The 102,586-nt window shown below is 42.4% G+C and overlaps 2 protein-coding genes across 13 annotated transcripts; one reads left to right on the top strand and one right to left on the bottom strand.

Moving 5' to 3' along the window:
* The first annotated feature begins 9,168 nt into the window (after positions 1 to 9,168).
* SERPINE2 (serpin family E member 2) lies at positions 9,169 to 72,827 on the top strand. Of its 2 annotated transcripts, none has more exons than XM_032754300.2 (9): positions 9,169 to 9,367; positions 45,518 to 45,798; positions 49,059 to 49,286; positions 55,341 to 55,538; positions 62,704 to 62,902; positions 65,108 to 65,208; positions 67,512 to 67,598; positions 70,264 to 70,347; positions 71,987 to 72,827. In XM_032754300.2, the coding sequence occupies exons 2-9, from the start codon at positions 45,540 to 45,542 to the stop codon at positions 72,022 to 72,024; spliced, it is 1,194 nt and encodes a 397-aa protein (XP_032610191.1). In that variant the 5' UTR covers positions 9,169 to 9,367; positions 45,518 to 45,539; the 3' UTR covers positions 72,025 to 72,827. The 2 variants fall into 2 exon arrangements, with proteins under 2 accessions (XP_032610191.1, XP_032610195.1); XM_032754304.2 differs by lacking the exon at positions 9,169 to 9,367 and adding an exon at positions 18,171 to 18,325 and having other exon boundaries at positions 71,987 to 72,718.
* On the bottom strand, positions 65,213 to 90,708 carry MRPL44 (mitochondrial ribosomal protein L44). Of its 11 annotated transcripts, none has more exons than XR_009213300.1 (9): positions 90,487 to 90,708; positions 88,065 to 88,533; positions 83,815 to 83,993; positions 80,793 to 81,003; positions 78,854 to 79,494; positions 77,143 to 78,588; positions 76,271 to 76,401; positions 76,030 to 76,153; positions 65,215 to 68,993 (listed from the first exon to the last, which is right to left on the bottom strand). XR_009213300.1 is itself a non-coding variant. In XM_032754323.2 (4 exons), the coding sequence occupies exons 1-4, from the start codon at positions 90,663 to 90,665 to the stop codon at positions 80,808 to 80,810; spliced, it is 1,023 nt and encodes a 340-aa protein (XP_032610214.1). In that variant the 5' UTR covers positions 90,666 to 90,708; the 3' UTR covers positions 80,000 to 80,807. The 11 variants fall into 11 exon arrangements, 1 of the variants encoding a protein (XP_032610214.1); XR_009213299.1 differs by having other exon boundaries at positions 76,271 to 76,405; XR_009213297.1 differs by having other exon boundaries at positions 76,271 to 76,504.
* Positions 90,709 to 102,586: the final 11,878 nt, after the last annotated feature.

Consider the following 102,586-nt stretch of genomic DNA (forward strand, 5'->3'; position numbering starts at 1 on the left):
GACCAAATGTATCTAAACGCACTATTTCCCATTTCTTCTATGCAATATGGGATGCTTATGAGGCAGCACAGAATGTGGACATCTAAGTTAGAATAATGATTCTAATGGCTGATTATTGAGAACTTTCTAGGTGCTTTCCACCTACTTTTCATTTTAACTTCTCAATGAGCCTCTGAAGTAGCATTGCTACTCCTTTAACAGAAAGTAATTTGAGCTTTAGAGGTATTCAGGGAATTACCAAGATTTTAGGCTGGCAAAGAGGAGAGCCTGGATTCCTGCAGTGGCCTATATAATTCTAAGCACAGGCTCTTACCCAGTGTTTCACGGGCTCCTCATTTATCTATGCAACCTTGGGCAAGTCATTCCGGTTCTTGGACCCCAGCTGCCTTATACATTAGATAAGCAAGTTAAATCAGTTTTTTAAATTTTCACGTTCATATGACTTCACTGGGGATCTTATTAAAAGATGCCAGGCTGGGCATGGTGGCTCACACCTGTAATCCCAATACTTTGAGAGGCTGAGGCAGGAAGATCGCTTGATCCCAGGAGTTCGAGACCAACCTGGGCAACATACAATGAGCCAGACACTATAGGAAGTGTCTCAGTTTGCTTGGGCTGCTATAACAAAATACCTTAGACTGAGTGGCTTATAAATAACACGAATTTATTTCTCACAGTTCTGGAAGCTGGGAAGTTCAAGATCCAGACACCAGCAGATCCAGTGTCTGGTGAGGGCCTGTTTCCTGCTTCCAAGAGAGCAGTCTTCTTGCTGTGTCCTCACATGGCAGGAGGGGTAGGGATCTCTCTTGGGTTTCTTTTATAACAGCCCTAATCCCAATCATGAAGATCCTGTCCTCATGACTTAATCACCCCCTGTGCCACCCATTGGTGACTAAGTTTCAACATAGGAATGTTGAGGGGACACAAACATTTAGACGACAGTAGTTTGCATACGGCAGAGCCAGCAAGGAACTAAGATCAAATGTGTGCTTCAGAATTAATAATAGTGATAATCTGTGAAGGTTTTTAGACTTTACAAAGTACTTCACCTGTCTTATATTCTCTCAATAGCCCTATAGTAGATATTCAATTACTCTTTATTTATTTATTTTTTTAGACTTGAGGAAACTGAGCCCCAGAGAATTCAAATGACTTGCCCAAGATCACAATTAAGAGGTGGTAGAAACTGGACAAAAACCCGGGTTTTCTGGCTCCCAGTGTTCCGTTTTCTGAGTTCTTCCCATCATGCAATGCTCTAAGAGTTGGAAGAGGTAGGGAACGTGGGACATATAAGGAGGAACAGAAGCTTGCAAACTGCCCAGGCACCAATTAGAATAGTAAAATTAATTGCATTTTTTGTTCATTCCACAAATATTTATTATGGACTTCTCTGTGCAAGGCACTGTGTGAAAACATAAAAATACACAAGACATGGCCCATTGCCCTGAGGCTGGAACCTAAACCAAATGCTTACATCCAAGGCCGGATGTGGTTGTGTGGAATATGTAGCCCACACTCAGAGCCACAAGAGCAGGGAGTAAGGGGAAATCGACACTGGCTAGGCTGAGAGGGGAAAACTGTGAAGGATGAAAATGATTTCAGTGGCAAAGAGTGGTGGCAGATTACATCCAAAAATGGCCAAAGTAATCCCTCTTCTCCTGCATGACTTTTTGAAATGGATTTCACCGCTCCTCTTATTATGGACTAAACTGTGTCCCCGCCAAATTCATATGTTGACATCCCAACACCCTAATGTGACTGTATTTGAAGATAGGGTCTTTAAGGAAGTAATTAAGGTTAAATGAGAACATAAGGGTGGGGCCCTAATCCAATATGACTGGTGTCCTTATAAGAAGGGAAAGAGACAGCAGAGGCTGAGCTCCATGGTTCACACCTGTAATCCCAGCACTTTGGGAGGCCGAGGCTGGTGGATCACCTGAGGTCAGGAGTTTGAGACCAGCCTGGCCAACATGGTGAAATCCCATCTCTACTAAAAATACAAAAATTAGCCAGGCGTGGTGGCACAAGCCTGTAGTCCCAGCTACTCAGGAGGCTGAGGCAGGAGAATCGCTTGATCCTGGGAGGTGGAAGTTGCAGTGAGCCGAGATTGCACCACTGCACTCCAGCCTGGGTGACAGAGTGAGACTCCATCTCAAAAAAAAAAAAAAAAGAGAGAGAGAAGAAAAGAAAAGAAAGAAAGAGACAGCAGCAGAGATCTCTCTCTCTATATATACATATATATATTAAAAAAAAAAAAAAGTGAGGCCACAGTGAGAAGGTAGCCATCTGCAAGCCAGGAAGAGAGGCCTCACCAGAAACCAACTCTGCTGACACCTTGATCTCCAGCCTACAAAACTGTGAGAAAATAAACATCTATTGTTTAAGTTACCCAGTCTGTAGTATCTACTTATGACAGCCCATGCTATCTAATACACCTCTCATCAAGAGGTAGAGTCCACTTCCTGAATCTGAGAGAGCCCTGTTACCTGCTCTGAATTGTGACAGCAGAAGTGGTATTGTGCCAAATCCAAGGCTAATCCTTAATAGAACTTGAGGCTTCTGTTTTCCCCACCTTGAAGTCCTCAGCCATCCTATAAAGCCTGACTACTGCTGGAAAAACCATATAGGAAAGCCTTAGAGCTTGAAATATAATAAGGTGAAAAAGGCCCGTGAAGATGAAAAACTAGAGAGAGAAGACTGAGGGTTCCAGTCCTTCTCTCTGAGAGTCCACATGCATGAGTGAGGCCACCTTGAGTCCTACAGCTGCACGAGTGAGGTCAAACAACAGGGGGTGGAGCAGAGATGAACCATCCCAGCTAAACCATGCCCATCCAACCCATACAATCACAAACAAATAAAATGGTTGTTATTTTAAGCCATTAAAATTTGGGATAGTTAGGGCCGGGCTCGGTGGCTCATGCCTATAATCCCAGCACTTTGGGAGGCCAAGGCAGGCAGATCACCTGAGGTCAGGAGTTTGAGACCAGCCTGGCCAACATGGCAAAACCACATCTCTACTAAAAATATGAAAATCAGCTGGGTGTGGTGGCATGTGCCTGTAATCCCAGCTACTCAGGAGGCTGAGGCAGGAGAATCGCTTGAACCTGGGATGTGGAGGTTGCAGTGAGCTGAGATCACACACCATTGCACTCCAGCCTGCGTAACAAGAGTGAAACTCTGTCTCAAAAAAAAAAAAAAAAAAAAAGATAGTTTGTAATGCAACACTAGATAACTGATACAGGTGGAGTAAGAAAAGGGTATTCAGGTCAGAGAGAATGGTTTAAACAATGGCATGATGACAGAAAACTACAATTTTGATAAAGGTGAGTAATTCTGATTGGGAAAGACTTTAAGAACATAGAGAAAATGAAAAGATAATGCAAGAAAGGTGGGTTGGGGTTAAATTGTAGAGAGCTTTCATTGTAGTAAATTTTTATTAAGCATTTACTATGTGTCAAATACTCAGTTCTTTTCATGAATTAACTACACAATCCTCACATAGCCCTATGAGTGGGTTATTCTATTATTATCCCCCATTTTACAAAATGGACACTGAGGCTCACAGGTTAAATTACTTGAAAAAAAATTACATAGTGCTGAGACTGGGATTTGAACACAGGCAATCTAACTTCAGAGCCTGTGTTCATAACCTCTACAGAGTTATGACTAAACCAAGGAATCGGAAACTTCGTGATGAACAGTGGAATTATTTTAAGCTGCGGAGTGGCATGACCGAAAAAGCACTTTAGAAAGACTAAGCTGGCAGTTACAGATAGAATCTGGAAGCTGAGAGAATAGTTAGGGTGCTATTGGAGTGGTAAGAGTTTGAACTGACTTGAAAAAATGGAAGAGGGGTGACTCAGAGGGACTTGGGGGAAAAAATTTAAAAACTACTAACAGCACCTAAGGAATGGCTGGAAATGGGATGAATAAAAAAAAAAGAAAAGGGGCTGGGTATGGTGGCTCACACCTGTAATCCCAGCACTTTGGGAGCCTGAGGCGAGTGGATTGCCTGAGGTCAGGAGTTCGAGACCAGTCTGGCCAACATGGTGAAACCCCCTCTCTACTAAAAATACAAAAAATTAGCCAGGCACGGTGGTGCACGCCTGTAATCCCAGCTACTTAGGAGGCTGAGGAAGGAGAATCACTTGAACCCGGGAAGCAGAGGTTGCAGTGAGCTGAGATCATGCCACTGCACCACAGCCTGGGTGACAAGAGTGACACTCTGTCTCAGAAAGGAAGGAAGGAAGAAGAAAGAAAGGAAGGAAGAAGAAAGAAAAGAAAGAAAGAAAGAAAGAAAGAAAGAAGAAAGAAAGAAAGAAAGAAAGAAAGAAAGAAAGAAAGAAAGAAAGAGAGAGAAAGAAAGTAAGTCAGAATTCATTCCCATCTTTGTGCTTTGGTGACTGAGATGGAAGTCATGTCTGTAAAACACATGGAACACAGGAGGAAGAACTGGTTTGGGGATGAAGATAATAAGTGGGTTTGACTTGTTAGGTGGGAGGTGATGGTGGGATATTAAGTGGAGGTGTCTGCCAGGCACTTGGAGATAGATGAGTGGTACCTTGGGATGGTGGCCAAGGCCATCTGTAGATACAGGCTTAGAATTCATCCAGAACTAAGCAAAGTTACATACGTTTAAGGTATGTCAGTTAGGCATCCTAGGTTGCTAGCAACAGAAACTGAATCTGGCTAACAAGTAGAAAAGTCTTACAGAAACAGAGTTCACTGTGGACCTCTGCTCAGACAGGACAGGGTCTAGGGCAGCTCTGAGTTCCAGATAGGAATAACTCACAAATTCATCATTCATCAAGCTGAGATAAGTCAGCTGCAACTACTTTTTCATTCTTTTCAAGATTCAAAGAACTGGGAGGGAATCCAGTGAGCTTGGTCATACGCCCATCCCTTGGCTAGTGAAAGTAAGGATACCTTGATTTCCTTCGCAACAAAATGCTGCATAAAATAGAAGAGGTGTTTCCACTATCAAAAGGCAAGGAGGGGAACAGGTGTTGGTGGCCACAGATAAATCAATGTTCATTCCATTGGGAGAGAGTGTGGAGAAAAGAGGAGGGAGCTGAGGACAGTCAACCGCATGGTGCACACCTGTTGGAAGATTTGATGAAAAAAGGATAAAGGCAAGTTAAGGCATCGGAAGAGAGAAAATAGGCAAAGGAATTTCCAAAAAATGGGCACACATGTGAGGGTGAAATCCTGCCAAGGACTCAAAGGTGGTAAGAATGTTGAAAAACTACTGGGGTTGCCATTGGAAGCTATTGGTAACATCTGGGAGAGAAGGAGGGCCCGAGGAAGTGAGGAAGAAAAGGAGGGGAGCCCAATGATGGGGTAAGAAGATAGACCGAAGAGATCCGTGGAAAAAGGGAGGCAGCATCTATTGTTTGGTGGTAAAAGGAAGGAGAGGAGCTGGGCTGTTGTTTGAAGGGGTCAGTATCACAACGACTCTCAGAACCTGCTGTTACATCCTATTTGGTCACATATAACTAGAAAATAATACCCAGCCCAGCACTTAGTAATGTCTTTCCTCTGAAGCTCTTGGTGAAAACTAGTGATGACAATAGCAAAGTGCAAATTGATGCTCTGGTTTAATCTGTTTCAGAAGTTACAGAAAGAGGAAATCGAATTTATTTGAAAGCCAACTTTAAAGGGAAATAAAAAGATAAATGCCTTTTCTAAGCTAAAAAAAAAAAAAAAAAAAAACCCAAAGCAATGTAACAGTTTCAGAAACTAATTATATAAGTGTACTGTTATTACCAGTCTCTTTTCCCCTGGTTGAAACAATCTTCCATAACAACATTTGCAACTATAATACGTGTAACAAGCACTGTTACGGTGTAATGTCTTTTAAATAGGGGTTAGATAGGAGAGAAGTGAGTATCCATTATCTTATTATCATAACATCCGTCAGTCTTCCAGACAAAACACCATCATCCCACTGGGAGCTAAGGACGGTTTTTACTTAAACACAAGGTCATACTGTTTGGGTGCATGGGAGAGCAGTGGAGGTGGGGTGGGGGATTTTCATTTATTCCAAGGCACTCAACACTGGACTTCTTCCAAGAGAGGAAACAAGACTAAATAGATCATTTGTTTTATTCTGTTTGGGCATTTCTTGCGTTTCTCCCAACTGTGGCTTATGGACACAAAGCCAAACTCAGAGCCTAGCTGGAGCTGGCTAAACTCCAGGTCAAAGGAATAAACAATTTGAAGCTCTATTTGCGATTAAGGCAAGCCACACAATTGCAGGACAAAATGAAATTTCGCTGTGAATGTGAAGTCGCAAAGAAACAGCCAGGTAGAAGTGTTAAATGATTTGGATTTCTCAAACAAAACCGAGGTAGAGGTAGGAAGGAAATGTGGATTGGAAGTACACATCTATGAGAAATGCATCTCAAAAAGGGTCAAATATTGGAGAATACTGGAGGAGGAACTTGCTGCTTATGGGGACCAACTGAGGTAGGAACACAACATCTTTGGAACAGCCCCTCATGATGGGTGTCAAAAAGCCTGGCCATGTGAGTGTCATGGAAAGTGTAGCTTGGGTCATTACTTCCGTCTCCTCTTGCTGGCATCAGAAAGGCCCGCCAATACCAGCCATGCACACTCAGTAACAAGTATAGTTGGTATTCCCAGCATATCCCACTGGCAGAATGGGTCTTTGTCTTGAATCACTTTCCTTTGGGAGACCTCATCATCGGCCTCATCGCATGTCTAGTGAGAGAGAAAGGAACATTAGTGGCTAGGCTTACTTTAGTATATTAGTTAGCACTGCATCCGGTCTGATTTCAGAATTGACAAGTCATGTACAGTATTGCTCAAAATGTTCCTTCGACAGTACAGGAAAGAATGGGGAAGTGAATGTCAGTCATTAAAATGTAACCCAAAGAGGTAAGTCCTAAGGACTTCTAACGTCTTTCATAGATGAAGAATTTGGACCCTATTTACACTCTAATTGGGAAAGCAAAGAAGGGTTTTTTTTTTTCCTTTTCTTGAAAAACATTGGCTCCTTCCAGACAAGAGACTGAAACTCTTCAAAATAGTTATTTTGTGCATTTCTCTCACTGGTTTAACTTTTGAGTAACTTTAGTAAAAATTTAAAGTTATACATAATTAACCAAAGTGTGTGAGATAGGAATCAATGTATCAATGTTAATATCCTGATTGTGATATTATACAATGGTTTTGCAAAATGTTACCATTGAGGAAGACTTGGCAAAGTGTAAAAGAAACCTCTCTGAATCATTTCTTAACAACTGCATGCCAGCCTACAATCATCTCTATTACAAATTTTAATTTAGAAACGTGATTGAGACAGAAATGGATGTAGGGATTCTGGCACATTTTCATAATAATCTGGCTTCACCCACATTTCCCAGTTATTTCTCCAGTAGTTTCTTGAATGACTCCCTTCCATCTGGAAGAGGATACTCCCAGCTTTTCAAACACACTGAGCGAGCTCATTCACACCTGTGGGCTTTCCCCCTCCTTTGAATTGTTCCCAGCTCCAGCCCACCCCACCCTGACTGGACCAAGCACAATACTGTCACTGGAACAGTTCTTAGCATGTCTAAAAGTCACTTGGCTAGTAGTTCATCCACTCGTCAACAAAATTTATTGAGTAACTGCTATATGTGTGGTATGGCTCTAGGCACTAGGCATAGAGTGAGTTGGAAACAATACTGAAATTAGTTACTCTTCCCTGGTCTCTGGGAGTATATTCCAATGAGAGAGAGTAGAAGAAAACTAGCAAGAAACAAGGTAAAAAAAAAAAAAAAAAAAAAAACCAATTCATGATGAGGGCTATGAAGGAAGTCATAGGTTAAAGGGGATGAAGCGACTTTATCTCAAGTGGTCAGGGAAGGCTTCCCAGGGGAGAGGACATTTGAGTTGTGACCTCAAGTGTAAGGATGCAGACAGACATAGAAGATTCTGGGACAAAAAGCATTTCAGGCACAGAGAATAAGAAAGTTGCCCTGTAACTGAATATAAATATTTGGTATGACTGTAAAATAATTAAACAGATGCTCATTTTGTAAACTGTTTGCTCCTTATTTTAGGACCAAGCCTCCCATAGCCTGTTTTCCTCTATGAGAGACTGAGAACACCGTTCGGCTGGTCCAGATTTTACACTTTTCAGAACAACCCCTTCCCCAACACACACGTGCACACTCTAGCACGGCCACCTACATGCCAAGGGGTGACTGCAGGCTGATCTTCCAAGTGACTCTCATCAGTAGCTGTACCCTTAATTCAGGGCTGTGTATAGGGAGATTTACATTTCTTCCTCGCTGTTGGGGCCGTCTGCCTGCTAGCGAGGATTCTACACTAACGGCAACATAAATTACTGTCATTAAAGTTGGGTCCTTGGGTCCCCAGAAACCTAACTAGACGCAAAGGAGGAACCAACTAAGAGAGATCCAGGTAACAGAGCCCGGAGCCGGACGGTCATTTGTTGCAGGCCCCTGGGGTATGCGCCTGTCTACCGCGCACCGGGTCCCACCAGCTGTGGTTACCGGCTGAGAAGGGCTGGGTTCCCAGGACGCTGCGGGTACCTCATGCTGTCACCATAGCCAGGAATCCAGTTTTCTGGATCTCCTCGTCTGTATTTGCCTAAGGCGATCTGCCGCCGCTCCTCTGTCCCCTAGGCAGGGAGAAGTCAGCTCTAGGACACCCTGCAAAACGCCTCGAGGGGTTATCTGCCCCTTCCCGGCCGCGTCCTGGCACCGTTTTCCCCATCACCCGGAGGAGTGAGCGCTGTCTCAGGGCGCCCTCTGTCTCTTCCAGGGGGCAGCCAAGACGACATGCCCTGCGTCTCAGGGACGCGGTACGAGCCCCGGTATCCACCCCCGCCACCTCACACACCCCCATCCGGGAGACCCACGTGCAGCTGGGCCCGGGCTGGCGCCGCACCTCGGGGTCTGCGCGTCTCCCCAGCGCGTTCCGGGCGCAGCCCCACGACAGGGACCCCTGGGGGGGGCGGCATCCGAGAGGTCGCAGGCGGAGAGGGGGCGTCCTGGAGGCCGGGCGCGGGGACGCTGAGGCCCGCGGCCACACAAAGGAGGCGGCGGGAAGGCGGGGCGAGGCGGGCCAGGGGCGGGGGCGGCAGGAAGGGGCGGGGGCCCGCGCGGCGCCGCCGATAAAGCCCCCGCCGCCGCGGCAGCCAGCTTGCGCTGTGGGGCTGCCCGGGCTGCGCGGCGTCTGCAGGCGCCACCGCTGCCTCTTTCCGGCTGTGACCCTCCTCGCCGCCGCCGCTTCGCTCCGTCCTCCGACTCCCCGCGCCGCCGAGACCAGGCTCCCGCTCCGGTTGCGGCCGCACCGCCCTCCGCGGCCGCCCCCAGGGGATCCAGCGAGCGCGGTGAGTACAGGCTGCGCGGTGAGTCCCGGGCGCGGCCGGCGCTGCCCTCGGCGGGGGACGCTCCCCGGGGCTCCGCGCGCCGCCGGCCCAGCGCCCCGACTTTGCGCCCGGCCGGGAAGCTGCGGGGCCAGGGGGACCCTGGGGCGCCGACGTCGGGGAGCAGAGAACTTTCTCAGCCTCCCGCGGGCCGCCTTGGCCGGGGCTGGGTGCGCGCCGGGCATCCCAGTCCCGCCGGCGGGGAGCCCCGAGCGGGACCCGGGCAGGGCAAGGCGGGGCCGCCCCGGGGTGGCGTCCAGTGGTACCCGCAGCTGGGAGCCTCGGGGCCGGCGTGGCTCCTGCCCGGCCATCCGAGCCGGCCCTGACCGTGAACCTGAGGTTTCCAGCTGCTCGCCGGCGTCCCCTACCCCGGACTTAGGCTGCGCGCCGCCGGATGGGGAGAGACTGGCGCACTCTTACTTGTTACCTCTGCCTGTGCAGGGGGAGGTGACGCGCGTTGTGTGGAAAGCCTTTAACTTGGCCTCTGGCAGCCGATTTAACCCTAGCGAGCAGATCTTTGCTATTTTCATCATCTGTAGAAACGGGAGTTGCGAGGCGAATGAGTGGCTGCAGGTAAAGTGAAAGTACGGTACTCAGAAATTCTAGAAGGAATTAGGCATTTAATGTGTCCACAAACTGAGCGGGGAAGGAAGGCTTCTATTACATAAGACAGCACTCCACCTTCAGGTATTATGGAAGATGCTATTGAAGGTTTTAGTGTTTTAATGAACGAAACACATTCTTTGTGTGTGTGTCTCTGGAGAAATGTCGAATGCTGCTGTCTTGCTTTGACTACTTTGCAGGGGACGTTCTTATATTTAGCATCAGCATAAAAAGGTGTTCGAAGGTGTGACTTCCTCTTTCAAGCCAAGAAGCCGTTTACTTGTCTGAACTGTTGTGGAACAATATATGTGATAATTGTGTACTTTGAAGATTTTATATCAAAACTTGAGCACGGATAACTGGAAGAAATGTCAACATTGCTAATTTGTATATCCTAAACCACACTTCAAAAATTGAAGGCAGTTTCAACACTATCTAAAGGTCTAAATCAGTAATTATTTGCTATTTGCAGTATTTCAGTAGAAAAATTTTTGGCTATTACTCAGGTACTAACCTGAGTAATCTAAGATTTCTTTTAACCCCCAAATTTTGATTCTTTGTTAATGTTTGAAAATATCGTACCATGCAGGGCAATTACTGAAGGTCATGAAAATGTCATCGTGTTTTATTCTAAAAACAAAAATGAATCTATGCAGAAATTTTCCGTGTCCCGTGAACTTCGTATTAGTTTAATTTTAAAATTACTGTCTCCAAAAGAAACTAATTTTCACTTCCACACAAGGGTGATTAAATACCAGTCAGAGATTGTTTGAGGTGGTAGAGTTGGAAATGGGGTGGTGACCTGGCCACGTCCCTGGGTGCATCTCCGCCTTGCTGTCCTCTTCCAGCCAGTTCTTTTCCCGTCGCATGGGGACTTTGGCTCTTGGGCTATTTCTCCTCCTCTAGACCTAAAATCCATGTCGGGGACTCTCTAGATGCGCACTTCCTTGACCGTCTCAAATCCAGTGTCTTCCGTGTACTCCAGCTACTAAGTCCTCTAAGTACCTCCAAGTCTTGCCCTCTCTTTGAGATGCTCAACTTCTGAAAACTCTTAGTGCCTCCATCCCGCAAGCTCCTTCCTTCCGGGTTGCAAACCGGACTCCCACTGTAATCTTCAATGCAAGCGATCTCCAGTCCTTTTCCTCCTGCGAGTTTGGCAGGTGACTTTGTAGCCCATTCTACCAGGAAAATAGAGGTCATAAAGATCTCCTCACGTCCTCCTCCATCTCCCCTGTACAGACTTTTCTGTGTTTACCCAGTCATCCAATAAATCTTCTTAAGCATCTACTGTGTCTGGGTACTTTGCTGGATATTCATAGGTGATAAATAGAGCAGATCCTTGCTCGCTTGAAACTGTCATTCTTGTGGGAGAAAACCAACTAAAAGCAAATATAATATATTGTAAAATGTATGATAAATGAATAGGGTAGAATTATAAAGAAAAATCAAGTTAGACTGAGAACTTAGAGAAATTTCGAGAGATGGCTTGGGGCAGTGACTAATGTCTCCAGCTGTGTCCTGAATCCCAACTCCCAATGCCTCTCTCTCCTTGTGAATGTTACTCCCTTTTCTTACTTTTATCTTCAGTCTCTCCCTATGAGCTTTTTTCTTTTTTAGTAGTATTTTAAGAATGCCTTAACCTCCTTTGTCCCTGCATCCTCAGCTCACCTCTAATGACCACTACCTCTCTCCAGGCTTCTTAAACTGGTCTCCCCTTCCTGTTCAGCCCTTCGCAAGCTGGCCAGAGTCTCCTCAAAGTTCAAGGCCCGTGACTTCCTGAACAAGCAATCTTTTTTTTTTTTTTTAATTTTCATTATTATGCTTTAAGCTCTGGGGTGCATGTGCAGAACGCGCAGGTTTGTTACATAGGTATACACGTGCCATGGTGGTTTGCTGCACCCATCAACCCATCACATTAGGTATTTCTCCTAATGCTATCCCTCCCCTACCCCACTCCCCGCCCCCCACCAGAGGCCCCAGTGTGTGATGTTTCCCTCCCTGTGTCCATGTGTTCTCATCTGAACAAGCAAACTTATGGATACCCACTAGGCTTCTCCGTGGCATTTGATGAGGTTCTTCTATTCCTTTCTGATTTTTTTTTTTTCCACCCCTGGTTGCCACCTTCTGGTTTTCCTTATTTCTCCCTGGCATCTCTGCTCTCTCTTGGGGCTACCTAGGGTTCGCTGTCATCCGTTTTGTGCTCTGTGTATTTGGGTGAACCATGTTCCCACAGCTTCAACTCTCACTAATATGAAGTGAGTCCCAGATTGGCATGTAAGCTAGCTTGAGCATGCTCCTGTGTTCCAATCAGTTACCTACAGTCTGGTGCGCTTACCCATGCCCTTTAGGCCAAAAAAACACCCCAAAATTGATTTTAGTTTTCACCACCCACCCCATATCCGCTTCATTGTTAGCCAAGATTTGTCCCTGTTTTTTTTGGCAGTGGCTCCACCATTCATGGAGGTGTTGGAGCAGGGGCCTCACAGTGATGCCGGGCTCCCGCACTGCCCACGTCCAGGCCGTCACCAGATCCTATTGCTTCTCCGTGCTGTGAAATTCCACAAAGGTCCGCTCTAGTCACGCTGGCCTTGCCTTGCTTTAGAGCCCAAAAGTGGCAAAATGGTGGCCGGTGTGCCGCTTCTGGCAGCAGGCAGCAGTGTTGTTGGCCTGAACAAAGTATATACAACTTGAGTTAATATTTAGAAATCTGGAGATGCCACTTGAATGTATAGCTTCTCCTAAAAGCCAGAAGACCTGGACGAGGCAGTGCGCGGTGGCTTACACCTGTAATCCCAGCACTGTGGGAGGCTGAAGCAGGCGGATCACTTGAGGTCAGGAGTTCAAAACCAGCCTGATCAACATGGTGAAACCGTGTCTCTACTAAAAATACAAAAATTAGCTGCGCCTGTAATCCCAGCTACTCGGGAGGCTGGGGCAGGAGAATCCCTTGAACCCGGGAGGCAGAGGTTGCAGTGAGCTGAGATGGCACCACTGTACTCCAGCCTGGGCGACAGAATGAGACTCTGTCTCAAAAAACAAAACAAAACAAAACAAAACGTGGAATAGGAGGCTTACATTCCCATGTGGCAACACTCAGCTGCTGCTGGGTTTCCAGTGCCTGAATACACTGGAGGTCAGTTGCTTTCTGGTTCTCCCGGACCTGTGACCCTTGCTTATAGTAGCGTTCTGGCTCCCATGGGCTTCAGAGCTAGAGACCCTAGGCTGAGATGATCATCGAAAGCCTGGGAATGCCTAGTGCTTACTGCACAGTGTCGTGCACCTCATGTTGCATCCCTACTAACTCTCTTCCATGTTATTGCTGGTGTGACTTTCCTCCTGCTGCCCCAAATCCAAGTCTTCTTGGGTCCCTCCTAATAAAATTCAATGGCTCCCTCTTGATCTGGGCTTAAACCCCTGACTCTAAAGGAGTGGCCATGTCATATCACAAGTTGGGTATCTCAGATTGAAAGATGAGCTCTTCGCTGTTTTTATACAGTGTTGCACCCGAGTTTCTGAAGATGCTTTTGAGCTTCTGTAGGGTAGTTAATACAGAGTTCTAGTGTTGATGGCAGTCCTGCTGTTTACAGACCATTTCTACAAACCTGACTACTGCTGCACTTCCTCGCAGCCTCCCTGGGTGGAGATAGGGCAGGGTCCATTCTATATCCCAAACAGCAGTGGGGAGTCTGTAAATATGGAGGCATAGGCCATCCCAGGGAGTCCCCCACCCTTGGAACATGGGGAACCTTGTTTTACATGTGGTACCCAGAGTCATACGGTGTGTTCCCAAGGTCATTTAGATGCCTTAGGGCAGAGTCTTGACCCAGAACTCAGTTCCTGTCAGCATGCAGCCAGGGAACTTTCCACAGTGCTCCAAGGGCTCACCAGGCTGCTGGCCATTTGTAATGACCCAACAGAGTCAAAGCTTTCACTCCCTTCCCATCTCCCTGCCTTGTCCCCTGCCTGAAACATTCTTTTCTTGTAAAACTGAACCTCCTGTTAACTCCACTGGTACTGCCCAGTGCTTTTCTGCCTTTGCTCCTTCTGTACCTCTGCCTGGAATTCCCTTTCTCCTCCTGTGTTCATTGTCTGGCTGATTTCTCGTTTTTCAAGACTCAGGTTCAAAAAGGCCTTGCTGTCAGTCACCACCCCAGTCCCCTGTGGCACATGTGCAGTGTACGCGCACGTCACCCCTCCCTGTGCCTACCTCAATGATGGCAGTTTTTTGTGTTGTAGCAACATGCCCTATCCAGTAGACTCTAAGCTCCAGAAAGACGTGCCTGTGTTTTAGTTTTATTTGCACCAGCAGCGGTGTGTGGCCCAAAGGCAATTAACAGATGTCTGAACTAAACCATATTCATATTTTTTGTAAGTTTACTGCATGCTTTATGGAAGAGTGTTTGTATTCCCGACTCAAAGGGGAGCCCTCATTTTGGTACTAGCAAATGTAATATATATCCTCAGGCATTTTAAATTTTTGATTAACCTTGTCTTTTGAGATAAAACATTACTTAGAGAAAAGCGGAAGTCTAGTACAGAAGCGCTTCTGTGCCTGTGTTCACTTCAGTTATCCTCATCTGAACCTCCCTTTGGCATGGTTCTGCCCTCCTTGAGGTCTATTGGCTGGGCTGCATTCTGCATTTCGTGGTTTTACAGGGTGGGAGAATGCATTTTGGTTTATTTCTGTTAACCTTGGTGATGGTGATATATGACCTCTTGGTGACTTTTTTTTTTTGTCCTGGAACTTTTTTGGCTGATATCGTCAATCAACTTTGGTGGAAAGAGCAGGCTGGGAGAGGGTGTGGGCTGCACCACCAATGGAGTGTGTAGGTTACCATCTAGAACTCAGTTTCCTTGTCTATATAATGGGTATGTTGAAATAAATGATCTAAAAGGTGTCTTATTTTTAAAACCTATAAATTCTTGGCTCACTTTCCTTTTGATGCGGCTTTCTCATAAACGTCAAGTCTAGATACAATTTTTTCATAAATGCATTATCCTGTGCTTATATACCTTAAAGTTCTTGTCTCTCACTTTTTTAAGCCTATAAAAGCATTCGCCATTATATTCAGAAAGAGCATCATGGGCCAACATGAAGACTTAGTTTGTATTCCCACTTAGAGCATTCATAAAAATTTTAAATAAATTAGGTCCCATATACTTGAATCTTGTCAACCTGTTGTTCACACATAAATGTGCCTATCTTCCCTTTTCAAACCATCTTTCCTCATGAGTAGCTTGCATGCCTAATCTGAAAACCATTGTTGGGTTTTTAAAAAATACCCTTAGGTACAGAATGGAGTCAAATGCAATAAACTACATCTTTAGGTTATCTCTTGTCTCCAAGTTCCCAATTTAAGAATACTGAAAGATTAGTACGATTTTATTTCTCTTTTGAGAAATACCACCTTCCATCCAACAGGCCAAGTCAGTTTCTACAGTCAGTGAGTCTTGCCTTTATTCTGCTGTTAGATTTCTAGGTCTGGATGTAAGCCCAGTCCAGGGAAGTCGGCATCCCTTCTGGGATTCTTTCTGTGCATGAGGATGGCCACTGAGCCCAAGCAATCCTCTATTTGTAATTCCACTCGTATGTTTTGACAAACATGTCCTAGGATTCCTCCAAAGGTTGGGGCGGACACCCTAGTTCAAGATTAGATCAAGAACACCCAGGCTTTTGCCACAGTTTGACCTAAGACACTATCCTTTGCTTCAGAAGATCATTTGTGAATTGGAATTTACATCCATTGTGCCTTTCCATTTTTCTTATTTAAGTCTTTGAAGAGTAATATGAGGACACTTTAATATAAAAGAAAAAAATCCCATCAAGAGTCAGAAAGGATTTCCTGTTAGGGCTGCAAATCTTGGTAAACGCACTTTGTTTTTGTAAACCATGCCCCACCCCCAACCCCTAGTGAGAACTCTGGTAACCTGGGGAATTTCTCTTGAGAGCATACCAAAAATAGCATCAGTGCCTTCTCTTACCCCTACCCCAATTTTCGCCCTCCATGTGTGCCAGCAAATATAGCTATAGAAAAAATAACCACTTGTTTTTATCCTAAGTTTTTATGGGCCAAATCTTGAAGGTGGATGTGGGTATGTGAAAGAGTTTAATGCCAAATACAAAGCCCACTCGGAAATGAATAAGGTGACTACAAATGAAAATGGATGTTTCTTTCTTCCTTTCGGGAAAGTGCTATGTAAATAAAGGCAGTGTTTGCTTCCTCTACTAAAATTTATTTCTTCAGTTTTTAAATAAGAAATCCACTCAAGAAGTTATTCTTACTGAGGATTTGGTCACTGTTAAGATTATAGGAACTATTAACTACTGCATTATCTTTTGCTTACAAGAGCACAAACCCAAATCAAAATAACTCAGAAACAAGGCAGAGAGCTGTTGGCTGACACTGCCCACTCAAGCATGGGAGAGGTGACTCTGGCCCTGAAGATGACTGGAACCAAAGACTGAGGACTTGGAGGCTTTCTTCTCTCTCTCCTTGCCTCTCATCTCTGCTTCTGTCAGCTGATTGTGGTTGTCCTCCCCGGGACCATGACTGTAGGTAGCTCCAGGCTTACCTCCCTACAGCCTCCTGAGTGAGGAGGAAAGAGGGACTTTTCAGCCAGTTCCAGCCGGGGAAAAAAAGAAAAAAGAAAATCCTAGGGAGGAATTCTGATTGGCTCAGTTTCAGTCACATGCCCTTCCCTGTACCAATGGCTGTGGGCAGAGGAGTGAGGTCCTATAATTGGCTGATGCTAAGTCACATGGTCACATGCTCTGCCCAGTACCAATGGCTGTGGGCAGAGGAGTGAGGTCCTATGATTGGCTGATGCTAAGTCACATGGTCACATGCCCTTCCCTGTACCAATGGCTGTGGGCAGAGGAGGGAGGTTCTATGATTGGCTGAATCCCGAGTCACATGGCCAATCCGTGGTTAGGAGGAAAGGGAGTGTGGCGAGGACGATGTTGCCTGGCGCAGCTGCCTTTCCTTCTGTTTTCCCCGTAACAGAGGCGCTATGTGGTCTCCTAGAGCCTAGTGCCTGCCTCTCGGCTAGATGCTGATATCATTCCCACTCATGTAGTTGGGAAGGAAGGGTGTGGCAGAGATAAAGCGTCCACGGTCATGCAGTGTGTGGGGGTCACACGGCCTGTATGCCAAAGTCACGCACCCTGTATATAGGTAGGGCCGCACAGCCTTTATGTGTCAGTGCCAGAGCCTGGACCTGGGTCTGTAGATGTGTGAACTGTGAGCTGATACCATGGATTTTCAAAGAGTTACATCCCATCAATGTTTATACCTTCTTGAAAAGAAATTCGTGTCAAAGCACACTCCTGCTTTCAAGACTATCTCCTCGCCGTGCTGCATGATAGCCCTAGTATCACAACCAAAACACATGATACAGAAAGAGGCCAGTATCTCTGTGGTACGTTTGAATCATGGTTTTATGCCTTTGGCCCCTTAGTTCCTTCCTTAGACACTTGTTTTTTTCTGGGACTGAAATCTAAAATTAGTACTGACCTTTGGATTGAGAAGGTAGATTTACACAGAGTCCAAGCGAATAACTTAAGCTGAGCTGGATAAAACTCAGCAGAACCACAGAACAAGTGTGCCATGACTTTTCAAAGATGCTTAATTGAACTCTGTTTGCGATTTAACTTCCTTTTCTAAGGTTTATAGTTACCTTTATTTCAAAATTTGTCATTTTAAAATATGTGTTTCCTCCTTTTCCGCCACTGTATAGTAATTAAGAGTGTGGAGGATTTGGAGGCCAGCAGGCATTGGTTTGAATCTAGAGGCTACATGTTGGAGGCCATGAGCCAAAGCCAAATTTCTAAACATCTCCAAGCCCATCCGTGAGTTGGGCCTAAAGGTGTTTAGGCTTAAGGGCCACCCCTTAAGTGTTGTGAGGATGAAGCTAAGAGTATATCTTAGGCGCTAAGCACAGTGGCAGGAATGGAGCTGACTTTCGGGACACGAGGTGGCTGTGGTTGTGGCACTGGGTAATATTTGTTCACACAAGTACAGGTGAGCACTTCTCCGAGACTCATGTCTTCCTTGTGCCTTTGACCTGATGAATGAGTGACTTGCTCTGTGTCTTTGCATGCTTGGTTTCCAGACACCTTTCCTGCTGCACTCTCAGTGGGCAGTACTCCGCAATGATCACCTGGTCATCTGTCCTGCCCGCAGGCTTCAGGCTCTTGTGCGTTGGCCATGAAGCAAAAGAAGGCTGTTGCATGAAATAACCTCCTTCTGACTCCACCCTTGCATTTGTGAGATGTAAACAGCAGTGTTACCAAGAGATCTTCCAGGGAGCACCTTGCAGGTAGCCCTGTCATGCTGGCTGCTTTTTTCCGTTAGGTTAGTTGTGAATAACGAATAAATGTCTGTGCAGGGCCAGACATGTCTATGCTGGCTCACGCCTGTAATCCCAGCAGTTTGGGAGGCTGAGGTGGGCACATCACTTGAGGCCGGGAATTCAAAAACAGCCTGAACATAGTGAAACCCTGTCTCTACTAAAAATGCCAAAAATTAGCTGGGCATGGTGACACACGCCTGTAATCCCAGCTACTTGAGAGGCTGAGGAATGAGAATCACTTGAACCCTGGAGGCAGAAGTTGCAGTAAGCAGAATTGTGCCACTGCACTCCAGCCTGGGTAACAGAAGGAAGCTCTGTCTCAAAATAAAACAAAAAATGTCTATGCAGTAGGAAAAATAATCTATTTGGTTTAATATTTAGGTCTCTGCAAGGGCAGCATCCAGAGGCTTCTCTTTTCATTCTTTTTCTGACTGTGAAAAAAATCATTCTACTATGTCCAGTGATGTCCAGATACCAAGAAAAAACTATTTTAAACATATGGTGAATATTTTTAAAGCACATGGTGATGGTCATTTGATTATGATTTGATTCCGTCAATATGCAAAAGAGTTCTGAGAATGTTGGGTTAACCTTAGCAAGCATTCCCAGATAGGAGATGTGTTTTCTGCTACCATTGATAGGATTTTTTAAGGATTTTACCGGCAGCTATCCGCTTTGGACTTCATACAGCAGTCTGAGTGTATGCCCACACCTGAATTGTTGCTCTAACAGTGAGATTAGGGGATGCCAGGGAGAATCTGTGTGATGACTTAATTGTAAGGGAGAGCTTTCTTTCTAAAGGTGTGAATTTTTCTCTTTGAACTTTGTACACTAAAAGACTCCTATTATCTTATGCCAAACCTGTGCTAATTTCTTAATGACATGTTAGTTAAAATAACAATTTGGAGGATTGGCTAAGGATGCCACAGTATTCATGATAAACCTGTTCTTGTGCAGCAAAGTGGTAAATCATGAATATCAAAGTTCTGATCATACTAATTTGAATTAATTTAGCATAGTGGAAAATATGAAGACATAGTTTTTCCAATGCATATGTCACTTCTTAGCCTAAAATTTCTATGAGTGGGACAAGTACATTTTTTACACGTACGCTGGCAAAATTATGCTTGTGTACTGCTCTCTACCTTGTGTTCTGGTTCTGCGTGTGTTTTCTCTGCCCTGTTAGGAACCTCCAAGTGGAGTATCTTATTCTTTTGGCCTCCTTCCACCATACCTGGCACAGAGGAGCCCAAAAAGTACTTCCAAGGGGAGAGGGAAGTGGAAAATTATGCATCATCAGTGTGTCAAGTACTATTAGGCATATTTTATACACGATCCTGTTGAATCCTAACAACGGTTGTAAGGTAGAAATCATTCCTGGTTTATAGGTGAGAAAAATGAGATTCAGGTGTGTAGAACACCCTGCTCCATTCCCACTGATGGGATATAGACTCCGGGTCTGTGTCTCTCTGTGGTGGACACTTTGGATCCTGAAACACTATCTTTAGTAATGATTGAGGCTAAGCCATGTGGCTGAGCAGTGATGCACGGCCTCACAGATTGAAGGTCAGAGCATTGCCGGGCAGAGGATGAGTTTAGAGGTCAAACAAACCCCTGGTTTCAAACCCCAGGTCCACACTTCATAGTGTATGGCTTTAGGCAAAATACTTCCCTCTCTGTGCTTTATTTCCATAGCTAGAGAATAGAGAATGATGAGGATATTACCCTCCTTGCAGAGAAAGATCATAGTGTCCCCAATTAACAAGCAGGGAAATGGGAAATAGGAAATATAGTGACTCAAGTCACTTGGCAAAGGCAGGGCTGTGGCAGGTTGAGAATTCACGTCTTTGACTCCTGTCACCTGTTACCTGTTGGGTACAGTTTGATGACAGAACTGCCATCACCTGCCACTCACCCTTGATTAGCCCTTAGCAGCCCCCATAACTTGGTGGCTCTTACAACCCGATCCTAGAGCCCCATGGCTGATTCATGCGCTTTTTCTCTATTGTGTCTTCTCTGTATTCACTCCTGTGTTCTCGAGGAAGATTCATTCCAGAGGGTAAAAGAGAGTCTACAAGACTTGTTCTTAATGTATACACCCAACACAGGACAAGAAGGAAGTTGAAGGTGGCACGCTATTGTATTTGGGTGGCGTGCAGCTGAAGAGCTAGTTTTTGAGCACTTACTCTGTAGTAGGTGCTTAGAGGGGCACAGAAGTATCTGCAAAACAGGCCAATCTTTGAGGGGTTTATCTATTTAGGTAGAAAGGGCACATCCGTGATGCTTAATAACAATTTGAGATAGTCTAGAACAGTGGCATATGGTGTGGGGGAGGGGAGGCAATCAGGGAGCATTGTCTGTAGAGGATCTGAAAGCAATAATGAAATTACCTCAGTTTTTTTTTTATTGTCATGGTGATAACATATTCCTCCACCAGAGCCAACCACTTCTACCACTCCCACCTTGTCCCTAAGTCCTGTACTGGATCAATAATCAGCTGCCAAAATGAGTTGATACCAGTGACATGTTTGGGAGGCCAAGCTGGCAGTGGTCAGTGTGGACTGAACTGTTGGGGAAGGCTGCGTGGAAGTCCCCTCCCCACCCTCTCGGTTAGGACAGGACACCAGGAGAACAGTCTGTGACCCTGAAGACTGGAGCAGTCCCTGATGCCCGTGTGAGCTATGGGCCAGGAAGGTGCTTTCTGTGCATTGCCTCACCGCGTGAGAGGCTGGTAGCCCAAGATGTTTGTTCTGTAGCTGAGGAATCTGGGCGAGTGACAGGTGTCCTCCTATGCGAGATTAGGGGAGTAACGCCCAGCTTTCATACCGCCAGCAGGGGGGCTCAGTAGTGCTAATGCCAAGCCCTTCATGCAGAGAAGGGACTTAAGTGTCAGTCACTGTTTTGTGCCGGAGGTAAATCTCTCTGCAGAGGGAAATGTTGGCACATAGCTGATAAACACCAGTGTCTAGATAGCCCTCCTGAGCATGACAGTCCTCATTTTTTTTTTTACTTGACTCTCCGCAAAATTCTTTTTGCCCAAAACTTTGTAGAATTGGTATTTATTGATTTGTATCAGCTAAGAGTTGACTATTTAGTCTCTGACGTGGTCTTTATGGCTGAAGAAAAACAGGTAACTTCTTCACAGAGGAGAGATTAATTCCCTTAAAAGGAAGACAAAAGTTTTATGGACAACTTTGGAAGGGTGTGAAACATTAAATATCTATGACAGCAAGACACGAGAATACACAAGCCTGCGTTAAGGCCTGATCCCTTCTGGGCCAGGCACATAAACTGAAAATGGTACCTGAGCAATTTCTGAGTACGTCATGAAAAGGCACTGAAATACAGAATTTTCTCTATGAAAAAGAGTGTCCCGGCTTGGAAACTGTGTGCCTGAACATGAAGCAAAAAATTTCCTCAAAATTGTTCTGCAAAAAGGGAGTTGCTGTCTAGTAGGGTCCTTACAAAATCATTAGAGTTCACACAAAAAAAAAGCTAGATAGATGAGATCCATGAGTGACTGGCTGAGAACAGATGGGGAAGGCACATTCGCCTGAAATTCTCTCAGTCAATGCATATTGTGAATGCATATCGAGGTTGCTTCATGAAAAGGGGTTAAATTTTAAAAAGAGAGGCAAAGAAATTGAATACAGATTTAGTACTTGTTCCTGAAGTTATAACTTCAGGGTTGCCAGATATTGAACGTTGAATTAGTTAAGGTAGTGCTAGTTGTTGTAACAAATAAACCCAAATATGTACCGTGACTCAAACATGATGGAAGATTATTTTCCACTTCTATAAAGCCCAAAGTGGGCGTGTTTATGTGAAACCTGGTGATTTGGCGACCCAGCCTCTTCCTGTCTGTGGTTCCACCTTTTTTAACAGGCAGTTGCAAAGGTCACGTGCTTTGTCAGCATTGAACTGGTGGAAGCAGAAAGATAATGGAGGACTTCATATGGGAGATTTTGATAGGCTAGGCTGGGAGTGGAATGTGTCACTTCTCCTATTTCATTAAGTACAGTTCAGCCTTATGGCCACGCCCACCTACCTTGAAGGCTAGGAAATGTAGCCCAGCTCTGCGGTTGGCAAGAAGAGGAAATGGTTTCCTGGGGAGCTAGCTGCCCTCTGTCATTTGAAATTTTATTAAGACCATTGAAGGTCACTTTAAAAGTAACATGATCACGAATATGCTGTGTGGATCGTGAATATATTTTTACCTCTGAGGGCAACTTTCTTGGTCACTCTGAAGGGCTTCTGATGGCCTAAGGTAGGTGTTTCAGTGGCAGTGTTGCACATTGTTTTGAAAAGTGCTGTGTCATAGGCAACTTGGAAGGTAACGAGGTGCTGTGCTTAGAAGAATGGTTAGACAACTCACAAATTGAGGACAGGTATGTGGACACTACCTGGGAAGACTGTGAGCTAAATTGCTTCATGGAAGGTGGACATGGAATGAAAAGTACTATTTCTAACTCACAGTGTATGTGATTTCATGTGAGTCATAAAGGGATTTTCTCATTGGGAAAAGAAGAGGGCTGTCTTATCTGGGGGATGCCGTATATCCAAGCATGCATGGGAATTAGAAGTTAATCAAAGAAATAAAGAATTAACGCTGGAGGAGGGGGGAGCCTCACTCTTGCAATGTGGGAGAAGTTGGTCAGATGTGCTGGAAACACACTTTTACATCTGGGAGGAAAAAGAGAGGTGAAAGCTGGGGAATGGGGTTAGTGCCAATCCTGCACTCTGACTGAGGGAATGAAAAGAGACCCAGGGGATTGGACAAGGGGTGGGCAGGTGACATGTCCCTGGGAGAAGTCCCTGGGAGAAGCCCCTGGCAGTGCCAGTCTCGTGGTGGGCACCCCCATCTGCTCTTTTTTTCTGTGTGATCTGGGCAGGTTCCCCAACCTCTCTGCATCTCTGTGTGTAAGAGTCTGTGAGATGATGTGTTCACAGAGCTGTGCACATAGTAGGGGCTTTATGAAAGTTTCTTCCCCCATCTTCTGTGCAGCTACTCACCAGCCCCATTGTTGGGGATCATTGTCTCCATAGTTGGCTGAGTAACTGGGGAGATGTTCTCCCCTATAAAATGCAACTTCATGACAAAAAGAAGCTCAGTCCCCTTGATCCCTAAAGATTTGTTGGTGCAGTTTCTTATACTAGAGGTTAAATAAAGCTGAGAAGGAGAACTTCCATTGTCACTGACTTTTAATTCTAGAAGTCCCTGTTCTCCTATCTTAGCTTTGGATGTTGGCAGTAGGGCAGCAGGCTGGTCTTGTGAAGAAAAGTTCTGTGGTACCTGAGTTATTGACTTGTTCTTCAGCATCGCATCTCATGTGATCCTCATAGCAGCTCTCTGAAGTTCATGGTGGGGAAGGAGGCTTCTCACTGATCTTATAGGTGAGGAAACTGAGTCACAGATCAGATATGTGACATACCCATTGCAGGCAGGCCCAGGACTAGACAACAGGCCTGTTCCACAGTAGTGTTCAATGGGCATAGGTTTCTTCTGGGAAATAGCAAACGTCCCCTGGCCCTTAAATCCCTTCACAAGGCATTAGCATCAACTGTAGCAAAGGAAATGGAGTCAGGTTACAGGAAGAAGCTCAGTAGCTGGGTGACTAAAGCCAGGTTCGGAACCGTGTTTCCCATCACTTAACATGCTTTCTGAGCTTTGAAGAACTTTTTTCGTTTAATAGGTGCTTGCTTGGCAGGAAGAGGCGGGCAGTGATCACCTTTTCAAAAAATTTTTTTGAGATTTTCTTTGCAAACTCTTTGTACCGAAGGAAGAAAGCAAAAGGAGCAAAGAGTTGGAGATAAAAGCACAGGAACCTTTCTTAAAGTGGAAGTTGTCTTCTCATATCTTCCCCATCCCTTATTCCCTTTTCCTACTTTAGAAGTGTTTCTACACTCTGTGCCTGCAGATACATATATTTATATTTACTTACTATATTTTGGAAAATGGCTCATATCATTTTTCCCCAGAAGTCAAAATGTGGGAACCGGGGACCACCCACCTCTTGTACCCAGTTCAGACTCTTTCTGGGTCACTGTTTTACGTGTAATTCATGCCAAAAAGTTACACTGAAGGATATGGACGGACCAAAGCTGCATGGGTTTCCTACAACAGGCCTGGGTAGAGAGGCTTGGTGCAAGAAACCCACCTTGATTACAAGAGCCAGAATGGAGAACAGAAAAAGAAAAGAATGTCTACCCAGTGTCACAGGATTACTTTTGTGGGTGCCAAAACATATCTCAAAGTAGCCCTTTAGTCACCTAATAAAAGATGGGAAATGTTTATTCCACGTGTACTACTGGAATCCATGTATTTTAATATGACATCTTTGATATATTTGGAGGGAGGATAGGAAGGATGTTCTCTGTTTTATTTCTTCTGAACCTTTTTAAAAGTTTCTGAACTGCTTAAATGAACCTACCTGTAGACTAGGTGTGTTAGGAAGCTGATTTAGCTACATTGAGCTCTTCCTTTCCCTTACTTCCTTTTCAGGTTGTAGAATACAAGCTCAGCACTTTCCTGCCTTCCCTCTATTGCCCTGGGAAAGATAGTAAGTAAATAGTGTCTGTTGCCAAAGGGAGAAGAGTAAACATGGGCTGGATCACCAAATGGTGCTGCATTTTATTTGTATGGTGTCAGAGACACTGGCTGCTTAGATGGCATCACTGAGGGAGATCCCCAGCATGAAGCAGAGAAGACAAACTTGAAGTTTGTTGGGATACCCAGGGTCATTGCAGGTCAGAGAGACTGACTAACAATTACCAGACTCACAAGAGACAGGTAAATAACAAGAGAGTCCTCTGACCAATAAGGACTTTCCCCACCTTAACAAAATCTTCATGGGAAGCCCATTTGTTATACACTTGATTGGTGTATTAGTCTGTTCTCACCTTGCTATAAGGACATATCCCATGCTGGATAATTTATTAAGGAAAGAGGTTTAATTGACTCACAGTTCTGTATTGCTGGGAAGGCCTCAGGAAACTTACAATCATGGTGGAAGGCAAAGGAGAAGCAGGCACCTTCTTCACAGGGTGACAGGACGGAGTGAGTGCAAGCAAGGGAAATGCCAGACACTTACAAAACCATCAGATCTAATGAGATTCACTCATCATCATGAGAACAGCATGGGGGAAACCACCCCCATGATCCAATCACCTCCCACCAGGTCCTGCCCTTGGCACGTGGGGATTATGGAGATTATAATTCAAGACGAGATTTTGGATGGGGACACAGCCAAGCCATATCAATTGGTAAGTACCATGTGAAAGCAAGTTAATGGCCCATGTCATAGAACTAAAACCATTTGTTTTAGTTCTGGGTTGCCTGTAGGGAATTTCCTAGTCAGTTAGCACAAGAGGTTTAGTGGTTCAGCAAAGTTCCACATACTAGGTCCCTTCATTTCCAGAGATTGGGAGTGTCTTAAGGACTAATTTTGTAATGTCAGCTAATGTAAGAGAATAGCCCTTGGTGACAGGTGATTGAAATAGATAATTTCTGAGTCCTTTCATTATTTCCTATCTGTTTCTTAATTCGTGAAATAAAAGTTAAGGGTTATCTAAGGAAGAACACTAAGTTATGAGCAGTACTTTCACTTGTTCAGTAAATACATATCTGGTGTTCATTATGTCATTTAACTTTAAATTTTTTTTTTTTTTTTTGAGTCAGGGTCTCACTCTATCACCCACGCCAGAGCACGGTGGTGCGATCTCGGCTCACTGCAACCTCCGCCTCCTGGGTTCAAGTGATTTTCCCACCTCAGCCTCCTGAGTAGCTGGTACTACAGACATGAGCTGCCACAACTGGCTAATTTTTTTTTTATTTTTATTTTTATTTTTTTGAGAAGGAGTCTTGCTGTGTCGCCCAGGCTGGAGTGCAGTGACGCGATCTGGGCTCACTGGAAGCTCCGCCTCCCGGGTTCACGCCATTCTCCTGCCTCAGCCTCCCAAGTAGCTGGGACTACAGGCACCTGCCACGACGCCCGGCTGATTTTTTGTAGTTTTAGTAGAGACCGGGTTTCACTGTGTAGCCAGGATGGTCTCGATCTCCTGACCTTGTGATCCGCCTGCCTCGGCCTCCCAAAGTGCTGGGATTACAGGCGTGAGCCATCGCGCCCAGCCTAATTTTTGTATTTTTAATAGAAACTGGGTTTCTCCATGTTGGCCAGGCTGGTCTCAAACTCCTGACCTCATGTGATCCACCCGCCTTGGCCTCTTAAAGTTGGGATTATAGATGTGAGCCACTGCACCCGCCTTAACTTTAAATTCGGATACTTTTAATTCTTTGGTTATGGTTTGTTGGTTGCTACCACTGTGGGTCACTGTCTTATCCTTCCCAGTAGGGAGAGGTGTGGCTGCTCTTCTGATTTTCACCTCCTCTTCCTAATTTACCCTGTGGTGGGAAACACATAAACTGATAGTGTTATTTCATGTTAAGTAAAGGCAAATTGCCACCTTCCTCATTTGACTGAAACTCAATGTGTCACTTTCTACCTTTTAGTCCTTAAGGACTTCTGTCATCTGTTAGTCTGCGGGCTCTTAAGGTCAGGCTCTGTCTTCCCTTCATCTTTGAAGCTTCTACTCTTGTGCTTCCCTCTTGATGTAGGCCCTGAATCACTGTTTTGTTGACTAGGAGAGCATATGAACTGTTTGTACAACCTCTCAAGCTCTGTTAGAAATGGAAGATGATCATACATCTTGTGGCACCCCTTTTTCCCAGATCCCAAGCTTTCGGGCACCCTTTCTTTCTTCACCTCCACAGATGCTGCCTTCACCCACCCTTTGATGAACCATCTTGATCAACTGCCAAGAATGTCAAGGGCATATCGAATGCCAGGGCAACAGCTATGAGCACTTATGAGACCACAGGTTTGACTCTTGAACGAAGGATGTCCTTATCCATGGTCTCTTTTTCCTGGCAGGCATCTTGCTGCTATTTTGGAAATTTTCTCTGGGCCATAGAGGTTTGAACCAGTCATGTCTAAGAGCGTTTGTTTTCTCAGGAAAAGCAGCCCTGTTAAAGCCATTGTTTTAAAAAGTCACTTGGAGCATTAAAAACCTTCGAACATCCATTCATAGTGCTAAAATTTAGGAGTGGGGCTTCAGGCAAGTAATATTGAATTAAATGTGTGGAGCACTTTAAGACAGCATTTGATTGTACATTTAAAATAGGGAATGCAGATTGAAATTCCTCCTGGGTGCTTTAAATCATGCATTATATGTGCAGTATTTTCAATTAGCTGCAGAAAAAAATATGTTCGGTGTGGCTCTATTTTTACAGCTGGGAATTGCTCAGAGAACACAATTGACTATTTCATACATGTGAGATTTATTTAAATGACTCGTGGGGCATTTGCAGTTTAGCCAATAATTGAAAATATTGTTGCAATGTGGCAGGTAAAACTAGGAAATCATTTCACATTCCTGAAGAGGTGTTCCAAGCTCAGCAGCATATTATATTAGTTGAAGAGGGGCGAACAGGGAGTGAGATCAGTGTTGAGTCCTAGTCTTTCACATTTCATTCCTGGGTTTTGCCTGACCATGGAAATATATGGGATCGTGCTTTCCGGAAGGACCCGAAACGCTAAGGTATTATCTTGTTTCTATTCTGTTTTTCTATGCCAAACACAAATGAATGGTCAGACCAGATATGAAAAGACCCATCCATCCTCCAACTCTCATCTGAGTCCTATACCTTCCTCTCTGTTCTTCGTACCATTTCACTTCAGACGTCACCTGGAATACTGATGCAGGAGGCTAAGCTGAGTCTCTCAGGATAGACAATTCAACCTTTCCATGGTGGTTCATAAATATTACTAGGGGTTTGGAATGCATGTTCCCACTAAAATGATGTGAATGGTGGTTAGGCGATACCATATTAAAATAGATCATTACTTGTGCGATTCAGACAAAGTGTGGGTTAACTAGGCATTTTGGAGGCAGAATTAAAATGCTAACCACCAATTACTAACCTTTCTCTGTAATAGTGGTTCCCAACCAGGGGTGATCCTTCCTCTGTCCCTCAGGGACATTTGTCAGTGTCTCCAGACATTTGGTTGGCCCATCTGGGTGGGGTGCTATTAGCATCTCTTGAGTAAAGGCCAGGAATACTGCTAAACATTCTGCAATCCACAGGATAGCCCCCTACAATGAATAATTATCCAGACCCACATGGCAAGAGTGACAAGGTTGTGAAACTTTGCTCTAGAAATAAGTGTACATTCTTTTTTTTTTTTTTTTAAAAAAAAAGACTTCCTCAAATACTTTAGACCATACCTGCTTATAAGATGGTGGCCACTGTAATTGACCTTAATACATGATGGTAATCAACAGATCATTGAAAGCTTTGCTTTTTCATCAATGCCTCCATTATATATTGAGCACTTCAGTGTCCATGTGCCATGCTGGAGGCTGGGGTGCCATGGTGAACAGGACGGATAAGGTCCCCAGTGGGCTCACGGGCACAAAGACAAGGGAAGATGACAGTGATCCAGTTGGAGGGAACATAGGCATGAAGGCCTGAGGCTGGGAAGAACCAACCGTGTTCTGTAAACTGCAAGGAGGACAGGGCACTGTAGTCCCCACCTTATTGGTGGCCTAAGTTACCTGCAGTCTGAAAATTGGTACATGCAGTACAGTAAGATGTTTTGAGAGAGAGGTCACATTCCAATAACTTTTATTATAGTATATTATCCATATGTATAATATATATAAAACAATATATTTTTATTATTATACTATTGTGGTTGTTCATCTCTTACTATGCCTAATTTATAAATTCAACTTTATCCTAGGTACTTATGAACAGGAAAAAACATAATGTATACAGGGTTCCAAATTTTCCATGTTTCAGGCATCCACTAAGGGTCTTAGAACGTATTTCCTGTAGTTGAGGGGGGCCTGCTGTCTGTGGAAAACGAAGCCAAATCCAGACCAGACGGGCCGACTCAGAGGTTATGGAGAGAGGGCTCTGAATTTTCTTCAGAGAGTATAGAGAAGTCATCATAGGGATTGACTCAGGTTTTAGAGTCACTGGGGCAGTGCAGGCAGAGAGTTGGGTCTAGGAGACCAGTGTCCTCCTCCGGAGATGTTGGTGGCTTGGGCTGGGGATAGAGGAGCTTGAGAGGGGTGGATCATTCAAACGATAGAGAGCTTTTCCTTGTTGATGGTTCTGTGGGATAAAGGAAATGATGGACAGTTTCCAGACTTTGGCTTAGGTTCTTGGATGGATGGTTGGTGGTGTCACTTAGAAAGATGTGGAGCCTGGGAGAACAGCAGGGTTGGGGTGAGGAGTACTTTTTCCTCTCATCCTGGTTTTCTATGATAAAGGGACTTCTATATATCTTTCTACCTTTTTTTTTTTTTTTTTTGGAGAAGCACTGTGTTTTAGAGTCTGCTTGTAAAAATGGAAGGTTTTTCTCCTGGATTACCTCATCTTCCAGTTACCATTGTAATAGGTTTTGCAATGAAGCTCAGATTTGTTTCTACATGATCTCTTTGAGCAGTGATCAAGCATTTTCTATATGAGATATTTCATCCATCTAAACAAAACTGTGATGAGAGTTGGCCTAAACTCTAGACTTCTATCATGGAGTCTGTTGACAACTGGGGCAGGGCTGGTCTGGCTTTGACACACTAAAACTTCTTAAAGAATTACGTTAGTATAATCCCACCCTATTTCAGTTCCAGGCTGGTAGGAAAACACTTCCTTATTCATGAGGTTGGCAGCCTTGGAAAGAACACAAGGAAAATCGCCAGAGCCTGACGCCCATTCCCTCAGTCGCCAGTGACCGTCAGTCATTTCGTAAGCCCATCACCAGGGCTGTCGATGGAGTCACAGGGCTGATCTACTTCCCCTGGGGAGGGCAAGGCCTCTCAAGTCACCTTCCCTGAGGACCTGTGACCAGATGTGAAAGTCTGATAAAGTCATATGCTAGAGACCCTGGACTCCCTCTAACAGCAAAAAAATAAAGGAAATTAAAAAAAGACCACAAGTCTTAAAGGCAGCTTTAAACATTCATTTTGATTTTTAGAAATTACAATATTTGAACATTTTGCACTTGAGGATATGTTAAGCTTCTCTGTATTGTAGACCTTCAGAGGCTGAAGAGAGGACCCCAGGCCTTTGTGATGGTGGTGGTAAATAGGGTAACGGCAGAGGCCAGCTTTGAGTGGGGCCTCAAGAACTGTCCTAAGAACCTGAGACATAGAACTTTTTAAAATCCTCATTAACAACTCTTAAAGTAAGAACTACTATTACACCAATTTTCAGATGGAGGAGCTGAGGCACATTGAAGGCTAGCACTTGTCAAAAGTCATACAGTTAATTGGCAGTGGAGGTGACATTTGAACTTGGGTGGTTTGTCTTAGGAGCCTGCAGGGGCCATGTATAGTGTCATAAATTTTGTTAATTTCTTATAGAATAAGAATTAATGCTGTTATAAGTCAAATAATTATGAAAATGTACAATTATGCAAGCACCCTAAAACTGTAGCTATTCTTTTTGAAAGGACCAAAAATATTACAATTTTGTATAATTGTACATTTGCAGTACAGGGAAAAGTAAGAAATAAAAGGAGCTGTCTTAAGGTACATTGGCATTTGTTTGCTGACTAAAATTTTACAGTAGGGTTTTTTTGTTGTTATTTTGAGATAGTTATATAGATTCACATGCAGTTGTAAAAAAAAAAAAAAAGTAATTCAGAGAGCTCTCGTGTACCCTTTACCTGGTTTCCTGCAAAGGCATTACCTTCCGTAACTGTAGTACAGTACCACAACCAGGAAACTGACATCACACAATCCACCCACCCTATTCAGATTTCACCAGGTTTACATGTACTCCCTGGGGTGTGTGCATTTACTTCTATGCAGTTTTATCACATGTATGGACTTGTGTGGGCATCGCCACAGGCAAGATACAGAACACTTCCACCACAGGGACCCCTCACGCCTCCCTTTTTACCATCACACCCACCCCCTTCCCTCTCTTGTTCTCTAACTTCTGGTGACTACTGATCTGTTCTCCATCTCTGCACCTTTGTCATTTCAACAATGTTATATACGTGGAATTACACAGTATGCATCCTTTTGAAATAGGCTTTTCCATTCAGCATAATTCTTTGAAATCCAACCAAGTTGTTTTGTGTATCAGTAGTTTATTTCTCTTTATTATTGAGTAGTAATCTGTGGTATGGATGTACCACAGTTTGTTTAGCCATTCACCTACTGAAGAACATCTGGGATGTTTCCACTTTGGGGCTAATTTAGAAAATAAAGTTGCTGTGAACATTGGTATACAGGTTTTCATGTGAAATGATTTTCATTTCCCTCTAATAAATGTCCAGCGTTGCTGGATTATACAGTTAAGTGCATGTTTAGTTTTGTAAGAAACGGCCAAACTTACATTTAAAAAAAAATAAAATAAATAATAAAGAGAAACTACCAAACTATTTTTTTTCTTTTTCTTTTTTTTTTTTTTGAGACAGAATTTCACTCTTGTTGCCCAGGCTGAAGTGCAACAGCGCAACCTCAGCTCACTGCAACCTCCATCTCCCATCGCCTGCTTCAGCCTTCTGAGTAGCTGGGATTATAGGCACCTGTCGCGACACCTGGCTAATTTTTGTCTTTTTAGTAGAGACAGGGTTTCACCATGTCAGTGAGGCTGGTCTTGAACCCCTGACCTCGGGCTCAGGTGATCCGCCTGTCTCGGCCTCCCAGAGTGCTGGGATTACAGGCGTGAGCCACCGTACCTGACCTACCAAACTGTTTTCTAGAGTGGCTGTGCCATTTTATATTCCCACCAGCAATGTGTGAGTGATCCAGTTTCTCTGCATCCTCACCAGCAATTGGTGTTGTCACTAGTATTAGCCATTCATCTGGACATGTAGTGACATCTCATTGTGGTTTTAATTTGCATTTCCCTAATGGCTAATGATGTTGAACATCTTTTCATGGACGTATTTACCATTTATACATCCTCTTTAATGGAATATCTGTCCATGTCTTTTATTTCCTAATCCAATATTTTTTACAGTTGGGGTTCAAGAGTTTTCTATGTAGTCTAGATACTAGTCCCTTGACAGATACGTGATTGGAGAATATTTTCTCCTAGTCTCTTCGTCATCTTTGCAGGATCTTTTGCAGAGTAAAACTTTTCATTTTGATGAGGTCCAATTGATCAGTTTTTTAGTTTATCAGTTTTTCCTTTTATGAAACTCAGGCTTTTAATGTCAACTTAGGGTTTTGATTCCTGCCTGTTGTCATGCGCAGTGCCGGGTGTTGAGAAAGAGAGCCATGGAACAAGATAGACACTGGAGTGTGAATGATTCTTCCAGCTTCTGTCCATTGGGTTCTGCAGTATGTCTTGATGAGCTGCCTATTTGTTGGGGTCATGGACACAGAGTTGCCCTTGTCTTGCAAAGGCTATAAGGTGATGATGGTATGAAAAGAAAAATATTTCCAGAATAATCTATGGTACCTCGCAACACAAGGTTTGTTTGAACTTGAGAGCCTCTGTCTGGAATACTCTTCCCTGCCCCCACCTCTCCACCCCTTTGTCTGGTCACATCCAGCCCATCCTCCAATGTCTGCCCATGTGGCTCTTCCCAGGAGCGCTTCCCTGGCCACTGCCTCTCACCCAGGCCCAGGTGTGCCTCTGCTTCCATTCTTACACACTCTCCTCGATGTCAGAGCATTTGTAAAGTAAATACGTGAAAATGAAAGTAAATATCAATTTAGTAATAAGACGATTTGATTAAGGTCTGTTTCCCCTCTAGACCAGGCTTCCCCAACCTTGGCACTACTGACATTTCGCTGGATAATTCTTTGTTGCAGGCGGCTGCACTGTGCATTGTGGGTGCTGCTCAGCAGCACCCGTGGCCTCCCCCCACCTAGCAGATGCCACGGCACCACCCTCCCTGGCCCCCACCTAGGAGATGCCATGGCACCACCCTCCCTGGCCCCCACCCAGTGGTGAAAACCAAAAAAATGTCTTCAGATAGTGCCAAGTGCTCCCTGAGTGACAGAGTCACCCAGGTGGAGAACCATGCCTTGAGACTCTGAGAGGTAAGAGGGCAGGTGCCAAGCCCCTTTTCATGCCTATTCTCTCTCTAGCATCCCAGCGCCGGGCCTGGCACTGCAATGCTTCATTAATATTTGTAGGATAAATGAAGGGATAAACCAACTTAATAGGGGACACTTGTTTACACGGCAACCTTGGAAATACTACCCTGACTTCAAAGGAATAAAGTGGGTTTTGTTGGGCACTTGAGCCCCAGGAAAATCTAGAGTCTTCTGTATGCAGGTGGGTATGGGTTTCCTTCTTCAGTACCCAAGACAGCCCCCACACTGAAGAGTTATGTCAGTAGTGCCAAGATAAAGAAAGCCTGCACTAGGGCACAAGAGAACACACATTCCTACTCTCGCCCCAGGCGCCACACAATGATCCCTCTGACTTTCCCTCTGACTTTCCTTAGTTTAGAATCAGAGTCTCCGTCTGAAGTCCTAGACTGTTTCTCATCAATGCAATGACTGCATTGATACCAATTTACATAGTGGTTCTCCCTGGAATTTTTCTTTTTCTTTTTTTTGAGACAGTGTCTTGATTGTTGCTCAGGCTGGAGTGCAGTGGCGTGATCTTGGCTCACTTCAACCTCCGCCTCCTCGGTTCTAGTGATTCCCCTGCCTCAGCCTCTCGAGTAGCTGGGGTAACAGGTGTGTGCCACCGTGCCCGGCTAATTTTTGTATTTTTAGTAGAGATGGGGTTTCGCCATATTGGCCAGGCTGGTCTTGAACTCCTGACCTCAAGTGATCCACCCACCTTGACTTCCCAAAGTGCTAGGATTACAGGCATGAGCCACCTCTCGTGGCCACTCCCTGGAATTTTCAAGCCAAGGCTTCTCTATTTGGGAGAGGAAGGAATGAGGCCAGTTACTTTTGTGCATCCTAGAAGGGAAAGGATGTGGTACCGGTAATTGAAGCTGTGGCCTGCCAGCCCACGTTATCCAATTTGTCAGCCCGGGTTCATCTACATCCTGTTGAGAAGTTTGGCAGCTGGAGGTGGACATGCACACACCACACTGAACCTCCTGCAACAAGCACTGGGGAAGGTGTGAACCCCAGGCTGAGTGACTGGGCAGCTGTTCCTCTGCAGGAATAGAGGAGCCCCAGCCTCCTGACACGGTGCACCTCCTGAAACCCACAAAGCAGCAGTAGGGAACTGTGGATGACATTATCAGTCCTCCCCACCTACCGCCTGGTCACTCCTTACAGGCTGCCCTTTTCTTACTAAGCCAAAGCCAGCTCTATCATTCAGGTTCAGGAAACAGCCAGCCACCGAGGGAAAAACCTAAAACATTCACATATAATCTAAATTATTCTTACAACCACTGTTCTTACTCCCTGGGAGCTTTCTAAACCAATTTGATCCAGTTACCTGCTTAGCTAAGCAAAATGGAGCCCAAACCCCTACTTCCCTCCTCTCCCTCGTGAAAAGGGAGCAGGACCCAGCTAGAGGGAAAGTGCAAGTGAACACTGCATTAGGTCTGCAAACTGCCCTGTGCAAATCACCCCAGAAAGGCCACCTGAAGGAGGGCCCGTTCTGTCAGCTGGGAGGCCCTCTTTTTCTCACAAGGAGAGTCCATGCCTTATGGATAAACAGAGATGCCTTTTCTAGGCTGTGAGAGCACCACTTTGGCAGTGTTCATGGAGGATATGGGGTTTTATCAGGCAGGAACTCAGCAGCTCCCACGTTCCTATTTCAGTGAGCTGGGGAGAAGGGCAAGGAAACCCAACATATATTGAGTTACTACTATATACCAGGTACTATGCTAAACACAGAGAATAAAAAAATTAAGTCATAATCCCTGCCATTAAATATCTAATATGTAGATTTGGCCACATAAATAGGTCAAATCATGTTCACCAAAATAGCACCACCATTTACTGAAAAAACTCAACATGAAATGGTCTGTGGGTTGTAATGGGGTGTAACATTTATCTTAGTGTATATAAAAAGTTTCCACTCTATTATTTCTCAACTCTTTCTCCTTTTCCAGTAAATACCATTTTTATTAAAGTTTTATGATCCTTTGGTTTAGCCACTGTTGTGCTCCATAACCTTCTCTGCTCCCCTTTAGAACACATTTCAGCTATTCCAGAGTCTAAGTTCCTGATAAAAGGAAAAGGGATGCTTGGTGTAAGTGGCGATTTCATTAGAGAAATTTTGAAGAATACATAACAGCATACAGAATAATAAATAATATTCATATTCCCACCATCAGAAATAACTATATAGATATTTTAATATCTGTCCTGTTAGTCTTTTTTTGTGCCTGTGTATAATTTTTTTTTTTTTTTTTGAAATGGAGTCTCTCTCTGCTGCCCAGGCTGGAGTGCAGTGGCGCGATCTTCGCTCACTGCAAGCTCCACCTCCCGGGTTCACGCCATTCTCCTGCCTCAGCCTCCCAAGTAGCTGGGACTATAGGCGCCCGCCACCATGCCCCGCTAATTTGTACCTATGTATAATTTTTACATAGTTAATTATACCATAGGTTTTTTCCAATTAAGTTATATCCAGAATATATTACCATGTCTTTAAGTTTTCTTCAGAGATAGGTTCTTAACAACCAAAGGATATTGTGTTGGATGGATGTCATTAACTGTTCCTTATTGTTGGACATTTTAGGTTATGTTCTCCCAGAAGCGATCCCTGAGCCAAGGATAAAGTGCAAGTGATTCATTAAGGAAGTGCTCCCAGGTGAAATAGTAAGGGAAGGGGAAAAGTGGGAATTATAAAGGGAAGAAACCAGGCAAGAAATACCAGGTGAAGTCCCACACTCAGAGCTCATGGGGAGCGCTGGAGAGTCAGTTAACAAGCAGACCAGTAGTCAATGGCTGTTAGCCCTCAGGGAAGGAATGGTGTTTGTGAACTGTCAACCACTTAGGGCCAACTAAGAAAGTGGCCTTCAACTCCCACTAGTAATTGACTGAGGTAACAGGTATAAACTGTTAGCAACAAAGCACATAGAAACTAGGGGATAAGTGCACAAAGCTGGTAAAAGGTCACCCACAGTGTCCCCTCCATTGGAGATTTAATTTGCAATTATAATTGCTATTGCAATTATTTATTGCACAGAATATTGCAATACTTTTGCTACTGAAAATAATAGTAAACATTTTTGGACCTGAATCTTTTTTATTATTACATTAGGATTGATTGATAGAAGGGGTATTACTGTTCCAATAGGTAGATACGTTATTAAGATTATTTATGCATATTAGTGATTGCCTTTAAGAAAGATTTTTAAAAAATCAATTTACACTTCTAAGACTTGATACTCATTTTTTTATTGGCAAGAATCCAGAGAGTGTTAGTTTCTTGTCTCTGAATTGGAGGCCCATAGGCATATCAGGGTTCTTCTAAAGGATCAGAGAAATCATGTTCATGGCCCAGTTTTGATTATAGATTGATAAATAATATCTCAAAATATGATTTCTTGAAATGTATCTAGATACTGATAAAAAGAATTTGCATTTTATTAACATGTTTAAGAATTCATGGTTGTATTTTATGTATTTTTACAAATACTGAAAACATAGTCATGAACTATGTGTAATATTTATGTCTAAAAAAGGTACTTCCATGTCTCTTACTGAAGAGAGAAATTAAAAAGGTACTTCCTTGTTTTTAAAGATTGAGAACCATTGGTCAATGTCACTATAATGTCTTGGGTTACCTCTTGGTTGCTGGATTAGGAAATCAGCCATTTGGACCATTACGTCTTAAAGACATATCAAAAAGAAAAGTCTGTACAACTTGATACGTAAGTAAACCAGATTTAATGATCTGAGTCAGCAGACTGAAAAACATATCTCAGCACTATTAAAGGTTTTCTGGGACATACTCACCCCCACCACCATTTCCACAGTAATGGACCCCTCAATTCTCTTACAGAGACGGCAAAATGCACCAGTATTGTCTTAATCTGTTTCTGAGTCTTAAATAGTCTAAGGAATTTATAAAGATACAGACAAGGCTTTATCAAGGTAGCAGTGTTTGACTATTTTCTTAGCTTGATCCTTGAGACTTTCTAAATAGTTGCTGAAATACAAATCAGAGTATTTCAGGTCTTGAGCATTGAAGAGGACCAGAAGAAGAGAGCCAGCATTTACAGAACACTTGCTCTGAGCCAAGTATTAGGCTGGTTACTAAGTTTTTCTGTTTGCACCTATTGAATTTCCATGGCCACCCTTGAGATATGATTTCTAATATGGCAGAGAACAAAGCTAAGATGGATGAAGATTGTGACTTGCCTTGGATCTCTTGGTTAACGGGTCGTAGGATTAGAATTTGAACCTTAGGTGAATTTTCCCGGAAACTTAGAGGAAAATAGAATAAATATCCTGTAATCTTGAATTTTAAAAGACAGACTGCTAACAAAGCTGTAATCCTGCTGGGCGCGGTGGCTCACGCCTGTAATCCCAGCACTTTGGGAGGCCGAGGCGGGCGGATCACGAGGTCAGGAGATCGAGACCATGGTGAAATCCTGTCTCTACTAAAAATACAAAAAAATTAGCTGGGCGTGGTGGCGGGCGCCTGTAGTCCCAGCTACTCAGAGAGGCTGAGGCAGGAGAATGGCGTGAATCCAGGAGGCGGAGCTTGCAGTGAGCCGAGATTGCGCCACTGCACTCCAGCCTGGGCGACAAGAGCGAGACTCCGTCTCAAAAAAAAAAAAAAAAAAAGCTGTAATCCCCTCCTTCCCCCTGGCCTTTTCCCATCAACCCAAAGAGATTTCAGAATGGATAATACATGGATAAAAGGTACTTGATGTCAGAGTGTACTTAATAATAAAATATGTGTCTTTTCATTGAAGGAACCATTTGGATGTTGCTGCCATACTTTTCAGTGGCTGAAAAGTTATTTCCTAAACATTTTTAGGTTCCTTTTTGGCCAAATTAATTAGTGTCATAGAATGAGCATACACTTTGAAGGCAGACAAAAATTTAAGAAAAAATTCAGATGTCTCTAAGTCTTTCTCCAGTAACCTGAAAGAACACATTTTAAAACTACCAAGCTGCTGTCCCCTTGATAAGTTGGCATTTCCTGTTTGTTCTCTAAATTTTAAAGATGCTGAGTCATTTTGCGAATACTCAGTACACTTCCCAAGGATAACCAAGATGTACTTTAGTTTGCTTGTTTACCTGATTTGGTATCATAAGAAAATGTGGTAGATGTTTGGAAAATGAAGACAAGTCTTGGTGGACATTATTTCAGTAATGCTTATACAGATTTGAGAGAGACCATATGCGAGGCTAAACCCCGATTACTTGTACGTTAACAATTACTGTCATCTTAAAGAGACAGCCTTAATCTCCATGGCTCACCTCCTGAAGAGTCTCTAGAATGCCTCTTGCCAAACACCCTTAAGAGTGTTGGCAAAGTACTGATGAGAAATGTTTGGTCTGAATGCTGGACAGCACGATTTTACTTAAGGCCATTCAGAAGTCTCAGTTTGGCAGCCACAAACCTTGCCTGTACATTTTTGTTGTTGTTGTTGTTTTTGAGACAGAGTCTCACTCTGTCACCTGGGCTGGAGTGCAGTAGCACAATCTCGGCTCACTGCAGCCTCTGCCTCCTGGGTTCAAGAGATTCCCACGCCTCAGCCTCCAGAATAGCTGGGATTACAGGCATGTGCTACCACACCCAGCTGATTTTTTGTATTTCTAATAGAGACAGGGTTATGCCATGTTGGACAGGCTGGTTTCGAACTCCTGGCCTTAAGCACTCTGCCCACCTCGGCCTTCCAAAGTGCTGGGATTACAGGCTCCCTATCATAGCACAAATGCAGCCATAGACAAAACAAAAAGTGTGGCCAGATCTGGCCCATGGGCCATAGCTTGAAGACCCCTGCTCTAGCTCTAACAGTTTACAGGAAGGACAGAAGACAGAGAAACTTGTTGAACAGCATCACATTAATGCAGTTAGCAAAATCTACCCTGGGGAAACTCTACAGGGCAAATAAACTGGTTTCTTCAACAAAAAAAATTCCAAGGAAAAAGTTAAAAATGAAGCAACTAGTGGAAGATGAAACAAACAAACAAAAAAAACAAAGGCAAGAGATGTAACCAGTTGCAATGTGTGGAGCTTACTTAGATCCTAATTCAAATATACTATTAAAAAAATGCGAACATAGGCTAGATATTTGACATGTTAAGGAGTTATTTTGCGGTGTGATAATGATGTTATGGATATATATCTTAAATCCTTAGGCTTAGTCTATATGTTGAAATTATTTTGAATGATATTATATGATGTCTGCAGTTAACTCCAAAATCATCTTTGATTTGAGTAGAAATAAACCAAGCCATGAGCTGATAATTTTTTTCTGCATGTTGAATATAGCGGGGGAGTATTAAATATTTGCATATATTTGATATTTCCCATGATACAATGTTTTTAAAAATATATATATGTTTTATAAAATATGATCACTTTAAACCTTTTATAGAGAATGAGAGGGGATGGAGAACTTTTCCTTCATTAGACACTTCTGTGTCCTCCCAAAATAGGTGTGTACCATCCAGCTATGAACGGACCCAGAAGAGTCTTTCCAGTGGTTTTTCCCATCAAACTGTCTGCCTATAACTTATTTATTATGCTACATAGAGCAGACTAGTGTCATATTATCATTTGTTCATGCACTATATGTAAACTATTTTATTTCGTAAAAAGAAGAATTTATTAGGTAGAAAATGAGCTTCATGTTTTGTGACTGGCTATCCTAGTCGCCACTGTTCACTTGTTCAGCACCGGTTCCAGGCTAAGGGGTCTAGTCACAGGTGCTCACGCAGTCTAGAGAGGTGATGGCAGTGGCGGCCATGGCAGGGTGTGAGGCAGCAGGGAGCAGCGGGAGCGAGGCACGCTGGAAAGTGGGTGCCCAGCCCATAAGGGGTGGCAGCTGTGCAGAATGTTTGCAATGGGGGTGAGGGCCCAGTAGTACCAGAACTTCCATTCCTTTTCATTTTTCCTGAGAATAACCCTAATCTAGACTTGTGACGTTTTTTGACTTTTAGTTGCTAAAAATATTTTTAGAACACTCTGTATTGCACAGCAAACACTTGCTGGATTAGTCCCACGGGTCAACCTCTGATTTTATGTCTACCAATGAATGGTAAGGCCCTAAACCGACCCTGTGGGCACCAGGAGTCTAAAGTCCCTGCTTTCCGTGAGCTTCCAGTCTACTTGGGAGGAAAGAAAACATACTTGGAAAACAACTAAAATGAGACATGCAAATAGGAAATGCTATAGGAATTCAAAGAAGGGAATAAAGAACCCCATCTTTAACAATCAGGAAAAACATCACACACACCGTGGAAGGAGTTGGGTAGAAGTGTCACTGTTGCGAGGTGGAGGCTAAGGGAGAGAAGCAGAGGCTCAGGCTTGGGTAAGCAAGCTCTATCAACAGAAACTGTGACTCTTGAAAAAGAAAAGAGTTGGTAGATTTTTGGAGACTAGTGCCCCTCCGCACCAGTGGATAATTTTTCTGAACAATCAAGTGAAAACAGGTAGCAAACTGTTGAAACTATAGCACTGAAATTCAGCAGAGAGTTTGAGGATTTGAGCTGCATATTTGAGCATCACCTGTGTAGAAGAGATGGTTGACGCCATTGGTCTATAGAGAGTGCGTTCTTCTAATGTCTGCTATTGGCAAGTGGTCTATTTATATTTATAAATTTATATTTATATTTTGAGGCTGGCATTTGCAAAACTACCATCCCATTATTTACTATGTTAAATCATGGTTAAAACTCAAAGCAGTATCCAACTATTTCATAAACATTCCCCATACCGGAAAGGAGGAAGGTTTGAAATAAGAGAAACTAGAAGAACATAGGGAAGGAGATAACCTGGCATTTGGAAGGATATGCCTGTGGTGATGGCTCTAGTGATGGGCTTATGGTCTTCCCTCCAATGATGGCCTAGAGACCTATTTTTACTGTTGTGAAAACAATATTCAGGCAAACGATAATCTTCCATCTTGTTGCTAGGCAGTACATTTGGGCAGCACTCTTATTTGTCTCTGATTTGAAAGTTTAAAGTGTAATTTCTCTTAAAAAGGAAAATAAACAGGAGGTTTCTATGTACTTCCCATTATGGCATCTGCGTGTTCCAGAGATCAAGCATTTCAAAGCTTGAGAACTCCAAGTTACTTCATGTAAACGATTGTCTATTTGGACATGAGTGTGTTTCATTGTTAGGAATTATACAGGCCTAAAGTAATGTATAGATCAATACCCACTGTCTTGGCTACTGAACTTTGGAGAAAAATGAAAGCTTATTCTTAGACACATATATAAGTCAGGTGAGTTTAGAAGAATGAGCATTTAGGCCAAGGAGAAGTTCTGCCCAGCACATCAATCAAAAGTAGCTCTGATTCCAAGTTCTGCACAGCTCTAACACTGTCCCAGTGCACTTTTATGAAACTGTACATAGACAGCTCTCAAAAACTTCCCAAGTCCAAGAAACCCAGAAAAACACCCATAACAGCTTCTTCCATGTCATAGGAAAACTGTTCTTTTAGCAAAAATTTATAACGAAGCAGAATTCTGCTAAATAAGATGCCTGTTTATTTGGGAGACTGTCCTTGTGACTTTAAGACATTGGAGCTGTTAGATTTCTCACTGTCACTCATCCTTTCACCATATTTTTACAATGTTTTTATATTTTTTTATATATATATATAATATATATATAATGTATATGTAGTATTTGAGTCTATCAACTTTAAGCAACCAGAGGCAAAACCAGTTTAATGTTCATGCCTTGTGAATCCAAATTCTAATATTTATTCAAATATTCACTAATCTAGGAGGATTTCTTTGGGGAGGCTTCAGGAGCACAGATTATAGCGGGCCGAATGTAGACACCAGAAGAGACTATAATGCAAGAGTCAACAATTGAGATGGATGAAGTTGGTCACTGCATTTGGCCATTTGTAAGAAAGATTGTACACAATGTTTTATACTTACGATGACTTTGTGCTATATTAAATTTTAAAGAGGGTATTTATTGCCCAAAAGAAAGAAAAGGCAAGAGGGAGGAAGAGAGGGGAGAACACAATTTCTAGTTTTTAGATGAAATGAATAAAGCTTCCACGGTCATGATTTGGACGCTCTCCAAAGTCCAGTAGGCTCCAGGAAACTCAAGGGATTGTCGTGGCATTAGAGCCAGTCCTAGGTGCCAAAGTCAAAATAGGCCACGCTGGCCAGTTGAGCCCAAGCGGGAGCAGCGTATGTAGGTCACTTACATGTTTTGAATTTAGACAGGCTGAGTTGATACAATTGTTTTACAATTAAGCTCTGGAGAAACACGGAACATTCTAAATCTTTAGAAAAGCACTTGTTTCACAACATATAAGAAACTTGCAACGTCAGCTGGAATGATGGCCTCAGTGGTTCACAGTGGGGCCCTCTGTGTCAGGGGGCCGGGCAGGGAGTTCTGCGTGTGCCCACAGTCCTTGCTCGATGTAGTGGTGGCTGTTCCCGCAGAGAGTGTCTTGAGCTGACCGTGAGGATCAGGATTAAACACAAGCGTTTTCTTAGCCACACTCCATAAACGCTGTTTTGATGCAGTGAATAATTAATAAAAATAGAAAGTATTTATGAGCCATCGGATTAATCTCACCAGTGTTTATCGAACATCTCCTACGCCCTAGGGTGGGAAGCACAGAAAGTGCATAGAAAGGAAGGCAAGGAGACACCAAATACGGGGCCAGTTTTGCCTAACACCGTGGTTGTGCCCATGCTTTCCCCCAGAGCACACAGAGACACGATTTCCCCCTCCCTCCAGGTCACCTGTCTCTTAAAAGGCTCCCTTCTGTTTTATTCTCTGCAATCACCCCCAACCTCCCACACGTAACAACAGAGAGGAACACATTGGCTCCACGGGAGACTGTGCTTAGCGGAAGCTCGGGCCTCTCAGGGAAGAACTGAATTAGCAACATCACGAATGCTGCTTTTGTTTTACCAGCTGCCACTGTTAAGTTCTTACTTAATGAAAGTATTTGCTTTTCCATAAATACATGTAAATTTCCTGCCTCTTACTTGTCATAGCCAGAGAAAGCTCTGTGAGTGGTAATTAAGGAAGGAAGCATCTTTAAAACAAATCACTAGGCCGGGCGCGGTGGCTCACGCCTGTAATCCCAGCACTTTGGGAGGCCGAGGCGGGAGGATCATGAGGTCAGGAGATAAGACCATCCTGGCTAACACGGTGAAACCCCGTCTCTACCAAAAATACAAAAAATTAGCCGAGCGTGGTGGCGGGCGCCTGTAGTCCCAGCTACTCAGGAGGCTGAGGCAGGAGAATGGCGTGAACCCAGGAGGCGGAGCTTGCAGTGGGCCAAGATCGCACCACTGCACTCCAGCCTGGGAGACAGAGCAAGACTCCGTCTCAAAAAAAAAAAAAAAAAAAAACAAAAACCAATCACTGTAGTTGAGAACATCCGTGTAAGCAACACCATCCTCAAAATTGATGAATTTACCAATTGTCCTACCCTATTGTAACTCTAAAGCAGTCACTTGTTTATTTTAATTAATAATTCTTTAATTTTAAAAGCAGTGTGCTTATGGTAAAAGAATCGAGCACATGTGGTTATAAGATAATCAGAGCAACCCGAGGGATTCACTCCCTTGTTTGAAATCCTCCAGGGGTTTCTTATGACCCCTGGAATGAAATCCCTGTGCCTTTCCAGGCTCTACAGGACCTTACCAGATCTGAACTCTCCTTCGGCTTCGCCCACCTGTCTCCCTTCTTTACGACCTTGACTTCACATCCACACTGGCCTCTAATACACCAAGTTTATTCCCACGTCAGGGCCTCGGCCCTGCTCTCCCTCTGCCCAGCGTACTGTTTACCCATCGGAGTGTGGCTGGCTCCTTCTCCCATTCAGGCCTCGTCACCCATGTTCCTGCCATAGCGATGGCTCCCTGATCACCCTATCTAATGACCACCCCCTCCACCCCGCCAGCCCTTATCCGCTCGCATTCCTGTACTTTATTATTGTGCTCTTTATCCTTTTCTGAAAATGCTTTATTGCTTGCTGGCTTATTCTGTCTCCCTTCTAGATTGTAAGCTCAGTGAGGGTGGGAGTCTTGTTCATTTGGTTACGTCACATGCCTAGCACTTAGAAAAGGGCCTGATACCCAGTGGACCCTCAGTAAATATTGGCCTAATTGGATGAAGGGCACTAATGAGAATTAAATAATGATTAGGCTGAGCATGGTGGCTCACGCCTGTAATCCCAGCACTTTGGGAGGCCGGATCACTTGAGGCCAGACACTTGAGACCAGCCTGGCAAACACAGTGAAACTTAATTTCTACTAAAAAAAAAAAAAAAATTGCCAGGCAAGTTGGCACACACTTGTAATCCCAGAATCCCAGATACTCAGGAAGCTGAGACGTGAGAATCACTTGAACCTGGGAGGCAGAGGTTGCAGTGAGCCGAGATTGCACCATTGCACTCCAGCCTGGGCAGCAGAGTGAGACTCTGTTTCAAAAAAGATAAATAAATAAAAATAAAATAACTGAGAATTAAATAATGATTAGTATAGGACCTGGCACATTGTAAGGACCCAAGAGATGGAAGTTTGCTTCCTTTCCCTCCCCACCTCCCCGGGGTGTGTTTTGAAAACTGATTTAATTACACTGTTCTGTCTTAAATGTATTCACATGGCATTCAATTATGCTGAGTACAGTCAAGCATACCTAGGTGTGTACAAAATGTCCTCCCAGGGGAGGTACAGTGGCTCACACCTGTAATCCCAGCACTTTGGGAGGCTGAGTCAGGCAGATCACTTGAGGTCACGAGTTTGAGACCAGCCTGGCCAACATGGTGAAATCTCATCTCTACTAAAAATACAAAAATTAGCCGTGTATGATGGTGCAAGCCTGTAATTCCAGCTACTCAGGGGGCTGAGGCAGGAGAATTGCTTGAACCCGGGAGGCAGAGGTTGCAGTGAGCCGAGATGGCACCGCTGCACTCCAGCCTGGGCAAAAGAACGAGTCTCCATCTGGGAAAAAAAAGAAGAAACAAAAAAAAGTAGTAAAGTACCCATTTAAATATCATTTAAATATTTTTTAACTTACTTTTTCAGGTCGTCCTTGGCGGAAGGAACCATGAACTGGCATCTCCCCCTCTTCCTCTTGGCCTCTGTGACGCTGCCTTCCATCTGCTCCCACTTCAATCCTCTGGCTCTCGAGGAACTAGGCTCCAACACAGGGATCCAGGTTTTCAATCAGATTGTGAAGTCGAGGCCTCATGACAACATCGTGATCTCTCCCCATGGGATTGCGTCGGTCCTGGGGATGCTTCAGCTGGGGGCGGACGGCAGGACCAAGAAGCAGCTCGCCATGGTGATGAGATACGGCGTAAATGGTGCGTGTGCACGATTACTCACTGGCGGGGCCTTTACCTGAGAGTCTTGTGACAGGAGGGTTTATGGCTTGGTTTTTGCTGACAACCCCAAGAAGCAGAGCAGCCAGAAGGGGTTTTGCTGGTGCCACTTGGGGCTTGGGGTCAGTCTCTTCTAAAGAACAAACACTGTGGTGCTGGCAGTTAGGAGAACTAGACTCTGGTCCCTTTTTTGTACTTTTGGAGCTTGGGGTCTGCCACTAGGTCTCCTTTCCCAGGGCTCCAGCCCTCATTCCAGCGAGGGGGACACTTCCTAGCTTACCACCTCCATGGCGCCAGGATTGATGTGCTTGTAAAGCATGTGAGAGGAGCTGGGAAGGGGTGGCTATGGGGGGCCTAGGGGCCTTGTAGTGATGGAGCCATCCTGGGTCTTGATTGTGGTGGTGGCCACACAAATCTGCACAGATGATAAAGTTGCACAGACCCCCCTCCCCAAGCCCACAATAGGAGTGTATGGAAAATGAGTGAAATCTGAATGCACTGTGTGGACTGACCTGATGGAAATTTCCTGATGCAACGACGGTACCATTGGGAAGACTGGGTGAAAGGCATGTGGGACTTCCTTGCATATTGTTTTGCCACTTCCTATAAATCTATAATTATTTCAAAATATAAAGCTAAACAAAGACTTGGAACCAACCCAAATGCCCATCAATGAGAGACTGGATAAAGAAAATGTGGCACATATACACTGTGGAATACTATGCAGCCATAAAAAAGAGTGAGTTCATGTCCTTGCAGGGACATGGATGAAGCTGGAAACCATCAGTCTCAGCAAACACAGGAACAGAAAACCAAACACGGCATGTTCTCACTCATAAGTGGGAGTTGAACAATGAGAACACATGGACACAGGGAGGGGAACATCACACACTGGGGCCTGTCGAGGGGTGGGGGGCAAGGGGAGGGAAAGCATTAGGACAAATACCTAATGCGTGTGGGGCTTAAAACCTAGATGACAGGTTGATAGGTGCAGCAAACCACCACGACACGTGTACCTATGTAACAAACCTGCACGTTCTGCACATGTATCCCAGAGCTTAAAAAAAATATAGATACGTAGATAGATATGTAGAGAGAGAGAGCGAGCTAAAAAATAGTTTTGAAGTAAGGCCCAATGAAAAAGGTTTAGTTTGATTTAAAGAAAAACCTTTCTTAAATGACCCATTTAACTGCACGAGCTTCGTCCTCTGGCACTGTTTTACTTCAGCTGAGGGGTCTTGCCCAGAGCCGTGTCCCGCCTGCTGTCTCCGTAAGTGCAGCGTGCAGGGGAGCAGGACTGGCTCCCTGACTCCTCCTGGCCACCAACACCTTCTGTGACCTTGCAAAAGTCACATTCACGTCTAGGTCTGTTCACTTCATTGGAAAAAAGGGAGTCTTCCTGCCCGTGTTCTTCCACCCAGGCTGGCCCGAAAGTTCTGAGAATCTTAACTGCACTGGCATCGTTAGTTGGAGAGTAAGATCAGTGAGGTGGCGATTTGTGTCCTTCAGTGCCTCGCTCTGCACCCACCTCCGACTGCTCAGCGTGGCCTCCAGGGCTGCCAGCACCAAATGCCTAATCTCACTGCCTTGTTGATGCAGCATTACACTTCTGTATGAGTTTGCAGTTTGTTCACCCGTTGGAAGCATGGAAGGACTAAATACTTGGAACACACTCTTCTGCCCCTTGCTTGGAAGTTCAGAAAACTCTTGGTGATTTATAACTTCATGGTGGATCACTGCTAAAATTTATGACCTTTCCTAGTGTGATCCAGGCTGTGTTGGCTGAGACAATTCCAAAATAGCAACTGGACTTTTGTTGTTTGTTTTAATGCTGAGCCACACTGATTTTAAGCCATTATTTCTGAAGTTCTAACAATATTGGCCCGTTGGCCATCCACCACTGCCTCACTCCTACCCCCAAAAGGGCCAGGAGCTGGCAATTGGCCTTGGAAGTATCTTTCAGCCTCCAAAGCCGGCCGTTTTCTTACTTGTAAAATGGGCCTGCACCACAGAACAATTGTAAGGTGTGGTCATGGGTGTCTAAGAGAGGGCCGTGCAGGTTGTAAAGCCCTACACACGCCCCTCTTTGTGGGCCCTGAGAAGACTGCCCCGCCCCGTGTAAAGGGTCTGAAGAGGATGCACATTCAGAGTGACAAATCGGCTCTTTAGGGGACCATCAAGGTGACTCTGGCAGGATGTTTTAGGACAGTGTCATTTTGAAGAGACCCCAAGCGATGAAGAAGGATCTGTAATTTGAGCTCTCCGCAGAAACACATTTCATCCTTATAACTTATTTGCCTCTTTTTCACCCTCTCAATGGAGCATGTATGAATGGCTCATGTAAAATAAAGCTTACATTGCCATAAAATTAGTCTCCTTACTCTTTGAGCTTGATACCAAGTAAAAACCACATTGTTCTGGATGGTGGCACATGGTAATTTTTTATAGTCTTTCTAATGCTTATTTTATTCATCTTTTTCCAAAATAGAAAAAAAATTACATTGTTAAACCTTTGGCAAGAAAGGAAGTAGCACTTAATAATGTTCGACAAGAAAGGGAGAAAGCATTAGGAAGTTCCCTTTGATTTATTCCCCCTTGGCTATAGAACTGAGGACCGTGCCAGCATTCATATTGACCTGGTGCCCAGAAAGGCTACCATGAGAATGAGGTCTGCATTGGGAAGGTGGCAAGAACACCTTGAATATCCCTGTTTTGATGCAGAAGCACAGCTGATTTTTGAGAGCTTCAGTTGTTAGACTTTAATCCCACTCCCTGCTTTTCTTAAGAAATAGGCCCCTGAGAGAACAGAAGACTTAGTTTCTTGCTACTCATAGCTATCCTGTTTGTACTGTTCTTTTATTTTTATTTTTGAGACAGGGTCTTGCTTAGTCATCCAGGCTGTATGCAGGGGCGCGATCGTGGCTTACTGCAGCCTCGACTTCCCAGGCTCCAGCGATCCTCCCACCTCAGCCTCCTCAAGTAGTTGGTATCACAGTCGTGCCACCACACCCAGTTAATTTTGTATTTTTGGTAGAGACAGGGTTTTGTCATATTACCCAGGTTGGTCTTAAACTCCTGAGCTCAAGCAATCCACCCACCGCAGCCTCTCAAATTGCTGGGATTACAGGTGTGAGCCACTGCACCTGGCCTATACTGTTCTTACTTGCTGCAATATAAAAGATTTTAAAAACTTTTCTAGATTCTTATGGAAATATTGCTGTATATTCTGATTTCTCTTTTAGGAGTTGGTAAAATATTAAAGAAGATCAACAAGGCCATCGTCTCCAAGAAGAATAAAGACATTGTGACAGTGGCTAACGCCGTGTTTGTTAAGAATGCCTCTGAAATTGAAGTGCCTTTTGTTACAAGGAACAAAGATGTGTTCCAGTGTGAGGTCCGGAATGTGAACTTTGAGGATCCAGCCTCTGCCTGTGATTCCATCAATGCATGGGTTAAAAACGAAACCAGGGGTGAGTGGCCACAGTATGTCGTATGATTGCATAGTTTGTGAATGAAAGCACGAGTTAGACTCCAGGGTTCAAAGTGGTGTCTGCAAGTCCAATTCAATGGCCTGTCGGTTGAGAAACTCCTGGACCAAGGAAGCTCTATTCAGTCTCCCTCTTTCCCCTTCAATCTGCCATTGCTCACTGTGTTCCTAGGAGGTGTTTCTCCTGTTGTTTGGGCAACAGAACAGAATCCAGCCCCTCCACTGTCTCCTCTCCTTGCCATATCTGGTCTCCAGCGTCCTTGCCCACAGGCTCTTGTTGATTTTGAAGGTTTTCTTGCTCATTCCTTCCTGCTTTTGCCTCTGCCTCTCCCTTTACCTGGAATGTCCTCCTCTTCCTTCCAGATTGATTGATCTCTTTGCCTTCCAGGCCTCTTGCTTCTGCCATTGCCAGAGACGTAGGTACCCTGTTGTCCGTTATGATTGGCATGCAATTACAACTTTTACACACCCCCATTACAGCCCTTTCCTCATCTCAAAATGATTACTCATTTGTAGGTGTCTCTTCTCCCATTAAATAAAGGAGAGTCTAATGTTGGTGTTTTAAAACTTAATTTGTAGGCCAGGTACAGTGGCTCACACCTGTAATCCCAGCACTTTGGGAGGCCGAGGTGGGTGGATCACCTGAGGTCAGGAGTTCGAGACCAGCCTGGCCAACATGGTTTATCCCATCTCTACTAAAAATACAAAAATTAGCCAGACATGGTGGCAGGCACCTGTAATCCCAGCTACTTGGGAGGTTGAGGCAGGAGAATCGGTTGAACCTGGGAGGCGGAGATTGCAATGAGCCGAGATCGTGCCCCTGCACTCCAGCCTGGGCGACAGAATGAGACTCTGTCTAAAACAACAACAAAAACAAGCAAACAAAAAAAAACAAAAAAACCTTAATTTTTAACCTGGAGGTCCAGGTGGAAACATGCAGGAGGAGCTGTAGGTCTGGAACAACAGGAGAATGTGAAGGCTGGGAGTACAGATTTGGGACCCTTTTTTCATTTTTTTTTTCCTTTTTCTTTTTTGGAGACAGGGTCTCGCTCTATCTCTTGGGCTAGAATGCAATGGTGCAATCGTAGCTCACTGCAGCCTCAACCTCCTGGGCTCAAGTAATCCTCCCACCTCAGCCTTTCTAGTAGCTGGAACTACAGGTGTGCATCACCATGCCTGGCTGATGATTTTATTTTTTGAAGAGATGAGGTCTCACTGTGTTGCCCATGCTGGTCTCGAACTCTTGGGTTCAAGCAGTCCTCTCGCCTCAGCCTCCGAGAGTGCTGGGATTACAGGCATGAGCCCCCGTGCCTGGCCATAGAGCCTTTTTTCATAGAAGGGAGAGAGTCAATAGGAAGAAGAAGCCCAAAGACAAAACCTAGGGAAACTGTGGCCTTTCAGGGTATGTTTCTTAAAAGTGTGGTTACTGGTGTCCCTGCGTCAGAATTATCTGGGCTGTGTGTTGAGAAGGCAGATCCCTGGAGCCCAGCCCACCGCACTGGAATCGCCGAGGGAGTGGCTGGCAACTCCCAGTCTGCCTCTGCCTCCCATCACCATTCTTACACACCCAAATGTTGGAGACCCATTAGCAGAACTAGTGAAGAGGTGGACAGAGAAGGCTCAGGGAGGGTGGAGGAGACCCCAGGTGACTTGGGTAAATTCGTGGCGTCCCTTCTCAGTGGGGCCTGGACCATGCAGTCTGGGCGCCCTTCCTAAAACCATAAACCATCGGGAGGCCAGCACACATGAGGGTGTTCAGTGGAGTTTCCAGGTGTGTGGCATCTGTAGGCTTGTGAAGAGTGGTCGGAAGCAGACGCCCTCAGGACTGGTTCTTGGTCCCGACTCTGTGGCTGGAGGCTATGTGACTGTGACATGTCATTTTGTCCTCTTAGCCGCTGCCTTGATCTGTAGAATGGCAATATTAAACCACATTAGTTAGACCATGTGACAGTCTTCAGAGCACCCGGAGAAAGCCCCCACGTGTGCTGGGAAGAAGCATGGAGACTCCTGCAGCGCTTTGCAGCCCTGTCAGCCCCAACTCTTCCGTTTGTAACAAATATTTTTAATACTGTCTTTACTATTCTGAAATGAAATTCATCCATCATATTACTCTATGCACACACACAAATTTTTAAAAATTTGAGACAGTGCCAAACTGTAATACAAAGGAAAACAAAAGAAATGTATTATATATAGTTCAATAGGTAAACCCTTGGGTAAAACTACACTCAAATACATAATAAAGTAGTCAGAGTCTCAGAATAATTGTGAATTGACAGCTACAAAAGCAGACAGAGACAGGCATGTTGTACTGGTGACTCATAAACTTGAGCTGTGTTAACTATTGCTGATGCAATTTTTTCTGAAACGGTGCAAAACTCTTGATAAATTTCTGAACAAAACAAAGCACAGGTTCTGCTTGATTTGCATGGGAGTCACATTCCTGGCAAATTCAGCATACATGAAAAGGATGCAAAACGAAACAAAACAAAACAAAACAAAAAACCCAAAACACCCTGTGTTTACACAAAAAAAAGAACGAGGTTCTGGGTTCAGATAATTATAAGTAGGTGTCCTACCAACGCGGAGATCTGGTGGGGTATTTAAAAGCCATGGGAGAAGCAGCACAATTCTTCGTTGGGTGGGACTGTTTTGAACATTGCAGGACAGATAGCATTTCTGGCCACTGCCCACTCAGTTAAAAACATCCCTGCCGATTTCCAAACTGCCTTTACCTGGGGGTGAACTGCCCCCACTGAAAGGTACATGACCACATGGTAGAGCTCAGAAGCGACTTGGAGCTCAATTGTCTGTGTCCGGAAGATTGCTGGGTCTGTCTCACGGAAATGATAGTTCCTTCCCTACAGAGAGTGGGAGAGCCCAACGCGCAGGCGTTTTGCGGGACATCAGGGATGGGTCTGACCTGTTGGCCTCTGCAGCCTCACTCATGCTTGTACTCTGTGTTCCAGCCACACAGGCCTCTTCCCAGTCCCCTTACTCACCATCCTGTCTCCTGTTGGAGCACCCCACACATACACTCCTGCTGCCTGTAGTGCTTTCACTCCCTCTTCCCTGGTTCAGGCTGACTCATTTCTGTACCATACCATGAGTGGCAGGCATGAACATTAAAAGCACACATTCTGAGTTTGAATCTCGGTTCTGCCACATACTGCCTGTATAATCTTGGGCAAGTTATTTAACCTTCCTGTGCATCAGCATTCTCATCTGTAAAATGGAGAGATGCAATAGTGATACCTATTCGAATAATTCTAACAACATTAAGGCTGGTGTAAGGATATGAGTAATACATATAAAGCATTTAGCAAAGGACCCTGCACTTAGTAATGTTCAACCGGTGTGAGCTATTTTTATAGCCATAATCTGAGGTCCCATCCATCTCAGACCTCGCCGACTAGGTCAGGTCACCTTCTTCTTAGCCCTCCATAACCTTGAGTAATTCCACTTCCAGATATTTATTAAAATTGCAGCTGTATACTTTTCCAAGTTATTTTATGTCAGCCTGCACCTCTCTAATTCATCGTTTTTGAAGCCAGATTTCCTTCTTGGTTTCTTATTTAAGAGAGTACCAGGCACGTGGTAGGTATCCAAGGATGGACGGACAGACGGATGGATGGATGGATGGATGATAGATGCGTATCTGTGGCAGTTACTGATGGCAGGTTTCCATGTGCCTCTTTGCCTCTAAATATGCATTTTCTTTTTATTTCTTCATGTCCCCTTATTATATCTTAGTCCTCCCAGGGGCAATTGGAGGCATTATTTGTCTCTGTAAAACGGGGCTAAGGACATTTCTTCAGACACTTACTGAGCACTGCCCGTATGCTCAATGTAGTGCTAGGAGTAAGCAAAAAGTGAATGGCAGAGTCTCATGCAGGTCTCAGTGTAGTTGAGGGAGACAGACACATTAAAATTGGCTAGAATAAAATACTGCAGGTGTCATGGTGGGGCCAGGCATTGGGCTTTACAGAAATCGAGAGCAGAGGCATCTCTTAGGAGGTGGCGGGGATGATCAGAGAATCTTAAAGGCAAGTAGGAATTGAACTGGGTAATGTTCCCAGCAGAGGCAAGAAACAACATTCACTATTAGGAAGTCAATTATGAGCTTGCTAGTGGGATGGCATAAAGTTCTAACTTCACTCCCACAGGACAGTCTGTTTGCGGCCAACTTCGTGTTGAGTTGAATGATGGCTGTTTATGGCTTAGGTATTTTCCTTCTTTGTCCTGACTTAAGGTGGCGTTGGTGCCCCCTTGTGGAAGTAGTGAGTGGGGATGGAACTGTCTTAGCAGCACACTGTGGGAAACTTCAGTGTTTATTTATCATGATTTATGTAAACACTTGTTTATTGTACCTCAGCATCCTCTTGAGTTTCATTTAAAAGGACTTAATGCTCTCACCCCTGAATTAGATATTCTCGCTTCTTCAAAAGCTGTTGGTTTTACTCTCACCATTTAAAGTAGTATAACTTGTATTTATATTATGTATTTATACACATATACACACACACACACACACACATATATTTGAGCTCATAATGCAGTGAACTAAGTTTTAATAGCTTTGGGCATTAATGATCCCTATTTAAAAACACACATACATACAGACACACACACAACTGAACCTTCGAAGACCTCAGAATAATTGTGAAGCTAACTGTATAATAACTGTGTAATAAAAGGAAGCTAACTGGAAGACCAAACCTTCAGCCACAGATAGCATTTTGGAAGCATCCTAAAATGAGAAGAGTTGTGTTCACTCCTTCACTCCTGACACAAGTAAGACGGACCATTCCCAACGTCTTGTAAAGAGCGTTTTCCTTCAAAATTAGGAGTTCTAGGATAGACCTTAATTTTTTCTGTCTTTTTAAAAATTTATTTTATTTTATTTTATCTTTTTTTTTTAGAGACAGGGTCTCATTCTGACACCCAGACTGGAGTGCAGTGGTGCAATCGTAGCTCAACTCAGCCTCGAACTCTTGGGCTCAGGTGACCCTCCCACCTCAGCCTCCCAAGTAGCTGAGATTACAGGTTCATGCCACCATACCCAGCTGGCTAATATGTTTTTAATTTTTATTTTTTGTAGAGATAGGGTCTAGCTATGTTTCCCAGGCTGGTCTCAAACTCCTAGCCTCACGTGATCCTCCCTCCTCGGCCTCCCAAAGTGCTGGGATTACAGGCATAAGCCCCTGTGCCTGGGCTTTATTTATTTTTCATTGACCCATAATAATTGTACATATATGGGGTACAGTGGTAATGCTTTGATACATGTATACAATGTGTAATGATCAAATTAGAGTAATTAACATTTCAGTTACCTCAAATGTTTCTCATTTCTTTATGGTGGGAACATTCAAAATCCTCTCTCCTGTTGTCTCTAGTATTAGCACCTTGCTTGATGCCTGATCCATAAACAAAGACACTGATTTTTTGTTTCCTTTAAGCAGTTATGAGGCCTTGTGATATCCAGAGATTCCAAAATAATGTTTGATGTTTCTAAAATCTTAAGAGAAATGAAGCATTTACCCTTAATAACATACAGGCTGAAGTGTTTATTTTTGACTGGGATTAAATTAAACCAAGTGGAGCAAAATAAAATAAAATTGCTTATCTTGTACTGACAAGAAACCCTTACTAGCAGTCATTTATTGGCAAAAAAAAAAGAAGAATAAGAAGAAATAATTCATTATCAAATATAGCTTATTTGGATGAGTAAGATTTTTTTAAAGCCTGGACTTGCAGGGAATTGATAATAAAAGAATTTCTTGATGAAAAGTTTTGTAACGCCTAGCTGGGGGTTTCTAAAGTCTTTTCTGTTTCTCTTTTAACTTCTTTTTAACTTTAATATTTCGTAGGGGAGATGGAACCTATAAAGTACAAAAGGGTAGTTTTAGAAGATTCTCTTTAACATTCCTTAAAAATCCTTTGATTTTTCATTCTACGGGATGACAGCTGCCATTTGCCCTCAAGCCAGCCACAGTCCTGAGGTTATTTTTCCCTTGTTTGTTCTTTGGCTTCACAGATATGATTGACAATCTGCTGTCCCCAGATCTTATTGATGGTGTGCTCACCAGACTGGTCCTCGTCAACGCAGTGTATTTCAAGGGTCTGTGGAAATCACGGTTCCAACCTGAGAACACAAAGAAACGCACTTTCGTGGCAGCCGATGGGAAATCCTATCAAGTGCCAATGCTGGCCCAGCTCTCCGTGTTCCGGTGTGGTGAGTTCATGCTTGGCGAGGCCTGTTCTAGGATGTGCTGGCAGCAGAAAGGCCCTTGAGTGCTTTAACTTAATTCCAGAGCAAATCTAACTTTTCATCTTTTAAAAAACTGGGGAACAGAGCAGGGTGCTGAGAGGCAGGATTTTTATAAAGCTCGTGTAAATCTGTGTTATGTACAAAGGTTACTATGCATTGCATAATATGCATAATATATGCATAAGTTATGTACAAAAAGTATTAATGCATGGCGTGTGTAGTAGGCTTTTTGGTTGAAAACTTAAAGATGAAAGGACAATTCATGAAATGAGTATAAGTGAGCATTAAACATATGAAGGCATCAGCAACTCATTAGCAGTCTTACATTACCAAATTAAAAATTGGATTTCTTTTTTACTTAGCAGATTGGCAAAAATTAGAAAGATTGATAAAATCCCTTGGTGGCTTTGGTGGGGAGGAAGCAGGACCCTTGGGCACTGTTCGTGGCAGGGATCTGTGGTCCGAGGACTTCCTCGGGGTCCTGGTTCCAGCAGTCCCGCTCCAGGGAATTTATACTCTGAACATAAGCACACACTGACAAATAAATAGAAGCCAAATACAAATATACAGTGGAACGTATGTGATCATGAGACTTAGATTTATATAAGTGGAAAGATTATGCAATATATGGTTGATTTCAGAAAACGAGATATAGAACAGCAGATGTCAATCTCGCTCATGTAAAATTATTTTCTTTATATTCACACGTCTATAGAGATAGGTCTCAGAGGATGTTCAGTAAAAAATATTAATGGTAGGATTTCAGAAAAATTATTTCTGAATTTGAAAAAAGTTTTTTGAGATAGAGTCTCACTGTGTTACCCAGGCTAGACTACAGTGGCACAAACATGGCTCACCACAGCCTTGACCTCTTGGACTCAAACTATCCTCCCACCTCAGCCTCTCCTGTAGCTGGGACCACAGGCATGCACCACCATGGCCAGCTAATTTTTTTACTTTCTGTACAAATGGGGTTTTGCTGTGTTGCCCAGGCTAGTCTTGAACTCCTGGGCCTAAGTGATCCACCTGCCTTGGCCTCTCAAACTGCTGGGATTGCAGGCATGAGCCACCGCGCCAGGCTCAAATGAACTTCTAAAATCGCTTTGCCTGGGATATGAGCAGGTGGCCGTGTTAACGTTTCAGTGAAGTGATTTTATTTTAGGTCAATCTTTTGTACACACTTTACAGTCCATAAAAAAATAAAATAAAAAGTGAGGGGGCCCTTATTTACTGTATGTTTCTCTTGCTGAAAAAAAAACTAGTTAATAGTTCAAGATTAAAATGCAAGGATTCCATTAACATTCCTATGGAAGATTTAAAAATGTTCGTTTTTACAGAAATATAACATGCATTTCTTGAATAGACAGGCTATTCGCAGAGAGTTACATGTCAGGGTAGCTTTTCATTTGGAAACTGATTTGCCTAGGAATATACGTGTGTGTTTTATAGAAAATAATGCACAAATACATTGTTATTGTCAAAGATTTAAACCCTACAGAACTCCCACAGTCTGTTGGTATCTTCCCTCCACTTTCCCTGATTCATGCCTCCCTTCTTTACCCGCTTCCACCCTGCTCTGGGCCCCCTTGCCCTCTCTCTTCTTGCTGGGTTGGCTGGTGGGAGCTGGCAGGCGATAGGAAGGACAGAGGAGAAAGGGGTCAGGGTAGTAACTTCCCAAGCTTCCCCTTACAGAGTCATGGGCCAGCTGCATTCCTCTACCAAAGGTTTCAGCTTCTGCCAGGGGATGTGCCCAAGAGCTCTTTCTCTCTGGGTCACCACCCGTCTCTTCCTCCCTCCCATCCCAAGGCCAGCCATGGTGCTCACCGTTTCTTGTCCAGGGTACTGTCCATCATGTTTCTCTGTATCCTGTCTATGCTTTACAAGTGGTCCTTCATCAAATTCTGCTTAAATGGCCCAATTTGATGTCTTATCTGTTTACTCTCCACCCTGACTGATCTGTACCTAATTCGGACCAGAATAAGAAAGTCCCCTGCTCACTCCTGTTCTCATTCCCTCACAAGTAAACACGGCAAACAGCTCAGCTCACCCTTCTCACCCTCCTTTCCATGCCTGTCATCGGGTTTCACTGAGGAACCTGGAACTGGATGCGACTCTGTTCTGGGCCATGCAGCAGGGCGTGAGAGTGTCGTAAGTTCCCTGTTTTCTTGCTTTGGCCAAAACCCAGCTTATCATGATAAGACAGGGAAGGACTGTCTTGATAGGGCTGTGAAGAAAGTACCGCCATCTGTGGTGGCCCCAAGTGGCTGTTTGTTTCCATTTCCACAGACCGTCCGTCATTTTCTGCCTGTTTCCTCACTCTGACCTACAGGAGTGGCCCGGCTCGAGCTGCTCTGTCCAGACTCACAGGGCCCAGGGTGCCACCTGTCGGCTGCTTTCCTGGGCCTCAGCCACGCCTCACTATTCTGGGTCACTTTGCCAAAACATTGTCATTCGGTTTATCTGCCTTCTTGACTGTTTTCCCCAAGATATCATCAAGAGCTCTGAGAATATTTGCTTGATAACAAAAGGAGAGTGAAAACTAGAAGAGAAGAAGAAAACCCTTCTGATTTATGCCCCATAAAGTAGAAGTACTTCAAGGGTAGAAACTTTTCTATTAAGAAAAAAAGAAGCCTTAAAATCATTTTTAGTAGAATTATATTTCATACTCATTGCAAAATCCTCAATATACCTCAGTATACAATATATATGGCAGAAAGTAAAACTTCCCCTAAAATCCTATTTCCTAGGATAAAAAACCCTGTTAAGTATCAAGTATATCATTTGAGAACCTTTCTAGGGATATATAACATATGTCTATGAAACTTTTTACATACATAAGAGTGTACTGTAATTTCTATAATCTACTTTCATTAGACAGTGGACAACTTTTTGTGCCAATTCATAAGGATTTACTTGATTCTTTTATCAGCCACGTAATATTCCATAATACAAATGTATCATGATATCCTATGGGAGGCCATCTGCTTTTTTCCTATAATAACACTGCAGTGAGTATTCTTATACATAAATTTTTCAATACTTGCATCAGTAAATTTCTAAAGGTGATTTCCTGGAATAGGAATAGAAATGGAATAGGAATCTCCAAGTCATGGTTGTTACAAATGTTTTATGGTTATGAATTTAGACATTTGAGGCTTTATTTTGGAAAAAAAACACAAATAACAAATTTATATTCCCATCTTCTTTTCGCCTGAGTTTCTAACTCATACCTGTCTGTTCACATTACGTCTTAACTTGGTTGCCTACTAAATTCTAGTTGCATAGATGAAACTCATTTATGCCAAGGCACCATGGCACACACCTGTAATTCCAGCACTTTGGGAAGCTGAGGCAAGAGGATCGCTTAAGCCTGGGAGTTCAAGATGAACCTCAGCAACATAGCGAGACCCTGTCTCTACAAAAAAATGTTTAAAAATTAGCTGGGCATGGTGTTGCTCACCTGTGGTCCCAGCTGTTCAGGAGTCTGAGGTGAGGGGATCACTTGAGCCCAGGATGTTGAGGTTGCAGTGAGCCCTGATCACATCACTGCTTTCCAGCCTGGGGAACAGAGCAAGACCCTGTCTCAATAAATAAATATATGTATTGCCCTTGCCCATTTAGTTCTCAACCCATAGTTCCTTAGCAGCAAATGGCACCAATACTCACCCAGTTACTTACGCCACCCCTCCTTCCCCAGCTACTCTCCCCAAACTCCTTTTGGACTCCAGCCTAGAATGTAGAGTACTGCACACGGTGGAGCATTTTGCTGTTGTTTTTCCAAAATACCCATTTCAATTTCTACTAAAGTACAGTCTAAAAAGTTTCTTAAGTTCTCAGGAAATCTATATTTACTTGTAGTAGAAGGTAATTAGAGGGACTTTCATCTATAAACGTTTCCTGATATTAAATATTTAAGATACCCTCTTTGATTTTACAGCGTGAGTTCTTAACATTTCAGTGATCCTAGTTACGTCTTCCCTAGTAGCACTTAAAGTGGAAATCAGATTACTTCAGGGGCTTTCTGGAAAAACTGGGTCACCCAAAACACCACTTAAGAGAAAATTCTAAATCTCCTCCACATTTTTAGTGCTTGATTCTTCACTTATTATCTCCCATTAGAAGTTTTGTTGACCACCATTCATCTAAGAGAAAATCCGTATTTTCTCTTTTTCAGCTCCGCTCCTTTTCAGAATGAATCAACATATTATACTTACGTTTTTATACACTGCAGAAATGACCCTTGTTAAAGAATACTCAGTCTGCCTTCCAGAGGTTAATAGAGAGCATGTGTTACGGGATTTTAAAGGGAAAAGCTCTGGGACGATGAGAGGCTCCGTGCTCTGACACAAGGCTCCCAAGTCCCCTTCCTTACTTGATTCATTTTGCTTGGGAGTTGTGCTTTTATCAGCTACATAATATTCCATATAGTTTACCTGGGTGGGCCAATTTTGTGTTTAGACTGTGAGCAGGGATCTCACATTGCAAGAAGTGAGGTATTTTACAAAGCTTCTTACATCAAAAGACAGCAGTTTTTGCTATGAGCCAGCTTATGCTGAGCACTTTGTATGTGTTGTCCCATTGAATTTTCGTAGCTCTGTAAAGTAGGTGCTATTATTATAGGCTTTTACAGATAAAGAAACTAAGACTTGGAGTCAAGGAACTTGCCAGAGTCTCAGAGCTAGTGTGCTACAGGTGCAGGATTCGAATACAGGTCTTATAACCTCAGATCTCGTGCCTTGGCACGTGTCCTCTATAAAAGGATGCAGTACTTGAGTGACCCGGTAGAAAGACAGAAAAGGTGTTATTTTATCTCCCAGCTCCTCAAGGCACCAAATAAAGGTAAGCATGTGTATGTCTGATGCACTCTGGCTACCATTGGTCATCACCTTCTGTGGTCAGAAGCAGAAGGAGTGGGGGGAAATCAGTCATCAAGCAGAGGTGACTGGATGCAGAATGGTTCATGGTTATTAATAATTACTGATCAGTTAATGATGGGTCCAGCCAAGGATGGATTAACTGGTGAAGCTAGATGATCTCTCTCCTCCCTCGAACACGTTCCAGCTCATAACTTTTCATTATTCATTACTTCAATCCTTCTTAACAGAATAGTAAACATTTCTAGAAGCAGTTAACACCTCCAGGTCCTTATTTCATGCCCTGGAGCAATCACTTATTAACCACTTCCCAGATTTCACAGTTTCTGAAAATTAGCTCCGCCAGAATAGAGACTTAATGTTTTCTTCAAGGATTAAAGAGCTCATTAGGAAGTGATTTTTTTCTCACTTTCCCATTGATGTTTCCGTTTCTGCTGAGACCGTTTTGTTATGCAGGCTAAGAGTAAAGATGAAGAATCCTCTCTTTCATTCTTTTTTTTTTTTTTTTTTTGAGACGGAGTCTCGCTCTGTAGCCCAGGCTGGAGTGCAGTGGCACAATCTCGGCTCACTGCAAGCTCCGCCTCCCGGGTTCACGCCATTCTCCTGCCTCAGCCTCTCCGAGTAGCTGGGACTACAGGCGCCCGCCACCACGCCCGGCTAATTTTTTGTATTTTTAGTAGAGACGGGGTTTCATCGTGGTCTTGATCTCCTGACCTCGTGATCCGCCCGCCTCGGCCTCCCAAAGTGCTGGGATTATAAGCGTGAGCCACCGCGCCCGGCCCTCTCTTTAATTCTTAGGTTGCCGCAAGACAGAAGCCAGGCTCAGGTGAGAGTTCAACGCACATGGGAGCTGAGGCGGGCTGCACCTGGGTTACTGAACAGCCCTGCAGGAAATGCAGTGTGCTAGGACCAGGAGAGCCCCAGTTCCTCTGCCAGTTGTCTATGTTGTTTCTTCCTTAGGTTTTTCCCTAAAAAAAACTGTAGTGTCATCCTGTAGTGCCATATATTCTAATAACCTCACAATTTTTATGATATTTCAGTGTTCATCAAGTACACTCTTTCCCTCTCTTGGTGTCTTTCTCTTCATCTCTCCCTCTGTCCATCCCTCCCAACACTGTTCTATGGAGAACTGGCATATTGAAGTTCCCTGTCTCAAAGGCAGTGATTGGCACATGTCATCTCCAAAGAAAAGATCAGTGAAAATCGTGCAAGAAACTTGCTTTCTCTCTTCTTGTTTGCTGAACTCCCTAAGATGTGGAATCTGTTTTGTCTATAGAGCATCTTGCAGGTAGACTGTTCTCCAAATAACATTTGAGAAATGCTGGTTTAAATTATTCTTCTCGGGTTTTCATTAGTAAGTAGAAGTACCATAAAATATCGAAAACTCCAATGGTGATTACTGGAATGGGTGAAGAGTGAATAGGGCAAGGTGGTGAAGTAGGAAGAAGACAATCCTTGGCATTAGACTATCCTGGCTCCTCACTTCTTAGCCGTGCATCCTTTGGAGGTTACTTCATTTCTCTAAAGGTGGCTTCCTCAATTGCAAAATAGCGCTTCTTATGCCTACCCCATGAGGTGCTATAGATGCTCAGCCTGTTGAAGGGTTTGATATGGGCCTGGCACAGAGTAAGCCCTGTGGATGCTCTCTATCCCTCTCTTCACATGCACATGTAGGCTTATCCAAAATGAGGACTATAGGTGATAAAATTGCACCATGTTGGGATTCCTGCTTAATGAGTAAATTTTAGCTGCTCTTGTCCCAAAAACAGCAAAATGGGTAATTATGTGAGATAATGGATATGTTAATTTGCTTTACCATAGTAACTATTTTACTATCTATATGTATCCCATAACGTCATATTGTGTACCTTAATTAAATACGCAATACAGTTTATTAAAAAAAAAAAGGAATGATTCTAAGGCAGCTTGAATGTATTCTTTTATTCATGTAAGGGTCAACTTCTTGCAAAGGACTGAATTTTAAGCACTTTATGATTTAGTTAAATTCTCCTTAACAGAATTAAAGTGATTTCAGTGATTCCCAAAGGCATTCTGGTCTAGACTGAAGAAAGAATTCTTCACCGGGGAAGGAAGAAATAATTGTCCTTATCTTTGTCCTTCTAAGGAAGCTATTTGTGGAAAAGGGAAGTTCTCCAACTGAGTTGCTCTCTGAAACTATCCCGGTGACCAGCAACCACTCATCCCGCTTCTAGAAGTCAACAAGGATACACTGAACCTGCTTCTGATTTCTTTAGGGTCGACAAGTGCCCCCAATGATTTATGGTACAACTTCATTGAACTGCCCTACCACGGGGAAAGCATCAGCATGCTGATTGCACTGCCAACTGAGAGCTCCACCCCGCTGTCTGCCATCATCCCACACATCAGTACCAAGACCATAGACAGCTGGATGAGTATCATGGTGCCCAAGAGGGTGCAGGTGATCCTGCCCAAGTAAGTGGCCCCTTCCCCTCAAAGAAAACAGTGGCATTGTTCAATCAGCAGGTGTTATGTCGGACGTCAGACAACATGAGGTGAAAATGTGGCACATGATGAAGCCTGTTCTGTTCTGCAGAAATTTCATGGTGGGATTACGAGGCCGTGCTTTTCTAAACGCTTTTATTCAATGCCTATGCTTCCTGTATGGTAAGATATGGATCATAAGAAAGGAGAGAGGGCAACCCTGGTCTCTAAACCTCCACATGAGCATAAGCTGTTCATGGTACTGCAGGGGCTTTTTGACATATCTCATTGTATTTAAAAGACTGAAAACACATGTGGGTCATCATAGTATGGATGAAAGTACAGTGAAGTTTAATAGAACTCCATGTGCTTTCATAAGGAGCTTCATTTTAGTTATTTATTTATTTAACTAGAAGTTCATGAAGACCAAGGCAGCCCATTTTTCTGTTATACCCTAAGAGTAAGACAAAGATGGAATTTGAGCTGTTATGACTTGAAGCCATGGGAAAAGTAACCCCAAATCCTGTATGAATCTTCATGTTCTAACAGGTCAGAGAATGCTTTGTCCAGAACTGTGAAGAAGCAATGAATGTTGTTCCCTTTCTATTAACTTTTCAACATTGCTGACTTCCCACCATCCAGAGCTTTTAACAACCCAGGTCTTGATGGTAGTGGAGAGTTCTAACAGCTTTTGATTCTTTGGTCACCGAGTTAAGTAATCGGAGTAAGACATTCACAATAAGTATTACTAATCCTCTCAAGATTTTTTTTTTTTTTTTTTTTTGGTAAAATAAGCCTTCAAGTAGGCAATGCTTGATATAAATAAATAAGATGGTGGCATCGTAGGCCTCAATGGGTAAAGAACAGGTTCTTTACCATTATAGCCCAACTGTAGTGAGAATCTGCCCACCTCTCCTTGGTGCTCTTCCACAGGATGAGATCAAATCTGATAAAGCATGCTCTGATGATAGTAACTGACATTTACACACACACACACACACACACACACATATATATATCTCCATACATCCCCAAGGCCAGGTAGGTCACAAATATTCAGGAAACCTATATTATACCCAAATATAATATCATGTCACCTATGCCTAATCTTTGCTCCTGTTTTAATAGTAAAATACTTTCAGAATCTCAAAAGGGGCTGGGCATGGTGGCTCACACCTGTAATCCCAACACTTTGGGAGGCCAAGGAGGGCGGATGACGTGGTCAGGAGTTCAAGACTAGCCTGGCCAACATGGAAAAACCCCGTCTCTACTAAAAATACAAAAATCTAGCCAGGCATGGTGGTGGGTGCCTGTAATCCCAGCTACTTGGGAGGCTGAGGCGGGAGAATTGCTTGAACCCAGGAGGCAGAGGTTGCAGTAAGCCAAGATCGCACCATTGTCCTCTGGCCTGGGCCACAGAGCAAGACTCTGTCTCAAAAAAAAGAATCCCAAAATGAACTATCAGGAATGGTTCTCCTCTCTTTTGACCATCTCCAATCCCAATAAGGATGGCAGGTCTTAGAGCAGCCAAGATGGACATGGGGAACTTTAGTTGGATATGGGGAAGAATGATAGATATTCCAGAGTACTAGGAACTTAACACTCAACCTCCACGTCATTATAAAAGAAAGTATGTTTGTAGATCTTCCTAAGTATTGGAACAGAGGGCCCACTACACCCGAGGGTGGGAGCGCCTATTCTTTTTTTTTTTTTTTTTTTTTCTCTGTCGCCCAGGCTGGAGTGCAGTGGCGCAATCTCGGCTCACTGCAAGCTCCGCCTCCCGGGTTCACACCATTCTCCTGCCTCGGCCTCCTGAGTAGCTGGGACTACAGGCGCCTGCCACCGCGCCCGGCTAATTTTTTGTATTTTTAGTAGAGACGGGGTTTCACCGTGTTAGCCAGGATGGTCTTGATCTCCTGACCTCGTGATCCACCCGTCTCGGCCTCCCAAAGTGCTGGGATTAGAGGGGGAGCGCCTATTCTTGCCGTTAGTATGTATGACTCATTTTGCCAGCTAAGTGTTTGAGAGATAAGTTGTCCTTATCTGGTATTTAAATTTGGAATTCAAATTTAAGATGCAATTCAGATCGGTATTCAGATATTAACTTTAAAAGAATCAGTTTGTAAACATGCACCAACTCTATCATGTAGCATTTATAGCCTTGTGATTTTTTCTCCATTTCTGCTTTCATGCTAGGTTCACAGCCGTAGCACAAACAGATTTAAAGGAGCCGCTGAAAGTTCTTGGCATTACCGACATGTTTGATTCATCAAAGGCAAATTTTGCAAAAATAACAAGTATGTTCAATTTAAAATGTATTTGTATACTTGAAGAAAGTGTTACAAACTGAGACTGATTTGTTCAGAGAAAAAGGATCAGAATTAGGAATGTGTTGCCCTAAAATTGTAGAAGGTTTCATTTGATATATTGCCAAATGATGCTATTGACCTTCGTTTATTTATTGACCTTCATTTATTATTTATTTTTCTTTTATCTTTTTATTTCAATAGTTTTTGGGATACAAGTGGTTTTTGGTTACATGGATCAGTTTATATAGCAATGAAGTCTGAGATTTTAGTACACTCCTCCCCCGAATAGTATACATTGTACCCAATATGTATTAATAGATTTTTAGCTCCTCACCAACCCACCCTCCTCCTTCTGAGTCTCCATAGTCCATTATACCACTCTGTATGCCTTTGCATACCCATAGCTTATCTCCCACTTATAAGCGAGAACATACAGTATTTGGTTTTCCATTCTTGAGTTACTTCATTTAGAATAATGGCCTCCAGCTCCATTCAAGTTGCTGCAAAAGATATTATTTCATTCTTTTTATGATTGAGTAGTAGTCCATGGTGTGTATATACCTCATTTTCTTTATCTAGTCATTGCTCTTGACCTTCATTTAAATCAGCATCCCCACATTTTGCACGTACATTTCACGGGAAGCCCCAGTGACTACCTAAAGGATTATGTCATGTATTGCTTTTATGAATATTGGCTCTGACTTAGGTATTGTCACTCTGTTTTCAAATGCCAACTTTTTCCTTTTGCTTGAAAAAAAATCAAGACTGCAGGCATTCACTATACCCAGATATGTATTTTGGCATTTCATGCTCATTAATCTGAAGCAATATAAATTCAAATGAATCTGATTAAAACTTTCCTTTGCCAAAGCAATTAAGGCATGCTTTTCATTTGCCAGCAGTATATGTACCTTTTTCTAGATTTATGTTTGAATGGTCAGTCCTTTGTTCTTTAAATTTAGAACACAGCAATCTTTCCAAGGAAAAGCCATGGCTTGAACATTATTTGCACTCCAGCTTGCAAATAACCTTGAGTGGTAAGAAATTAGCTCATTACCAGCTTCAGTTGCATGCTAGTAAACACCTAGTACGTGTTCTGGGGACAAACATGACTCCCCTGGTGAACCTGCAGCTCTGTGGATATTCTGATAGCCGTTAATCCCTCATGACTCAAACTCAGGCCTTCAGCCCAGCAGCATTAGCATCACCCGGGAGCTTGTTTGAAATGCACAATCTTGGGTATAACCTAGACCCACTGAACCAGAATCCATTTTAACACAGTCCCTCAGCCCAGCAAAGACTGAGAAGCACCACTTTCATCTGCACTTTTCCCTTCAAGGTTATTCGTGGTAGCTGAAATACTAAATGGGGGGGTGTTCACAGGAAGAACCAGGTGCCCCAAATTCTCCTGGAAAGTCCTCTTTAACACTGCATGTGACTTGGGCCCTATAAATGTGCATCTCAGTCACAATTTGGTCATATTAGAGCTGGTCATTGGTGCAGATAGTTCAAAAGCAGATGACACAAAAAGCACATTATCCCTTTGCATCCAGACCTATGTCCCATCCAGACTAATGTCAACTTAAGTTTTAAGTTGACATTAAGTTTTTCATTCTCTGTGAAAGCTACACCCCGTGGATGTTGCTGGAATGGTCAGAATTTGCTGAGAAGTAAAGTGAGTTCACCAGAATGTCCCTGAGGCACAACTGCATTTACGCATTGGCCCTTCCAGGAAAATCTAAACTCTTTTCTTGTTCGACACTCTTCTCTCACTAGCATGCCCATGAGATGAGTGGCTGTTGTGAAGAGCCAGGACTTACTCTGCCACTAACTAGCCATATGATTGCAGGGAACATTACTTAACATTCTAGGCCTCAGTTTCCCCATCTGTAAATGCTGTCTGAAATCCCTTCTGCATCTGCATTCTGTAACTGAAAAGTAATCTTGTTGCCTTGCTGCTTCCAGAAAACCGGGCTTCCTTTTTAAAGCTCTGCTCTTTTCATTTTTAAAATATAATTCTAGTGATCAGAATTGAATTGATAGAGGCACTAAATCATTTGAGGGCCTGGGCCCCTCTCCAGAAGTGAGTATCACAGTTCACGTAGCAGGGACTAAAATTCACAAGTAACAGCTGTCTGCAGCCTTCAACACCAGGACTGTCAGAGGTCACGTCTTCTGACACTTTAAAAATTGGAATTTGCCATGGCTTTGAGCTTTGAGATTATTTCCCCAACCAACCAATGGCCTGCCTATCAAACAAATGCTGATACTGTTTTATTTTCTGGAAACAGGGACAGAAAACCTCCATGTTTCTCATATCTTGCAAAAAGCAAAAATTGAAGTCAGTGAAGATGGAACCAAAGCTTCAGCAGCAACAAGTAAGCACTGGGTCACGTGGCAGGGCTTCCTTTCGCAGGGGAGCAAACACATTCCTGTATACTCATTGGTTGAGCAAATATGTAATGCACCTTCTTTCCAGCCAGGCACTGTGTGTGGGTTAACCCTCGGGAGACAGCAGTGAGTACAGACAGATTGAAGACCTGTAACCACAAAGCTCAGAATCTATTTCATTAAAGAAAAGCATTTCAGTGAGAGAAATTCCTCTAGGACAGGAGTCAGCAAACTTCTATAAAGAGCCAGGTAGTATGTATTTCAGATTTGTGTGTCATACCGTCTCCATCACAGCTTCTTAGCTCTGTCATTGTAGCATGAAAACAGCCATCAACAATACAAGTAAACAGATGTGGCTGTGTTCCAATAACACTTTATTTATAAAAACAGGATTTGTCCTGGTAGACTTGCCTTGAGGAAAATAGTTTGCTGACCCCTGTTCTCAGGAGGATAAAACATGTTCTGGCTTCTTACTGGCAAAAAAGACCAATCTTAAGATTTAAACATAAAATAAACAACAAGTACTTAAAGGAAAATAGGCAATCAGGTCTATCCAGGATAAACCAAAGAACTCGCCAGCATCTGTTGAATTGCGGCAGGATTGCTGTACAGCCTTCCTTGATAATTAGAACATCCACATCTGCTTCCTTCTCAGTGGTTTATATAATGAAGGAGAAAACAGAACAATCCTAAGTCAGTTTTTTCACCCCTCATTATCCATAGGAAAATAGATGAATAGATTTGGCCAACTCTGTGAGCCCATAAAGTGAAAATCTTAGCTACACTTGCAGCTGGGTCAAATAACTCTGGTCATTGAAACATACCAGTTATACTCACAATAGATGTGTTATTGCCTTTCTCGAATAAACATTTTTAAAATTCCTTTAAAGAAGTATTTAAAACAAAGACCCTGAAATGAGAGGGTTAGAAATTTTAAGATGTTTTTTGTCTTTTCTAGGTAATTTTAAGTAACATCTAAAAGTTATTGACCAATTTTGCCGAGTGTAACTATCAGGACCAGCTACATGGTTTGTGGGGTCCTGTGCAAAATGAAAATATTTTGTTCAAAATGTATTAAGAATTTCAAGATAGCAACAGCAGAGTATTAAACCCAGTGCAAGGCCCCATGTAACTGCCCAGGTCCTCCTGTCTTAGTCTGCCTGGGCTGCCATGACAAAATACCATCGACTGGGTGGTTTAAACAACAGAACTCACACTTCTGGAGACTGGGAGTTCAAGATCAAGGTGTTGGTGTTGGCAGGTTTGTTTCTCCTGATATCTCTGGATCTCCAGAGGTCGCCCCTTCCCTGTGTCCTCACATGGTCTTTTCTCTATTCGACACATCCCTGGTGTCTCTCCCACTTCAAATAAGGGCAACAGTCCTATTAGAATAGAACCCTACTTAACCTTCATTACCTCCTCAAAGGCATTATCTCCAAATACAGTCACATTAGGGGTTTGGGGCTTCAGCATATGAATTTGGGGGGAGACATAGTTCAGTCCATAACACCTGCTATTTAATGTTTGTTTTTAATAACTTTGAGTAAAAGGGCTTGCCCCAGCATAACTGCAGGTGTTTCCTTTATAACATCAAGCCTAAGTGTTCAATACTTCATGGGGTTTGAGCAAGAGGACTGAGCTCTTGCAACAGGCATGTGGTAGTAATGCCACACACCTACCCTCCCTTGAAGCCCTGGTTCAGGCTTATTAAATGGAAGCAAGCCTGGCAGACGAGGAATGGCCAAGACCCATGAGCCTAAAGAAGTTTGCTTTCCAAGTCAGATGCCTATACCTGCTAAGTTGAACAGCAGTATAAGGTAGTAGGTCCCGGATGAGTGGTCTACATTCCAGTGCAAAGGAAACCTAAATAGTGTGCCAAAGGAGAAGGCACAGATACAAAAGCTGATAATTGGGCTGGGCCTTTATATACAAAAAAGATTTAGAGAAGCTAAACAGGAGCAGGGGTCGGGCACGGTGGCTCACGCCTGTAATCCCAGCACTTTGGGAGGCTGAGGCATGTGGATCACTTGAGGTCAGGAGTTTGAAACCAGCCTGACCAACATGGTGAAACCCTGTCTCTACTAAAAATACAAAAATTAGCCGGGTGTGGTGGCGCATGCCTGTAATCCCAGCTACTCAGGAGGCTGAGGCAGGAGAATCACTTGAACCTGGGAGGCAGAGGTTGCAGTGAGCTGAGATCACGCAACTGCACTCCAGCCTGGGTGACAGAGTGAGACTCCATCCCAAAAAAGAAAAAGGACCGGCGGCTTTATCAGCAAAGCAGATGGTGTGAATAAAAAATAGCTAATAACAATAAATATGCATTAGATGTGTTTAGTGGCAAACACTGTTCTAAGAGCTGTAATATGTTGTATTTAATTCTCATCAAAACTCTAGGAGGAGTAAGTACGTTTATCAGAGATGGTCCTTGTGTAGAAGAGATGAGAGAGTAATGTAAAGGGCCTGGCCCAAGGTAGGCTTAGTAAATGGTGACCATTGAGCCTGTTGTAACATGGCCAGCCTATGGAACAAGCATTAAGTGTGTCTTCAGACACCAGCCTCTGAGGGTCCATGAAGCTAGCTAACTTGCTGGCCTTATGCTTACATGACTTCATGTAATATGCACAACACATTTTCCTTTTCTTCCCATAGCTGCAATTCTCATTGCAAGATCATCGCCTCCCTGGTTTATAGTAGACAGACCTTTTCTGTTTTTCATCCGACATAATCCTACAGGTAAGTGACTCTCCTCTTCCATCATTCCCTCTTTGTTAGAATTTCAAAAGGTATATTGCACTCTTCATTACATCCAGCAGTGGTGCCCATAATCCATTTCCCTAATGTCAATAGTTGCAGACACTTTGAATAATATAACCACCCATGTTAAAGAGATAGGAAAATAAAGGCTGTGTTTACAGATGTGATGGAATCTTTTACACACTGACAGGATTTTAGGTTTTGCGGATTGTTTTTAACAGAGGGGCTCAGCATCCCTTTGGAACACTTTTGACATCTACTGACTTTTCCATATTTATATAAATGTGGTAGTTCAATTTTGCTAGAAGCTGTATAACTTCAAATTTTGTGTATTAGTCTGTTCTCACGCTGCTATGAAGAAATACCCTAGAGTGGGTAATTTACAAGGAAAAAGAGGTTTAATTGACTCGCAGTTCCACACGGCTAGGGAAGCCTCAGGAAACTTACAATTGTGGTGGAAGGCATCGCTTCACAGGGCAGCAGGGGAGAGAATGAGAGCCAAGGGAAGTGGGAAACCCCTCATAAAACCATCAGATCTCGTGAGAACTCACTCACTACCACGAGAACAGTATGGGGGAAACTGCTCCTATGATTCAGTTATCTCCAACTGGTCCTGCCCTTGATACATGGAGATTATTACAATTCAAGGCAAGATTTGAGTGGGGACACAGAGCCAAGCCATATCACTTTGTAAGCCCACTCTATTGTTATACCTTGGGAAGTGTTTATACGGTAGATTTTTGCTCTGTGAGTCATGGTTCAAACTTGGCTCTGGCCTTAAGCCTCATCTTTAAAATGAGGACAACAGTAGTGCTGACTGCTTATTACAATTATGAAGTATAAGTTCATCTTTGTACAGAGGTTGGCTTCTTGTTGGTACAAGAGTGGGCACTAATATATTTTAGCTTTTACTATTTTATTTAATCAGTAATATAAGATAGTTCCTTATTCTCTTATCTCATTGCATCTGTGATGTTCTAATTGGCATGCTCCAGAACTGAGCCAGCCAATGAGGGAGCTTCTGGCCACATGTGGCTATTTAACATTAACTTTAAAAATTCCATTTCTGGTTGGGTGCAGTGGCTTATGCCTGTAATCCCAGCACTTTGGGAGGCCAAGGTGGGTAGATCACCTGAGGTCAGGAGTTCGAGACCAGCCTGGCCAACATGGCAAAACCCCATCTTTGTTAGAAATACAAAAAATTGGCTGGCAGTGGTGGTGTGCGCCTGTAATCTCAGCTACTTGGGAGGCTGAGGCAGGAGAATTGCTTGAACCCTGGAGGCGGAAATTGCAGTGAGCCGAGATCGTGCCATTGTACTCCAGCCTGGGCGACAGTGCAAGACTCTGTCTCAAGAAATAAAAAATAAAATTAAAATTCAATTTCTTAGTCTCACTAGCCACATTTTAAGCACTCTCTGGCCACATGTGACTAGTGGCTACCATGCTGGACAACAAAGATATAGACCATCTCTACCACTGCAGACAGTTCTACTGGACAACACTACTGAGCAAGAGGTCAAACATGATTGTTTCCCTTCCCTTAAATAGAATACCTTCCATCTTATTTTAAGGATTATTAATTTACCGAGTCATGCATTGTTTTCTTTTAATTCTGTAGGTGCTGTGTTATTCATGGGGCAGATAAACAAACCCTGAAGAGTATACAAAAGAAACCATGCAAAGCAATGACTACTTTGCTACGAAGAAAGACTCCTTTCCTGCATCTTTCATAGTTCTGTTAAATATTTTTGTACATCGCTTCTTTTTCAAAACTAGTTCTTAGGAACAGACTCGATGCAAGCGTTTCTGTTCTGGGAGGTATTGGAGGGAAAAAACAAGCAGGATGGCTGGAACACTGTACTGAGGAATGAATAGAAAGGCTTCCAAATGTCTAAAAGATTCTTTAAACTACTGAACTGTTACCTAGGTTAACAACCCTCGAGTATTTGCTGTTTGTCCAGTTCAGGAATTTTTGTTTTGTTTTGTCTATATGTGTGGCTTTTCAGAAGAAATTTAATCAATGTGACAGAAAAAAAAAAAAGTTTTATGGTAGCTTTTACTTTTTATGAAGAAAAATTATTTGCCTTTTAAATTCTTTTCCCCCATCCCCCTCCAAAGTCTTCATAGCAAGCGTTATTTTGGGGGTAGAAACGGTGAAATCTCTAGCCTCTTTGTGTTTTTGTTGTTGTTGTTGTTGTTTTATATAATGCATGTATTCACTAAAATAAAATTTTAAAAACTCCTGTCTTGCTAGACAAGGTTGCTGTTGTGCAGTGTGCCTGTCACTACTGGTCTGTACTCCTTGGATTTGCATTTTTGTATTTTGTACAAAGTAAAAATAAACTGTTATGAGTAGTAAAAATAAAGCTATTTCTCTGCTATTTGAAAATACAATAGAAGAAACTGAGCCTTTTAAACATTCGTCAGCCTCTTCTAATTATGTAAACATCAGGAAATTCAAAGCTCGGAGACTTTTCCCATCCTTTTCCTCTAGACCTGACAGTCAAACAAACACTTCCCCGCTTCAACATGTCTCATTTTATAGATCAACAGAGTAACTATTACAGTAATCCTAGTTCTACTCTTAGCTACATTCACTACAGCAATGGCTAAGAATTCTCAGCAAAGAAACGGATTTTGTAGCAAGTACAGAATGAAGTTGCTGGGTACCATGTATTTTGGAAATCCTGGGGGAACAGGAACTGTTTCGTTTTTGGTGACAGGCAGGAGTGTTTTTGAAATGACAGGTTTTTTGTTGTTGTTGTTGTTGTTTTGTTTTTTTCGAGGTAACTTTCCAAGTTGAACTCAAACATCATAATTCTTTTTTTTCTTTTTACAGAGACATGCCTCACCATCTTGCCCAGGCTAGTCTTGAACTCCTGACCTCAAGTGATCCACCTGCCTCAGCCCCACAAAGTGCTGGGATTACAGGCATGAGCCACTGGCATTCAGCCTACAAATACCATAATTCTGAGGTTACCATTTGCCTGCTTTTTAAAAAACTAATTTCTTAAAGATTTATGCAGTCTAACCTAAATCAGAATTTAAGTTTAAAACATTTATCAACACTTAAAAACATTTTTTTCTTTTTAGCCCTTGAGTTCTACTTGCCTTAAACTATACATTAAAACCTCACATTTGGCACTCCATCAGTTTGCCATTTGGAATTATTATTTGTCAAGTGGGCTGAGCTTTGCTGTTCCCAACTATGTATGTGTGCTGTTTTTTTTTTCTTTTTTTTTTCTTTTTTGAGACAGAGTCTTGCTCTGTCACCCAGGCTGGAGTGCAGTGGCGTGATCTCGACTCACTGCAACCTCTGCTTCCTGGGTTCAAGCAATTCTCCTGCCTCAGCCTGCCCAGTAGCTGGGAGTACAGGCATGCACCACTGCGCCTAATTTTTGCATTTTTAATAGAGACAGGGTTTCACCATGTTGGCCAGATTGGTCTCGAACTCCTGACCTCAGGTGATCCGCCTGCCTCGGCCTCCCAAAGTGCTGGGATGACAGGCGTGAGCTACCGCGCCCAGACTACATTTTGATATCTTTAAGTCAATGGTCTGTAGGACTTGTCTTACTTCAAAATGATCAAATTTATGGAAACTCCTTTCCCTGAGGGAAACTGAAATAAATTTAGACTCCGAGACTGCCACAAAAATTACAGGCCCGTGATTGATAGATCATTTTTGCTGTGTAGACATGTTTTCTTTTTTCCTAAAACTTTTTTTGAGAAATTTAAATTTCCATTTCCATTTTGCCACCTAATAATTTGCTTTTTTTTTTTTAGAGATAGGGTCTCAGTATGTTGTCTATGTTGCCCAGGCTGGTCTCAAACCCTTGGACCTCCCAAAGTATTGGGATTATAGGAGTGAGCCACTGCACCAGGTCTCTAATGTTATCTGCAAACATTAACAATGTACTTGGTGTGATGCAGAATGGTGATTTCTCATTTTGCAAATTTCTCATTTAAATCATGCCATCACTCCAAGGTCTCTCAGTTGCCCAGGCTATAATGCAGTGGTGTGATCATGGCTCACTGCAGCCTTGAACTCCTGGGCTCAAGCAGCCCTTCTGCCTCAGCCTCCCGAATAGCTAGGACTTACAGGCACGCACCACCACACCTGGCTAATTTGTTTTTAAAATTTTTTTGTAGAGATGGGGGTCTTTGCTGTGTTACCCAGGCTACTCTGAAATTCCTGGCCTCAGGCAGTCCTCCAGCCTCAGTATATAGACATGTTTGAGCAAATAATGTATCTTATAGATTAGATGTCACACTGAGTTTGAACAAGAGACAGGCTGCAGTTTTCCTAAAGTAACAAAATGATAGACCTTTGTTAAAACTGAGACAAACCATCAGTGTAGTCACTCTTTTGACAGGTCATGAGATGGGTACTTCTGATTCTTCCTTGGACACCGTGGAGGAAGAGAGTAGGTGCTGACCCAAATACACTGAAAGCTCTGACTTAACTGGCCTTTGACTCTGTCCTAAAAAGGAGAGATGACAGGAAATTTTGAAGCAAAAGAAAATCCCAATCGTAACAGAAGTTTACAAAGAGGCCCAAGGGAGTGGCCTTTGTACCAGGAGTGCTGTTTTCTGAAAATGAAAAACTGAATAATACATGAGATTCACATGCAGGGCGGGTAAGAAAGAGCAGGGATGCAGGCATTTCCCCTGGGCCAGCAGAGTAGCAATTGCCCACTTCCTAAGAGTGATCAGTGGTGACAGCTGGGAGAGAGGTGCGAGCTGGGTAAGCTGGAAGGTGACTTCTATGTCCTTGACCTCCTGTGAATGTTGAAAGACACTGTGTCATTTGCCTACTGAGAGTCAGCTTTGGGAAGCCAAAGAGTGGAAGACACTACTGGCTTTAAAGCCCCGTTTCTCTGGGGATTCCCAAACTGTGCCTTCGACCATGTCTTAAATCTTGAAGAAAAAGAGATAGAGATGTTGTGATTTAAATGAGAAATCTGCAAAATGAGAAATAGCTGTTCTTCATCACACCAAGTGCATTGTTGGTGTTTTCAGATAAAATTATTATTAGGTAGCAAAATGGAAGTGAAATTTTTGATTCTTAGTGCCATACCTCTTTCATCTAAGTTTATGATCCCACCTTGACCCTCTCTTGAATCTTGAAGATAAAAATAGAGATGGTGTGATTTAAATGAGAAATTTGCAAGATGAGAAATCACCGTTCTTCATCACACCAAGTACATTGTTAATGCTTGCAGATAACATTATTATTAGGGGCTTGGTGCAGTGGCTCACTCTTATAATTCCAATACTTTGGGAGGCCCAAAGGTTTGAGACCAGCCTGGGCAACCTACTGAGACCCTATCTCTTAAAAAAAAAAAAAATTATTAGGTGGCAAAATGAAAATGAAATTTTAAATTTCTTAGTGCTATACCCCCTTCATCTGAAGTTTATAATCTCTTGCCAAAGGTAAAGTGAAAAATGGCAGGCCTCCATGCCTACCCTTCCTAGACAAAAAACAATAAAAAAATCCCAGGACCAACAATTGAGTCCTGGTGGCGGACTGCCAGGAGCCTCATGAACATCACTGTCAAGTCAGTTCATCTGATGATGGTCAGCTGATTTTTTTTTTTTTTTTTAACTAGATTTGTCTTATTAACTGTGTAAGTTTATTGCTAAATGTCTCCTGGCACTTACTGATATGTCTTCATGTGAAGATGCTGACATCAATAGTTTATGTACAGGAAGCATCATCAGAAAGTCAAACTCTTCCCCTCTCGGAAATATCCTTCTCTGTCAATGACCTCTTTACTCATGTCTTCTGCAAAAAAGATCAGAATAGAACAAACTGAGTTCATTGGAAATTTGAAAAATAAAATAGGGACAGGGTCTTGCTATGCTTCACAGCTGGTCTCCTGAGCTCAAGCAATCCTCTTACCTTGGCCTCCCAAAGTGCTGAGATTACAAGCATAAGTCTCGGTGCCACGCCTTCATTTGCAATTTTAATACACAACAGCTCAGGTGAAAAGATACTCCTTGAACTCCTCTGAATAATCAAATACTGTAGTTCTTCCTCAATTGAAGAAGGAGTAAGTTAATGTTTTTAATTTCCCCAACTGTTTTTCTCCCAGAAAGTTTTCTTAAACCATTAGTCTTCTGTAGTTAGTAAACACTAATAGGCAGGCAGATAAATGAACAACAAATAAATAGTCATGGAAAGCACACAGACCACCAATGCCAAAAACAGCTTTTTTCAGGAGCGCGTGTAATTGTGATTTTTGATTGCATAAGTTCCAGGAAAAATTGTTATTGCTTTGCATGATGGGATTAGATCTAGCAATCGTTCCTGGTATTATACAGAGAGAACCATGGCTTTCAAGTAAGTGCTTTGATACCCACCCAAAGTTAAGAGCCTCTAGGTCCCAGAGGACAACGGTTGAGGGACTTTGCAAACTAAGGCTGGGGGAGATGGAACAGGGAAGAACTGAGGGGAAGAAAAACAAAGTGGGCTTAGGATGGAGAACTTGGGCAGCATGCCAGCAGCTGAGCATCCTCAGTGCACAGCCCTCTGCTAGGGATGCTGTGAGCTGGCCGCCCTGATGGGAAGACTGTCTACGTCTGGCTTCAGGAACTGTCTCGATGGACACAGGATTCCCTTGCCTCCACAGTGCATCTTCTCCTATCAACAAAAGGAAGTAGGAAGACACACCAAGAAGAGGCCTGCAAAAAAGTCTTTTAAAAGTTTTATCTATGGCAGCCCTGCACTCTTCCTTCTTTCCAGGGAATAGAAAAGAGCTCAAAAATCCATACCTTCACATCAGAGGTGAATTGTTCATACATCAAATTCTTATCCAAAGGCGAGGGAAGAACAAGGTGAGCTGGCTCCTGAAGAAGTATTCATGGAATATTAGAGCCGAATGGGGCCTTGAAAAGTCATATTTCATGGTAATCCTGTGCCATATAGACATAATCTTTCCTGTATCAGTAGAAAGTAGATTCCCCATAATGGCACAATTGACATACTAAATTGTGCAATAGGATTACAGCACCATCTTGTGGCCAAAATCAGTACAGCGCTGAACACAAAAAGCTCCAATTTGCTCCGTTCTTACTTGGAGTTTAGTATTAGTTTCTAGTTTACTTTCTTGTGACCACATACAACATTGTGAGAAAAAAAATTCCTCATTATACATATGCATATAATAAAAGTATGAATTTTAAAGAATAGGGGTTATGTAAGTCTGTAGACATTAATGTTACATTTTTGGCTAGGGGATTTCTTGGTATAATTATGCTTTGGGCACAGGGAACTGGAGAGTGGGAAAAGGTGGAAAAAGTCAGAATTTCAAAGTAAATGACTAATGTCTTTCTCTGGTGTGAACCTAAATTCAAATGTCAGTGCTTCCTTCCAGTCTTATGACTATCTTATCAACATGGACGAGGCATTAGTCAAAGAGCTAGTCCTTCACATGGTCACTGAATGCTCTTGGTCACATGCACCATTTGACGACATCCTTGTACCCACGTTCCTTCTGCCCACATATCATACTTATGCAGTTAGGCTCATAGGACAAATAGCTACTCAGAGACTGGTTCCAAATTTCAAGCTATATCTGATATGCAATTGAAAATGTATGTCAATTTTTCTAAATTTCCTAAATTTCTACCCTATTTTAGTGGGTGCTTTAAAAAAGTACAACAATTTAAGTTCAAAGAAGGCTTTACTTAGAAATATGTTGAAATTACATTCTACATAAGGCATATGGGTCTCTACTTGCAAAGTAGTTTTATGAACTAGAGCTAGACTTGTCCCACATGTAAATTTGGAAGCATTCAAGGTTTAAAAGCTTGAAAACCTAAAAGGATAGTTCCCCTCCAAGCTTGTAGGTTAAGGTCCTGCAAACTCCCCTGAGCAGGAGAAATTTGGGAATGCACAATCAGCACTATTTGGGGGCAGGGGGCAGGAAGGATTACTGGGTTTGCAAATGAATTCCCTAGACTTTCTTAATGTTTACCTTAAAAAAAAATTAGAATCATACCACAGCTAGATTCTGCCATCTCACAGATGCTGGATAAGTGGTCAGAAGACATGTCTTGCTTTCCAGAAAAGTTCGTCGTATAATCTCTTTTCTCCTACAGTGCCAATGAGATGCTTATCAAATCATGTTTACTTGTGAGTAACACACATAAATGGCATTTTACCACTGGTTTTGGTCCTCTATCTTTGTGTTCCATTACTAGGAGTTGAAGTTAACTCTGCAAAAAAGGTAAAATATAGTTGACCCTTGAACAGTGCAGGGATTAGGGAGGTTGACCCCTCATGTAGCAGTAAATCTGTATATAACTTTTAACTTCCCAAAAACTTAACTCCTAATAACCTATGGCTGACTGGAAGCCTTACTGATAATACATTAATAAACAATCAATTAACACATATTTTATTATATATATTATAAACTATTCTTACAACAAACTAAGCTAAAAATATTAAAGGAATCAAAGGAAGAGAAAATATATTTACTATTCATTAGGTGGACATGGATGATCAAAAAGGTCTTCATCCTTGTCTTCACGCTGAGTAAGGGGAAGAGGAGGAGGAAAAGGGGATGGTCTTGCTGTCTCAGGGTGGCAGAAGCAGAAGAAAATCTGCATATACACACTGATCTGCACAATTCAAACCCACGTTGTTCGAGGGTCAACTTTAACTCGCTTTTAACCTACCAATTCAGTCAACTAGTTATTTTTCAAATTTTCCCCTCCAAAAAGTCTCTGCTTTATCTTTGGGAGCTATAAACCCTGTAAGATAACTCAAGTTCCACTTTCCTAGCCAGTCTCAGGAAAGGCATTTCAAAGTTCCTTCATCTTTCTTTATAAAAAAATATCAGGCCGGGCGCAGTGGCTCACGCCTGTAATTTCAGCACTTTGGGAGGCCGAGGTGGATGGATCATGAGGTCAGGAGATTGAGACCATCCTGGCCAACACGGTGAAACCCCGTCTCTACTAAAATACAAAAAAATTAGCTGGGCGTGGTAGCACGCACCTGTAGTCCCAGCTACTCGGGAGGCTGAGGCAGGGGAATTGCTTGAACTCAGGAGGCGAAACTTGCAGTGAGCTGAGATGGCGCCACTGCACTCCAGCTTGGGCAACAGAGCAAGACTCCATCTAATAAATAAATAAATAAATAAATTCATGGCAAAAGTACTGTTGGTTTTAACATCTTACCTCTTTTCTATTCTCAACTCGTAGGTCCTGCTATTCTTGTTAAACCCTGGGAGTGACCACTGGAAGACTCAAACTAAAACTTACTGTTGCCAAAGTTTTTAAAAAATGATAAATGAAAAGGAATTTGCAGTTAGGGGATTATTGAACTGACCACAAAGGATTAGAAAACCAAAACCTCTCTACTGAATTAAATGTGTTCCAATACCTAGAACAGTGCTTGGTACATACTATTATTATGACTGGAATACAAAATTGAACTGATAAATACCTGCTTTATTTTCCCTTCACCATTAACATTTTAAGCTGTTTTTGAGTTTCAACTTCTTAGAAAAGGCAATTTCTGAAAAGCATAAAATTTGCCTTTTCCTATTTATAATAGAAATTGAATAAGAAACTACTAGAAGTATACATAATTTTAAACTTAGAATTTAGGGATCATGTAAATAGCTGCCTACTTATAATCTGTACTATGCATTTCCCAAAGAGTTTTAACATTACTATTTTAGTTAAAATTGTTATTACAGAAGCGAAGTTCATCAACCTCCTGCCATTACTGGGTATATCAAATTAAAATGCAATGTAACATGTGGAGAAAAAAAACTTTACTGGTATTACAGCAAAAAAATTCACATAAGATACATAAATTATGATACCTCAAAGCTAGAGGCAAATGAAATACACCTAATTATACAAATTCTATACAATTAAATCAAGAATATTAGGAAAATTTCTTGCAAAAATGTCAAAAAAAGATTTGATCTGGTCGGGCACAGTGGCTCACACCTGTAATCCCAGCACTTTGGGAGGCCATAGCGGGTGGATCACCTGAAGTCAGGAGTTCAAGACCAGCCTAGCCAACTTGGTGAAACCCCATCTCTACCAAAAATACAAAAATTAGCCAGGTATGGTGGCATGTGCTACTAGGGAGGCTGAGTCCCAGCTACTAGGGAGGCTGAGGCACGAGAATCGCTTGAACCTGTGAGGTGGAGGTTGCAGTGAGCCGAGATCGCACCACTGCAGTCCAGCCTGGGCGACAGAGTAAGACTCCATCTCAAGAAAAAAAAAAAAGATTTGATCAAACCAAGATTTTAGAAAAACAAAACCAAAAACAGTGTGACTTGGTTAACATTTATTTAATTTTGAGAACATAGTAAAAAACAGAAACAAACAAAAACATCATCTATTTCTTCACAATTTTGAAAATGTCTGGCTTGAAACACCTTTGACATTTATCTCACTTTTGCTCTCAAGTTTCAGGCTGCTGCATCCATGGCTGGCTGGCTGGCAGTGATGCTCTTTTCTGCTTTCAAGGTTTCTGTGGGCTTGGAATAGTTCCAAGGCCGTCTATTTTCTGTGAATCCATAAAGTTTTCTAAGGGCCACTCGAGCAGCCTCTTCTTCTGCAACCAATACTGTTTCCCCAGGTCCTTCTGCAATCAACTTTTTATCACTAGAAAGAGAACAAATAGTAGTCTTAAATTACATGGAATATTGTAAGACAGTACACAAAGCAGTTATAAAGCAATTATGCCTTCTACATCTATTTCAATAACACCCATTAGAAGTAACACAATAGCTCTGATAGATCATCTTTTGGATTTTAACTAGATTTGTTGCAGGTTCATTACATATGGTAATTAGACAAAGATGCACTTATGTTTCCTTAGAAAGATATACAACTCTATCAAGTCAAAAAAGCAAGTCGTATCTACGTTTTCAATTGTTGATGAGAGAATTGGAAGAATATGTAAATAAATATCTCCTTATGAAAACCTGAAACTAGTAAAATTATCTGGAATTATGACTACTTTTATTTTTAATGTGTGATATAACTTGGGAAAAGATTCTGTTGAAAAAATTACGCCTTTTGAGTCTGTCATTTAAACTTTAACACAAATGAGAAACCAGAAATCAGTTCTATATTTCAAATTAATAACTTTAGGCTGGGCATGATGGCTCACGCTTTTTTTTTTGAGACCGAGTCTCGCTCTGTCGCCCAGGCTGGAGTGCAGAGGCACGATCTTGGCTCACTGCAAGCTCCGCCTCCTGGGTTCGCACCATTCTCCTGCCTCAGCCTCCTGAGTAGCTGGGACTACAAGCGCCCGCCAACACGCCCGGCTGGTTTTTTGTATTTTTAGTAGAGACGGGGGTTTCACCGTAGCCAGGATGGTCTCGATCTCCTGACCTTGTGATCCGCCCGCCTTGGCCTCCCCGTGGCTCACAGCTTTAACACCAACACTTTGGGAGACCAAAGCAGGAGGACTGCTTGAGCCCAGGAGTTCGGGATCAGCCTGGGCAACATAGTGAGACCTCTGGAAAAAAAAAAAAAAAAAAAGATATAGTATATAAATAAAAAGAAAAAAAAAAAGAATGTTAGAGCTTCAAAACAGGCTCAGATTTTAAAATCATTTTATATATTTCTAATCCAGTCTAATTTATTCCCAAGTGAGGAAACACTCAATGTTGGCTATGAGTATTCTATTGATAAATCTAACGTAGGTATTCCTCTGCTTTACTGATATTTCTAGATCATAACCATTTATCTTCCTTAAAAATGTAAAATGTTCCTTCAAGGGAACAAAGAATGTAGAATGTGCACATCAAATAACTATAATCCTATTTTTTTTGCTACTTCTGAAATATATTTAACTACTTTCTGGAAATTTTCTGACCTAAAATTTCATCTGTGCAATTAAAAGAAGCATCTCCTGAAAGTTTCATGCATGGCAACTGCATTTACTAAATCAGATTCATTTGGCAACTGCATTTACTAAGTCAGATTCAATATAAGCTGATTTGAAAGTGAAGACCGAAACCAAATTAAAGAAAAACTAGTGAAGCTACACAAATAAAACAACAATATGGAATAAATTTGCTAAAAAACATCTGTTATAATTGGAAATGAAACAAAGGTTATATAAGTGAAACTTTGTAATAATAAACACATACAAATTTGCACAAAGTTTGAGAATCAGAAAAAGTCATCTTAAAGTGAATAACGAGCATAGAATTTTGTTTTTAGTCTAATGTTGCTGGTTTTATCACTGATCATGTTTTAAAAAGTCATTATGTAAAATCTACAAAAACACTACTACCCAATAGTAATCACTGTAGTGATATGGCATATTACTTCTTACATTTTTTTTTTTTTAGATAAAAGATCATTCTCCAAAATGTCCCAATCTCATTAAAAATTCGTTTAAAATGTCGCCTGTAATAGCTGTACTATATTCCATCATGTACACATATCATTTCCCTCTTGTGGAATATCAAACTTATGTCTAATTGTTTTTTAGTTCAACAACTATTTACTGACCACCATGTCCCAGCAACTGTTCAAAGTATGGAGCATAAAGAGGTAAACAACAAATGTCTTTGTTCACAAAATTTGCCTGCAAATTTAAGGCAAACAACCAAAAGTTGAGATACCAAAATCAAAGAACATAAAAAATTTTAAGATGCTTGGCATTTTGTCAACATTATTCACAGAAATATGGCACATTTTTTTCCTACCAGCAGTGTATAAACTGATGATAAAAGATATGTTTAAAAAGTTTGCCAATCAGGTAAGGAACAAAGAGTATCTCACTGTTTTTGCATTTCAATAAATAAAACTTTTTACACTATCCATTTTCCCCATGTGGTAACTTCTATTTCTTTTATACTTACAAAGTCTTTCGTGATACAAGGATTAGAAAAAAATTTACCTAAATTTTAATCTAGCTATCTTAAATATTCAATATTTACATTTAACACTTTAATCTTGACATCTGAGATTAATTTGGGGCAGGTCAACTTTTTACTAACAAAACTAAAAAGCTCTCAACATGGGTTGATTTATACATTTTGATGGATAACTAAGGCCCTTCTTTTTCCAGTTCTAGGCTCAGCTGAAGCTACTGACAAGAATGGATTAAGGTTAAATCTGTAACACGAACAAGTCAACATTTGTACTTCTACACAGAAAAATTTAAGATAACACACTGCAAGTCTATAGCAAATAGCTGACTGACAAAAGCTACTATTAGCAAAACTCAGATTCCTCCTAAGCATAACTAGCGGGAAGGGAAGTAGTCAATAATAACCATGGGGAAGAGATTTTTAAAAAATCTTTTCATGCAATTAGAAGTTACGTTAAGGAATCTGAAGAGGTTATGTTAACATTCCTTATGGAATGTGAAGAGTGTTTTTAAGGCTTTGTGAGGAGTCTGTTTTTAGGATTTCCTCAAAGTTATAAAGTTAAGATTAAAATTTCACTAACCAGTATAAGCCAACAAAATACAAAGGCAAAGCTGTGGTGCCACCAGACTGCCTAGTAAGTCTTGATTCAGGAGCTGAAATATTCCTTTTCTTCAGTTCTTCTACCAATAGCCCCATGGGATTTATTATCTTCCACATCTCAAAGAGCTCTTTTCCAGTCATTTGAGTAATTAAGAAGTCCTGCATATAAAAATATAATTTATACATTTTAATTAGTAGAAAGAACATTAGGACAATTCAAAATACATTTTTTACACTTTTTAAATTACAGAAGCCACAGAGTACATTTTTAACAGAAATTTAAAACTTAATGGGAAACGAAAGACAAAAAGTACTATTCTTTTTCATTCCCATAGTTTTTACATAAATTTTATTACAAAAATCATAGTTGGATTAAAAAAATCTGCAAGCCTGAGAAACCTATTTCAAGCAGTATGATCTACCAAAATTCCACAGAAGGTAGAATCCTATAATTTTTTTTTTTTTCTTTTTTGAGACAGGGCTTCACTCTATTGCCTAGACTAGAGTTGCAGAGGCATGATCACAAGCAGACTGAAACCTTGACTTCCTGGGCACAAGCAATCCTCCCAGCTCAGCCTCTTCAGCAGCTGAGACTACAGGTGCACATCACCATACTCGGCTAGCTTTTAAATTTTTCATAGAGATGAGGTCTCCATAAGTTGCCCGGCCTAGTCTCGACTCCTGGCCTCAAAGGATCCTCCAGCCTTGGCTTCTCAAAGTATTGGAATTACAAGCATTAGTCACCATACCCTGCCCTATCTTATAATTTAGAATTATATTCCTACTAGTAAGAAAAAAAAATTTAAAAAATTAACGAATAAAAAGTAGTAACTTCTCATAGAAACTCATGTAAAATGGCACTCAGGGCCTCTAAATAACAATACTTCCTCCATTAATAATGTTTTTAAAAACTCAGCCAGGTGAGGTGGCTCACACCTGTAATCCCGGCACTTTGGGAGGCCGAGGAAGGCAGATCACTTGCGGCCAGGAGTTTGAGACTAGCCTGGCCAACATGGTGAAACCCTGTCACTACTAAAAATACAAAAATTAGCCAGGCGTGATGCTGCACACCTGTGAACCCAGCTACAAGGGAGACTGAGGCACAAGAATTGCTTGAACCTGGGAGGTGGAGGTTGCAGTGAGCCAAGATCATGCTACCACTACACTCCAGCCTGGGCAACACGGCAAGACTCTGTCTCAAAAAATAATAAAAAATAATTTTTAAAAATCATTTAATAATTTCACATAAACTTTTAAAACTGTAACATAGTAGTAATTATTTATATGACTAAGATAACTGAGAAATTATGAACATTCAAAGCAGAATTGATTTTGCCAGTAAAAAGTGTTATGTTGTATGGAAACTATGGAAGCAAACATTAATTTTCACAGCAATTTACATATTCCAATTAACTTGTATTAACAAACATTAGTAATATGATAACAGGATGGATGGATGGACGGATGGAGGCAGGAGGGAAGAAATTTAAAAAGATCACTTAGTTCATGAAATGAAGTCAATTCATTACAACACTCCTCCAAGCACCAGAACACTTTCAGCTTCATTAATAAAAAATATTAGGCCAGGCGTGGTGGCTGATACCTATAATCCCAGCAGTTTGGGAGGCCGAGGTGGGAGCATCACTTGAAATCAGGAGTTCAAGACCAGCTTGAACACCATAATGAGACCACGTCTCTACAAAAAAAATTTAGCTGGGCACAGTGGCACATGCCTGTGGTCCCAGCTACTAGGGAGACTGATATAGGAGGATGGCTTGAGCACAGGAAATCAAGGCTGCAGCGAGCTGTGATTGTGCCACTGCACTCCAGCATGGACAACAGAGACGCTGTCTCAAAAAAAAAAAAAACTTACAAATCCATTCTCAATAGGGGATTTTGAAATGTTTTAATATACAGAGGTAGGGCTGGGCGCGGTGGCTCACGCCTGTAATCCCAGCATTTTGGGAGGCCGAGGAGGGCGGATCACGAGATCGAGACCATCCTGGCTAACACGGTAAAATCTCGTCTCTATTAAAAACACAAAAAAATTAGCCGGGCGTGGTGGCGGGCGCCTGTAGTCCCAGCTACTCGGGAGGCTGAGGCGGGAGAATGGTGTGGACCCGGGAGGGGGAGCTTGCAGTGAGCCGAGATTGCACCACTGCACTCCAGCCTGGGCGACAGAAAAAAAAAAAAAAAAAAAAATATATATATATATATATATATATATATATATATACAGAGGTAGATATGCCATATATGTATACACACATATATAAAAATCACTGAACTGCTATCTGTCATATAGAATAACCAAGTGTAAGGTAAGGAAACACAACTCTTTCCCATCATCTAAGATATTAATAGGAATATAGAAAGAAAGCTCAATTTTTCTTAAGTGATTACCTTCTATTGTCTCCTATTTTTTGCTATTTGCTCCTGGTCTTAATAACTTATTAGAATTTTCTAGTAGGGTGTGAGTTGAATACTCCAATCTCATCTCCCCAGAATAGGGAAGCAGTATGAAGAAATGATGTTTCTCAATGAACATTTGATCATTAAAAACCTCCCACTTAGAACAACTCCAGCTGTCGCTACACAAGATCATCCAAATACATACTCTGCAGCATGGCTAAGAGTGCTGTTCTAATTTCCAGATGCAGAGATATCACCTGGAGAGCTAGTTAAAATACAGATTCCTAGGCCCTACTCCCAGAGATTATGTACTCTGAGGGGGTGCCTGAGAATTTGCATTTCTATCAAGTTCTCCAGTGATGCTGATACTGATGCTCAAACCACTTTCTTAGTAATACTGTTAGCTCTTCTGTACACTGGCTCTTAAAGGTCCAGACTCATCTCTGATCACTTCGCCAAATGCAATATGATCCAGCCACAAAAAATTAACTGTAGTTCCCAAGCACGAGCTCATCCTTGACATTGTCTTCCCAAAACATCCTTTTAAGGGGCACAAATCACTTCTGCAAAACCTTTTCTAGCCTTACTAAAGTTGGTTGTTGCCTCCTCTAAGTTCACTCTGCACCTGAAAACCTCCAGGAAAGCACTTCCACACTGCATTCCATCTGAATAATGAGCTGTGAGTAGGATCAAATCCTATTTAGATAGTGGTTTCAGAGCTCAGCAGAGTGCCTGGCCCATAGTAAGGCACTCAATATTAAGTGGATGAACAAATGAAACAGGACAATCCAAACCTGTCAATTCTACTATAAGAGACATCAAAGCTCAACTTAGAAATAGATATTTGAATTATCTATGTTTCATAAGATCTTTACTTGGAACTGTTAAGATGCATTACAATATGGTAAATATTTCCAACAGTTTCATGACTACCTTGTAGAATTTCAAAACGGTGACCAAAAATTATTCAGAGTTTTAAAACTTACTCCACAGAAGTTATAGTTTGGAAATCAAAAAGGACTTTGTCAGAATTTCTATAGAAAAAACTAACTGGGGGGAGAAAGATAGGTCTTACCTATGAACAAAGCCTGAAGTGTCAGTAAATACAGATATTCTCTAACAAAATTATCAAACTTGGTATCAAAACTAAATGGAAAGATTCCAACAGCATGTGATGCTGGTTTAAAGACTGAACGTCAGTCAGATAGGTGCCTGAATTAAGACTTTTTTTATGACTTAAAGTGATTGTGTGGACTCACTATTATCAAAAAGTGAACAAAACCTCGTTTTCATCCAATGGCAGAGGATAAAACTTCTCCCAGTTAATAAATTATAAAAGGACAGTGGGAGTCAAGTTGTACCAATTACATAAGAATCTGAATTAGCTAAGCCACTAGCTAACAAAGAAGTATACATTAGAGGGACTTGAAATCCAAGATTTCATCACTTGGAAGAGCAGACAGCAGCTGGTACTGAAGCACAGGCCTCTGCATAGTGTCCTTTGACTTCACTCACTCACCAAACATCTACTGAGTATCTCTCATGCAGGCAGTATCCTTGGCCCTAAGGATGTAAACTTAAAGATGATATGGCTTGTGGTCCTTCAGAAATCACAACCCACAATTTAATATTCACTTCTGATGATATCCATAATAAGAGACAACTGGAATAATTACAGCCCTTCCATAAAAAACCTTTAGGTCTTTCTCAGTTTTTCTTGGGAGAAAAATTCACTTCCAAGGTGATATATCAAAGAAGTGAATTACAAAAGAATATTTTCCCTTCTGTCTATCTCAAGCATGTCCAATTATTACATACCCTGATGAAAAGTGCAGTCCTCTCGGGTCCACTGCTCTGTAACAGGGCTCCAATAACTGCAAAGAAAGTCTGCTGTAATACAGTCGGGGGCACTGGGAATTCCTCACTCAGTGTTAACTGCTCCACAGACAAGTTTCTAGCCACGTGACACACGACTTCCTCACCAGTGAGAAAGTCAGTAAGATTTTTGATGCCTTCAGTGGGCAGGTCTGGGTACTCGTCTTCAAGGAATTGTGTGAGGCAAGTCTGTGAAAAAGATGTCCCTTGTTCGGATAGTTCTTGATTACTTTTAAGATTCAGAAGAACAGCTTCTTTCTCTATCCCAAGTTGTTGGCGTTTGGCCTCCTCACTTTTAATATAGCAGCTATTAACAAATGCAGTTTTGAGAAGATCTAAGGAAAAGCTTTCCTGTAACCGATGTCCAAAAGCTTGTATTTCCGCATGGTAATCCCAGTTCGGCTTCTCTGAACTGAAAATGTAAAGACAGTAAAGAGAACAACCTGTTACTGTGATATAAAAATTGTTCACTGTGTTGTAATGTTATTAATCATATAAAGGAAATGAAAGAAGGTTATATTTCTTTTTAATGCCAGGCTGATATTCTAAATGTTAATCATATAAAGGAAATGAAAGAAGGTTATATTTCTTTTTAATGCCAGGCTGATATTCTAAATGTTAAGACTGAAGTCAGATACTGGCAGTCCTTTGCTATATTCTACACATATGATTGAATTAATTTTCCCTTTGATCCAATTGTCACATGAAATTGGTTCTTCAATATAAAAGACCAAGCCATTAGCCTTTTAGGTTCCTTATTTCTGCTCTAACCATGAAACTATGTTTTATACCTAAGTATGAAACATAAATGTTAATTTCACAGATTCAAGCCATAAACACTAGGTATGTTATATTTGCAGTCATCTCTCAATATCTGTGGGGGATTAGTTACAAGGACTCTCCTGGACACTGAAATTCATGGATGCTCAAGTCTCTTATATAAATGGTGTAGTACAGGCCCACTTCATTTCATTTTATTTCCGTCTATTGTGCTTCACAGATTTATTGCATTTTATTTTTACAAATTGAAGGTTTGTAGCAATTCTGCATGTTCTCACTTTGTGTCTCTGTGTTACCATCTTTTAGCAATAAGGTATTTTAAATTAAGGTACATAAATTGCTTTTTAGACACTACTACTGTACACTTAATAAACTACAGAATAGTATAAACATAACTTAGGTATACACTGGGAAACTAAAAAAGTCATGTGACTCGTTTTATTGTCGTGGTCTAGAACCAACCCTACAATATGTATGAGGTATACCTGTATTTGTATATAACCTATGCACATCCTCCTGTATACTTTAAGTCATCTCTGGATTACTTATACGTAACACAATATAAAACCCCTTTAAGAAACAAAGGGAAGCAAAGTATGAAAACCTGGGTTGAAAGTCATAAGATATACATATAACATATACACCTATATAATCTGTCCCACCCATAAAGTTTCTTCCAACTTTGAGAGCCTAAAATACTTAACCTTATAATAAACAAGGGAATGGGAATTAAGAAGAGATTTTATTTTTTGCCATAATCTTCTCTGTTAGAAGACCATTCCTACTGGTAAGAGTTCAAAGTGGATCAACATTTTTTGAACGGCAATGTTTAAGTACTAACAGCTTTCAAAATTTCATACTACGTATGCGTCCCCAAAGATGAAATAAAGATACACGCTGTTACATAGGTTTTCACGGCAATAATATGGAGCTCATAGGCCCATATACAGAGCCATAAAAAAGAGTGAGGTACATCTCTTTGTAATGCCATGACAACATGTCAAAGACACATTATTAAAGAGAAAAGATGAAGAAATTTAAATTATATAAAGTATGATCTGGTTTGAAGCTATAAAAACCTGTGTCTCTCTCTGCCAAATCTGTTACCAGAACAACATTAATTAGGGCAAAAATCTAAAGCTAACTTTTTTTCCTTTTACTCTAGACAGCAGACTTCAGGTTGTGGATTAATTTTTTTTCTCCTTAATTTACGATGCTGTGGACTGCTTTCTTCCCGCTTATCGGAATTCTCAGGCATTACAAATGGGGGCTACAACATCCAAGTCCACATAAGGAAGACCCTCCAACTAGCCCCATTTCTCCCAATTTTCAGTAGACAAAATCCTAAATTGGTAGTTTCAAAACGTCTGGAGCAGCCCGAAGCTCTACCGCCCGCGGCACAAACCCATTTTGTTTGCCTCAGGCCACGCGTCCACAGCTCACGGGTGTCTCTATCGCAAACTTCCTAAGGCTTAATCCAGGGGCGCATCAGCCGCAGGCACGACGCCGCGGGAAGAAGACCCAGTGTCTGCGACCGCCACCCTAAGACCGCCAGCCTGAGACCTCTTCCCGAGGTGGCTCCTACCGGCGCACGGGCGGCGGCGGGCACCGCAGAAGGCGCCGCCGCTCTAACTCCTTCTGGAAGCGGAAGGCGGCGCGGAATCCCTTCTTCACTCCCCGAACCGGAGGGACCAGCTTGGGGGCGACTGGGGCCAGGAGGCAGCGAGGCCCCTGCTGCAGCAATCTTACCAGCCCGGACGCCATTGCACGGGAGAAAACGATGGAGGACGGAACGAAAGTAGTCGGGCCAGTGTCCCCGTAACACACTTCCCCCGGAACCCGGAACGCGGAGAGAGGGCAGGGGCAGAGACAGCCCCCGGGGCGGGGCGACTGAGAGAGAGCGGGGGCGGAGACAGCCCCGGGGCGGGGTCACTGCGGCCGCCTTGACGCTACGCTTGCGCTGGTTCTCGCCTCACTTCGAGTTACTTTCCAATGATCCGGGCTTGAGGTCGTTCGGGTCCACAAGTTTCTGAGAGAAGTTGCTTCACCGTCTCAGTTACTCTCTTGTTCCTTCTTCTCTCGTTACAGCAAAACAAACAAAAATCTGTTTCGCTTTCAGGTTAAGGAAACATTTAAATCCTCAAAAAAAGAAAACATTTTTAATTTAGACCATCAGTCCGGCCACTATTAAGCAAGTATTTACCGAGCTTTCTATTTTTGACCCAGCACGCCTCCAAAAGCCTTAGTTTTGGAAACGCTAGACTCAGAAATGTTGGCTTATCCAAAATTAAAATTTTTCTTTAAAAGCAATCTAATAGTACATATTTTTAAACATCCGGAAAATGACTGGAAAAAAGAAATATAAAGCGGTAACTGTGGAATTACGGTTTCTTCCTTCTTTATCTTAACACTCTTTAACAATGTAATTCTATTGCTTTCCTACCAAACTTAATACAGTGCAATTTTTAAAAGAACATATTAAGTCACAAAGGGAGGCTTGTTTGAATTCCCAGTTTTGAGTTGCCTGCTGAACATCTAGACCCTCAAAGGGGCAATGCTTTCTGTGATCTCTTTTTTAAAGGCATCTGTGTCCCCAGCAGTCACCCAGATTGGACTCCTATGTCTTTGATTGTTTTTGTTTCCACAAACCCTCTCTTCGGTCCAGTTACCACCAAGTGCTTTTTCAATTTATTTCCACTGCAGGTACCTGGTGGCTCTCCTCACCTCTTTCCGTGGTTACTGTAATTGGCCTGGTACCTTCCTCCCTTCCCCAGACACGGCTCACCTACATTCATCTCTCTGAAACACAGACCACAAAGCATGTTATGACTTAGCTCAAGAATTTTCAGTGCCAGGATCATACAACTCAATTTGGGTTTCTCAGCTTGACCATTTCAAAAGGGAGAATCTAAATGGTTCATCTCAGCTTATAAAAGGGTTCCCTTTGGGAAGGGAGAGAGCAAAAGAGGGGCTGAGCACACACCAAAAAACAAACTGATGGATTTCTGGTTGAAGGAAATTCTCCAAGAAGGGGTGAAAGGAGGTTACGATTGACCTTCTTGTTACAATGTATGTAAAGTATTGAAAATTCATGGAACATCAATCCAATAAATGGATTAGGAGAAAATGCAGGGAACTGTCATTTCTGTAGAATTTCATTTATTAGGAAAAATAATCTAAGCCAGTTGTAGCACAATCATGTTAAGTTAAAATGAGGTGTCTCTGTGTTGAGAGTTTCTCAGTCATACAACAATGACAGCATCATTTGCAGATTAAAAAAATGTAGGTCCTCAAAAGATTTCTCCTACTAATGCCCTTCATGGAACTCAAGAATTAACCAGTTTTTTTTTTTTAAATTTGCTCATACATTTGTTAATTTATTCAATAAACACATAATAGGAGGAGCACTTGGTTCCAGGATCCAGGCTCAGAAAACTTTAAGGAAGAAAAAGGCCAATGTGTTTTTCAGCCCTCAAAAACCTGATTTTTCCTTTAACCTGCTGTTAGCCCTAATTTGATCAAAGCTCACAGATGTCAACAACTTTCAAGTTTTCATTGGGTTAAGGTCAGGTGGAAGGGTGGGGAAAAGTCGCACTTAGGAAGAGGAGGTGAGGCGATTGAGGGTTCACTTTAACCCTTGGGGAACACAACCTTTTGTGTTTTGATGCCAGGGATATTGCTTATATATTCCTTCAATGATGGTGAGGGCAGCTGGAATACAGGGCAGCTGGAATACAGCTGGAATACAGAAAGATGGATAACAAAGTTAGTAAGCTCTGCTATAGGACCTTCCTGGACAATCAAGCAATTCTGAACCACCTGGGATTACTCACCACTACTTCATAGATTAGCTAAGGAATAACTACCAAATAGTGGCCTTTAATCCAACTCACAAGGAAAATTACAGACAGAAATAATTCCATAGAATGAAAATTACTATAGTTAAAACTGTTCAAAATACAAAATTGGAGTTACTGATAAATATCGATATAGAATCAGTCTTCACCAAAGTTACATCTGTTCAACCTAGCTTTGGAAAATTTGACCTGATGGAAAATTTGACTTGATAGATCTAAAAGCTGCAACAGAAAACTCGTGATAGTAAAACTGATTAGCAAAAAGCCTTAGTAAACCTGAGCAACAAATAACATCTTAGGAAATAAATGTGGAAAAAAATTCATGAAAATACATTAAGCAATATAAACATGAAAATACAATTAGAAATAGGATACTTGTGCTGTATAGAAAATTGATCAAGAAATTTAACTGGTTTCATGGAGCTTATTCCAGAAAACATTTTCTCAAAAAAATGCATCAATGTTAGTATAATTCTGTTATAAACACTTTAATTCATAATTATGGAAGCAAAAACTTTTTGGTGTGTTAGCAGCCAGCAAGATGGCTCTCAACAAGCCCCACCTCCTGGTACTTACACCCTTGTATATTCCCCTCTCACATTGTGCCGGGATTACTCTGTGTAACCAATAGACCATGGATGTTTTTATCAATTCTGGGGTTAGGTAATAAAATACATCATAGCTTCCATTTTGGTCAGATACCTTGTATTTCTTGGATTAGTCTCCTATCAGGAAGTCAGCTGCTATGTTATGATGTTGCCTAAGAAACTATGTAGAAAGGCTCATGTGATGAGTAGCTGAGGCCTCCCACTAACAGCCATGTGAATGAATGAGCTGTCTTAGAATTGGATCCTCCACTCCCAGTCAGACTTTCAGATGACTGCCTACTGGCCAACGCTTTGACTGCATCCTCATGACAGACCCTCAGCCAGAATCACCCAGCTAAACTGCTCCCAAACTCCTGGCCCTCAGGGAATGTATCAGATAATAAACGTTTGTTGCTTTACGCCACTAAGTTCTGAAGTAATTTGTTACATAGCAACAGATAATTAATACACTTAGGGTCAAATCAACTGGATGAAAATGGCAAAATAAAAAATACTCTATATTCATGAGACTTAGGGGATGACCTCAGAGTGCTGGGTCTAGATGGAAGCATGGATTTTGCTAGATGCGGAAGAGATGGAAAGGAGGATCAACATTCCATAACATGAACAAAGTCATCAGGAATGATGATGACTTAGTAAATTCCCCTCCAAAAAGTGAAAGCTGCCTGACCCTTTAACCCCTGTAGGTATAGATCCCCTTTCCTGTCATTAGGGATACTTTTGAGAAACAAGTTCAGGAAATATCAAGGAAGATGTCAAGCACAGTGTTTCCACTTTACCCATGTTCCTTGATGTTTCTGCTAAACTGAGCAATGTTTGGATCTGAGAGAGGGATGCCTGTTACAGGAAAAGGAATATTTTAAAGGATTATAAAAATAAGTAAAAACTGGTCATGAGAGGGAAACATTAGTAGAGATATTAGAGAGGGAAATATTAGTGGAGATATTAGACCACTATGACTATAATATTGAAACTTCACACTTTTGTTTCTCTTTTTAAATAAAGCGTTGTAAAAGCGGTTTGAGATTTTTGCAATGTGATTATTATGCTGGCCTGCAGTGTGAAACTTGGGTAAAAATCCAGAGAATGGGCTAAAAGAACTCCTGGCAAAACTACTGAACAAAATTACCAAGTCTTCTTTCCTCTCTGGGATGAAACTGTGTCTCCAGATCTTTTGGCAAGGCCCAAGGAGACGAAGCATGTCCAAAAGCAATAAATCACTGTAGACTTCTTTTTCAGTCTGTTCCACAGATTTAACATGTATTGAACAGATAAACATCGATTAGGTATACATTATAACAACTGCTGAAAGACACTGAAAAGTTTTTTAAGTATTTCCTCTTGATTAGAGTTAACCAGATTATAGCCATTAAAAGTTATAAATTTAAGAATCTGGGCCGCGTGCCGTGGCTCATGCCTGTAATCCCAGCATTTTGGGAGGCTGAAGCAGGCGGATCATGAGGTCAGGAGTTCAAGACCAGCCTGGCCAACATGGTGAAACCCCGTCTCTACTAAAAATACAAAAATTATCTGGACATGGTGGTGTGTACCTGTAGTCCTAGCTACTCAAGAGGCTGAGACAGGAGAATTGCTTGAATCTGGGAGGTGGAGGTTGCAGTGAGCCAAGATAGCACCACTGCACTCAAGCCTGGGTGACAGAGCAAGACTCTGTCTCGGAAAAAAAAAAGAAAAGAATCTGGATAATCTGGATACTGCATACTAATAAGTTATTCTTTATTTTATATCATTATATGGTTTATATCTATTTTTGAAAATACTCAATTAGTGAAATATTGCCTTATAATTTACATATGTAATGTCATATTCTCAGTGAGTTATGTCCTACAATCCTCGTGATGGTGTCAAAAGACAAACATTAGACAAATTAAATTTAAGAGTTTAATTGATCAAAGAATGATGAATCAGGCAACCCCCAGAACCAGAACACATTCAGAAAGACTCCAGGACTGTCGCATGGTCAGATAACATTTATGGACAGTAAAAGGAAAAAGTATGTACAGAAAATGCAAATGAAGGACAGAAACAGCTGGTGTCTGCTTTATTCGAATAGGGCTGCCTGTGGTTGGATGAGACTTGGCTACTTTTACAAGAGCAGGTGACAGTCTTTTGTACATCAAGTTAGGTTACAGTTCACTGTGTACTGAGAAACCTTTAGGCCAAAATTAAAATATGTACGGCGGAGGCTTTAGTCCAAACTTAATTTAACAGTACTACAAGTTAAGTATCAGTATCGCCATAATTGTATCAGCCTGGGTCTTACCAAGAGAACAAAGGCACACCAGATGGTTCCAGGAAGGAAATTGAATACAAGGAACTAGTTACAAAGGTGTTAGAAGTACTGAAAAGCTTAAGAGATTAGGGACAGCAAGACTGGAGACACAAAGGGAACAGATGGTACCAGAGTACAGGAGTTAGGTGAGCCCCTGGGACCAAGAACCCCAGCAGAGACTGCCTGTTGAGGGCTGCGACAAAAGAGGGAAGCTATAGCCAGTGGGGACTGGAGCCACAAAGAAGGCACACTCCCTAAGCAGAAAGAGTAGAGGAGAAATACCCTGGTTTCTTCTTTCCTCCTATCTTCCAATGTCCCACCACTGCCTCCATCATACAAACTTATCAGGAAGCAAGTCGGTTAGGAAGTCTGGGATATGTAGTTTGCAGAAGTCAACCCCCTGCAATATAGACCAAGCAAGGTACACATAGAGTGGATCTGATAGCAATAGGCAAATGGCTAGCCTGTGATTACACTTAAAGTATCTGAAATGTGAAGAGTAGAAAGTCAAGGCCACATTAGAATGCTGACCCATTAAGCTAACATATCTTAGTTCATCCAAATGTTAAAGGTAGGAACTTCTTATTACAATAAATAATATTGGCATTTATGATTATCAGATTATCATCATTATCATTCTTACAGTACAACTATAAAATACTCCCTCAAGGAAGTCTAGCATGACACAGGTATTTAGAGTCAGAGGAGGTGATGGCAGGATAGACATTTAGAGATCAAGGTCCAAGGTAAGGGGCCAGACACGGTGGCTCAAGCCTGTAATCCCAGCACTTTGGGAAGCTGAGGTGGGTGGATCACTTGAGGTCAGGAGTTTGAGACCAGCCTGGCCAACATGGTGAAAACCCATCTCTACTAAAAATACAAAAATTAGCCTGGCGTTGTGGCGTGCACCTGTAATCCCAGCTATTCTGGAGGCTGAGGCAGGAGAATCATTTGAACCAGGGAGGCAGAGGTTTCAGTGAGCTGAGAACGTGCCACTGCACTCCAGCCTGAGCCACAGAGTGAGACTCTAAAAAAAAAAAAAAAAAAAAAAAAAAGTCCAAGGTAAGAAGCATGAGTTAACAATAAATACCACACATTATCTCTGCTTCCGACATCACCATTAAAAGGTAACATTCGGAGAGGCTGAGGCAGGAGAATGGCGTGAACCCAGGAGGCGGAGCTTGCAGTGAGCCGAGATCGTGCCACTGCACTCCAGCCCGGGCGACAGAGCGAGACTCCGTCTCAAAAAAAAAAATAAATAAAAAAATAAAAGGTAACATTATTATTCTCACTTTAGAATTGCACGATTGGTAAAGACAATAGCTTGCCAAAGATTTTACTGCTAGTTAACAGTAAAGTTCTCTCACTATAAAGACCATGCTGTTTCTACTGTTAGGGTAAAGTGACTTGTCCAAGATCACATAGCTGGCAGTGGATGGTAGAACTTTATTCATAGATTCCGCCTTCTAACTCAGCAGGGCAGCTCAGAAATCAATTATCTCTGTGTCTGGGAGCTAAGCTATGAGGATGCAAAGGCATAAGAATAATACAATGGACTCTGGGGACTTGGGGGGAAATGTGGGAGGGAGGTGAGGGATAAAAGACTACACACTGGGCTGGGCGTGGTGGCTCATGCTTGTAATCCCAGCACTTTGGGAGGTTGAGGCAGGCGGATCACAAGGTCAGGAGTTCAAGACCAGCCTGGCCAATATAGCGAAACCCCATCTCTACTGAAAATACAGAAATTAGCAGGGCGTGGTGGGGGGTGCCTGTAGTCCCAGCTACTCGGGAGGCTGGGGCAGGAGAATTGCTTGAACTCGGGAGGCAGAGGTTGCAATAAGCCAAGATCGTGCCGCTGCACTCCAGCCTGGGCAACAGAGTGAGACTCCATCTCAAAAAACAAAACAAAACAAAAAGACTACACACTGTGTACATTGTACACTGCTCAGGTGACAGGTGCATCAAAATCTCAGAAATCACCACAAAATTTCTTATCCATGTAGCCAAACACCACCTGTTCTCCGAAAGCCATTGACATAAAAAAATAATTTCTCTTTGTGTACCTAGAGTCTATCGGTTCCAAGAGACCGTGCTAAGGCTCTTCTATCACCACTTGAACTCACTTCAATCAGGTTTTACACCTGCCATTCATGGAAACTTTCAGTCACTTCATTTGCTTGATCTGCAGCATTTGACACAGTCGATCACTTCCTCCTCCTTAGAACACCTTCTTCCTTTGTCTTCAGGACAACACACACAATATCCATTTTCCTCCTACCTCATAGAGTCAGGGCGAAGGGGAGCAGGGGGAGGTTGGCTCCTCTGCAGTCTTTTTTTTCTGGTTCCTCCTTCTCTTCCAGACCTGTTGATGTTTCCAAGGCTTCTATCCTTGTACCTCTTCATTATTTACACACATACTCCCTCTTGGACTTCATGTACTCTTATGGCTGTAAATGCTATATGCATACTTTATAAAATCATTTTGTGTTTAAGCACTGATTTTATAAAATGTATAAAGGTGAGTTAAACTTAGAGCTTAATTTGTTTATGTAAATTGCCTTCAAAATATGTTATAGCTGAGATGTTTTCCATGTGTTTTGGAAGAAATCACATAGAGTAGCTGCTTTTGCAATAAACTGGATCAATGTTACATCTTTGGGTCGATTCACTGTCACTGTGCAAGGTGAGAGTTATGTGGGCGTTACCTTATTGTTCACATTGAACAATTCTGGGTGATGATTCATCTTATTTGTAAGACAACTCAATACATAAGGCCTGTTATAAAGGTAAACCAGGCCAGGCACAGTGGTTCTCACCTGTACCAGCACTTTGTGAGGCCGAGACAGTTGGATCACTTGAGCTCAGGAGTTCAACACCAGCCTGGGCAATATGCTGAACCATGTCTCTACTAAAAATACAAAAATTAGCCAGGCATGGTGGTGCATGCCTACTCCCAGCTACTGCAGTGGCTGAGGCAGGAGAACTGCTTGAACCCAGGAGGCAGAGGCTGCAGTGAGCTGAGATTGTGCCACTGCCCCCCAACCCGGGTGACAGAGTGAGATCCTGACTGAATAAAAAAAAAAAAAAAAAGAGGGCTGGGCACAGTGGCTCATGCCTGTAATCCTCACAGTTTGGGATGCTGAAGCTGATGGATCACTTAAGGCCAGGAGTTCGAGACCAGCCTGGCCAACATGGTAAAACCCCACATCTGCTAAAAATACAAAAAACCAGGGCATGATCAGCACACACCTGTAGTTCTAGCTACTCAAGAGGCTGAGGCACAAGAATTGCTTGAACCAGGGAGGCAGAGTTTGCAGTGAGCTGAGATCCCAGCAGTACACTGAAGCCTGGGTGACAGAGTAACACTCTGTCTCAAAAAAAAAAAAAAAAAAAAAAAAAAAAGGTAAACCAAGCCACAGTAATATTTTAAAGGGCTTATTTGTGTAAACAGCAATTCATGAATTGGGCAGCTCTAAACCGGAAGTGTTTCCAGGGCTCTGTTGGAGAAGCATAAGGGTCAAGCTTGGAAGAGTGAATGCTGAAATAATGCAAAGAAAATAATTGATTACAGTTATAAGGTGGCTTTATTTGGTGTATCCTGTGGGAAAATCCTGAGTTATTTAATTATAAGTCTGTTGACTGCTTCTGAATGGTTGAGCTTAAGTTTTATTTTTCTTTAATACAGGCATTTACAAGAAATAGCTCAAGTTAAGTTTCACTTATGTTTGCAAATCGAGCAAGGTTAAGATCACTTAGGAGGACTCACTGGCTTTGTCTCTTCAGGGATTCTTCAGCCCTGATTTCCATTTTAATTTAGTTTAACAGGCAAAGCCCTGATTAAAATTTTTTAACAATTATTTGTAGAGGGCCTTTCTCTCACTTAATTTTGACCATCCTGCTGCCTTAAGTTCAAGCATAAACTTGGCTCCTGTACTCTACTACCACCCAGTGAACATCTGCTGACCCTGCACAGGGTGGCACAGCATGTTCCATACCTGTGCATTTAACTCCCAGAGTAATGGCTGCAGTCCAGACCTCTCTACTATTCAGTAGCATATACACAACTCCTATATTCAGGCTGGTCATCATGCTGGCTCATGCCTGTAATCCCAGCACCTTGGGAGGCTGAGGCAGATGGATCACCTGAGGTCAGGAGTTCGAAACCAGCCCGGCCAACATGGCAAAACCCCATCTCTACTAAAAATACAAAAATTAGTCGGGCATAGTGGCACGTGCCTGTAATCCCGGCTGCTGGGGAGGCTGAGACAGGAGAATTGCTTGAACCAAGGAGGTGGAGGTTGCAGTGAGCCAAGATCGCACCACTGCACTCCAGCCTGGGCAACAGAGCAAGATTCCATCTCAAAAAAACAAAACAAAAACAAACAAACAAACAAACAAACACCTCCTGTATTCAACTGCCTACTCAGCCCCTTCACTTGGAGACCTAATACTCGTCTCAAGCTTCCTATGTCCAAAACTGAATTCTCCTTCTTCCCTTCCAAACCTGCTCCTCCTACATCTTCCACAAATCAGTAAATGGCAGCTCCACTTTTCCAGTTGCTCAGCCCACAAATCTTGATATCATTCTTAACTATTTCATATTCCATATTCAACAAATCTCACTGGCACCACCTTCTAGATAAGTCTAGAATCTGATGTCTTCTCACCACCAGCACCCTTAGAAAGCCACATCATTTCTCAATTACCCTGTTAATTTCTCAATTAACTTCCTGATTGGCACCTTGCTTCTATTCTTGCCTTTTAAAATTGAAGACAGATTAGCCTGGGTGCAGTGGCTCATGCCTATAATCCCAGCACTTTGGAAGGCCAAAGTGGGTGGATCACCTGGGATTAGGAGTTCGAAACCAGCTTGGCCAACATGGTGAAACCCTGTCTCTACTAAAAGTACAAAAATTAGCTTGGTGTGGTGGCCTGTGCCTGTAGTCCCAGCTACTTGAGAGGCTGAGGCATGAGAATCACTTGAACCCAGGAGGTGGAGGTTGCAGTGAGCCAGGATAGCACCACTGCACTCCAGCCTGGGCGACAGAGTGAGACTTCATCTCGAAAAATAAATGAATACAAATTTAAAAATTTGAAGGCAGATTAAACTAGCCATCTGTTGGAAACTCTCCAATGGCTTCCTATCTCATTTAAAGTAAAAACCAAAGCCCTTATCAATGGTCTCTGGGCTCAGCATGGTCTGTCTGGTGACCTGTCTGTACTTTCTTTCTCTGAGCACTCCCTCACTCACTCTGCTCCAGCCTCATGGGGTGCCTGGCTGTCTCTACAAAACCCCTGGCATGTGCTCACCTCAAGGCCTTGACACGTGCTCTTTTCTTTTCCAGAACAGTACTTGGCCCACATTTCCACATGGCTTACTCCCTCTTCTCCTTCTTGGCTCAAAATGTAACTTTACAATGAGGCTTTTACTAGCCACCTGTCTCAGGTTGCATTCTCCAGCAGCAGATACGGTGATAGAGGTTGGCTCAGAGGGTATTTATTAGGAATCAATGCCTGTGAAGGGAGGGGGAGGTAACAGGATTAGGCAGGAGAAGTCAGCTGCAGTACATGCCTTACAAAGCCTTCTCCAATCTAGGAGAGAGTTCTAGAGCAAGTGTTGCCCATCGGTCTGTCTTGATGGTCAGTCTTTTATCCTCCTATCTTGTTCAGTTACTGAATGTGGGCTTCCCTGTGAAGGGAACAACTGAGACCCAATGGTTCTCAGCAGCTGGGGCAGTCCCTGAAGGAGCTGAAGGCTAGAGGCTCTCTGCTGACCACCCTTCTTCCCTGAAAGCACATCTGTGCAGTGTATTCCTGAATCTATCACACCATCCTATTTAAAATCACAACATTCCCTAGAGTCCCTATCACCCTTCCCTGCTTTATTTTCTTCATAGCATTTAATAGCACTTAACATCTTCTAATATATTATATAATTTATTTTGTTTACTATCTGTTTCCTTCACTGGGATCTAAGTTCTAACAGCAGAGGGATTTTTGTCCTGCTTCAGCACTGCTGCATTTAGAATGGCACCTGGCTTACAGCAGGCACTTGGGAAATGTTGGTTGATTAAACAAAGTTGTTCAGTAGCCTGTCTAGTCATTATACTGTATAGCCTCACAAGACCCATGTCTTATTAATCTCATCAGCATACAGCATATAGTAAGTGTGCGATATATGTCTATTGAATATATGAATAAATAAATTCATGAATGTTTGTTAACAACTTCATCATGAGAAAGTATTGGGACAATGGTGGCTCATGCCCGTAATCCCAGCACTTTGGGAGGCTGAGGTGGGCAGATGATTTGAGGTCAGAAGTTTGAGACCAGCCTGGCCGACATGGTGAAACCCCGTCTCTAGTAAAAATACAAAATTAGCCAGGCATGTTGGTAGGTGCTTGTAATCCAGCTACTCGGGAGGCTGAGACAGGAGAATCCCTTTAACGTGGGAGGCGGAGGTTGCCGTGAGCCAAGATCGCACCACTGCACTTCAGCCTGGGTGACAGAGTGAGTTCGTCTCAAAAAACAAAAACAAAACAAAACAAAACAAAAACAAAAGAAAGTTCTAGTACATCACCGTACGTAGAAGTACCATGTGATTCACATCCATAATTTAAAGTTTTTATTAGCTACCTTAAAAAAAAAGAAGCAGGTCATATTAATTTTAATAGTATCTAACTCAATATATCCAAAATAGTATCATTTCAACATGTAATCATTGTAACAATTATTGATGAACTATATTACATCTTTTTGGTTTTGTGCTAAGTCTCTAAAATCTAGTAGTATTTTGCACTTGTACTACATCTCAGTTTGGACAAGCCACATTTCAAGTGCTCTATAGTCATGTGGATAGTATGGTTCTAATGCAATTCTGCAATTCAGGTGTCAGAATAATATAGTGAGGCAGAGGTTTGGAATCATTGA

The sequence above is a fragment of the Hylobates moloch genome, unplaced genomic scaffold (assembly GCF_009828535.3).
Source record: "Hylobates moloch isolate HMO894 unplaced genomic scaffold, HMol_V3 SCAFFOLD_1, whole genome shotgun sequence".
Classification (NCBI taxonomy): domain Eukaryota; kingdom Metazoa; phylum Chordata; class Mammalia; order Primates; family Hylobatidae; genus Hylobates; species Hylobates moloch.

What these genes read in the sequence shown, in the direction of transcription:
- MRPL44 (XM_032754323.2), bottom strand. Translation starts at nt 90,665, where the DNA reads ATGGCGTCCGGGCTGGTAAGATTGCTGCAGCAGGGGCCTCGCTGCCTC. An exon ending in CCGCCGCCGCCCGTGCGCCG is followed by an intron (nt 88,534 to 90,486) that starts GTAGGAGCCACC and finishes TTACATTTTCAG; the next exon opens with TTCAGAGAAGCCGAACTGGG. An exon ending in GGACTGCACTTTTCATCAGG is followed by an intron (nt 83,994 to 88,064) that starts GTATGTAATAAT and finishes TTTTATATGCAG; the next exon opens with GACTTCTTAATTACTCAAAT.
- SERPINE2 (XM_032754300.2), top strand. Translation starts at nt 45,540, where the DNA reads ATGAACTGGCATCTCCCCCTCTTCCTCTTGGCCTCTGTGACGCTGCCT. An exon ending in GGTTAAAAACGAAACCAGGG is followed by an intron (nt 49,287 to 55,340) that starts GTGAGTGGCCAC and finishes TTGGCTTCACAG; the next exon opens with ATATGATTGACAATCTGCTG. An exon ending in AAATTTTGCAAAAATAACAA is followed by an intron (nt 65,209 to 67,511) that starts GTATGTTCAATT and finishes TTCTGGAAACAG; the next exon opens with GGACAGAAAACCTCCATGTT.